The following is a 144179-nucleotide window of genomic DNA, read 5'->3' on the forward strand; positions in this document are numbered from 1 at the left end:
TTAAACTATGCTGATGACTTTCAACTTATATTCCCCATCAGCAACTCTCCCGACGTGGTTCGTGACTTTCAGTCTATGCTATTCATCAGCGGGTGGATGAATAACAACCAGCTAAAACTCAATCCAGATAAAAGCGAGCTAGTTCTAACAGGAGGCATCAAAAACCCCTGGGGCCCTCCCTTTTGGCCAAAGGAACTGGGCCAATCCCCCTCTCCGTCTGCCTCGGCCAAAAGCCACGGGGTAATAATAAACGATGATCTCACCATGAAGTCTCAAATTGGGTCAATGATATCTACATGCTTCTTCCAGTTGAGGAAAATAAGGAAGATTAGAAGATTTCTCACCAAGGGAGCCCTGACCCAAGGGGTCCTGGCCATGGTTATGTCTCATGTTGATTATGCCAACTCACTGTATTTTGGCATCCCTCTATACTTAACCAAACGTCTGCAACTGGTGCAGAACCAAGCAGCACGACTGATTTCTCAGCAACTCAGGCACCACCATGTCACCCCTCTCTTGAGGAAGCTGCACTGGCTTCCCATCACACTTCAAGGTCTGCTGCCTCATTTTTAAATCCCTGAATGGAAGGAGCCCTAAATTCTTGGACAGCCTTATCCTGAGGCATGTACCTTCCCGCAACTTGCGTTCAGCCCACAAGCATCTTCTGTCCACCCCTCCTTTAAACTGAAGTGCCTGGGTGGTGCCAGGTTTGCCATTCTAGCTCCAAGGCTCTGGAATTCTCTCCCCTTTGAAATTCGTTCCTGCCCCGACCTCCTAGGCTTTAGGATGCTCCTCAAAACGTGGCTGTTTCAACAAGCTTACGAGTAACCCCTAGGACTCAGGCACCTTTCAGAGTAGCACCATGAAACCAACCCAGTGTATGTGTGCCATATAAAATAATTTAACATAACGTCTAACATGTCCTGTGATTCCCCATATATTTGTATGCCAAGGTATCTAAATGTCGTGGGTGCCACCGGAATCGTCCATTGTCCAAAATTGACGGGTTCAGTGCGGGCCATGTCCTCGAAGTAATGAGCATATTATTTGGATTCATTAATCAACAGGCCAGAGAGTGTCTGGAACTTTCCAATCACCATAGGGAGAGGTTCGTTAGGACCCTGAAGGTTATTGAGGTAAAGTATAATGTTGTCCGCATATGCAGAAATAGTGTGTGTCGCGGTTGCTACCCATATACCTCTGTCTATGGCTATCGCACATATCTTAATAGCCAAGGGTTCAAGAGCCAGCACAAATAGTAGTGGCGAGAGAGGGCATCCTTGTCTCGTTCCCCTAGCTATGGAATAAGGCAGTGAAATATGAATTCCTGTTCTAGTCCGTGCCGCTGGGTCAGTATATAGCAACCTGACCCAGTTGAAATACTCCTTTGGTAGCCCAAATAGAGGTAGAGCTCTCAGCATATAATCCCAGTGTAAGGTATCAAATTCCTGTCTCATATCCAGCGAAATACAACCTGCACTGGTGTCTTCCGCTTGGGTTAAGGATAGTATCTGGTGCAGTCGCCGTATATTTAATGACGTGCTTCTGCCCTGCACAAAACCACACTGGTCCACATGTATCAGTTGTGTGAGATATGGTTGAAATCTTAGGGCCAGGATTTTGCTGAGGATTTTATAATCTGTATTCAGTAGAGAGAGGGGACGGTAGCTCGACATATCACTAGGGTCGGTGCCTGGTTTCAAGATGGATGCAACTAATGGCTGCCTCGAGGTAGGGGGTAAGGATCCCGATCTCAGAGCTGCATTATATAATTTCTCTAAATGAGGGACTAGTTGTGTCAAATATGTTTCCTAGCACTTCACCGGGATACCATCAAGCCCTAAGGTCTTGTTGCCTGGGAGATCTTTTATTGCCGAGTGGATTTCGGATCTAGTGAGGGGCTTGGATAGTTCTGTCTTTTGAGGATCCGAGAGCTGGGGAACGGTCAGACCGTCAAGGAAATCAATCAGTCCTTCCTCAGACATGTCTATGGGGACAGCATACAGCTCTTCGTAATACTGATGAAATGCCAGGTTAATTCCAAGCTGTGTGTTTACCACTCCACCTCCTTGTATTTTAACCTCTTGCTTTGGGGTGCTGCTAGGTTTGTCTGGTAGAATTCTAGCTAATAGGGGGCCAGCCCTGTCTGCTTCAGCCTGTTGTTTCTGTGTGTATGTTCTATAATCAATTGTGTGCAATTGTTCTAAGAGTTCTGCATATTTTATATTCACCTCTTGCAAGTCCGCTTTTTTGTGTCATCTTGCTGTGCTTTCCACTCCAGCCCACCTACTTTTTTCTCCACATCTTGCAGCTCTTTATGGACCATGGCCCAAGCTCCCACTTTAGTGCTTAGGCCTACTCCCCGGATAACCATTTTGAAAGTCTCCCATTCTGTAAGTGGAGATCCTGCTGTGTCAGTATTTTCTATGAAGTAATCGGTTATGGCTGTAGAGAGGGTGTCAAGGAAAACTGGATCTTCAAGGGCTAGTGTCTGCAGGCGCCAAGTCGGCACTGGTGAAGGTATTTTCCCCAACTCCATCTCCGCTTCCAAGGGGTTGTGATCTGATAGCATTTTCCCTAGGTATGTGCTGTGGGTGATTGTGGCAATTAATGGCATAGTGCAGAATATCCTATCAATGCGTGTGTGGAGCATATGCAGTGGAGAGTAAAATTAATACCCTCGGCTTGTCGGGTTGCATATGCGCCATGTGTCTCCCAGCGACCACCCAGAAGCCCAATTCACCAAGGCCTCAGCTTGTTTCCTACTGCTCATTCCCTGTAAAGGAGGATGGGAGCAGTCCAGCTCTATGCTCAAGACTGCGTTGTAATCTCTGCCAATCATCTAGGGATACCCCTCCCAATCAGCTAATACTGTATTCAGTGCCTCCCAAAATTTCTCCTGTTCCGTATTAGGGCATATATACTGCCAAGTACTAAATGTTCCCCATCTAGGGTGCCGCGGAGCAATACATATCTGCCATTAATATCAATACTCTGTTTCAGAACCACTAGCGGGGTACCGTTATGTACCCATATAGCTGCTCCCCTCGCAAATGCCGAATACGAGGTACAGTAGAGTTGCCCCCTCCATTTCCTCCTCAATTTATCAATTTCAGAGCAAGTTAGGTGCGTTTCCTGTAACATTACAATGTGAGCCTTCTGACTTGTTAATTGGGCATATATCCTATGCCTCTTGTGGATAGACCCCATCCCCCATACATTCCAGGTCAGCATCTTATATTTACTAGTATGTGCCGTGAGGAGTCGTGTGGTATTATACCTGTACGAAGCCTGTGTGCCCCAGTGTACCAGGAAGTGCGTTTGCATGAAGCGAGCCTATTCCCTTTAATTTCTAACCCCAATACAAGGTTCCTCCTAAGAACAGTAGAGGACCAAACAATAACATTGAGAACAATTAGATAATCCAACATTGGACGCATTCTAGCAGTTGCATTGGGGGGGTGGGTAACACCAGCAAAGATAAAGATTAGGATAAATAACACAGTTATCAACATAGCCAAGCAAGCTTGGGCCCGTTCTTATCATACTTGTTAGCATTTTTGGTTAAATGTATAAAGTATAGAATGTGGCACGGTCGTCCACAGGGCTACGTGCACCTTAAATTCTGATCCATACCAGTCTCTACAAGACATCATACAAACCCATTATGTCAGCCCAAATAGTCATTCACTGTCTGCAGGGTGATCGACGGAAAGAGGGTTACGCTGTTGTCAGAGTTTGAGTGTACCGTGGAGTCATCTGAAGAGGTAAGCGACTCTGCCAGTGTACATCTTTCCTGGTCGTCCAATGCTGCCACTGTCTTCACCGCCGATATCTTGACCTCCAGTATTTGCTCCGTAGAGGGGCTCAACGAGATTTCCTGTGGTCCTGCGTCTTGCGGTCTAGTTTGCTGAGCCCTGTCCTCAGCAAATTAGACAGCAAGACGCAGCGATTTGCGTGGTTTCAGTGGTGCCGTTTGTGACGCCTCCTGCGACGGGCCAGGCGACAATGTGACTTCCTTCCATTCTCCTCAAGGCTGTCAAAGAAAAGTGATTTTTGTCCATAGATTACTTTCAGTTTGGCTGGGAAGAGGAGAGCATATGTTAAGTTAGTGTCTCTGAGATATACACACAAAGTGGACAGTTGGGTATAGAACACTGACGCAGCACCAGTTTAGAGAAATGTACCAATGTGTTTACAACAATTATATGAATCTGTGTGCAGGTTCCGAAAGTACCCCCAGCCCAAGGGCACTACCTTAAAACAGGAAACAGTCAAAACCACAATAGATCAGAACCGCACCACTTTTCTTGAAAATTCGAGAATTTTGGAGAACTGGGTGATGTCGCGGTGCGCTACGGCTACAGGGTTGAGAATACCCACTAACACGTGTACCAAAAGATTGTTTTGGTACACGTTGCATACTTTGGCTGTCGCTGGCAACCATACCGGATCATCGTTTTGGGTCTGGAAAGAAGCCACCCTTGACATGTATTATGGATCAATCCAAATATGCTTGTACATGAAATAGCTGAGATACATCGGTCATGTATGAGATTATCGGTTACTTAACATCGGACGGTCACTTTCGTTTTGTATTCTCACTATAAGGAAAATATAATTGCCCTGTAGAAGTCCTAGTAGATTAGGACGAAATGCATTGGCTGAAGGCTTTTGTTTGAAAATAAAATAAATTATAAATTATCTGTTGGGACACTTGTCCTCTCTCACATTAATTGGTTCAACTGGACTAACATGGACATTTAAGATTTCTTGCATATATGTCAAGAAAGGTGGTGCGGTTCTGATCTATTGTGGTTTTTAGTGTCTCTGAGGCATCATTTAATAGCCTGAAAGAATGTTCTCATTTTTTGCACAGACAATGTGTAGTCCGGATATAAAGATATGCTTTTGTTTTCAAACTGGATCGATGCCTGCTCTCCAGCTGCACGGAGCAGAGTGTCCCGGTCTTTAAAGTTAAGAATTCGGGCTATTATTGTTCTTGGGGGAGCTCCAGGGGGCGGGGGTCTAGCTGGTATTCTATGCATTCTTTCAACGCTAAAGTAGTCGGTAAGACCTTCAGGCGCAATCATGTCCTTCAGCCATTGCTCCATGTACCAGGTAGGGTTGGGTCCCTCACTTTGTTCCTGCAGCCCAACTATCCATATGTTATTGCATCAGGCCCTCCCCTTTGCATCATCCACCCTATCCTGCAGACCTGTGAGCTGTCACAACAGTTGTTCAATTTGCTCTGAGTTCGTTTTGTGTTGTGGTAGGATCTCGGCTATGTGCATTTTATTAGTGCGGACTGTTTCTGCGAGCTTGGTGTGGTCAGCCTTTAAGAGGGTAAAACCAGTGGTAAGCGCACTCATTTGTTGATCGATGGACTTCCTAGATTCTCTCACTTTCTGTAGTATGAGGTCAAGCTTACCGATATAGCCTCCCTCCCCAGTCGGCGGAATGCAGCTCAGATCAGGGGCTCTGAGGGTATTCCCCTGTTCATGTTGGTCAGTTCCTTCCGTGGCTGGGGCTTCAGTTGTCTTCTCTCTAGGGCGTCCTATCGTGTCTCTACAAACTGTATATCGCCGCCGCCCAGAATTTCAGGTCACCGCCCGACTCACCTACACACAGTATAGGCAGCAATTCCAGTGAGGGACAAATACTTTAGGGTTGTTGCAGTCTCTGCCCCTATATAGACGCGGTTCCCAGGTCTGCCTGTATCATATACCAATCACTGCTCGCCTATCAAAGGTATTTCGTAACCAGGCCCATCAGCAACCCGCAGCGTCGTGAGCCAGACAAGGCGGTAATTAGTTAATTGGGCCCAGTCGGCCGGGTACTCACAGCGCGTAGTGGCAAGTTACAATGTGCCTCACGTAGACAGGAGGTGTGGGTATGCAGTGGGCCTGGGGGACCTGCTTTTGTAGTGTGAGGAGTTCCTATTCCTACTCTTCTGCTTCCGGTGCGTCGCTCTCAATGTTCTCTGATGACGGAGTGCGTATTCCCAATGCTGCTCAGTGTTCCCCAAGTGCGCAGAAATCACTCACCGATTCGCCATGGCGGCCACTGGTATCACAGTCCCCACCATTTCACAGTGAGCACTCTCGCACATCTGTAGACCCCACAGCTGGTGGAGCTCCTGCACTCTCGCCCCTGGTGCGTCACGCCCAATGTCCTTAGTCATTGGAGCGTGTATTCTCAACACAGCTCAGTATCTCCCAAATGCGCAGAAAGAATTAGCCGATCCTCTACAGCAGTCACTAACTTCAAGGCCCTCTCCGCTTCTCATTTAGTGCAGTTACAGTCCGTAGAGATTGTAGGCCCTGTAGCTCGATGGAATGGGCCTTACCGCGTGCAGTTCCCAGTGAGCACACCCCTGCTCGCCATTTAGGCCCGGTGTCAGTTGCAACTTCGAGCCAGCTCACTCACCGCTCTCAAGTCCTCAGTTCCAGGCTCGTGTTATAGCGCACTGTTATCCCGCCACTCTCAGCTGTGGGGCCAGTTTCTCCAATGACTGGGCCAGTGTGAAGTTTGGCCGCAAAGCCTTTCAGCTCTCACTATGGGATCGCCGCCCAATTGTACCTTGGCATGTTCTGCCCTCTGTAGTCACAGCGGTCACCAAGGTATTCCGCCCACCTTGCTCACAGTTCACCCTCCAGCGTTTACAAGCAAGCTAGCGGTGCAGGTTTCTCCTTCGTCCGTCGTTGTGATCTGGGCTCACTGCCTCCGATTAGCGGCCTCGCCACGAGGACGCATGCAGCAGCCCCGTCCTCCTCCCAATTGAGACCACCGCCCCAGTACAGGCCTCGTCGATCTCGGTTTTTGCGGGAGGATCAGGCAATATCCTGCCAGATAGCGACTCTCGGAGGCATCCGTTACTCTACCGAGCCACTTAGCCTATCATATGGCCATCAACGGCTCCGTAGATTTCAGGATTTCAGGCCCGGCCCGGAGCTCGGCTAACACACGTCCGCCATGCTTGGCAGTTAGCCACGCCCCTGGCATTCAAACAAGACTTTGAGGTGAAATTATTTATTTAATTAAACAAAAAGCTTGTATTCGAGGGGAAGTAGTGTATTTTCAGAAAACGCTAAGCTTTTGTTTTAGTAAAATATTTGTTTACCAATCAAGTAAAAGCTCCTATTTCAAAGGCAAAGGATATAAATTTATGAAAATGGTATGCTGTTGTTTAAGGAATAGTAGATTATTTACCAAATGTGTTTCTAAAATATGTTAGAAGCTAACTTTTGAGTGCTAAGTTTTGCTGAATTAAAAACACTTAATACTGATTTCATTTCCTTGGTGTCAGAGGGCAGTTTCTGCTGTGACTGTGGTTTCATAATTAGTGCTCAGGATTTGCATCAACTGTGTTGATAGTTTTTGTGCCATTATCATCATTACTGAGTTCTTAGACCTGAGGCCATAAGCTAGATGTAGGCTAAGCAATGTTTGTTGTCTGAGTCTAAGCACTGGTGTTGTGAGAGCTGCATAACATAATTTTCCATCTTTCCTCATTCCACATAGATTCTCCCTCATAGATTAGGACTAATAATTTATTTGGAGGAGACATGACAGGAAAAAATAAACAAACTGCAAAGAATTAAGTGAAGAGGAATTCTTTCTACGTTATAAAAGATAGAAGACCATTTCAAAATGCAAACTCATACGGATGGCTTTAATACCTATGGCTTATTAAGAAGTTCATTTGCGAAATTGTCTGTAAAATGTTCTGTTCAGTGAAAACCTGTTCAGTAAAGTGTTCATGTGAAAATAAATCTCTGTACACAGCTAAAAAAAGGCAAACGTTTTAAGTACTGAACTATTTGATAAGTGGGCAACATTCATTGGTCTATTAAAGTGTCATTCACAATTTGCTTCTGCTCACCACAGCAAACAAGGTAGGGAAGTGTGTTAGCCCTCATTATCCATTGGCTCCCTTAACTTTGAGCGACTGCATAAAGCCCGTGCACATTGCTCACATACACCTAAAAAACATTGCTTCTTTCTTTTTAATTGCAAATCTGGTTCGAAGAGTGCTTTTTTATATATTAACTTTTTATTTATTTTGCCTGCGCTCTTTTTTAAGGTTTATGTTATAAAGTGTTTATTACATTGTACCCGCATTTGATTTGAGCGCTTGATATATCTTGTTTCCTTCACAAATTATAATAATAAAATGAATTGCACAACTCAAAAACTTTTTGTTTATAAAACATTGCTAGGTAGACAGCTACATTGATCAATGTTTTTCATTTTTAGTTTTTTTACTAGGAGCCTAAGACAGCCAGTTTTAGTGACCGGCATATCTTTTTTTTCTCCATGAGGATGGAAAATTCATGCTTCCTTGGCGGTGATTAAGGTCAAATTTGCCTCTCTCTGCAAAATGCCTTCCATGTTTTGTTGGCTCATTTGTTTCAAAGTTCACTAACCGGCTCATGAGTTAAGTAATAACATGCTTACTTATTAGGAAGAGCCCCACCAGTGTTTATACTCGAGCATGGAATGCACGCGGCATTCATTGGATTGGGGGCGCCTCGCAACACTGGTAGAGCAGAGCAGCTGGGAGCCGTCTGGGCCTGACAGGAGTGCCTAAACAGGGCGGAACAAGTCACTTATGTAACCGGGCATTTCACAAGTGGGCTGGAATTATTTTGAGTCTCAGGGCAACTGCTGGTGCATCTGTCACTTTAGTGCAGCACGCCTAGAAAGGTCATAGGGAGGGAAGAGAAAGAGAGATGTAGGCTAAAGAAAGAGAGAGTATGGAGAGAGAGCTCAGAGGCTAGGGAGAAGAGAGAAGGAAAGAGAACATGTACTGCTTGGAAAGAGAGAGTGTGACGAAGAAGGGAGTGAGGCTGGGGTTAAGATTTTGCCGGGGCTTCTCTTGGTTCCCAGGTCGGCCCTGCTGCGAAATATAGGAATCTGTGAGGCTAAGGTTCTGGGGGGAGGTGGGAACTGAACAAAAGGGCGTTTCCCGTTCTCTCCCAGCTGCCTTGATGTGTTGACACGATACACAATAAAATGTATCCACAACAAGCGATATGTTTGGTTCTAATGACTCATAATCGCTTGGCTTGCCTAGAAGTAAATACATCGTACAACCGCAAACCAGGTCATTGTTGAAGCTCTGAGAGGGAAGCATGCGCGTAGAAGGGAGAGTTTGTGCTTCGATGGGTCATGTGTTAGGAGCGGCTTGTGTTTACAGATGCTATTTTCTCCCAGTTTAATAACAGTTCAGTGTTTTGTCTCTCTGGAAGGATTAAAGGTTGAGTTTCCCATACCTGCATTCAAAGTGGACCCAGTGTTTGCGAGGCTTGTGACGAGGAACTGTGTTTGGTGGCAGCTGGGTTTAAACAGGTCTATGTTTCGGAGGACCTGTGTTTGGGCAAGCGCATTTTGGGGATTGTGGGGTAATTTGTTTAGGAGCGCCTGTATTTTGAGAGGGCCAAGAATTTGGCAGTCATGTATTTTGAAGGCCTTTGTTTGCCACCAGGGCGGGACTGGCTGTAGCGAGCACCGGACATTTTCCCGGTGGGCTGGAAAGGTGGGGCTGGTATTGTTACTGGGGGCCGGTTTTGCAGCAGTGCAGCAGTATCGGCCCCCTGTAACAAAAGCGCAGCAGTGCAGCAGTGCTTGACACTAGCACCCCAACCAGTGCTTCTCAGTAGGCCACACACCCGCCAGTGCTTCTCAGTAGGCCACCCCCACCGCCAGTGCGTCTCAGTAGGCCACCCCCACCGCCAGTGCTTCTCAGTAGCACGCCCCCTCCACCTACCACCTGGGCCGGTCAAGCAGAATTGCCATGGCTGAATTTGGTTCCTAGTCCGGCCGTGTTTGCCACAGTCTGTAATGAACTGTGTGACAATCTTTTTGTGGAGTGTCAGAAAAGACATTATTAATTGGGACGGGTGACTACTCACCTCAAGGAGTCATCACATACCTTGTCACAGGGAACCTTAAAAGTCTCCAAATTAAGCTGAGCCTAACCCCTAGTAACTATGGCGTTCTTGGTGTTTGGGGGCTAAGGGGCTGTTTAAAGTCCCAGTGCCAGCCCAACCCAGTTTTAATTTTAAAAACAAAACTATGGCACAGAGCAGACAGGCTTAATTTAGGACACTATGCTAAATCTTTATGCAGTACCAAAACTGTAACAAAGTTGCAATGCAACACAATGAAAACTCCAGACTAAACTAGAAAAATAGAGTACAATTTATAGAACAAAATGACATAAAAATGACAACAATCCTATATGTATCACAGATATGAATTTAAATTAGGCCCAATTTGAGGCTGGCCCGATGGAGTTTGGGTCACATAGACCAACCAAGTTTGTCCTGGTTCAAGATTTGACCTTATGACTTTTGTCCTTTAAGTCCCTATCCACCGTAGGAGTACACTTCTAAAGCTCCCAGGATCTCAGGGGAGGACGTACAGACTCACAGGGTTGCAGGCAGAGTAAAAACAGCAGGGCCTAGTGCAGTCCAGGTCCCATAGCCACTGGTCAGCTGGCCTGTTGCAGGAAAAGGCCATTAGTAACTTGTTGTGTTCCTCTAGCCTTAACAGACAGTTAGCCATATGACCCATGGAGTCCACTTCTTTGTCCTGGATGCTAGAGAGCTGGTCTAGGCTCTTCTTAGGTCGCAGACAGGATGTTCAGTCCTCTTTTGATCTTTCAAAGGTTCAGGCGTGCTCTTAAGTAGGTATAAGACAGAACAAAGTTAGCGGTATCCCTCTAGGACAGCACCGGATTTAGAATTAACCCATCATATCTAGTGGTGATATTTTCATTCACCATGAGTGTGCAAACTTGATTAACACCCGCCAACACAGTGTTATTCCAAATTCTGGAATGAAAGTAAGAGAAAAACAGCACAAGTTGCACCACTCAAAATGTCCAATATAGTGTAAATCAATCCATATCCATGAGTTGTCTTTTCAGAGCAGTCTTCTTTATTTCAATTGTTATATACACATTAAAACATCCAAAAACAGCCAAAGCAGCCGACGCGTTTCGTCCACCTCGGGACTTCTTCAGGGCTTCAACAAATTTTATAAAAATACATAGAATAAATAACACACATAAGCAAAAGGCACAGACAATTATAACAGTACAATAAACTAACATCAGAAGGATCAGAAACGATAGGGCCCAAGTTATTTATCACAGTAAAATTGGACATCCTTTTGTAAGCAACGACCAACATCAACTTATTGGAGTCATTAATAATCCTTAATTTATCTCCACATAAATAACATGAAGTGAATATCACACATAATTAATTACAAAAAACTAACAGTTTCTTACATATATAATGATTTGATCAGGAGGCAATTTATAATCTACGGTGAGGGATATAATGTCCAATTTGCATAATTAAATTATCCTCACCCGGAAATATGGTTTCATTTAAAAAAGAAAAGATTCCCACTGTATTTCATATAGAATAGCATGTAATCCTTTCTTAGGGTTAAATCTAACCGTTAAATAACATTCATCATGTCCTCACTGAAAATATCTGTCTAAAAGTAAATGTAGGAAGCAGTAAAGCAACAAAAGGATGTATAAGGGTTAAAGGAATGTGGTATATACCCACCAAGAAAATTGCTGTATTAGTCAAAGAATTTTTTAATATGCCTTTTTCTGTATATCAATTGTCATGGTGCTGGAAACATCAATATGTGTCACTAGGAAAAAAGTCAAAGAATGAATAAATATACAAAATAAGCTGAATAGATCGATTAGGTGTATCAATAACATAACACCAAAACATTGAAGAATAGTAAGCGTACTCACTTCAAAGAGGTATGTACCTCAGTTTCAATTTCAAAGGGAAAGGTGTTTGGCTAAGTAGCAGAGACGAATCCTATCCTTCCATCATAGATCCTGTTTAAGTTCTATCCAAGAGTGCGATTGGTAATGTCACTCATTCAAATAATAGTGTCACTCTTTCAGATGCCTAAAAATGAGTGATAAATAATTTTTTGTTGTGAAAACATACAAGATATCTTATGTAAAGTAGTAAAACAGTGGGGGGCCCATGAAAGGCCTCAGACATCCATGTCAAGCGCGAAGGTGACAAAGAGAAAACATGAGCAGTGACCTAATTCCAGTAACATCCTCTAGAAAGCAAATTAGAAGGCAAAAGAGGATTCAGTATAAATGCATCTAGTAAAAATTAAAAAAGGCCCCAAACATGAAAATGAGCCAGAAAGGCTAGCGAAGGAAGCCCCTAAAGAAATGAGTGAAAAAGATCCAGTCCATCGACCTACCCGATTCCACATCTGTTTAAGGAAAAGTCATCACTCCCGTCAGGATACAGCAGGGCAAGTCGGAAACGCTTGCTGTTTATATAGAGCTATAGGTGAGTCTTAATTGGTAACACCTGAGTTTACCCTCCCAGGATTGAGAAATAGTCAAGCCGGGGTTTGGAAAAACCCGCCGCCATCTTGGAAGGGTGAGCGAGCCCCGCATCAAAGACGAAAAGAGGGGGGGGGGGGGGGGGTTGTCTTCGTGATTCTTTAATAATCACACGATCACCTAATGATTAGAAATATTGAAAAGACTAAATTAAAGCAAACAGATTTGTATTGTGGTTCGTAGCCTGATAACAAAAAAACGTGTAAAGCTAACCGTGAGTTTAGCACCGTAAGAGCTGTGCTCTTAAGTAGGTATCCGGAGGTGCCTCATTTATGCCTGACATGAGCTAATGGGTGGAAATGACTCCTGGACATGTCCTAACCAATGAAGTAAAAGTTTGCTGGATCAACCATACCCACTTTGCTCATTTTCAAGGTGGTTAAAGTCCTTAGCCACATAAAACATGGGTTCTCAGGGCTTGAGGGGGGAATGTGGGGAGTGTACTATGGTAATCCTAGTGTCCTCCTACATTTAACACTCTGGTAGAACAAAAGAGGAATCCAACCAGACAATGGATACACAAGACTCTGGCATCCTTAAAAACAATGCTATGTGGACAGTCTTTGTTTGTTGTTTGTAAGAAAGGGAGGTGTGTAGCATCCTGTGTGTTCCCATTCCCTGCATGCCTGAGCTAGCGACTGGAAAGCTAAAAGAGAATGATATAATAGAATGTCTGTATGTAATCTGGAGCGGTTGCTAAAAAAAACTTATAGTTGGATGGAGAATGAAGTCCTGACAGGCCTACCTGCTGTTGCTGTAGCTTAAGGGCCTAACATGAAATAAACCTACGGCTACTGACTCCGTTATGAAGACCCCTGTGCTCCAACTGCAACACTTATCTTTATTGTACAGACATGAGGTGGCTGGTGGAGGTACTTCAGAGAGTATTTAGTAGTACTTTTGATCGCGAGTGCCAGGGCCTCTCTGTGCTTGCATAAACTCTATACTGTCAGATTTCTGTTTGCATTTTAGCCAGCTGACTAACGCAACAAGAGTATAAAAAAAATCATACATTTACATAACAATTAATTTAAGTTTGTAGTGACCATGAAAAAAAAGAAAACAATGAAGATCGCAAAGTAAACAAGGTAAAAAGGAGAAGAAATGGGAAACAATATGGGAAGGTGAGAAGGGATCTCAGGCACTAAGAGGAAGACAGTATTCTACCACGTAAGCCATTTGGCAGTTGTCTGAGTCAGACTGTCACCTCTTTCTATTTGAGGGTGAATCTTCCCTTGTTTCTTGGAATGCTAGCAGATAGTTATTTCTTGATTTTTTTCAAAGGGCCAGTTGGTGACATATTTCTCATACAGTTTTCTAATTTCATTTGATGGTGATCTTGTCCTGTGTCATCACCTGTGCATCTTGAGATCTTTCCGTCATCACTTTCTTCTGGAATGATGACTACAATATGTGTGACATTTGTTAAGGGATTGCAAAGGCTGTAAATGACCTCTACACAATATGGTCTTATGTTTGTTTTTCTTCCAATTGAAATTTCTCCTTGTACTCTTAAGACTTAAGCAAAACAAAGTTTGTGGTGTATGGACCTGGCATGAGCTTCAGTTACACAGTGCAAAAAGAACATTTGAGGTACAGGATGCTGAACAATGTCAAACATGCACGCCAGTACAGAGATCTATCGTTTTTTTGTTCCCCATACCATTCCAATTTAAACCCAGGCATATGCAAATCAGTCTTGACCCTTCTTCCCATGGTCACAGTCCAGCCCGAACTGCCAGGTCAGATCCTCCCTGGATAGGAAACAAGCATCCTGAGACTGGTTTCGGGGTTTCACCCCTCATCAGCTTGGCTAGGTTGACTCCAGTGGCATGGAGAGCATTACGCGTCCCACTCGGGGTGACAAATGCAAAAAAGAACAATTGATGGACAGATTGCTGAACAATGTCAAACATTCACCCCAGTACAGAGATATGGGCCCAAATCCATGTTCTTCCTAAGTGGCCAAGGTTATACCCAGATGTTGGTCCTTTGCTTGCCTGGCTGATGATAGGTGATACTGGTCCTAGAATGCTTGTTCCCCCCCCTCTGTTCCTGGCAGCACACAGGCTCCCAGATTCCCCTGACCATTCACGACGCTGCTGTCACCAGCATGACAGCAGTGCCGTCATTGGTAGGAGCGGGCTGGTTTGGCACTCAGACAGGGAGTGGGAGCCTGTACATGTTCTCCCCCCAGGCTGTGCAATACAACCAGGTGGAGAACATGCTAAGTGCACCAAACCGTCTGTGCACTATGTGAACCAACCACTCCTCCCCCTGGTAGCTGTGATGACAGCCTAGCCCCGTAAATCCCCGTCCCATAAAACTTTATCAGTATGGAAAAATAAAATTATAATAACATTTTGTTATTATCATTTTCTTTTTTGCACTGCTCAAAGAGCATTGAGGTGGCGCTCCACCGCCTTCGCAGAGGAGCCGCCACAGTACCAGTGTCTAATTTGTAAAACAATAATGTTGGACTTGGCTAATTTTGCAGGGTCATCCAAGAACTTTTTGCCTTCCTCCTGTACTTTTTTCTGACCTGCTGTTGGTGGTTTTATGACTTTGGGCAGTTTATAACTGCTGATCAGTGCTAAAGTGTTTGTCCTCTCTCTTGTAACTATGATAAGATTGGTCTACACCTGTTTGGCATATTTAATTTACCTATAAGTCCCTTGTACAGTGGTATCCCATATACCCTGGGCCTGTAAATTAAATGGTAAAGGTGGGCTTGCAGCGCTGCTTGCACCACCCACTGAAGTAGCCTTTCAAACCTGTCTCAGGCCTCTGCCATTGCAGGGCCTACATGCGCAGTTTACGGCCACCATGATGGGGCATATAAAGTGGTCTGTCTATCAAGGTAATCACCGTGGTTGCACCGCTACCATGCCGCATTCTTTAATTTTAGAATGCCACACTCTTTAGCCCAGCGCCATATTGAGCGGTCCATATTCTTAATCTGGTTTTTACTTTAATTAATTTCAGCGCCAGCATTGATTGCCTTTCTGAATTAGAGCGAGTGCATTACCCTTCACTAACGGGTAAGTGTAGCATTTTTGGAGATCGCATGCGTTATTAGACTAAGTATCACGTTGGATACATACTGATAAGCCCCTCTGATTACAGATGAGGACGCAAATCGCCAAGACTAGATTGGAGGAATTATACCCGTGCTCCGCAATACCTTGCGGGTAAGCACCAAGTTCCAGGTTTAATTCATAACCTCTTTTTAAGTATTATTGTGCACAACCCTGATCCCCCATCCCCCTTTTTAACCCCGTAGGTGTGTAACACGGATACCACACCTACACCCAGGTTGCCCTACCCTGTCCTGAGGAAGACCCGCAGGCTGAGGCCGTTATTTACCCTCTGAGCCCCAAGATGGGTCGAAATGTCGACGCCCATATCTACTTAGCTTGGATCATACGCCCCCAACTCCAAAGTGCCACACGAGGATATATCTGTGTATTTCAAAAATAAATGTAAATGGATTCCTATTTGACTAAATGTGGCCAGGCTATATAAGACTGAGATCTGAATATCAGTTCAATCTATGAACAATTGTACATTTTCTTCTTACAACACCTTCTGGAATCTTTTTCAACCCCTTCACACTAGAGCACTCTCTCTTTCCGCACGTTCCCCTGGAGCAACCTTCTCCCTTTTTTCTGCTTCCTTTTGTCCTTTACAGTAAGAATTCTACTGTTGGTTTAAGTATGATGGAATAAAACCCTTGTTATTTTGGACACATTTTTGGTTGCTGCACTTCAGTATATTGATTGTATTGACTACTGTGAGCTAACAGTGTGCATGCTCAAGAAATCGTTTTAAAAAAAACTATTGTAGGTTTGATTCATATCGTTTAAAAGTGAGGTTTAGGACCATTGTCTTTTGTACCACATTGAACCCAGGTCCAAGACCATTATTGGGTCTCCCCATTTTTCATAATGGTACTGACACTAGCAGCGTTGACAGGGACAATGGGTAGTGCAAGCTGCAGTGGCCTCCTGATGAGTGCCCTGATACTTATTTGTTAGAAATGTGGTTTCTGGTTGGCTAGGGTATGCACCAAAGCCAGACAGAACCCACCACTCTAGTCAGGGCAAGGGAGTTACACACTGAAGATAACCCCTGCTCACCCCCTTTGCAGCTTGGCAGAGCAGTCAGGCTTATTCCCGAGGCAATGTGTAAAGCGTTTGCGCAACACATACAGACCAGTGACACACTAAGCCCACTGCAAAAGAAACTCCAAACAAGGTTATATAAAAACTTCCTTTATATTATCCATAAAAACACATTTGATCACAATCACATATATTACTGTGCCACTGGGCACTTTTCATGACCTCACATGGATTAAATAAAGCACTTTGTCAATTGGGCCACGGTCATAAACCTTACAGTTAGGCTGACCAATAGTTAATGGTAGGATCATGTTAAGCATAATACATTATGCATAAACATCATCAGCAGTGCACTATAGTAAATACCTGTAGAGTGCACTCATTAGGAACACATCACCACTGTGAATATACCTGCTGTAGGCCACATTACGTCAGGGCACAAAACATACGAATTACCAGTGTGCCCACTATCATATGTTAGAACAACAGTAAGAGTGGCACCCCCCCCCCCCCTTGTAGGCTTCTTGGGCTACAGGCCAGACTACGCAATGAAATGTGGTAACTCAGGATGGTTTCTTCCCACTCAGGGATCTCCCATACTACTCCTCTTTCCAAATGAGGAGCGGGGGCCTCTGTCGATGTTTTCCCGCTATGCCTCCCAGAAGTGAGGGGCAACTGCCCTTGACACCGGGGTGCAGCTACCCATAACACGGGAGAGGGGCCCGGCAACTACCACAGGCCAATGGGGCCAGCCGTGCCCCCTCTCCATGTAGGCCCGCAATCAGCAGGTTTCTCCCCGGCAGAAGGCAAAAGAATCGGCCAAAGCAGCTGTCCGCAACCATGCGGTGCCGCTGCCTATGAATGCAGTGAAGGGGGAATAGTGAATCCACACCAGCTTTCTCTTTCCCGGGACACCAATGGGGGTGGGGTCACCCACCCACCGAACTCTGGCGGCACCGGCTCCTTCTGCACGGCGACATGGAGCTAAGTCTCCGTTGGCTTCGCTCTCCTTCGCTGCAGGACCTCCCTCGCCAGGGAGGCAGGGCTGCCATCTCTTGCAGCTACCTAAGGACTCCCTCACGTCGCTCTGGGGCTGGGTTGCCTCTCCTATTCTGTGCAGCGGTTGTCCTTGCAATGTTGGGCACACCCACAGGAGTGGGGTAGGTTCAACGTGGAGACCAAACTTGCAGCATGCAATGGACAACGCAGGAAAAGACTGCTTGGAATTCTCCCAGCTTGGACGCCAGCAACAAAAACGCTCACCACATGCTTTTGAGCCTCAAGACAATGAAGAGATCCACACGCTTTTTACGGCAGAATGAGTCCTCGCCTCGGGCTCAGATAAGCAGAGCGAGGCACTCCAAAACGTGCAAGTTTTGATAATTCCACAAGCTGAGCAGCGCTTCATCACGCGCTGCCTAGCAGAGGCAAGAGCATCCCAATGCTCCCTGGAGAACACTTGGGGCACAATTATGGAGTAGGGTGCAGGAAGGCAGGCCAGCACATCAGAACTTTTTAACAAGGTTTCAGTCCTTCCAGTAGCCCAGCAGGCCCCAGACCAGCAAAATAAGTAAGTCCAAGTGGTGATTCCTTCTAGCAGCCCAACAACTCCTCGTCACCAGTCCCACACAGTGTTTCCTTCCCATTCATGGGGTCCCAGCCCCTAATGTCCCAGCTAATGTCTTTGTTCTGGGGGGCACTTCAAACACTATTGAAGTGCTCAACACACCCATTCACATTTTCAGCCCAGGCCCCAGACACAGCACAGGGGGGTGTAGCCAGCATTGTCGAAGGTAGGCGCAGCCCTATTCAGGTGCAGGTGCACCTCCTCCCACCACTTCAAAGGCAGACCAAGCCTATTTAGGTGCAAGAGAAAACTCCTCCCGCCACTCTAAATTCAGCCAAGGTCTATTCATCCTAGCGCTGAGTCACCCAGGAAAGGCAGGGCAGGCCTCAACCCCCCGAGAGACTGACTGGAGTGAATGCACATCCCCTCTCCCTGTCAGTCAGAACTAGATGGTCAATACACATTCAGGCAGAGCACAAAGACACATCAGCACACAGAAATGCCTACTTCTAAAAGTGGCATTTCTAGAACAGTAATAATAAATCTGCTTTCACCAATACGCCGGATTTATCACTACTATTCTAAACATACCAAACATGGTCCCGCTACCCCTCTCAGATCAGAAATTACCACTGAAGCACATATCAAGGAATCCCTAATGCAAACTTATGAGAGGGCAACCTCACAAGAGTGAGAAACCAAAAAGGCTGTTTGTCACTACCGGGAGATGCCACACAGTTAAGGCACATGTTCTGCCTTTTACCTACACAGCACCCTGCCCATAGGGCTAGCTAGGGCCTACCTTAAGGGGTGACTTATATGTATTAAAAGGGGAGTTTGGGCGTTATTTACCCTCTGAGCCCCAAGATGGGTCGAAATGTCGACGCCCATATCTACTTAGCTTGGATCATACGCCCCCAACTCCAAAGTGCCACACGAGGATATATCTGTGTATTTCAAAAATAAATGTAAATGGATTCCTATTTGACTAAATGTGGCCAGGCTATATAAGACTGAGATCTGATGGTAGGTTATACCTGAGGTTGCGGGGGTGGTGACTGGAATAGCGCAGAAGGGTGTTGCGTTCGCTGCTCTTTCTATAAAGACTGGTGTATAGTGTGTCTAACTCAGCGTTAATGGTAATGTCTAAGAAATGGATTGAAGACCTGTCGAGTTCCAATATAAATTGGATGTCGTTGGAGCATGTATTGAGCAAAGTGTGGAATGACTTAAGGTGTTCCTTGCTCCCTTTCCATATAATGAGCAGATCATCTATGTAGCGATGCCACAATTCTACACATTCAATATATGGATTGCAGTCATTCAAAACATATCTGTGTTCAAATTCGTCCAAATAGATGATTGCTAGATTGGGGGTGAAGCTAGCCCCCATCGCTACGCCCTTGGTTTGTAGGTAGTAGTGGTCCTGAAAAAAAAAGTAGTTTCTAGTCATAGCAATCTCCAGAAGTTCATAGCAGCCCGACATTTTTAACGGGTGGAAGGTGAAAGTCCTGACAACTTTCCCCAGTTCAGGGAATCTGCAGCAAGACTGGGATTTAACAATCAATTCTGTGCTCAGAGATCTTGAGGGCAAGAGGAGCCACTGCTCAATGAGTACTAAGGAATCCACCCTGCAGGTTCCCCTCTGGCTCACGACTGAGCTACGGTCAAGCAAAACATCTTCAACATCTTGTGGGAAATTGGCGTTATGTAGGTACTCTTAGGTTTATTTGGTACTGGTGTAGGATTCTCAACATCCTCGCCCCCTTTGATAATATTAGTGAAATAGTGCCTGAGTCTCAACACTCTCATGAATCTAAACAAGGATGCTTCCAATTCCAACACATTAGTGTGATTTGAGGGTACAAAAGACATACCTTTGTTAAGAACATTCAATTGTTGTTGGGTTAATACTGTTGAGGATATGTTGATCACTAAACCACGTTCCTCCCACTGTGGAGTGCTTTGCCGCTTCTTTCCTTGTCCTCGCTGGGTTTTCCTGAGAGGTCCATTACTTATTGGCTTAATGTATGGGGCGGTTGTCCCTGGTCTGGGACCTGTGACAAAAAAAGTACCGTAGTTGAAAATGATTCAGATGTGCCAGGCTCCGTGGAGGGTCCAATCATAGATGGTTGCATGGCATTAGGCTGAACCGGTACTCTATTAGATGATATATCCTTATCTGAAGCAACACTTTCTTCTGACGATGTTATGGTCTTTTTTTGGTCAAACCTTCTGTGGGCGTATATCTCTTCCCTCCTGAAGTTCTTTGCCATACTTGTCTAATTTTTGATTAAGATCTTCCCAAAAATGTTTCCACTGTTGATTTTCTAGTCTAGTTTCGATTTCACTTTTAAGGGTATTGATTTCTTCCTCAATGTCATATATGGTTTTGGATAACTCCTCTATGATCACTAATATGAGGTCCAGAGAACATTTGTTTAGAATGGAGTACCATTTATCCATAAATACTGGGTTGAGATGAAATCTAAACAACATAGGCTTGATGGATGAACGCAATCCCCTGGGTATACGTTTAGCCTTGTGATACTGCACTAATGTTGAAGCATGTGATTTCTGGTTAAGTTGTATTCTTGTTATGAATTCCAACTGTTTCAATTGTTGAGAAATTGAACTTCTGTGGGCATCCGCAGTTTTCACCTCCTGAATCAATGCACATATTTCCGTTGCTTGATCCGCTGTGTAACCCATGGTTACTGCTCTCTTGTCAGTGATGCTTGTAATAGATTCGAACAACATGTTGTCTGTGGGTGCTCCTCCGTTGTATGACAGAAGATTGGTAGTGAGTTATGAGTTTGGGAGTGCACTCCTGTTGAGACAATGTAATCCTACTTTTCAAATGACTTCTTATATACATACTGGTGCAGCAGCGAGACACACACTGTCAGCTCGTGTGTAAGAATTCAGTGAGTTAAGCCAAGTACTTGTACCCGGGTGCGCTGCGCACAATTCACTGAAGGACACCTTCCTTGTTTGAAACACTCTTTTATAAGAACATAAATTGTAGTTTTTAATGTACTTCACATACGAAAACACAAAAATATACATGATCTATACATAATAATGATTTGAAAATTATACAAAGACCAATTTCATTTTTACAATAATATAAAGCATTGCATCATACCACTGATTGTGTGAAGTTTACTAATATTCAAGATTTCAACGGCTTGTTTGTGATGGAGCCCAATGCATTTCGGGACTTGCAAGTCCCTTCGTCAGGGGTCAATCTGAAACATACAAAAATGTATTCCTTTCAGTGTGCGGATAATTCTCCGGAAGTCCAATGTCTGTCTGAAATAACAAAGTTCATATGGATATCCATACTCTCAAGTTACTAGACTGTGCTCTCTGTTTGATTGTTTCTAACGCAAATGCAAAAACCGCCACCTCACTCAAGTGTTGAAAAGATCACTTGAGCTAGTTATCTCAAGTTTAACTTGTGTTCCACACATGTCAATGTCAATACGTGGTCAACATAACAGTACCTTATATCAAGTCCTTAGAAGATGCACAGCTCTGGGAACCTAATGAAAAAAATACAAGAACCAAAATAATCCCACTGAAAGATGTGTGGCAAATTCAAGCCAATCCTTTCTATTATAGACAATGAGGAACATGCTCACCAGAAATGTGCCGAATGGCTTCACACCGCCGCTTTTCTCCGTAATCTAGTGTAACCCTGGGCGGAAAACTACGCTACGCTCGCAGAGTGTGTGTAACGAGCGCAACTACGCGCTACGCAAATTGCACATAGCACAGTGCAAAAACACGTAGCGGGCAATTTTTGCTCGCTCGCGGTCCTCAATGTCAAGTTGCCGCCCACAAGCGAGCAAAATCAACATCCCGGCGAGACTTTTTCCTTGTTCGCAATTGGCAACATCAAGTTGCCGATCGCAAGCGTGGAAAATAAACCCCCCGGCGAGATTCTCAACGCGAGGAGGTCAGGTATCTCATTGCGAGTGGTCCCGTATGCTCGCGACCGCTCGCGATGAGAAACTACCAGTCCACGTTGAGAAAGCTGCTGCTCGCAGAAAACGACCGCTTGCACTGTGCATGATGCCGTTCGCAATGATTGCACAGTGCGGACAAGCATCCGGCTCTGTGCAATCATTGCGAACAGCATTTCCCTACCGCACTACGCAGTTCTCGTAGCTACGCGTAGCGCGACGTAGAGTTAATCTAGTGATGCGATCTCTCACAAACATATATCCACCGTCCTGTAAAATAACCACGCAGGCTATAAAGAAGACTGTTCCTACCCACACGTTAACAACTCGCTCATAAAACCATGTCTCCTATTCTGCCTCTTACCAGGTAGCTTCACCGTAACCACACAACTGCTCTTTCCTGCTGAGATGCCACAATACTACTCCTCCTGCACGAGGATTCCAAATACCAGTCAGTTGTGAAAATAAAAGACGGACTGCTGCCAAAATAGTCGAAAGCCGGTGGAAACTTGATTGACATCTTGAAGGAGGCATGATACCCCCAACATGAGGGGTAATGTGATGAAGACCAGAAGCTACAAACCTACGGTGCCAAACTGGTAAAAACCCTAAAATGTTGTTCACAGCTCCTGTTCTGCCTCTTGTCAGAAAATGCACCGGAGCCTAACGGCTGCTCCTTCCTACTAAGACGAAGCACTGCTATCTCAGCCTACTCGAGTGTTCAAAGTTCCATGCGGACTTGGTGATAAAAGACGGACTAACTACATAAAGTGTCCAAAAATCGGTGAAAACTGGACCGCCATCTAAAAGGAAACTACCCCCACCGTGAAAGTTACTGCATTATAAACCGGGATCTTCAACCCTGCGGTGTCAACCTAATAAAATCACTAAATCGGTATTACAAATAACATACTGTGTCGAACATGAGCTGGGACCCGCAGTTCAAATAGAAAGCAACACAATACCGCATACTAACAACTCTTAAACAACCTACTAGTCATACATCACACTTCTCAAAGGATAAAACGTTCTGAGCTCAGGTGTATAAACCCTCAAATATGTATGAATAATGACCCTACCTGTCAAGGTGGGAAAATGATCACTCTGTAACCATCCACTAAAGATTGCCAGTGGAGTGCCTTGAATTCAATACAAAGCGCCTTAAAAACAATGTGATATTTTATAGGTAACCAATGTAAGCTCCTTATGGCTTGTGATGCAGAGTGGAGTATGGGATCATTCAAGAGCAGCAGTGCTGTGGAATTTTGTAGGACTTTTTGTAAAGATCATTGCAGTAATCTAATCTTGATAAGGCTAATATGATGACAACTGTCTTTAATAAGTCAAATGGAACAAATTGGGTATTTGTCTTTATGATTCTAATGGTGTAAATGAAGCAGAAATGATCTTGTTAACTTGCTCTGTAAAGGTTAGTTTCTCATCCACCAAAACACAGAGGTTGTTAACGTTCTTAACGGGCATTGAAAGCAAATCTAGGTCATCTAGCCACCATGAAGGGGGCCAGAAGGAGATAATATTGCCAAATAGGATGAATTCGGCCTTAGAGGAATTCAATGTAAAACAGTTATTATCCATCCATTTGCTAACTGCACTTATGCAGTTCCAAAATGTATCACCCATGTTAGAGCTGTTGTTAGACAACAAGACCACAATCTGGGTGTCATCGGCATAAGAAACCAATGAGAACTCAAAAGACTTGATCAGAATGGCGGAGTCCAGCAGCACCAGCAAAGTTGCAAGAATTCTTTTGTGACCCTGAGACTTCAGAGAACAGAATGCATGCCAACAAGCCTTTGGAGAAACTTGGGTTCAAGCATGTAGAGAGCAGGTCCAGTCCCTCTAACTCCTAGGCAATAAGCAGCAGGCAGCAGGTAAAAAGAGCAGAGCAGGTAGCAAAGTGCAAAGTGCCAGTCCCTCCTACAGCACAGTAATTAGCAGGCCAACACAGCAATGCGGTTAGCAGAGTGGCAGTCCCTCCTACTCCAGCTCTTCCAGGCAGAATGTCTTTGGTTCTTAGCAATGTTCTGATTTGGTGGTGCAGGGGTTCAGGACTTATACCCAAATGTGCCTTTGAAGTGGGGGAGTCTTCAAAGAGGCCTTTGAAGATCACAAGGTCCCAGCCCTGGCTCCAGACTCACAACAGGGCAGTATGCAGCTCCTTGTGTGGGGACAGGCACAGCCCTATTCAGGTGCAAGTGCCAGCTACTCCCTCCCAATCTACCTCAGGAAGGCCCATCATCCTGGTGATGGGCCATCAGGATACAGATGTCTCACCCCATCTCCCTTTGTGTGACTGTCTAGAGGGAATGCGCGAAGTGCAGCTGTCACTCAACCCAGATGTGCATTCAGAGACGCACAGGCACAGAATGGTTAAAGTAAGAAAATGCCAACTTGCTAAAAATGTCATTTTCAGAATTGCACTTTAAAATCTGACATCACCATAAGTTGTGAGTCTAGAGACACCAAACTCCAAATCTTTTACCAATTAGAAATCACACTTTAAAGATATTTCAAGGCAATCCCAATATTAACCTGTTCGATAGATAGGCCTTGCTGTAGTGAAAAACAACTTTTGCAGTTTTTCACTACCAGAGCATGTAAAACTCAAGAGTATGCCTGAGCAGAGTTTTCTTTTAGAAAATTCTGGGGCTTTTGAAGCTCTGGCATGTCTATGAGTTTTATTAATTTATTAATAATTAACAATTAATTATTTGTCTTGTGCAAGTGTGTTTTACTAATCAACCCGTTTGTCCTAACACAAGAGAAAGTTACATGAGGGTTAGCTTATTTGTGCTGTTCTTGTATTTACAATAACGTGCAAGTTTTCATGTTTAAACGTTGCTGTTTGCTATTTATTTTGAGCACAAAACGCTGTCTGAATTAATGCTTTTTATGTCGCAAAGCTAGATAAATGCATACACATAAGGGTATTAGTGGGGTTTACACTGTTTAATCATTATGCTGTAGTAACGTTGTTTTTATTTCTTTAAATTGAGATGGTCTATTGTGGCCTATGGAGGCCTAATCCATGATGGCTAATTTTGAGAGCCTGGCCTCGAGTGAATATTTCTGTGATGTGGCAAGAGAGACCCCTGCTGGAAAAAGGTCGAAGACAACTGACCATGGTCCTTCTATGAAATTTTCCATGAGGACGGCAGCAGCTTTGGGTGTTCTCCAAGAAAAGTGAAGGTGTCCTTGGCAATCTCGAAAGGACAAAGGAGCCTTAGAGGGAAACTCTGAACTGTGGCTCGATGGCCGAGGAGGAATCGGATTAAATGTGTTACATGTTTTATTTCCTTGGTTCCTGTTCCGTAGTTCACGTCTTGTGACTTTTCCTGAGCGGAGATTTCCAGATGTAGCAATGTTACATTTCTTCCTTCTCGTTCTGCTCAGTGATACAGTTTATTCAGCCAACTTTATGTGTGTTTCTATTGTATTTTTCACTATAAAAACTGTTAGTTTAGGGAGGGCTCTTCCCACTCTTTTGGCCACCTTCACGCGTTGCTGAGGATTGATGCTGAGGACTCTGTCTTGACAGACTTTACCGAGAGACTGGTCCTGACCCGTTCTGACACTTAGTTAGAATAGGTAACTATGAGAAATGATTTATTCTGATTTATTTGACTAATTTTTAGATAAAGCAATATAACTTTAAAACATGGTGTTGAATATTCTTTCTTGTCAATTATTGAGTATATTTTGATTATTGTTGTATAGATTGTATAGTGTATGATTAAGGATAACCATCATAATTAGGTCCTATCGTCCTAGATATAGATGCAGGGTTTTCTTCCCACAGGTCTTATGCTGGTAGAGTATTTGAGCGTATGTTAGTGAAATGGGCCCTAGCGTATGATGAATGTATGTGCGTGTAACTGTGAAATTACTCTATCCGTGGTAGTGGGTTTATTTTAGGTACCCTGATCTCTATCAATTTCTCTGGTAGCAGAGGATGGTTTTAGATGGTTGTCTTGATCTGATAAGATAAGATTGCTTGTAAATTAGCTTATTGATTATTGATTTATTTTGATGTTGTTGGTATATGTACTAATACTATATGTTGGAGTCGTAATGTTGAGTTATATGTAGTGCTTCTGGAACTTGGAAGCTGGAAGCAGTTCCGTAGTAGGGCAGAGGAAGGTGTATATGCTGCTCTCGGGAAAGACGGGATTGTAAGGAATTACGTGTGACAATTGAAGTTGCGCGTTCACATTGTCTGGGTTCGGAATTAGTGACATCGTCGTATGTTACTATTAGAGTATATTTCTGGTATATAAGGAGTGTGTATCGTAGTGAAGGTTATCTGTGAAACTCTGGTCTTAAGTCCCAGGGATCCGTAAGGATTGCCGTTAAAGCTTATTGCGGGAGGAGTAATAGGTATTCTCTGAGCTTGTTTGAGGAACTGGGCAGAGGTAAGCTGCTTAGTTGTTGAGTTATAATTCTGTACAGAGACAGATTGTGCTGTTCTCGGGAAGCAGGATTCTGTGTGCATGTACTATATTTTTCTCGTATGAATGTGCGTGAATGCATATACATTTATTGACTGTAAGACTCTTTGGATAAGTCCTAGAGGAAACAGTTATGCGATGTATGAAAGTTGTTGATTCTTGAGAAATAGACTCTCTTTTACTATTCTGAGGTTAGCGAAGCAGACAATGGAGATGTTTTTATGTTGTAACTAATAGATTTTGTAGAAGTTTTGACACACGAAGTCTACTGAGAGTTTTGTAAAGGAGGGGTAGACGAGTGACAGAGACAGGAGACAGAGACTGCAGCGACTGTTGACGTCAGAAGGTCCGCGCACTGATTGGATAGTGAATCAGATTAGGGTTCGCGCTGGGATTGGTGCGTTAGTGTGAGTCGCGCAGGGATTGGAAGAGCTGTTTAGTGACGTAGACGCTCCAGGATTGGTGCGTTAGTGTAAGTCGCGCTGCTATTGGTTGAGAACCTCGTATTGTATATTTATAATACGGAAAGAGTAAAGAGTCTTAGTAAGCGCTAAAATGTATTATCAAGAGGAGAAAAAGAAAAAGACGTTCTTTGGAAAAGTTAAAAAGTGGTTTACTAAAGATAAAGAGGTTAAAACGAGAGAGGGTGAGTTGCTACCTCCAGCGAAAACACCTGCATCCTTCATGGCTGCGAAATATGGATTACATACCTGTATATGGTTGCAGAATTGGGTTAGGTATACTAAAGAAGATGGTGTTCTAGCATTTCCAGAACATGGTTCATTTAATTTGGCCGTGTTGAGAAATTTACGGGAAAAGATGTTATGCTTAGACCCGAAGCCGAGACCTACACAGTTCGAGGCTTTAGTGGAATGGGAAGAGGAAGTTCATGACCGAGAAAAGCAAAGATCTGGAGGGTATTACAGGTACATGTTTGGGAGGAGACATGATCGTGAAACACATCATGATCGAATGAAAAGATGGCGAGATGCTAGTATGACAGAGGGATTATATCCAATGAGAACAGTTGAAGTTTCTGCTCCTTCGACAGAAAGGGTTCCTGAGTCAGATATGAGAAGATATGGAGAGTATGAGGATGAGGTCTTAAATGACATGATTTATAAGAGACCACCTCCATATAGACCAGAACCAGATGAGAGTACACCAGTTGTTTCTCCGATAAGAGATACAGTTGAGAAAGAAAAAATGACACCTGAATCAAGAGGTAGTAGTTCTTTCAGGGAGAAAGAGAATCGAGGTAGTGAGGAAAATGCTAGAAAATTAGCAAAAACAACAACAGAACTGACTGAGAAAATTAGGGAGTTAACGAAGAATCTGGAAGCTGTTACGGTGCCTGTAACTATAGGTCCGGTTATGCCTGTGTTTGACAAACAGAGAGCAGGTGAAAATGGACTGGTAATTCCATATATTGCAAATGAATCGACAAATTCAGTTGGTCCTTCAGGAGATGCAGATAAAAGAACAGGGAGAAGTGACCTGAGGCAAACCAGACATGATACATGTAGTGAACTATTGGATGTTAGTGAACCTAGTTGTTCAGGGATGCCGATTTTAGAACCGCAGAAATAAGTGGTTCCAGTGAGAAAAACTGCTGAAATAACAGTTGATGATTTGAATGATTGGATGAAGGTTCTTCAGAAAAAGGACAAGGATTCACAAGTTATTGATGTGGTTAAGTTACGTATAGAATTAGAAGAGCTTGTGACAGGAACAGTTCCAACAGAAATCCTGAAGAGTCATCATGATGGTGAGTTAATGTTCATGTGCAAGAGCATAACATGGAGAGCAAGAAATACGCATGATAGACTGAGAGCAATAGCAAATGAGCAAGGAGTTGACATTGATAGAGTAAAGGCTTTGCAGAAAACGTACAGGATGGATTTCACAGAAAAGGACATAGAAAATGTGAATACTTCTGGTAGAACAGGACAGATTAAAGAGATGGTGGCATTATTGCGAAGATGGGGTGATGTAGAAAAGTGGAAGGATAGGTGGTATAAGAAAAGAGAAGAATCTGAGGATAGAACAACTTATTCAGCATTTCCAGTGAGAGAAAAGGAGAAACCAGTGGAGAATTATCCCATGAGAGAAATACCTGGAGGAGGATATGTACATGTTCCATGGACCAGACAGGATATTTTATCATTTACGAATGATTTCCCTCGATTGAGAGAAAAGCCCGTCGAGTGGTATAGGCAGGTAGATAGGTTTGTGAAATTGTCAAAAGTGCTGTGGGTAGACCTGAATAGTCTGTTTGATATAATTGTTCCAGCAGACTTGTGGACTGAGTGTAAAATAGTTGTGAGTTGGCCTTCTGAGGAATATCCAAGAGATCCGAGAACAGGGGCACCAGATCCAGAAGTGATGAGGAAGTATGATCAGGTGATGGTATACCTGAAGAGTAAAGTTCCTCCAAAAGAGACAGACTGGGTTAAGATAGATCGAACACAACAGGAAGCAAAAGAATCAGTTCATGCTTTTTACGAGAGGCTGATACTGGCTTTTAAACAATTCAGTGGAGATGAACACCTGGGTGACAAAGATTTGAGTCACTTTGTATACAGATTTGTATATGGCCTGAGACCTGAAATTGGTGAGAGAATTCGTGAACACACAGTGGATTGGCAGAGTAAGAAAGTAGATGAGATTCTGAGACATGCAAAATACTTTAGTGATGAAATTGAAGCAAAACAAAGAAAACTGAAAGAGAAAGCAATGTGGGCACAAGTGAAAGTTGCAGAAAGACAGGAAGCACAGTTAGTGGAACAGGCAAATAATCCAGGAAATAATGGAGGAAATAGACCGAGATTTGCAGGAAAAGGAAGGGGAAGTCATGAGGAAGCCAAAAAGAAGTTCCCTTGTCACAACTGTGGCCAACTGGGACATTGGAGATCTGAATGTCCTAATCCACCATTAGTGAATAATGAGGGTAAATCCTTAAATCAACAGGTGCAGAATGATGGGAATAACCAGCAGCAACAACAGCAGAAAGTTGTGAGACAGCAGAGTCAAGAGCCAAAACCGCCCTTACCGCAGAATAGAGGGGTACAAAAGTACAATCAGGACTCAGGATTCTTCAATGATGAGCAGGTAAACAAACCGAGACGTACTAACAAAGTACAGCAGTATTTGTTAAAAAGTGAAGGGAGTGAGTCTGAGGGTGATTATTGACGGTGCCGAGGAGAGGAAGAAGAGTGCATACTTGGTGCAACTCTAGAAATAGACCAGGCAGGACCATTTGTGGATGGGAAAATAAATGAGGAGAGTGTTACTTTTTTGGTAGACACAGGTGCGACAAGATCAACTGTCAGGTCAACAGATGTTAGAAATCTTCCTCTCTCGGATGAAGCAATCCAAGTAGTTGGTGTAGCCAATACACAAATCAGAACACGTCTTACTGAACCAGTAAGAGTACAGATAGGGAAATTTTCAGACATGCATAGATTTATTGTCTGTGACACGAGTCCAGTGAACCTGTTAGGTAGGGACTTATTGTGTAAAATGAATTGCACAATCTTTTGTACACCAGATGGAATAGCTTTTGAGACACCAGATGATGATGTTTTCTACCGAATGACTCTAGAGAATAAAGAAAGTGAGTTAATTGGTGCATTTGCAGTGTTTAATCCGGAGGATTTGCCTCCAGTGCTGAGAGACACAGTGAAAAGAGCAGTTTGGGATTTTACAGGAGAGGATGTGGGATTGATGAATAATGTAGATCCAGTGAAAATTGCAGTGAAAGAGGGAATTACATATCCTAACATTCCTCAGTACAAAATGACACCAGAAATAATTGAAGGGATAACTCCTATAATTGAGAAAATGATTCAGCAAGGAGTCCTAAGAGAACTATTGAGTAGTCCGTGTAATTCACCGATAATGGGACTGAAAAAGCCCAATGGCAAGTTCAGGATTGTGCAAGACCTGAGAAAAGTTAATCAAATTGTGGTGGCATGTTGTCCCATTGTGCCAAATCCATCAGTGATTTTGTATCAAATTCCACATGATGCTGAGTGGTATACAGTGATTGATTTGTGTCATGCGTTCTTTTCAATTCCATTGCATCATGACAGCCAGCCGATTTTTGCATTTAGGTTTGGCCAGCGTATTTTAGCATGGTGTCGTATCCCACAGGGGTATACGGAGAGTCCTTCGATATTCAATCAGTTATTGAAGAAATCGTTGGAGAGTTTGATTATGCCCGAAAGTTCAGTGCTAGTGCAGTATATTGATGACCTACTTGTGGCATCAAAGACACGTGAAGCTTGTGAAGTGGATACCATAGCTTTACTGAATCATCTGGCAGATGGAGGGTTAAAGGTATCTCCAGCCAAATTTCAATTTTGCAAGAAAGAAGTGCATTATCTTGGACATAATATTGAAAAAGGTCTGAGAAAAGTGACTACTGACAGGATCAGAATAATCAGAGAAATGAAAGCTCCAAAGACCCAGAGAGAAGTAAGAATGTTCCTGGGTATGGTGGGATATTGTCGTCAGTGGATAATTAATTTTTCCCTGATAGCAAAGCCATTGATTAAATTGACAAAAAGTGAAATAACAGATCCGTTGGATCTGGATGCAGAACAATTGGCAGCATTTGAAGAGCTCAAAACTAAAATGTGTGAGGCTCCAGCTTTGGGTATGCCTGACTACGAAAAAGAATTTGAATTGTACTGCAGTGAGAGAAATGGATGTGCACTTTCAGTGTTAATCCAGAAACATGGGCAATTGAGAAGGCCTATTGCATACTTCTCATCGACACTTGACACTGTAGCCGTGGGGTTACCAGGTTGTCTGAAAGCTGTGGCTGCGACATGCAGAAGCCTGGAACAGAGTGAGGGGATCATAATGGGGTATCCTGTAAGGGTATTCGTACCTCACAATGTGGCAATTCTTTTGACAAGAAGCAGAACTCAGCATATGTCACATAGTCGGCTGACTAAGTACGAAAAAGTGATTCTGGGAGCATCAAATGTGACTCTTGAGAGATGTGTGAATGTGAATCCAGCGACACTCTTGCCGGATATTGAAAATGTGGGTATAAAGATGGAAGATGATCATGATTGTTTGGATGTGCTTGAGTACTGTACAAAACCGAGACCAGACATAAGGGATATTCCCTTACCTGAGAATGACCATGTGTTGTTTGTGGATGGATCATGCCTGAGAAATGATAATGGTGTGTTATGTGCAGCATATGCAGTATGCAAAGTTTCAGAGGTTATGGAAGCATCACCATTGAAAGGAGTGAAATCTGCGCAAGTTGCTGAACTAGTGGCATTGACAAAAGCTTGTGAGATTGGGAAAGACTTAAGAACAACCGTGTTGACAGATAGTCAGTATGGATTTGGAGTGGTGCATGACTTTGGCCAACTTTGGCTACAAAGAGGTTTCTTGACATCGGGTGGAACTCCGATAAAGAATGCTGAGTTGATTGGAAAATTGCTTGAGGCGATACAGCTGCCTAAGGAGTTAGCGGTTGTAAAATGTGCTGCACATGGTTCAGGGGATGATTTTATCACTGTTGGTAACAGATACGCAAACGATGTGGCGCAGTATTGCGCCAAAACAAACCAATCAATTAACAGGGGTAGGATGGAAGAAATGTCTGTTCTTTCTGTGATGTTTACTAATGTCCTAGAAACGTGGGATGAAGTAAAGCAGTTACAAGATGAGGCAGGAGAAGAAGAGAAACAAGATTGGGTTAAGGCAGGATGTGCTCCAAGAGAAACAGATCATGTTTGGGTCTACAGAGATGGCAGACCAGTAATGCCAAATTCAATTTTGTCGTCAATGGCAAGGATGTATCATGGCCAGGGACATCTGGGGAGGGACGCGATGGTAAGGTCCTTTAAACAAACCTGGTACAATGCAAAGTTTAGGACAATTGCGGAGAGCATCTGTCAAAGGTGTTTGATTTGTCAGCAATTTAACACAGGGAAAAAGACAGTGGTAAGTCTAGGGACAATTGGCAGAGAAGGAGGTCCTTTTACAAGAATGCAGATTGATTTCATTGAAATGCCCCAAGTGAACAGACTGAGGTATGTTTTAGTGGTAGTCTGTTTATTTTCAAGATGGGTGGAAGCTTACCCGACTAGAAGAAATGATGGATTAACAGTGGCAAAATTACTGTTGAGAGAGTTGATTCCTAGGTACGGGTTTCCAGTTACAGTTGAGTCTGATAGAGGTAGACACTTTCAAAATGAACTTATTGGTTTCATTTGTGAAGCATTGAAAATACAGCAGAAGCTACATTGTGCATACCGACCAGAGGCTTCTGGTGTGGTTGAGCAGATCAATGGCACAATCAAGAATAGAATTGGAAAGATGTGTTTAGCCACTGGCATGAAATGGCCAGATGTGTTACCTCTAGTCCTGATGACAATGAGATCTACTCCAGATAGAACTACTGGTTTGAGCCCGCATGAAATAATTATGGGACGTGCAATGCGCCATGCATTCGTGCCTGTAAATAAATTGGTGGCAATAACTGATGACATGATTTTGGATTACTGTAAAGGCCTGGCTGACGCAGTTCATTCTGTGTTTCACCAGATTGGAGAAGAAGCTACCACACTTGAGAAGAAGCAAGCCCATGATCTGAGTCCAGGTGACTGGGTGAGGATTAAGGTGCACAGAAGAAGAAATTGCTTGATTCCAAGGTGGGGAAGGCCGAGACAAGTCATTCTGACTACGACGACTGCAGTAAAGTGTGCTGGAGTGAAGCACTGGGTACATGCAAGTCATACTCTGTGAGTTCCAAGCCCGAGAGAGGGAACTGGTGAAGAGTATTATGAAGAGTCAGATTCCAGTGATGATGAAGATCCTGAAGATACGGAATCAGTGAGAAAAGAAGCAGAGAGAGCTTCAAGAGATTCACTGCGAGTATCAGAGGGAAAATCGAGTTCTGTTGCAGAGCCTGAAGTTTCAAGTAGCAGTGGAAGTAAAAGAAAAGAAAAGAGAAAACACACAGAACCCACTTCTGAATCAGAAGAGGAGGAGATTGAAGAACCACTTGAGATTATTCTTGAAGAAACAGGGTCAGAAGAAGATAGAGAGGGACAGATTGCGGAAGACCCCCGAGGGGGTGTAGGGAACATTGATGAGGAGCTAGGTGAAGGGACAAGTAGGCAGCAAGAAGATTGCGTGTCGGAGACCCGAGGAGGGACAGAAATAGGGAAGTCTCAAACAGTGGTAGAAAAATCTGTGGAGAAAAGAAAAGCTACTGGGAAACGGAAACAAGAGGCTCTTGAAACAGATGATGAAGATGAACAAACAGAAGGTCGAGTTCTGAGAAAGAGAACTTCGATTGGAGAGAAGAGTGTTAAAGAATTAAGGCCGAAAAAGGTTGTGAAAGGAGATCGTTGGCCTAACAACCGAGTGAAAAGGGTGAGATACAGAGTAGTAAGAGCAAATTCATCAAAAGCTGAACAAGTGAATGAAGTATCAAGCCAAACTTCGAGAGCTGAAGAAAAAGAATCAAAGAAATCAAAAGAACCAGTAGAAATAAGAAGAGTTAAAAGACCCAACCAAAAGTACAGATCACCGGAATGGTCTTATGTGACACTGTCTGAAGAAGGAAAAGAAGAAACAGTGACTCGAGATAATCCGGAAGTGGTCTTGAGAAAAGTGGTTGAGGAAGATACTGGTGAAATTCTGAAAGTACTCTTGACTGACATTGGAGAAGAGTCAAGTACTGAGGATTCCGATGTTGGAGATCTGATACAATTTGATGTTGAAGAAATTGAAGTGAAGAATGACAAGTATCCAAACTGAGTGAAAGAAGGATTCACTTGGATCAAGTGAACGAAAAGATCATTTGGATAAACTGGAAGCTGAAGAATTGCTGAAGAATTGAAAAAGTTCAAACAGTAGTGGAGTAATAGAGGCTAAACTAAAATGGCTAACATAGAGGATAATAGAAATAGATGTGCCTTTTTTAAGAGGTGGTGCAGAATGTGCTGCTGTTGTACTGGATTATTAATGCTTCTATGGGGTGTTTTAATTTTATTAGTAACTTTTAAGGTTGAATTTGGAATGGATACAGAAAACATGACTAATATTGAGAAGAATTCACAAAAAGTGGATCCAATTAGAAGTAGTAGTTTCATACACAAAGATAGGTCGATTAATAATTTTTCTAGTAATGTTTTTTCTAAACTGTTATATGAATATGTGAAGACGATGGAAGTGAGGGATTGCTATGTCTGCATGCAGTTACCTGCATCCGTTTCAGAGGGTGTTACTTATCACCATTTGCCAGCTACATATGGTATTTCTTGTAGTATTTTAAGTAGTGTTTTTTATTTGTTAGGGAAAATAGATTATAAGATGTCTAACAGAGATAGTATTTTTGGGCACTTGCCAATGAACAAAGAGCTGAATCCAGCTAAAGAAGCTAACACTTTTGGTGAGATTTTTATTGAAGAAAAAGGACTAACATTAGATTACATTTTTAAGAATAATTTAACTTGCAGTTTGAAAGGAGAGGAGAAAGCTTTCCTGGATATGGTTGAGGAAAGGAGAATGAACATGCATGAGAAAGGGGGAAAATATGAAGTGAGTGAGACAATTTGGGACATTGAGATGGGAAAGGAGTTGAGGAATGGGGCTAGTCCAACTTTGGCTCTAGATGCACCGCAGAAGGGTAAACTATGCATTACCAGAAGGGAATCCCAATATGATACATATTTTGTGGGAACTAGTGAGTGCCATGATACATACTTCATTGCGACAGGTTGGGGTTTCAGAGGTGGAGAAGATACGATTTTTACAGGAGTGTACTATGTTTGTGGGAACAAGGCTTATTACAAGTTGCCTGACCATTGGTATGGCACATGTTATGTGGGCCTGGTTTTTCCTAAGATTTTTCATACAGATAAAATAAAAGATGTAGAAAATATTAACTTATTAACACGTTTTAAGAGAGAAACTTGGTCTGAAATTGTGGGTGATATTTTTGGGGTTTTGATTCCAGCAGTGGGAATTTCTTTAAATGCTTATGGAATTCGGAAACTGTCCACAGTGGTTGATCGCTTATCGACAAATACCGCAGGAGGGTTTCTTTTGGTGAATACGGAATTAAGTGCCGTACGTGCCATGTCAATGCAAAATCGACTTGCCCTTGATATTCTATTGGCCAAGGAGGGTGGAGTTTGTGGAATTTTGAAAGTTCAACATTGTTGCACTTACATTCCTGACGAAAGTAAAGACTTGAAGGTCTATATCAAAAATATTACTGATTTGCATGAAGAATTAGTACCACTTGAAACTGGGAGTTTATGGACTAAAATAGCTAATAAGATGATAGCTGTTAAGGATTTTATTGCAAAAATAGGTAGTACTATTATAGGTAGAATATTGTTTCCTTTGTCTTGTATAATTGTTGCTTTACTGATACTAAGATTGGTGTGTGTGTGTTGTAAAAACAGGAGAGGGAAAGAGAAATTGAAAAATGAAAAGAAAAACAAGAATTCGAAAATTTCAAAAAGAGAACCAGAAGAGATTGAACTAGAAGAATTGAGGGAGAGTGTTTATTTAGAGACAAAGAGAGATGATGAAAGAGTGACTGGTGTTTAATGTTGTTTAAAGGGAAGAGACATTTCTGATTTCCTAAAATGGGACTAAAATTTCACTAATTTTTTTTTGGGTTTATTTGGTGATAAAATCACCAAAGGGGGGATTGCTGGAGCAGAGTTTTCTTTTAGAAAATTCTGGGGCTTTTGAAGCTCTGGCATGTCTATGCGTTTTATTAATTTATTAATAATTAACAATTAATTATTTGTCTTGTGCAAGTGTGTTTTACTAATCAACCCGTTTGTCCTAACACAAGAGAAAGTTACATGAGGGTTAGCTTATTTGTGCTGTTCTTGTATTTACAATAACGTGCAAGTTTTCATGTTTAAACGTTGCTGTGTGCTATTTATTTTGAGCACAAAACGCTGTCTGAATTAATGCTTTTTATGTCGCAAAGCTAGATAAATGCATACACATAAGGGTATTAGTGGGGTTTACACTGTTTAATCATTATGCTGTAGTAACGTTGTTTTTATTTCTTTAAATTGAGATGGTCTATTGTGGCCTATGGAGGCCTAATCCATGATGGCTAATTTTGAGAGCCTGGCCTCGAGTGAATATTTCTGTGATGTGGCAAGAGAGACCCCTGCTGGAAAAAGGTCGAAGACAACTGACCATGGTCCTTCTATGAAATTTTCCATGAGGACGGCAGCAGCTTTGGGTGTTCTCCAAGAAAAGTGAAGGTGTCCTTGGCAATCTCGAAAGGACAAAGGAGCCTTAGAGGGAAACTCTGAACTGTGGCTCGATGGCCGAGGAGGAATCGGATTAAATGTGTTACATGTTTTATTTCCTTGGTTCCTGTTCCGTAGTTCACGTCTTGTGACTTTTCCTGAGCGGAGATTTCCAGATGTAGCAATGTTACATTTCTTCCTTCTCGTTCTGCTCAGTGATACAGTTTATTCAGCCAACTTTATGTGTGTTTCTATTGTATTTTTCACTATAAAAACTGTTAGTTTAGGGAGGGCTCTTCCCACTCTTTTGGCCACCTTCACGCGTTGCTGAGGATTGATGCTGAGGACTCTGTCTTGACAGACTTTACCGAGAGACTGGTCCTGACCCGTTCTGACACTTAGTTAGAATAGGTAACTATGAGAAATGATTTATTCTGATTTATTTGACTAATTTTTAGATAAAGCAATATAACTTTAAAACATGGTGTTGAATATTCTTTCTTGTCAATTATTGAGTATATTTTGATTATTGTTGTATAGATTGTATAGTGTATGATTAAGGATAACCATCATAATTAGGTCCTATCGTCCTAGATATAGATGCAGGGTTTTCTTCCCACAGGTCTTATGCTGGTAGAGTATTTGAGCGTATGTTAGTGAAATGGGCCCTAGCGTATGATGAATGTATGTGCGTGTAACTGTGAAATTACTCTATCCGTGGTAGTGGGTTTATTTTAGGTACCCTGATCTCTATCAAGTACATATCATACCTTTTAAAAATAACCTGCACTCTGCCCATAGAGCTGCCTAGGGCCTACATAAGGGATGACCTATATGTCATAAAAGGGAATGTTTGGGCAACCTACTTGCCAGGTCTAAATTGCAGTTTAAAACTGCACACACTGGCTCTGCAGTGTCAGCCCTGAACCATGTCTAAGGGCTACTAAAGTGGGTGGCACAATCAGTGTTGCAGGCTAACTAGTATTTATTTATTTTATTTAGAAGTTTGTAGAGCGCACAGCTACCCCAATGGAGGTGTCCCGGCGCTGAGGCAGTCGACTGATTACATGCGCGGGGGGGTCTAGGTGCTGGTGAAGAACCAGGTTTTAAGGGCACGTCGACAGGTCAGTTGCAGATATGCAGATGGAGAGTGGCAGGGCATTCCAGAGTTTGGCGGTCCTAACTGCGAAGGCTCTGCCACCCGTCCACGCCTTTCGAAAGCGGGGGATGGCAAGGAGATGCAGTAGGCTGGATCTCAGGGCCCTGTCGTGATGGTAATGCTGGAGTCTGTCTCTCAGGTATGCAGGGTCCAGTCGACCGGGTTTCTCTGAACGCCAAGGTAAGTGCTTTGAATTATATGTGCCTCATCACAGGTAACCAATGAAGGTTTCTCAGGTGGGAAGTGATAGAGTGGTGGAAGGGTACCTTGCAAATCAATCTGGCTGCAGCGTTCTGGATTATTTGCAGTCTACGAGTCAGATAAGCGAGGAGTTCCAGATAGAGGCTGTTAGCGTAGTCCAAGAGTGTTGTAATTAGGGCATGGACTACTGTTCATCGACACTCCAAAGGAAGGAAGTGGAGGAATTTCCGCATAGTAAATAACTTCCCAAAACATGAGGAAGAGACTTGCCTAATTTGCGATTTACAGGAGAGTTCATTCTCGAGTCTAAACCCTAGGTTTCTCACCGAGTCAACAAGCTCAGGGGGAGGATTCAGCTCCTGTGGCCACCAGAGAGCAGAGGGGATGGGGACTTCTGGTTGAAGAAAAGTACCTCCGTTTTATCTGAGTTCAGCTTGAGTCGGTTTAGTGCCATCCAGGCTTAGATGTTACTCAGACACCTTCTGAAGTTAGCAAATGCAGCTTCCGACTGATCCTTAAAGGAGAACACCAGTTGGGTGTCATCCACGTAAGGGATCACCCTAACCCCACAGGAATCTACCAGAGCCGCCAGTGGTGAGATGTAGGTATTAAAGGAGAGGACTCAATGCGGATGCCTGGGGAACCCCACAATGGAGGGATTTCTGGGAAGAGATGAAAGGACAGAGAAAGACTTGTTGTGACCGGTTTTCCAGAAAGGACCAGATCCAGGTCAGGGCTGTGCCCTGCATACCCTTGCATCTTAATCTTTCCAGGAGAATGGAGTGGGCAACCGTGTCGAAGGCAGCGGACAGATCGAGTAGCACAAGCATAGCTGCTTTGCCCTGGTCGATAGTCTCGCGAACACTCTCGGATACTTCAAGAAGGGCGGTCTCCGTGCTGTAGCCAGCACTGAAGCCGGATTCGGAGTCATTGTGTTTATTTTCTTTTTGAGTTTTATAGAGCGAGGACTTGATCCGTTGGGGCATCATAGCGCTTTACAGTAAACAACAATATTATACAAAAGACTTGGAGGGGGGCTGGATACATAAGGGATAAAAGGAACAAATATGTACAATTTAAATTGACATTTTACGAGAAACGCAAGGTCCCAGGTTCCATGTTGGGATGCCCGGAGGTGCCAGATGGATAGTGACTGGGTACTCTATGGAGATGCACTAGTCGGAAGCAGCGCAAGGTCTCTTTGAAGATAGAAGGCAAGATTTAGACAAGGAATTTGCCCATTAGGAAGGTTTTAGCACCTTTTTTGAAGCGAGTCATAGAAGGGATTCTTCTAATGGCTGGCAGGAGTGAGTTCCATATTCTTGGTGCGGCCCCAGAGAAGGCCCGATTGTACATTTTCTTTTTCTGCAAACGTGCAGGTTGGAGTAAGAGGTCTCTGGTGGACCGGGAGTTTCTGGTTCCTCTGGATATCACGAGTTTCTGGGCAAGATATGCAGGGGAGTTTGAGTATAATGTCTGTTGCGTGATACATGCCAATTTGAGTTGGATTCTGGCCTCTAGAGGAAGCCAATTCAGAGCTTTCAGATGTGGTGAAAGGTGGTCAAATTCCTTTGAGCCTGTTAGTAGTCTGGCGGCTGCATTGAGGCAGGCTTTTAAAGGTGCTAGGGAGATCTTGGGTAAACCCAAAAGGGTAGAGCAGCCATATTGTAGTCTGGAGATGACTAAGACCTAGACTGCTATTTTTAGGTCGGGGTGTCAAGGAAGGGTTTCAGTTTCCTTAGGTAGCTAAGGTGGAATCTGGCTGATTTGGCCATCGAGTTGATGTGGTCCCGCATGTTCAAGTTGCAGTCAAAGGTTATTCCGAGGGATTTGGACGAGTCCACAATGGTCGGAGGGCAGTTTAAGGCTGTGATGGCCTTAATCCATATCTGAGTCTCAGGCTTGGTTTTGGGAGGTGAGATTAGTAGCAATTGTGTCTTCTTTGTGTTGAGTTCGAGTTGGTTGGCGGAGAGCCAGAAGACAGTCTTTTTCAATGCATCATTCAGGGAAAGAATCTCCTCAAGGGAGGAGATTTTGATGTAGATCTGGATGTCGCCAGCATACATGTGGTTGGAGATATTGGCGGTGTGTAATACTTCAGCAAACGGTTCGAGGTAAAGGTTGAAGAGGGTTGGGGACAGGGTTGATCCTTGGGGGACTCCAACCGTGACCGGAGAGGGAGCAGACAGGTTGCTGTTAACTAGGAATCTCTGTGATCGGTTATGGAGAAAGGACCTAAACCATTCAAGTACAGCGCCGTCCATTCCCATCCTGAGTTTGAGGCGTTAGAGTAGTTTTTCGTGGTTGATGTGTCGATGGCCGAGGAAACAACAAAGAGGATTAGGAGACAGGTTTTTCCTTGGTCAAGGGATTGGAGGGCATCATCAACAATGTGGAGAATTGTGGTTTCCGTGCTGTGCCCGGGCCTGAAGCCAGATTGGAAGTCATCTAGTAGGTGGAAGTTGGCGATGTGATGACTCAGCTGCTGTTGCACATACTTCTCTAGAACTTTGGCTAAGAGAGGGATGTTAGAAATAGGTCTAAAGTTGTCAGGGGAGGCAGGATCACGCAACAGTTTTTTTAAGATAGGGAGGACTTGGCCGGCTTTCAGAGAGTCGGGTATCACTCCCTGAAGAAGGGAGGCGTTAATTATTGCAGTCCAGCCAGGAATGATGGATTGGGTTGTGGCAGCTAGGTAGTTAGAGGGGAGTGGGTAATTAAAGTGGTTGTTTGGGTTTACGGTGGATAGGATTTTCGAGACGGAGTGTTCGTCATAAATTTTGAAATCAGTCCAGTGCGCTTGGTTTTTGGGTGAAGCCTGTGGAGGTGGTGTGGAAAGAAGAGGCAGATCTGTAAGGGGTTGAGAGATAGTGGCGGATCTGAGTTTGTTTCTTAAGGTTGTGATTTTGTTAGAGAAAAAGGAGGAGAATTCCTCAGATGATATTAGTGACTTAGGGATTTCTTTTGATGATTTGGCCAGTTTTTTGGATTGGTGTTTAACCAATTCGAAGAGCTTGTGGGGTCTGTTCTTGGCGTTCCCCAGTTCCGATCTGAAGAATTCTTTTTTTGACTTGCGGATGTTCCTGTTGTAGGCATTTCTGGCCTGGCGGAGAAGTTTTAGGTGTGCTGCTGAGGGGTGCTGTCTCCAGATTTTTTCTGAAGGCAGGAGGGATCGCCTCTTGTTGTTGAGGGACCCATTGAACCAGGGGTTTCTGTCTTTGATTTTGGTTCTTTTTAGTTTTAACAGGGCAAGGCCATCAAGAATGTTACTTATAGTCACAGAGTAATGGTCATTGAGGTCAGTGACCGATCTGATATAGAGGGGGGGGTCGGTCGGATTTGCAGTGAGCTGCCAGTTCACTGGGATCCAGGTTCTTGGTGTCTCTAACCCAGCGTTTAGGAATCACCTGTTGCAGTGCCCTTGTCTTGTGGGTGCCAGGTAAAAGGAAAGTGATGGCATGGTGGTCCAACCAGTGACAAGGGTCTATAGCAATAAGCTTGACTGTTGATTCCTTAGCGATGATCCAGTCTAGAGTGGCAGTAATGACAACAACTCCTAGGCAATATCAATAAAGTAAACAAATTACACAATATCTATGACAATAAGAAGACCAAGGAAGACGGAAAAAGTATGTTCAAAGTTGTTACTATTTTAATAATTTCTTTTCATATTATTTAAACAAATGATATTTATACAAAATATTTAGAAAATGAAACAGTATTTAACACATTACATTTAATCAATATGTATAAATAAAAGGTTAAACAGTGGCAATAGGTGATTCCTAAACGCTGGGTTAGAGACACCAAGAACCTGGATCCCAGTGAACTGGCAGCTCACTGCAAATCCGACCAACCTCCCCCCTCTATATCACATCGGTCAGTGACCTCAATTAACTCAAGTTAATAAAGATATTGCCACTGTTTAACCTTTTATTTATACATACTGATGAAATGTAATGTGTTAAATACTGTGTTTCATTTTTTAAATGTTTTGTATAAATATCATTTGTTTAAATAATATGAGAAGAAATTATTAAAATAGTAACAACTTTGAACATATTTTTTCTATCTTCCTTGGTCTTCTTATTGTCATAGATATTGTGTAATTTGTTTACTTTATTGATATTGCCTAGGAGTTTTTGTCATTATTATTCAAGTCCCTCTCCTAGGAATTGAACTATCCATTGTTCAGGGGGTCCTTGTCTTTTCTCATTTATTTCCAGTCTAGAGTGGCGCCTTTCGAGTGTGTGGGGAGTGATCAGGCTTGGGTTAGGGCTTGGTCGGCCAGGAAATCTCTGATGGCATTGACATGAGGATCCTTGGGGTCGTTCCAATGCAGGTTGAAGTCACCAAGGAAAATGTCTTTCGAGTTGGCGGAAACCTTGGCTGTGATGATTTCCATGAGGTGGTCAGTGAAGGCGTCATTCATGCCTGGGGGATGATAAAAGATGTGCAGACTGCACAGTTGGGTGGTGTTGCTACATATGGAAAGTACGAGGTATTCACAGGAGTCTGTGGAATCTGCTAGAAGTTCGTTGACCAGGAGGTTCGAGCGGTAAATGCAGGCAATGCCTCCACCTTTTTTTGCTAGATTGCCTATCCAGCCTTGCGATGTTGTAATTTGGAGGGACTAGGAGGTCCAGGCATGGAGAAGAGGATTCGTTGAGCCATGATTTGGTCAGGATTGCTAAGTCAAGGTTTTAGCTCAGTATGAGATCTGCGATGTCGGCGGCATGCTTAACTGCTGACCGGCAGTTAATTAGGGGGCCAGACAAAGGGAGGTCGGAGAGAGTGTTGTGCGAAGGGGCAGACAGGGGTACTGGCGCTAGATTACTATCAACCACAGTTATGTTGCGGAGGGTAGCTGATCCGTTGGGGTTGATTGCGACCGTGCGGATGGCATGTTTGACATTCCTGTCTAGTGGACTGGGGGTTCCTGGGTCAGAGTTGTAGTACCGGAGGATAGCTAGAATTTCCTCAACAGTGAGGTCTAGTGGACTAGGGGTGACAGGGGTAGAGTTGTAGGAGAGAAGGAGAGCTAGAATTTCCTCCTCCGAGAGGTGGCATGGTTGCTTGCGAGGGCGAAGGTGTCTCCAGGATAGCGACAGTGGATGTTTGGAGGGGTCTGTGATAGGGAGGGGGTGGGGGTCCCCGGAGGCTTGAGTTTAGAGAAGGAGACTTCGGTGATGTGAAGGAGGTTCTTTAGGCCCAGAATGGAGTTGTGGATGCTCTGAGTTAATTTGGCTGCTCTGTGGTGCAGCGTTTCGATATACATATAAGAGGGAGGCACTTGAAGGCAGGGGGACAATGGTTTGCTAACGGTTCTATTGGCATGCGTAGGTGGTAGGGTAGCGGGGCTGGGTCAATCTGGGGTATAGGCCAAAGGGAGAGTTTCAGTCTCAAAGCCAGGGAGAGGAGCTGGCGGGGAGGGGACCAAAGGTCTTGGAACGCTTCTGTTGGTAAGCCCAGGTGGCGTGATAGAGGGGTTAGGTTGATCTGATTTGCGAGCTCTTAGGGGGGTGGTTTGTGGGTGGCTGGGCACGCTAGTTGGGCGTTCATCGGGGCGGGTAGTAGTTCCCCTGCCAGTGCCGTGCACATGGTTTTTGAGGAGGGTATAAAGGTCTGCAAATTTATTGAGGTTTTTGGTTGCAGCTTAGATCAAGACGATGTGTTTTTGTAAAGGGTGATTGTGAGGTCAGCTCGCAAGGTTGCGGACTGCGCTATCGTGAGCTTGGTCCAATACGGTATGTTCCTGGTTCCGTGTACATTGAGGAGGTGCGCGATGGTTTTGCGCCAGGAGGATGTTCCTCTGGAGTAGAAAATGAGGTTGTTAATGACTGTGCCCTTGTCAGCACTGTAGCGTAGATCAGAGATCAAGGTCTCAGGGTAAGTTTTCAGGGTGGAGTGCTTCAGAGATTTCACAGCAGTTTTGGAGAGGTTGGGAGGATACACCAGAGTGTAGTAGTTTTCCCCAGTAGCGGTCAGGCCAGGTCCTGCCATGGTGGCTAGGATGGGCACTATAGGATCAGAAGTGGGTCACTAAACAGCAGGAGGATGGATTCCTGTATAGGCTGGGTGAAGGGTTGGATGGGGGGCGTCTCGGAGCAGAGGCAAGTGGTCGTCCATGGGGCGAGGCTTTAGCGGAGTCCGAGAGACCAGGCCATCCTCAGCGCTTTAGGCCCAGGGCAAAGCCAGGATAGGCCGGGTCCCAAAAAAGAGTCGGCACGCACCGTCCACAGTGGGAGTGCCGAGGCCAGGCTCAGGGCAGCGCCGCAAGGTACCAGGGGATCCCTCCGGAGTACGTCTTCTCAAACAGCCTCGTAGGTAGCGGCCATCTAGGGTCAGGCAAAGCGAGGTAGTATAGTGCAAGGACGGTCCTCAGGTTAGGTGGTAGCCCTGTGTGTGATAATAACCTGGCGTAGCTGTCGCAGTAGGATTTGTGTCCGGCAAAGTTGATCAAAGTCAGTTTAGGCTACTTATGCTGTGGAGTCAGGCCTCGTGGCTAGCGGCCGAGTGAGGTAGTATAGGACAAGGACGGTCCTCAGGCAAGTGGTGGCAGTCCTGAGTGTAACAACCTGGCGTATCTGATGCGGTAGGAAATGAAGCTAGACGAGCTGATCCAGACCTTTAAGGCATCGTGTTGGGTGGAATCAGGCCTCATAGGTAGCTGCCATTTTAGGGCCAGGCAGGGGAAGGTAGTGTGGAACCAGGATGGTTCTCAGCCTACGCTGAGAGAGACATGTTGAGTCGGCGAACGGGAGGTTATCTGCTGGTGGGTGAGGGACTGATGGTCAGTGGTCTTGCTTACCCTATTTGTGGGATGCGAAATTGCCTGAGTAGCGCTGTGTCATCCGTCATTTTGAAGGTCCAGGAAAAGTGATCTCCACTGGTCTGGGTGGCCGCTTGACGCTCGGGGCATAAACTGGCAGTGAGCTGTGAGACCGAGCCAGCACTCCGCTTCAGTAGTTGCTCTTGGCAGTCCACCACTCAGGCCTGGCATTCCGGTTCTCCAATAGGTCGCTGGCGGGTAGAGAGTTGCCGCTTGTCTGCAGTGATGGCGGGAGCAGCCCAGCATAGCACAGCAGTAGTTAGTTGATCTCTTGCAATTACGGCTGTAGGCAGGCTACACGGAGTAGCGGCAGCAGTACACATATATCACCAGCAACCCCCACCTGGCGGCTGGGTTCGGGCCGGTCAGAGGGCGGCAGTACAAAGGGCTACAAAATGGCATCGGAGATCCAATTGTGCCGGTAGCCACAGACCCCCTCCACAGACCAAAACGGGGGTCCTCCGGGGCAGAGGAGAAAGATCCACCTTCCAGGTGCTGGCCGCCGGGCTCCGGTCGGGTCCTCCAGGACGCGGGCCGACAGTAGCTCGCAGTCAAGTTCCTCTGGCAAAGGAAAAGATCCTTGGGGAAAGTGCCTGCACACGAGGACACCCCTCAGTGCCAGGAGATCACGATCCTCTGGAGCAGGCACGGGATCCGAGGAGCTGACAGCACTAGATCCACGGGCTCGCCGCAGTAGACAACAGCAGCAAATTGGCCCAGGACCCGGAGCTCAACCGATCTGTGACGAAGGTCGGACAGCGAAGGTGCAGCCCAGAGCAGCAGCAGTGGTCAATCCACGGGTGAGTTGGTTGCTGAATTCTGCTTCAGCGGTAAGCTATGAACAGGAATGCAATCTGGTCATGGGGAAGGCGGGTGGAGAGCCGGTGAGGTGGCCTTAACGGGGATAATAACCAAATTGGTAATCCTCAACCCTTGAGCTCCTCCGGAGGCTCCTACTCAGCGGCCATCTTCCAGCAAAGACATAGAATTGGTTCGTAGATTCCAGATGATCGGAAAGTTGCTCTTGGAGTATTTGTTCAAAACGTTTTGCCGGTGCTGGACGCAGGGAGATGGGTCTGAAGTTTTTGTATTCTGCGGGGTCGGCATCCTGTTTTTTGAGGATCGGCAGGAGGTAAGCCTTTTTCCACACTGCTGGGAAGATTCCTGAGCTCAAGGAGGTGTTCCAGATCTGATTTAGTGGGGCGTTTATGCAGGGCTCCAAGAGTTTAAAAAACTGGGACGGGCAGGGATTAACCAGCGACCTAGATTTGCAAGTTAATAGTTTTTGCAAGGAAGCATCAAGAGAGAGAGGGCGTAAATGTATTCGCACATCATTTTTGTCGAGAGAGACAGTGGGCTCTGAGGTAGTCTGGGTGGAATTGAAGGTAGCATAGCTAGCTTGGACTTTGTCCTGGAAAAAGTCAGACAGACCCGTACAAAGGGAGGGGTAGGGAGTACCGTACTGGCGATGGCTACAGGTTTGGTAAAATCTTGGACAATTTTCAAGAGCATTTAATTTACAGGCCCTGGACACATATAGTGCACTTTACTAGGGATTTAGAAAAAAATTAAATGTGCCAATTGTGGATAAGCTAATGTTACCATGTTTAGAGTACAGTATAGACTATTTTCTGCTGGACCTGAGAATGTGGCCTAGAATGGTCGATATGACTGTGGGTCACACCACAGACAATGACCACAACCCTCTGTAATTACACTTGGTATCCCTATGGAATATCCCTCAGAACTCTCCTAACATCACCCTTACGTCTAGGGAGGTTCACCCAACAAATTACAGTAGGCGGTTTACATGGTCTCAGGTAATTATGGATGTAGACAAACTTAAAACAATCAAGTCTAATCTTTTGGAAAGCACTGCATATTTACATGGACTGGCTCTCTACCAGACAGGGCTGGACGAGATCCCGTACTGCCATGACCACTTATTTAAACAACAGGCTGCTTTCTTTAGAGAACCAAGACGTCTCCAGCAAAAAAGAAAGAAGACTATGTCGCAGTTTGTCTGGTTAAAAAAAAAGAGTAGGAGCCTTCGAAAACAACTAGCTAATGCCATTAGCATTAACAATGTGATGAAAATACGGGAAGTGAGGAGATCTTACAAGCTAGCCCAGTCTAGAGTGAAATGGGAATGGGACAAGAGTAGATGGGAGCAAATTCGTGAGGTCTGTGCAAAAAAAGACTCAAAGCACTTCTGGCTCCTAGTAACTAGGGGGATGCCAGTAGACCCCTGACGCCGACCTACAATATCTCAACAACACTTTTTGTTACTCTTTTCTGGGCCCTGAGTCTCTCACAGGGAAGACTCCATCACTGGCAGAGTCCATCCTACTGCCATTGATTTCTCCTCGAGAGATGAAATCATGTCTAGGGTCAACTCCATTGTAAGGGCTAAAGCCCCTGGCCTGGATGGTATCCCGGGCGATGTCTTTGTAAATGACCCCGAGAATTGGGCATCTTACATGTTGGCCCTAGCTAATGGGATTGCAGCAGGGACCCAAATACCATCTTCATGGAAGGGAGCAGACGTAATTCCAGTATTCAAGAAGGGCGATAGATCTGTACCCTACAACTACAGGCCCATTAGCCTCATTGATTGTGTACAGAAGGTCTTCGCTCCCGCACTCCTTTTAAAAATACAGGCCTGGATTACTGACCATAATATCTCGTCTCCATACCAAGCTGGGTTCAGGCAAAAAATAACTACCATTGACCAGGCATTTTGATTTATTTTATTGACCTGGCAAACGGTGGTTATTGGACATGGAAGCCTCTATGTAGCTTTTATTGATTTAAGGTCTGCTTTTGACCTGGTTCAAAGAGATAAGCTTTGGACTGTTCTTAAAGAGATGGGCCTCCCTCCCATGGTTTTAGCACTTGTCATCTACCTCCATGAGACTAACTACGCAAGGGTTCACTGGGGCAATCAAGGATAGCTCACTGATTAAATTAAAGTCAACAAGGGGGTCCGGCAAGGCTGTGTACTGGCACCCACACTCTTTTCGTTATTCATAAATGGAGTAGTTCAGTACCTTTCTAAGGTCCCCGTAGATGCCCCCACCCTAGGAGGCGACAAAGTGGTAACACTGTTGTTCGCTGATGACACTTTGGTAGTCTCCAAAACCCGTAGAGGGTTACAACTGCTTTTAGACTGCTTTAAGGCCTTTTGTGACTCTCGGGGCCTAGAGGTTAACACCTCGAAGACAAAGCTTTTAATGTTGAACCCACATAAAACATATAAATTAAAGTTAACATTGGGTGGGGTCCTGCTGGAGAAAGTGAGTACCTTTGACTATCTGGGGATCACTCTCTCCGACAACATGTCTTGGAAGCCCCAGGTATTGAATCGCATTCTGCACCATAAACAGATAACCGGGGCCTTGATCAAAGAGCACAGGTCCTGCCATAGCAAACCAGTAGCAGCTCCTCTCCACATTTATGATTGCAAGACAATAAGTTCAGTATTGTATGGAACAGAACTGTGGGGATTTGAGAAGATGGAAGGTCTACTGACTACAGAGAACAAGTTTCTGTGGGCATTAGTTTCACTCCCGCAGAATACCCCTCTTCACCAACTAAGGCTGGATAGGGGACGAGCCACCATTATCGAGAAGGCTAAGTTATGCCCCCTGTTATTTTGGCTCTTTCTAAAATCGACCGTAGAGTTGTCTCCTTATGCTGCTGCCCTGTATAAAATACAGGCACTTCATTTCTTGGCTTTGGGAGGTAAAATCTCTGCTCACTGCAATCGGCTTAGAGGGACTGTGGGATTCTAGGGATCCAGAAGGGCTGCCTACTATGGAATTGCTAAAGAAACATTATTGGCACTGGGTGGCTCGGTCTTCTCTTTCATACTCTTCCTGGGGTTGTTCATCTATGGCGTTTAAACTGTCCGCCTCATACGAACAATATCTGGAGGCTATCACGATTCCCCAGGATAGGAAGCTGTAAATGCAATTTAGCTTTGGCTCACTTCCTGTGAATCTTCTTACAGCTTCCTGGCGTCTGCCATCCACGTTTCACAATTTTGCCCAGGCTGTCCTCGTGTTGTTGAGTCGATATGTCATATATTTTTTGCCGGCCCACTGTATCAGCGGGCGAGAGCCAAATGGCTAGCTCCCATTTGCAAATGTTTCCGTATTCGGTGTCACCTTAAGGCGCTGCACATCCTAAAATCTGATGCTAGTTTACTGGTAGTCTGCGCAGTAGCAAAGTTTCTTGGCATTATGTGGGCAATTCGAAGGTCTGTGCTGAAATTGCAACATCATTATATATGACAATGTAAAACATTTTAATGTATTTTTTATGGAGTTTTAAATCTCTATCTAACCTTTGCGCAAATGTGAAAGTCGTGATTCTAACTGGGTTAGCTTTTTAGCGCTAGTCCAATCACTAAGCCTTTATGGCGGGGCTTGTCGTTTATTATTCCTTTGTGATTGGCCCTCGTTGAATTTTGTGTTTTAGTGCTCTGTGTTATTTGTATCTTTTAAATCAATTTTAGGCAATGGAGTAATAATTTTAACTGATCATAGTTGTATTCTTTGTATGCATGAATTGTATGCATTTGCACTTTTATGGTCACATGACCGAAATAAAGTTTATGATGAGAGTACAGAGCATATGCACTTTAGCAATGGTTAGCAGTGGTAAAGTGCACAGAATCCTAAAGCCAGCAAAACTGTAGTCAGCTAAACAGGAGGTCAGATGGCAAAAAGTTAGGGAAACCACACCAAGGATGCCAGGTCTCACATGGGCAAACTTGAGGCATGGGTGGCTGAAACAAATATCATACCCTTCTATTAAACAGGATTCAGGAAGCATTCTTCCACCATTGGCAACATTGTGGCCCTGTCATAACAAGCACACTGTGCCTCAACTCCTTCAAGGCTGCAGCTGTTTGCATGCTTTGTGGACTATTCTGCTTCTGCCAACAGTGTTGATCCCAATGTCCGCTGGGCAAAGCGAACTGATTGGGGCATACCGGCCAGCTTCCTTACAGCCATCATCACACTCTACTCAGTGACTCATGGATCCATGTCAAGACTGGTACTGACAACATGAAGACCAACGTAATTTTTACCATACAGGGGTCTAAAGCAAGACTGCACCCTGGCTCCTACGTTGTTTAATCTTTTTACTGCAGATTTAGGTCATTCACTAGCCAGGGCAAACTCATTCTCACCAAAGATTTGGTTCCACCAGGCTGCCGATGATTTAGTACACAGACGATCTTCTTATATTAGTCATACAACAATTGGTTTGCAGCGCTCACATAATGAACGCCGCGCTTACAGCACAGCGTAAACATTGGTGGTCAACCCAGACAAATTAAAGGTGATGATCTTCGACATGTACGTAAACAAGCATTAAAAATGCAATAGGTCTAGCCTTTCATTCAGTTAAAGCCATTTGCTTTGCTATAAAATACCATTAGCAAAGCAAATGGCTTTAACTTATTCAAAGGCGAGACCTATTGCATTTTCTATACTTGTTTTTTATTACTGTCGGTGCGGATTACTGGTGGGACCCGGCACACACAAACCCCTTCTGGGCCCCACTCTTCACTGCTGTTTCCTGTCCAGTGCCCTCATTTTACCCGCTCCCTCTTGCCTCTTAATTTGTTTTTCACCCCACCCCCTTTCATCACTCTGTCCTCTCCGTCACCACTCGTGTCATCTCACTGTTAGCTCGCTCCTCTTCCTATCCACTCCACTCTTCCCCTATCTTCTGTGTCTATTCTCTTCCATCTCAGATCTCAGACTGTTTTGCAACCTGACCCATCTCTCCTTCACCCAACAAGTTCTCTCCTCCGGTTCCACCTCCTTCTGCTCACCCCTCTTCCCCTTCCCCCACCCTGGCTCGCGTGCCCAGCCCTCTTCACATCACGCTTACTCTTCTTCACACCCTGGCCCTTCTCTTACCCTCTTTTCCTGATGCCGTCGCTCCCACCCCAACCCGAATTCTCTCCACCCCGCTGCTCTCCGTGCAGCCCCTAGCCCCGCCCTGCTATTATCCCCTGTCTCCCTCAGTGTTCCGAGCCGTGTTGCACACTCCCCGTCACTGACGCTGTATAGACACCGCTCTTGAATGACTTGCTTCGTGTCATCCGCTTCTTTATGCTGTATGACAAGCACGCGCTGCTCCCGCCCCTCCCTTGCACGGATGCTCCCGCCCCTCCCGCGCAGGGATGCTGGCTGCACGAAACAGTAATTCCTCCCCAGCAGAGGTCCCTTCCACTTAGGGAGCACATCTCCCCCGCTGACAGCTCTCTGTAGGAAAAACTCTCAGGCGATGGGATCCCTTTTATTACCGACGGGCCTCATTTATAAAAGTAGGAACTTGTTTTATACCCACTAGCGTTTACCCGAATATCGATGCACTGTAAACTAATGTGCAATTGTACATATATAGTTCCCAGCACCATATTGTATCCTGCTTCTTGGCGCTACTGATGTTATTGAGATAGGAGGGAGTTGACAAACTGATTAGCCCAAGATTACACATTGTGTGGATGCGGATACATTGAAAATACAATTCAGCTCGTCACTTTCCACCGCCGTCTTCACACAAGTCACCACAAATTAATATCAGATGCTAATATCAACTGAGCAACAACCAAAGGAAATGATGGACGGAGTGTTGAACATTGCAAGCACTCACCCCCAGTCAACTGATCTGGGTTTAATCCATCACCATTCTTTAGCCCACTCTGCCACCCCAGTTCAGACATGGCCATATGCAAATCAGTCTGACCCTGTGCCTCATGGGAACAGTCCAGCCCGAACTGCCAAGCCATGTCTTCCCTGGACCGGAAACAAGCTTCCTAGGACCGGTTTCTGGCATTTCAGCCGTCTTCAGCCAGGCTTGCTTGAATCCAGTGGCAAAGTGAGCAAGGGACTCACGTATGAGCATACCCTGCCAACTTATGGCGAACAAAGCAACAACCAAAGGAAATGATGGACTGAGTGTTGAACATTGCAAGCACTCACCCCCAGTCAACTGATCTGGGTTTAATCCATCACCATTCTTTAGCCCACTCTGCCACCCCAGTTCAGACATGGCCATATGCAAATCAGTCTGACCCTGTGCCTCATGGGAACAGTCCAGCCCGAACTGCCAAGCCATGTCTTCCCTGGACCGGAAACAAGCTTCCTAGGACCGGTTTCTGGCATTTCAGCCGTCTTCAGCCAGGCTTGCTTGAATCCAGTGGCAAAGTGAGCAAGGGACTCACGTCTGAGCATACCCTGCCAACTTATGGCGAACAAAGCAACAACCAAAGGAAATGATGGACGGAGTGTTGAACATTGCAAGCACTCACCCCCAGTCAACTGATCTGGGTTTAATCCATCACCATTCTTTAGCCCACTCTGCCACCCCAGTTCAGACATGGCCATATGCAAATCAGTCTGACCCTGTGCCTCATGGGAACAGTCCAGCCCGAACTGCCAAGCCATGTCTTCCCTGGACCGGAAACAAGCTTCCTAGGACCGGTTTCTGGCATTTCAGCCGTCTTCAGCCAGGCTTGCTTGAATCCAGTGGCAAAGTGAGCAAGGGACTCACGTCTGAGCATACCCTGCCAACTTATGGTGAACAAAGCAACAACCAAAGGAAATGATGGACGGAGTGTTGAACATTGCAAGCACTCACCCCCAGTCAACTGATCTGGGTTTAATCCATCACCATTCTTTAGCCCACTCTGCCACCCCAGTTCAGACATGGCCATATGCAAATCAGTCTGACCCTGTGCCTCATGGGAACAGTCCAGCCCGAACTGCCAAGCCATGTCTTCCCTGGACCGGAAACAAGCTTCCTAGGACCGGTTTCTGGCATTTCAGCCGTCTTCAGCCAGGCTTGCTTGAATCCAGTGGCAAAGTGAGCAAGGGACTCACGTCTGAGCATACCCTGCCAACTTATGGCGAACAAAGCAACAACCAAAGGAAATGATGGACGGAGTGTTGAACATTGCAAGCACTCACCCCCAGTCAACTGATCTGGGTTTAATCCATCACCATTCTTTAGCCCACTCTGCCACCCCAGTTCAGACATGGCCATATGCAAATCAGTCTGACCCTGTGCCTCATGGGAACAGTCCAGCCCGAACTGCCAAGCCATGTCTTCCCTGGACCGGAAACAAGCTTCCTAGGACCGGTTTCTGGCATTTCAGCCGTCTTCAGCCAGGCTTGCTTGAATCCAGTGGCAAAGTGAGCAAGGGACTCACGTCTGAGCATACCCTGCCAACTTATGGCGAACAAAGCAACAACCAAAGGAAATGATGGACGGAGTGTTGAACATTGCAAGCACTCACCCCCAGTCAACTGATCTGGGTTTAATCCATCACCATTCTTTAGCCCACTCTGCCACCCCAGTTCAGACATGGCCATATGCAAATCAGTCTGACCCTGTGCCTCATGGGAACAGTCCAGCCCGAACTGCCAAGCCATGTCTTCCCTGGACCGGAAACAAGCTTCCTAGGACCGGTTTCTGGCATTTCAGCCGTCTTCAGCCAGGCTTGCTTGAATCCAGTGGCAAAGTGAGCAAGGGACTCACGTCTGAGCATACCCTGCCAACTTATGGCGAACAAAGCAACAACCAAAGGAAATGATGGACGGAGTGTTGAACATTGCAAGCACTCACCCCCAGTCAACTGATCTGGGTTTAATCCATCACCATTCTTTAGCCCACTCTGCCACCCCAGTTCAGACATGGCCATATGCAAATCAGTCTGACCCTGTGCCTCATGGGAACAGTCCAGCCCGAACTGCCAAGCCATGTCTTCCCTGGACCGGAAACAAGCTTCCTAGGACCGGTTTCTGGCATTTCAGCCGTCTTCAGCCAGGCTTGCTTGAATCCAGTGGCAAAGTGAGCAAGGGACTCACGTCTGAGCATACCCTGCCAACTTATGGCGAACAAAGCAACAACCAAAGGAAATACCGAGTGGTAAGGGTATGCCCAGACGTGGGTCCCTTGCTCTCCATGCCACCGGAATCAAGCTATCCTGGCTGAAGAGGGGTGAAACCCCGAAACCGGTCCTAGGATGCTTGTTTCCAGTCCAGGGAGGACCTGGCTTGGCAGTTCGGGCTGGACTGTTCCCATGAGGGACAGGGTCAAGACTGATTTGCATATGGCTGGGTTCAAACTGGAACGGCATGGTGAGCAAAAAAACGATGGATTTAGGCCCAGATCTCTGTACTGGGGTGAATGTATGACATTTTTCTGCATTCTGTCCATCAACTGTTGTTTTTGCATTTGTCACCCCGAGTGGTAAGGGTATGCCCAGACGTGGGTCCCTTGCTCTCCATGCCACCGGAATCAAGCTATCCTGGCTGAAGAGGGGTGAAACCCCGAAACCGGTCCTAGGATGCTTGTTTCCAGTCCAGGGAGGACCTGGCTTGGCAGTTCGGGCTGAACTGTTCCCATGAGGGACAGGGTCAAGACTGATTTGCATATGGCTGGGTTCAAACTGGAACGGCATGGTGAGCAAAAAAACGATGGATTTAGGCCCAGATCTCTGTACTGGGGTGAATGTATGACATTGTTCTGCATTCTGTCCATCAACTGTTGTTTTTGCATTTGTCACCCCGAGTGGTAAGGGTATGCCCAGACGTGGGTCCCTTGCTCTCCATGCCACCGGAATCAAGCTATCCTGGCTGAAGAGGGGTGAAACCCCAAACCGGTCTTAGGATGCTTGTTTCCAGTCCAGGGAGGACCTGGCTTGGCAGTTCGGGCTGGACTGTTCCCATGAGGGACAGGGTCAAGACTGATTTGCATATGGCTGGGTTCAAACTGGAACGGCATGGTGAGCAAAAAAACGATGGATTTAGGCCCAGATCTCTGTACTGGGGTGAATGTATGACATTGTTCTGCATTCTGTCCATCAACTGTTGTTTTTGCATTTGTCACCCCGAGTGGTAAGGGTATGCCCAGACGTGGGTCCCTTGCTCTCCATGCCACCGGAATCAAGCTATCCTGGCTGAAGAGGGGTGAAACCCCGAAACCGGTCCTAGGATGCTTGTTTCCAGTCCAGGGAGGACCTGGCTTGGCAGTTCGGGCTGGACTGTTCCCATGAGGGACAGGGTCAAGACTGATTTGCATATGGCTGGGTTCAAACTGGAACGGCATGGTGAGCAAAAAAACGATGGATTTAGGCCCAGATCTCTGTACTGGGGTGAATGTATGACATTGTTCTGCATTCTGTCCATCAACTGTTGTTTTTACATTTGTCACCCCGAGTGGTAAGGGTATGCCCAGACGTGGGTCCCTTGCTCTCCATGCCACCGGAATCAAGCTATCCTGGCTGAAGAGGGGTGAAACCCCGAAACCGGTCCTAGGATGCTTGTTTCCAGTCCAGGGAGGACCTGGCTTGGCAGTTCGGGCTGGACTGTTCCCATGAGGGACAGGGTCAAGACTGATTTGCATATGGCTGGGTTCAAACTGGAACGGCATGGTGAGCAAAAAAACGATGGATTTAGGCCCAGATCTCTGTACTGGGGTGAATGTATGACATTGTTCTGCATTCTGTCCATCAACTGTTGTTTTTGCATTTGTCACCCCGAGTGGTAAGGGTATGCCCAGACGTGGGTCCCTTGCTCTCCATGCCACCGGAATCAAGCTATCCTGGCTGAAGAGGGGTGAAACCCCGAAACCGGTCCTAGGATGCTTGTTTCCAGTCCAGGGAGGACCTGGCTTGGCAGTTCGGGCTGGACTGTTCCCATGAGGGACAGGGTCAAGACTGATTTGCATATGGCTGGGTTCAAACTGGAACGGCATGGTGAGCAAAAAAACGATGGATTTAGGCCCAGATCTCTGTACTGGGGTGAATGTATGACATTGTTCTGCATTCTGTCCATCAACTGTTGTTTTTGCATTTGTCACCCCGAGTGGTAAGGGTATGCCCAGACGTGGGTCCCTTGCTCTCCATGCCACCGGAATCAAGCTATCCTGGCTGAAGAGGGGTGAAACCCCGAAACCGGTCCTAGGATGCTTGTTTCCAGTCCAGGGAGGACCTGGCTTGGCAGTTCGGGCTGGACTGTTCCCATGAGGGACAGGGTCAAGACTGATTTGCATATGGCTGGGTTCAAACTGGAACGGCATGGTGAGCAAAAAAACGATGGATTTAGGCCCAGATCTCTGTACTGGGGTGAATGTATGACATTGTTCTGCATTCTGTCCATCAACTGTTGTTTTTGCATTTGTCACCCCGAGTGGTAAGGGTATGCCCAGACGTGGGTCCCTTGCTCTCCATGCCACCGGAATCAAGCTATCCTGGCTGAAGAGGGGTGAAACCCCGAAACCGGTCCTAGGATGCTTGTTTCCAGTCCAGGGAGGACCTGGCTTGGCAGTTCGGGCTGGACTGTTCCCATGAGGGACAGGGTCAAGACTGATTTGCATATGGCTGGGTTCAAACTGGAACGGCATGGTGAGCAAAAAAACGATGGATTTAGGCCCAGATCTCTGTACTGGGGTGAATGTATGACATTGTTCTGCATTCTGTCCATCAACTGTTGTTTTTGCATTTGTCACCCCGAGTGGTAAGGGTATGCCCAGACGTGGGTCCCTTGCTCTCCATGCCACCGGAATCAAGCTATCCTGGCTGAAGAGGGGTGAAACCCCGAAACCGGTCCTAGGATGCTTGTTTCCAGTCCAGGGAGGACCTGGCTTGGCAGTTCGGGCTGGACTGTTCCCATGAGGGACAGGGTCAAGACTGATTTGCATATGGCTGGGTTCAAACTGGAACGGCATGGTGAGCAAAAAAACGATGGATTTAGGCCCAGATCTCTGTACTGGGGTGAATGTATGACATTGTTCTGCATTCTGTCCATCAACTGTTGTTTTTGCATTTGTCACCCCGAGTGGTAAGGGTATGCCCAGACGTGGGTCCCTTGCTCTCCATGCCACCGGAATCAAGCTATCCTGGCTGAAGAGGGGTGAAACCCCGAAACCGGTCCTAGGATGCTTGTTTCCAGTCCAGGGAGGGCCTGGCTTGGCAGTTCGGGCTGGACTGTTCCCATGAGGGACAGGGTCAAGACTGATTTGCATATGGCTGGGTTCAAACTGGAACGGCATGGTGAGCAAAAAAACGATGGATTTAGGCCCAGATCTCTGTACTGGGGTGAATGTATGACATTGTTCTGCATTCTGTCCATCAACTGTTGTTTTTGCATTTGTCACCCCGAGTGGTAAGGGTATGCCCAGACGTGGGTCCCTTGCTCTCCATGCCACCGGAATCAAGATATCCTGGCTGAAGAGGGGTGAAACCCCGAAACCAGTCCTAGGATGCTTGTTTCCAGTCCAGGGAGGACCTGGCTTGGCAGTTCGGGCTGGACTGTTCCCATGAGGGACAGGGTCAAGACTGATTTGCATATGGCTGGGTTCAAACTGGAACGGCATGGTGAACAAAAAAACGATGGATTTAGGCCCAGATCTCTGTACTGGGGTGAATGTATGACATTGTTCTGCATTCTGTCCATCAACTGTTGTTTTTGCATTTGTCACCCCGAGTGGTAAGGGTATGCCCAGACGTGGGTCCCTTGCTCTCCATGCCACCGGAATCAAGCTATCCTGGCTGAAGAGGGGTGAAACCCCGAAACCGGTCCTAGGATGCTTGTTTCCAGTCCAGGGAGGACCTGGCTTGGCAGTTCGGGCTGGACTGTTCCCATGAGGGACAGGGTCAAGACTGATTTGCATATGGCTGGGTTCAAACTGGAACGGCATGGTGAGCAAAAAAACGATGGATTTAGGCCCAGATCTCTGTACTGGGGTGAATGTATGACATTGTTCTGCATTCTGTCCATCAACTGTTGTTTTTGCATTTGTCACCCCGAGTGGTAAGGGTATGCCCAGACGTGGGTCCCTTGCTCTCCATGCCACCGGAATCAAGCTATCCTGGCTGAAGAGGGGTGAAACCCCGAAACCGGTCCTAGGATGCTTGTTTCCAGTCCAGGGAGGACCTGGCTTGGCAGTTCGGGCTGGACTGTTCCCATGAGGGACAGGGTCAAGACTGATTTGCATATGGCTGGGTTCAAACTGGAACGGCATGGTGAGCAAAAAAACGATGGATTTAGGCCCAGATCTCTGTACTGGGGTGAATGTATGACATTGTTCTGCATTCTGTCCATCAACTGTTGTTTTTGCATTTGTCACCCCGAGTGGTAAGGGTATGCCCAGACGTGGGTCCCTTGCTCTCCATGCCACCGGAATCAAGCTATCCTGGCTGAAGAGGGGTGAAACCCCGAAACCGGTCCTAGGATGCTTGTTTCCAGTCCAGGGAGGACCTGGCTTGGCAGTTCGGGCTGGACTGTTCCCATGAGGGACAGGGTCAAGACTGATTTGCATATGGCTGGGTTCAAACTGGAACGGCATGGTGAGCAAAAAAACGATGGATTTAGGCCCAGATCTCTGTACTGGGGTGAATGTATGACATTGTTCTGCATTCGGTCCATCAACTGTTGTTTTTGCTAATATCAACTGGACAGCACTTTTGCTATCGATATTGTGAGGATGAAGGTGAAGGTGAAGTCACCGCAAGAATGAAGGTGGCGTACAGAGCAGTGTCAAGCTTTGAAGACCGGTCGCGGATTATCCCAACAAGCTTTTCGACTTTCTGCACTATCTGAACACCTCTCTTTTGCGAGCTGCGCCCCACAATTATAAAGTGTTTTAATGATTTACATTGTTCATTTTTAATGATTTACATTTCAAAAGAAACAGATTAGATGTAAGAATACTGATGCCACAGAGGGAGGAGATAGCGAACCGAATGCTGGGAAAATGGCATAATTTGGACAGAAGTGAGAGAGCCAGGTAGAGACGGCTTGAATAGACGTACACGAAATGCTGGTGGTGAAAAATATTTTAGATGCAGGCGACATGGGGTTGGAGAGCTTCCGAGCCTGTCAGCATTTCTTGTCGCAGATAGAGCAAGGGCCGCCGTGGGGGTCCCATCAGAATTCCGTCTGTCCGCATTGCCAATAGTTCTTCTTAAACGCTGCAGGGCAACCAGGAAGCATCGTGCGCTTTTTTTTTTACCCTTTTCACCTTTTTTGAAACACGGAATAAGAATAGTTGATGCTTCTGGCACTCGATACACTATAAGAAAATAAAAAGCAGCGGTGCTACATGTCTTTTGTCGTTTCGTAGCACTGTAAATACATGCTTCGTTTTACTGACCTTGATGTTACATGCAGCTCCCTACAGCGGAGTAGTGGACGCTGGTAAACAGATATACTCCCTGCTACACTCATCACACCGAGCTCTCAAGGTGTTGTTTAAGAAGTGAGTGGCTCTCCCAGTGCATGCTTGCTTTTGTAGTTATGCATTTGTGTTGGAAGCAGAACTGCAAGTCCCACAATGCACGAAGAAACACACAACTGAGTTAGCCCCCGCCTTGCCTTGCTGACATTTGCGGTAAGTATTAACGTTAACTGGTCAGGCTTTGCAGAGGGTTAATGCACCTGCTATAAAGAGGTGAAGGCAACAGGCTCAGATGCCACCTAACACTCATCGTTCTGAGACTCGTACATGAAGAGAACCATTAAGTATAACCTGGCAGCATACCTGCTTCCAGACTCTGCTGATACAACACTTAAATGTCTATCCCTGAGATTTAGACAGGTGTAATAGTGGCAGTGGTGCAGCTTCAACTGGTGCAACAGGTGTAGTGACACCACTACCCGAGGGGCCCGTGAATCCTAATTATTGCTGTTTTTTTAATAATGCCGTCAGCATCCAGATGGCCCGTTTCCTTCCTTTCACTAGCGCCCATGGCACACTGTCTACTCACATCGATTTATGAAAGGGACACAAATTATTCTTATTATGAAATATAGTAGCTCTGTATACATCTTAGGCATTAGTTGCTATATTTGTCCCCTCCCTCCCCCTCCTTCCTTTCTCCCTTTATGTATCTTTTGAATATGTATTCTTTCATTACCTATTTTAATTTTTTTTTTTAACGATTTTGGTTACGATATACATTGTTATCTAGGTATTCTTGCTAAATAATAATATTTTATGTATTGCCTTTATTCGTTGTATATGAACAAAAACAAATTCAATAAAATATTCTGAACACAAAAAGAAAGTGCTTCATGACAGCCGTGAAGATCCAAGCCAAAGGGAGGTAACCAAAACACCTCATTTCCAATGGCCGGCCACAGTTTAACATAAACAGTGACTCCGACCAATGGGAATGAGGGGCGGGGCTTAAATCCCTCTTCTGAAAATCCTCTCTTACAAAATCTCTCGCAGAGGCAGAGCAGGGCTCTGCCCTGCAACACACGCGAGACCTAACAAAAAGAATCTAAGATGGGGGCGTGGCAACCAATGGATTTGTCAAACATTAAAGCACAACTATCTTAACATCTGGTTCATGCACACAGGCAACCCGACTTTCCAGCTCAAACACATTAATGGGAAGGCTCAGGCACTAACATTTGCTTTATGCAGGCTTAATCAGCAGTTACACTCTCCAACAGCCGAGGCCATGCTCCGAGTTACTCAAAGTTACCCAGCCTCGCCTATGGTCAACATGCCAACCCAGCCTCGCCTATGGTCAACATGCCTAACTAGGGACTTTCACAACAACACTGGACAAGGCACAGTGTAGCACCTTCAGGCGGCTGTTCCAACCTCAAAAATACACCCCTCACTCGCTGTCTGGAATTCAGGCTGCACACCTGAGAGAGTGAAAGGAAAGCTGTATTCCTTAAGTTACTTCTATGCAACGCTACGAGCCAAAATCAGTCTTTAAGAAGGCGCACCAAGCGATCTACAGTGCCCCGGCTAACTCGTGGGCTACACATCTCCGACAGGCAGCCTGTGATCTAGATACCAATCTGGACATGCAGATGGCCCTGGATGACCGTATTCACCATAAAAGCGATCTTGAGGTCGCACTGAGCTTGAGGAAATCTGATCATCTATCTCTTCTCTCCGTTGTTTATGTCGCGCCTATTTTAAAATCATACGAGGATGCAAAGCACAATTATAGCTAAAGTCGCCTCTAACTACAGAATCTAGCCAGTGCATCCTGGGAGCTCGACTCATGGTCCTCACCGTCTAATAATTTCTCTCAGCCTGGACACCTGCATCAGGGGGCATGACCTTCCGATTCTGCGATTATAAAAAAGATCTATGCTACATTTATCACGTTGCTGCCTGGGGTTTTTATCCGCACTTTGCAATTTATTAAAGCCGATGTTTAGGGCAGTGTCTCCACCTGCAAGGACGCACTGGAATTTTGTTTCGCTGCCTCTCCTCCCACACACTGGGCTCGCTTTGGCAAACATGTGGATAAGATCAGGAAATTGCTTCGATGGTGAAACAAAACAATGTATGACAAAGAAGAATTCATTCGTTTCACCCTGTTCCAATTAACGCCAGGGTTTATTATTTTGTGTTGCCTACAAACTTATTTTCACCACCAGGTTATTAGTTGAGACCGCCTGGACAGAAATCACACTGTTCTAGTGACTGAATACAACATTTAACGGGTCAAAGGCCACAAGATAACTTTTGCAAATTTTTGAAATCTACACAGCACTCGTTGTCTAGAATTAGCTGTGTCTGGGGTCCAAATGAGGCTGAACATGTATTTTTATCTTTTTTTAAATCCGCACATTATGGATGGTGGATAATATGGCAAATGCAGTACATTCATAATTATGTGGCACACCCTAGGTTTTGCAATTATTATGTGGGATCCCCTATTTTGAGGGCAAAGGGGGCTCTTGCACCACAATAAAATAAAGTTACAAATCATATGGCCTGGTACTTGCCTAAAACCCCTTTTAACGAAGAAACCCCCAAATCCGCCCTTGTATGGATGGGTACCCCCTCCTCCGCAGCCAGGGCAAGCATTACAAACCACACTGTTCTTGGATTAGGGGGAGTGACCCTATGGACGTATTTATTACATATTAACCTCTTCCATGCTCATGACGGCTCCCGGCCGTCATGAGTCACGGTGGGCGTGTGCGCACGACGGCCGGGAGCCGTCATGACCATGCCCGCGATTGGAATGTTCAGCACGCTGCGGCGGAATTTGCGCCGCAGCGAAGAGGTTAAAAACATTGATTATTACTTTTTATTATGTACACTTTACGCAGAAAGTCCAGATACATGTCACTTGTCTAACCTTAACATGTTCTAATACAAATTCCACTCCTATCGTAATCTACAAATGTAGATACTTTACTTTCTGCATGTCCCCTCTAGAGCCTAAGGCAAGGTCAATGACTGTCAGCCCCAGATCCTGGTAAACTACAAATACTACTCCACCGGAGTAAGCTTGCGTAGGGGGTACAGCTTATCGGACGGATGCTTTCCCCCAGGCGCCCCCCTACGCCCTAAACCTTAAACTTCATAACAGGGGCACTGGCAGCCCCAGATCCCAGTAGAACTACAAATACTACTCCACCAGAGTAAGCTTGCGTAGGGGATACAGCTTATCGGACGGATACTTTCCCCCGGCCCCCCCTACGCCCTAAGCCTTAAACTCCATAACGGGGGCTGTAATTCTGCATACTTGTGCCCTGATGCGCATGTGCGTGCGAGGTTGGCCACTGGCCTACTGGAAAGAGTGGCTTCCCTGGCCTCCGCACCACGACAGCCTACTGACCAGCTGTCACTGCCCCTGGAGTTACATGGTGCTGGCCGCTAAGGACCGAAGACTATGTTTACCAATCATGACCTTCCTGCCACAGGCCAGCATAGTTGCCCGACTATCTGGCCTCCCCCTGCGCTCACTAGGAGGTCATGCCCTGTGTCTTGTGCCCTCCAACCATGCTAAGATGTCTTCCATAAATGCCTGATTCCCTTTGGATGATAAGTGAAACCCCGTTTTGCAAAAAAGAAAATGCTCCCCCCGAATGTACCCATGCCCTATTGACTTCAGTTTCTACATCAGTACCCTACGTCCCAGGCGAGATAAGTCATTCCCTCCTAGGTGCAGGATACAGATTGCTGGTGGTCCCTTACTAACGGGGGCTGTTTCTCATAAAGCGCAGTTCACCATCTCCCTGCATTGCCCCACGCACAGTCCACCCTATCCATGAAACACTATTTTTGTTCCTAACTTACGCGTTCCGACCTCGCCGGCTTCTCAAAAGACATTTTCTGTAAATGACGGACATATGAGTGACCAACTACTCAGATTTCCTGATGTTCCGGGGCCCAGGAATACACTTGGGCCATCACCTAAGTTGTTTGTTCTTGGACTGTTGATCGCCATCCATCTGTGTGACAAGGTGATTTCCTCCTGTCGTGACAATGGGCTGGTGCAGACTTCTCCCCTGAGTCACAGGGTGAAGAAACTGCATGCAAACGTGAAAAGAAAAATCGTCAGTGCACTGCCCCACTGGCGGGCTAAAACATACACATCAGCACATAGCACTAAGTAACCGTGTACCTGCGCAAGCTTCTCTCCAAGTTGCATAATGAAGAACTTGCAGTTAAATGTGCAACAGAACTGATGGGTTAAAGCATGTGCAGCCGCACGCAGCGCTTGTAGCAGTTAGAGGACCACTTGCCGATCTTCTTGACCTGCTCTTCCCTTAGACCCCTTGCCACTGCTTCGGTGGCCGCCCCAGTTCTAAAGGAGTGGGTCCCCAAGTTAGCTGAATCCAGACCGGCGTCCTGAGTGGCTAAACCCATGACTCTTTTGAACTGAAAGATAGTGAGGAGTGACCCATCGCCATGTAGAAGGAGTGGCCCCTTGACGACATCATGAGACTGTACCCCCCCTTTACCACCCACACCCTCAGCCCAGGGTGCATAGGTACGGTGTGACAACGCGGACCACCAAATGCGTAAGAAATCGATGCATAGGTACTGTGTGCCACTACATATGCATCTAGTGCAAAAGTGTACAAGCACAGGGTGCATAGGTACTGTATGATACGACCAAGGCATCTAATGCCGAAATGTGCCCAAGCACACAGGGAATAGGTACAGTGTGACACAACTCAGGAATATACTGCTTTATTTGAACAGGCCCAAGGGTGCATAGGTACCGCGACACAAACACGGACATCCAATGCCTAAGTGTTCAGGCACAAGGGTGCTGAGGTATTGTGTGTGGCACAATGCATTAATAGTATAAGTGTACGAGCCCAAGGGTGTGACGAACCACAGGCATATAACGCTTGATTGCACAAGCACAAGGGTGCATAGGTACCGTGTGACACACACAGACATCCAATGCATAAGAGTTCAGGCACAAGGGTGCCGAGGTACTGTGTGATACAATACATAACTTATTATAAGTGTACGAGCCCAAGGGTATGACGAACCACAGGCATATAACGCTTGATTGCACAAGCACAAGGGTGCATAGGTACCGTGTGACACAACACGGACATCCAATGCATAAGCATTCAGGCACAAGGGTGCTGAGGTACTGTGTGATACAATACATTACTTATTATAAGTGTACGTGCACAAGGGTGCATAGGTACTGTGTGATAAATCCACAGGCATATATTGCATACCTGTACAAGCACACAGGTGCAGAGATAGAGTGTGACATAACCAGCTTCCAATGCATATGTGTGCCTGCGATGGGTGCATAGATGCTATTTGACAACAGACTCCTAATTCATGTGATGTGTGTGACAGCACACGCGTGCATATGGCACTCTCAAACTTGTGACAACGAGGCCTGAGATGTATTGATGTGACATCACAAGTACTGATAATGTATGTAAGTGGCATCCCAGAGGCAGGCTCCTCACAGGACTGACATCAAAGACTTGGAATATATTGATGTGACCTCACCACGGCTTGGAATGTCTTGATATGACGCCAATAGTAAGCAGTCATGTTTCAACCTGAAAAACTTCAATGGTCTGACTATTCTGTGGGAAATAATGGTCACCCCATGGATGCGTAGCATTGCGTTCTTCGCGCTCAGATTGACCAGACACATTCTCCATGAGTAAGTTCTACGACAAAATGTGGCATGAAAGTAGAGCGAGCTAACCAGGCTTTCATCACTCTTTAGCAAGCAGGGATATGTACGCTTCCGCACGATTCGTTTGTGAAACTACAATGCGAATAACGGGTAATAGACCGTATATATACCCTGCTGGCTGACCCGAAGCAGGGCTTTTAAACTTTACATTGATCACAGACTTTCAATTCCGACCGCTTAGTCTAGCCTCGGTTGTATTACATCAGGAACATTGAAATCTGACTTTCAATGAGAGCGCCTAGCATAGCGCCAGTTGCATTACATAAGGAACATTGAAATCTGACTTTCAATGAGGGCGCCTAGCATAGCGCCAGTTGCATTAAATGAGGAACTTTGAAATCATACTTCCAATTAAGAGCGCTTAGCAGAGCGCCAGTTGCATTACAGAAGGAACATTGAAATCAGACTATCAATGAGAGCGCTTAGCATAGCACCAGTTCCATTAAGTGAGGAACAATGAACTCAAAAAATCCAATTTAAAAGCGCCCAGCAGAGCACCAGTTGTATTACATGAAGATCATTTGACATCAGATTTTCAGAGAGACTTTGAGAGCGCTAAGCATAGTACCAGTTTCATTACATGAGGAACATTGAAATGGTACTCTCAAATGAGAGCGCTTAGCGTAGCACCAGTTGCGTTAGCTGCTGAACATTGAAATCTGGGCCTGATAGGCTGAAGTCCATTCGTGCCCAATGCAATCTGTGGCCAGATCACAGGATCTGCGCCAAATCGCAGTGTGCATTCTGACTGCTATCTTGTACCTTATTGTTTTGACCAGCAAACATATCCTCCTTAAAATCACAATCAGACAAATTGGACAAGATATGGCATCCCATATATCGGAACCTAAGTTCGCTATGCATTAACACCAGTGATTTATAACAGCCATCTAGCCGGTTGAAATTCTAATTTCCATGTTTTTGTTATTAGTTACTCTTGGCATTACGATCAGTGTAAGAGTATGTCGGCTCATTGCAGGGCTCGCTGACCTGATGCTGAGGGACTCAACATTATGTTGAGAGCACTTAACATAGCCCAATTCCATTATATGAGGACATATTCATATTTGTTAGGCACGGGTAGATTAACTGGCACATGCATCAAGAAAAGCTTTTGTGAGTCCTTAATTGCGAATATTAAGGAATCGCAATTAAGGACTCGCAAAAGCCTATGCATGTAGGAATCCCTATTAAAATAGCGATTCCTTAACATTCATTAATTGCGACTCACAAATTGCGAGTCGCAATTAATGAATGGCTTCCCATTCATTCCTATGGGCCTCCAGGCCCATAGGAATGCTTTGGAGATTGCGGGAGCAATTTGCGAGCACCAGTAGGTACTCACAAATTGCTCCCGCAATTTCTAGGGTGCAAGGGTGTCAAAATGACACCCTATTGCACCCATGTATTTGAACTCTGCACACATGTTGCATACAATTTACCATGAAGTCCAGCTTCATGGTAATTTGCTCCCGCTAATAGCGAAATCGCTATTTTTTCAACTTTAATGCATTGCATTTAAGGAATCTCAATTAGGGATTCCTTAAATGCAATCGCTATTTAAGGAATCGCTATTTTGAGATTCCTTAAATTGCGATTTTTGCATTTGGGAGGATGCATCCCAAATGCAAAAATACCGGTCGCAAAGGGGCAGATTCTGAGAATCTGCCCGTTTGCGACCGGTTTTTGTGGTTGATGCATGTGCCTGTAAGTGAACTCCTGCCTTACTCCTGCGTATCATGCGATGCAGTCGTGATAAGATGGACATGATAAAACGTGGTAAGCACCCCCCGGTAACACACACGCTGTAACACGTGTTAACACCCATGCGGTAACACTTATGTGGTAATACCCAAAAACGACAATACTTTTAGGAGAGGCACACACTGAATTTAACTTAATCAATAATGTGTTTGTTCTGTCTTAAACTGTTTTAAATAAAAGCGTGCTGCAGAGGAGGCACGCAACAGTCATGAATGCCAACTTTGCACAACAATTTTAGGGTCGGTGAGACCCGACTTCTGCGCACTGTAACTGACAGGTTAAAATACCTGAATATTTAATACATTGTTATTATCACAATTTTAAACCCTGTGAATCTACTGTCACGTAGGAACTAGCGTACTATGACCCTCCAGTTCGCGTTAGTAGACATTCACTGAGTAGTTCGACCGAGAACTCTTTACACTTCATTACTTAAAACCGTTACTCTAGTTTTTTTCAGACCGCGTTTGTTTCAGACTTCAGATTCTGTTCACGTCGTGCCATATGTATTAGGATTAAGGTATTTATTCTTCAAAGTAACACGTTGGTGGTTAATGTCTAGTACACTAGTTCCTACGTGACAGTAGATTCACAGGGTTTAAGCAGATTAATCACCCAATTAGAATACCGTCACCCTTTGGTGGAGGGCTTTCTGTCTACTTTAATGTCGTTTCTAAAAAAGATCCATCTATAACTCTTATTGTTTGAGTTGAATGAAGTATAAGTTGCTTTGGATTTAATGACGCTAGTACTCCTACAATTGTATAGCATAATTTTCTTGTTTATGTTGTAGAATTTGAGCCCCTGAAGAAGAGCCAGTTCAGGCTCGAAATGCATTGGGCAGCAAGATAATTTTCTGAATATTCTATTCATTTAAGAACTTGGATTGAACAAGATGAATATATGGACATTCAATGAATAAAAATTGGAATGTATTCATAATAATGCTTTGGATTCGTTGAATTTGCAGTGTATTTTATGTTTATGAAAAGTATAAAATTCATTCAACCATAAAAATTGTGATAATAACAATGTATTAAATATTCAGGTATTTTAACCTGTCAGTTACAGTGCGCAGAGGTCGGGTCTCATCGACCCTAAAATTGTAATACCCAAAAACGCCCATGTGGTAACATCACTGCAGCCACCTCCATGCGGTAACAGCCACTTTGATAACACACGGTAACACTCACACAGTAACAACAACTTGTTAACACCTACGTGGCAACACACGGTCACAGTCACGTGGTAACACCCCCATGGTAACAGCACTGACTGTTTGTTTTCAGTGTTCCGCCTAATTGCATCACGCCTCATCTCAACTATTTCTATCCTGTGGCCATGTTGCACATAATAAACATTTATGTCTGAATTTGCGATGTGGTACTCAAATCAGATGCCTACCCTCTCATTCAAAGGGACAGGATGCACGTGCCCAACCCAGTCACAGAGGTGGTAACCCTATTTGTTGTGCAAGCATCCCCCGGAGACCCCCGTCATATGCCCAAAAATTACGAGCATAAAAACAGCATTCCACTTACCCTGCAAAGTACGCCCCCCTTTCTATGGGCACCTGAAATCAGGCACATGAAATCAGGTCACTGATCAGCAGTAGATTTGATACATCACCGGAAGGCTGGGCTTCCCAGATATCAAAGGAATTCAAACACAAAATTAATTTACCGGATTCCACAAGTGCCATAACACAGGGCAAGACGGGCGCCGTTCTCCTGAGATAATCAAACTCCCGGGGGCTCAAACGTGGAAACATTCGAGAAGTTGTGCGGCACTCACCTCGCCCTAATAGTTATGCATACAACCAAAAAGCCACCCCCTCGGGGAGGCATGAAATTAAATAGCTATCTGTGGCATTACCAAATCACACTTTATGCTACCACTACTGGGAGGTGAACCAAGTTTCTGACATAAACACACCAAGCTTCCCACAACAGATATGCGTGGCCAGCATACAATAACAGATAACTTATGTATGAGAAAAACAGAGTTTCATTATTTCAGGACCACAACTCTGCAAGAAAACCCTGGCCCGTAACCCCACTGTCTTCGGCACAAAGTGCAAGGCCTTGCATACCTCTTCACTATCAGTTTGGTCCAAAGAGTGCCTCAATGCTCTTGAGCTCGAAGTGGCACCCTCAAAGGTCATACATGACCCCACTGTTTAACCGCAAGAATTAAAGGATGAAACTTATCTGCAGAAGAAAGGACTTCTCATAGTGCAGTGTCTGCTGGCATCACCCACCCTGCTCTGTCAAGCACCAAGGAAAAATGCCGGAGCAAACATACCCCTGCGGTGGGCAAGAAATCATCACTAATCAGTGGCTGTGCGCAAATGGTCCACGGATTAAGGCATTGAGCGGTGTTACTATTGGTCGAGGTAATAGTTAAGAAAAGGGAGAAGTTGTGTGCTAAACACTTTTTTATACACCCTTGAAAACACCCAGCACACGGGATGCTGCGCACAAACAAGCACAAGCGCACTTTGACGCCACCTTAAGCCCCTTCCCAACCTTGTGATACTTCGCAACCAACATGCACGGGTACCTTGCTGCCACTGTACCTAGGATTAAATAATAGTACAGCTGGACAGTGATTGACCCTCCAAAAATCCTGCCTTTGGCGCTCACTCGTCTTGGGAACCATACAATCATGCGGCAAGAAAATCCAGCCAGCCAATCCGCTGCCGATTTCTGGTGTGCATACAACTGATTGCCCGCTCGACACGCTCACGTCTCCCGCTTGCTATGTTGAAATAACATGATCTCCAATATGTATATAACAATCTTGAAAATAAATTTGAAAGTTCAAATAACAGTGCCCCCTGCACCATGCACCTCTCGCTCACCACCTGAGCTAACTGCTCAATGCTCGTCCCAGCAAAATGCTCGGATCCATACAGTCATGCGGCCAGAAATACCACCACCGTTTGTGTACTTAACGTTTGTTTTAAACACCCCTCCTTGCGCACCGTCGATCGCACTCTGGCCCTACCGATTCAGCTGCCGCTTGTCCTCCAGACAATTCCCGCAAACGCCGCCACACCTTTCCCGCTGAGCAACGCTGATGAAGATTGTCTGCTCTTACACGAGCGCCGCCACACTTCCGCGATCTTGAGTGCCGCCAACCGACCTGCAGGGAAATAAAAGAAAACAAGTTACGGGCCGCCGATGGCCTGTGTGCATTCCTGGTGGGGGCACGAGGAACAAGAGACTGTTCCTGTGCCCACCGCCCCCTTTTAAGAGGGTGCAGTGGGACCACCAGGCAGGCTGGTCTAAACCAGTCTTCATCAAACGTCCAGCGTTCGTGTGAACCGAAGCACTTAAAGTGCTTCCGGTTCACTGCCGGGGTCTGGCGCGACCGCCATAATGGCAGCATACGCTAGATAGCGCGTTGCCTTGCCCATGGGTGCTCTGCATCTCGATAGTGGTATTTCTGATCGAAGCTTGGAAAGGTTATGATTTCTACACATACATTAAGCAGAATAATACACAAATTGTGGTATACGTCAAACAATGCAGCACCAGTGTGTGCCTTCACTAAGGGCCCACGGCACTATAGTAGATATAATCCTTGCATATTTAATTTCGATTTTCAGTCTTCGTTGAATAGTAAAATACTAACCAGTTTCCAATGAGGTAACCTCCTTCCATTTAAACACTTCCATTCTCACTAAGGTACTGTCCTGACATCCTGATGTTTCACTTCCTTTAACACAGTTCCAAGTAACTCAACTTGCTAGGTAGGGCTGCAGAACAATTAAAGTGGTAAAAAACTCTTCCAGAAAGCCTTCTTAGACTGCAAGTTTCAAAAACACACATCTTGTGGTAGCGCTCAAACAAAGGAGCACTGACCTCTTCACAGGTGTTTGTCCTCATAAGCGATACTTCCAGTGAGGCCCCATGGTGTTATGGTCATTGTAGTCCTTTCGTCTTTCATTTTTTTCCGTTTTAATTTAACAATATAATACTACACAATTTCGAATGAGGTAAACTACCTTATATAGAGAGTTTAATTTTCACTATGATACTTTCATGATATCACAACGTTTCTATGAGATTAAAGCTGTTCAGAGAAAACGTTTTGTGGTTGTTTCGAGTCCACAATCAGTGTTTGCATTTTTAAGCTCAAGGTTAGCTCCTATGTTCCTAAGGGTTCCTCATCTGACAACCACAGTTAGGAGGACCAAATTATGCAGCAGGGTTGACTAAAATATGCGGCAAGAAAAGTCAAATTATGTAGTGTAATCTGGCACATTTAGTGATAGTATTAATGAATACATTTGTCAATATTACTCATGGTAACAGTGTCTACGCAAATATTTCACTTCATTAGGTACCAGCTTATCAACCAAATGCAGCAATAAGCAACTGAAGGATGACTAGGCAACTTTTGCTTAGGACTTTCCACTGCGTGGAAACAGATGACACCAAGGGGCATATCTACAAGGCGGCGATAAAAAATTATCTCCAGTTTTGCGGCCGTTTTCGGCCAAAAAGCGGCAATCATTTTATCGCTATATCAGCAAGGTCACGCTTTCGCGTGAATCCTTTCCTTATCGCCTGTTTACTGAACGCCCAGCTTTGCATCTCTAATGAGATGCAAAGCGAGCGTTCCTTCCCGAAATAACTGGAGAAATGTCGCTAACCGACATTTCTCCAATTATCAAGGGATAAGAAAAGTAGCGGTAACCATGGTTTTCGCTACTTTCCTTACGCCTGCTTTAGTTCTGACTTGAGGGGTGGATTACATAGCTAAAACCACCCTGCCCTATCAGCAAGGCATCGCCGGTCACAGTGCGATTATCGCTGGATTTCCAGCGATAATCACACTGTTTTCCAGCTAACGCTTGCATTACTATCGCTTTGGAGATAAGCGTTGCTGATAGCACGCTATCTCCGCGATAGAAAGCAGCAATAGCCGGCGATAATTATCCTAGCGCTAAGTGCGCTTAGCGATATTTGTCGCCGGCCCTTGCTGATATGCCCCTAAGGTTTTAGTAACTTTTGTTCCGTTTGAGTTTGAAACATTTTTGCTAAAATCTGCAGATTAGGCGGCAGACAATATATAAGTGCTCAATGTGGCAAGTCCATGATTATGCAAAAAACTGTATGGCCTCAGAATCACATAATTCCATTCGCCGTGGCTACAGATAAGATAAGACATTGTGTGTGTGTTTATGGATAACTAAGCCATTTCCCTATGGAGACCATAGATTCAAAGAAGGCTCTCTCAATGCCAATCTTGCAGACAATACCTTCTACCAAGAAACATGGAAATAGCCAGCAGGGCTGTCCCTGTGCTTATAGTGAAATATTATTTCGTGTGTTGAAGACAAAAGGCCTCAAAACAAAGCGCCTGTTATTTTGATGGATGCCCTGTTTGTCCAATCCACTGGTCCCTCATCCCCTCCAAAGGCATTCGAAGAGGTGTTTCTGATTGGGAAGCCACCACCTGCTCTGCCATTAGAAATACCTTCTTATAAGGATATCATACAGCAAGTATGGAGTGGGAAGGCCTGCCCCATTTAGCGTGGGCTCTCTGGGTTTACTGTATTTCAGCAAGCAATTACGGCGGACTAATGGTTCTGCATCTCACACCAGTTCCCTAAATTCAAAGGTCCTGCACCAGTGCTTAATTTGTAAAATAATAAGTGCCGGGGCTAAAAAAAAAAAAAACTTGTTACCAGCGCTGCTGAACGTGGGGTTGACATTTATGTCAGCTACCAGCAAAAGCTCCCTGTCCCTTAATTTTACGTTTGCAGGTTCTGTTTCATCCCTGCTTTCTCCCCTTGTCTCTGTTTTCCAGTCTTTATCTTACTCCTTCTTTACACCTTTTCTTTCTTTCTCTCTCATTCTGTCCCAGTCCCCAAAAATGAGTGCTGGTGGCCACCACCTGCAACCACCGGCCCAAATTAAGCACTGGAATCGGGAGTCCTGGGGACAGTGTGGGCCTTTACTTTGGCTCTTCCTGTCTTTCTGCTTTTTCAAAAGCAAACAGCCCTTGGTATAGCTACAAGCAGCAATTATGCACTGAAAGAACTCACATATTGTTAATTTGGTGCTAGAGGAAAACTGGGGATTACTTACTGAAAGACAGTGCTGTCTAAATCACGACTAAGTGTTGTTTTTGGTTAGGGCTATTAGTGCCACTATTATGGAAGCAGTGCATTTTTTTCCATATTGACCACATCACTTAAAGAATGTCCGTGGCAAAACTAAGCCACCGCTTCTGGCAGCAAAGAACTGTCTTTAACTTTATTGTGGTACCTCCAGGTGAAAAGAGCATAAAATCAGGCAATATGTTGATAGGGCAGATAGTGTGTCGCATTCTTGTATTCTGTCATGCTCAGGTGCCTCAGTGAAGCAGAACTTTATCAATTTGTTCCACTTTGTTAACAGAAGTCCCCCGAAGTTACACGTGTAGACCACCTCAGACTCTGTTATGGATGCTGTTGCAGTCCAGACGGTTACTTAGCTGTAGTCTGCCATGTCCTGTCATGAGGAGGTGCAGATCTCCAGTAACTGGTAAGGAGAAAGAATGGAGGACAGGACACAAGGAAATCTATGTACTATCTGTATACTGTTAGGGTAACTAAGCGTGTCTCGTTTTATCCGACAGGACAAAGCATTATGGGGATTGTAGTTTCACTTTTGCCATTTTACTTATGGGTCTACAAGACACAGTATAATTAGAGATCAGTGATAAACTGTTACTGGCTGAAATCCACCTTCATAATATCATGCTAGTAATGCGACTCTTACTTTGAACTGAGGAATGGAGTGCATCAAAAGTCAGAAGGAAGTGCATTTTCCAGGAACGTGCATGGCACAACAGCATCATAGATGGCGTGGAGAACTGTAAAAGCCTGTAAGAAGGGGGAGCCACAGGATTCTAAGGAAATGGGCAAAGCATTTCAAGGATCTAAAACAAGGGAGAAAGTGTTACAAGAGACTGAAATGGTGGAGAGATTACAGGAGGAGCATGGTAGAAGTGAATGCTGATGCATGTGCCCAGACAGAGGGATCACACAGGAATCTGAAAGGAGAGAGTGCTGCAAGTGTGCAAAAGATTGGTGCAGGAATTCGAAGAGAGAGACATTTCTGAAGATCCCTTTATTTAAGTAAATAACAATGAGAGGTGTGAATGTGCTTCCATCAGGAGAGTTGAAAGAGTGAGCGGTCTATTTCTAAGGAGGGATGGAAGTGATGTTACTAAATAAAAAACATAGTGCTTTAGGTGCCTGTAGACAAGGATAATAACAGAATTAGAGTCACCTGATGGCTTGCTGTCACAGTGATGTTACTTTTCCATTCTTGGGTTTTGCTTTGACATATCAGTGCATTCTGAGAGTTGTAGTCTTTGTTAAGTTTAACTGAGCCAATTGGACAAACACACAAAAAAAGCAAAGAGTACGAATGGAAAAGTGCTGTCCTGGTAGCATGGAACCTGGTCATCTTACACAGGATCTTAAAGATAGGGGGGGCTCAACTGGTATGTTTTAGAAGTTTGTATAGCTGCATAAGCCTTTAGGAGCTTTAAGTCCTGTTGCTGAGCTTGGAAAGAGGAAGCCTGCAGGTAAAAAACAGAGTAAGAGCAGCAAGAATTTGGAGACAGTGAATTAGGGTACAGAACTTGTACAACAAAGCTGCATTTTAGTGTTTTTACATGATGCTGAGCTAATGTGTAGGCCTTACCCTTGCAGAGGCCAGATTAACAACCCCAATGCATACACTTCTGATTGAGCATCTCTAATCCATGGACGTCAATCCCCCAAAATGTTAGGGGTTGCGGAAGTGATGTCACATGGCCTATGACCCACCCACAATGATATCACGAGAAATTACATTACAGAACATCAGGCCTGGTGCACTATAGTAATTGATGTCATATATCCTTTTACTCTGATGACATCCAGAAAATAACACCACTGAAGGAAATAAAAAGCTACAAAAAGTGCAAACTTAAATGTGATTAGCATAATAAAAAGTTGCTAAACTAAACATGCCTATTTCAATCACCAAACATATACTAATTAGGTTGCTGCCATTGTATGTCAGAGATGCATTAGTCACAGATCCAAGGGGGAAATCAACCATGTGGCAGTCATGCTAAGCCCAATAACAGCTTCAAATGCCAGCCACATGCCCACGCCCAAATATAATTGGAAGAGTCCTCAGGCACACGTTAGTAACAATATAGGAGGCATCATTGTGCACCTTTCAGAGACCCAAGTAAAGCATAGTAATAGCAGCAGCAATGAAAGCTTCCCTATCAGACAAAACACCTAGGCCTTTGAAAAGGACTTGCTGTACACCTGCAGTATAAAATACTTCATCCCGCAAGTTCCTGCCGTTTACCCATAGGTCTAGAAATAATAGCAGTAACGTGCTTCAAACGTATACTTTCAGTAATTCTCGGATTACAAAAAGTGTGTACGTTTTTTGACCATGTTGCCGTTGTGAATCCGAGTAGTTGGAAGATGAAAGCTCACATAGTTGCATAATAAGCAAATATAAGTGATTAGTCTGCCTGCAGGGTCTTTTGAAATGTGCTTAGGTAAGACTGAAAATCAAACATATCAGTCCACCAGCATAAGCAATGTTGTTCCACAGACACTGTGAAGACAGGCGCTCTGCCTTTGGAAAATTCACTTGTGGTGCACGTGCAATAAAGAAAACCCCATCAGGATGCCCTTTCCGTGCAGAGAAAAGAGCACCCATGTGTTTTATCTGCCTACACATATGACCCATGGTTTGCCATTCAGACTATCTTGTGGTGTGCTTTTCCTCAGCAAAATATCCAGCTCTTGCATCCTTTGGTGTGCAGAAAATCTGAAGAATGCTGAGAAAATTCTTCCTGCCCTCCCTTATACAGGTCCCAGCAAACTCTTCTGCAAAAGTCTTATTATTTCGAGCCCGCAGAAGGCTCCCTTTTTAGGTCTCGGCTGCGAAGGCTGTGCTTGCGCAGTCTCGCTCCGAGATTTAATGACTTGGAGAAGAGGGGCTTGAACCCGCCCCTCTTCTCCCCTGTTCTCCATTGGCTGGCCTCTTGAATGCTGGCCAGCCATTGGAGAAGAGGTCAGTCATTCCAAACAGGCCCCGTCCTTTTCGGATCGGGGGGCGTGTTTTTTGCAAGACGTCTCAAGGAGGAGACAACAGCAAAACACGCCCCCGAATCCGAAAACGACGCTGCCTTTCTCCGAGGCATTTCTGCTCTGCCTCGGAGAAAGGCGGTGGTGTGTTTGTTAGCAAGATGTCTCCTACCGCTACACCTCTCGCACTGCCCCCTCACTGCCCCCTCGTATGTAGATTCCCCCTTGTTTCTATTTTCAGCACTGAACTAAAACATGTTTTCATGACATTTGTGAAATCTTCATAATCAAACGCTCCCGTAAGAGCGACATGAGCCATGGTGAAGTGCTTATCACTTTTTTGTCTGACTGGCACCACAGCTGTCTGCAAAATGTATTGTCAGCAATTCATTAAAATATACATTAAAAAGTATACCTCGTCTCGGGCTTGAGCTAGTCTGGGTTCCGAGGCAAGATGGCGGCTGCGTGACCACTGCGAGAGTCACTCCCTGACCGCTATGCTCTGATTGTTTGGTGAACCCTTAGCGAAATTCATCTCTGTGTGAAACGTGGCGGTGAAAAAGCCTAACCGGTGCCTGGATGAGCGCTCAGCAATATTTTCAAGCGCTACTGCGACGAGCAGCGGAGGTCTTTGCTATCGGCGTGTAGCGACTCAGAAACCGGACATACATGCCGCCATTGAAGGCACTGCTTGCCGGGAACTTGCAGCTGAGACCTAGACCGAGCGGGATGGCTCCACGAAATCCCGTTGTGAAGGAGGGAGCGACCGGCACTAAGGTTCTTCTTGCTCTCAAGAAGCCGGCTGCACCAAAAGGATCAGACGCTAGGAGAGGGCGGAAAACATTGTCAGAACTACCAGTGGCGAGCAGCATCTCGCCGATGTTGCAGTAAGACCGAAGATGCAGACGGTGCCCGGGATGTTCTCCGGAAAGGGGGTAAGCGGTAGACAGGTTAAACCCTCGCTTAAGGACAAGATGGCAAATAAATCTCCAGTGTGAGAAGGAGATGTAGACAATATGAGAAAGGATATACCTAAAACTTCAGTGGAGATTGCAATACTTGAAACCCCCAATGCTCTCAATGCTCCCAATGTTCAACCGGGTGATGCTCATAATACCGGGTTAAACGAAAGGGGGCAGGAAGGAAGGACGCTCAGAGACAAAACACAGAGTGATAACAAGAAAATGGCAATATCTGCAGAGTTTAAAGATTACAGCATTGATTTACCCGAGGCAGGAGACAAAATCTTAGGTACACCGGATGGGAAAAACTTCTTTGCTTTAACTGATTAATCGGATCATACTAATGTCAGTGATCCTGATAATACAGAGCTTGATGCTTCTGGGGATGATTGCGACAGTCCCCCCACAACAACAGACACCCTGAAGAGGGCAGCTGATCGTACAAAGAGAAAGAGCGCTAAAGGTCTAGAGAATGGACTTTTTCACTCTGATACTAGCGAACACCTTCAATGGGATTATTCCGCCACCTGAATTGTATTTAACAAGCATTTACAATGCAACGGTCTCGGCATTGTTAAAGTTAGAGCTATTGGCATTGCTCATGACAATGCCGTTTCTTTAAATGTTTTAAAAACATAAACAAAAATAATGTCATGAGCAATGCCAATAGCTCTAACTTTACCAATGCCGAGACCATTGCATTGTAAATGCTTGTTTTTTTATAATGAAGTGTTTTTAATTTTAATCATGCACTTTGTCTACAGCATGGCACAGGACATTTAACTCCAGCTGCCCAGCCTTACTGATGACTCTTGAGTAATATAGGTACATCTCCTAAAGTAGCCCTAAAAGTACTTACAGATAGGTGCAGGGTTTCAATGCTGACTCAATGCAAATCTGGTTTCCACTTAAAATCGACATGCTCTGGGCTTTAGATGTGAAGCACTTTCATTTGTATAATTTGCCTCCGTCTGCATCCGATGACATACAAAAAGAGCAAATACAAACATTCTCCCCGTCAGTCCCCTAGGCCTCTAGTAACCAATAGGGTGCTTCTGAAAGGCCTACGCGATACGTAACGGACATGAGGTTTGCCAGCCTTGTTTCTATTTCTTATACCCTTAACAGCCTGATGGAGGTGGTAGGTGCATTAACTGTAGAAATTAAGGTAGTTCTTGACGAGCTTGTTTGCATTTTTATTTTTGTGAAAGTTCGAAATCCAGTCACTGGTGAGCCATCTAGGAACGCATGCATTGATGAATGGGTAAGCGTGAGAGCAGCACAGATGACGTGGGGAAAGTAAAGCTGAGCTGCCTAGTCTTGTGCATGCATTTTTCAAAAATGTAGTTCACTGCTGTGTGAAACAAAATGTATTGCACCGGCCTTTCAAAAAAGTGCCGGTGCTGAGAACCAGAAAGCACCGGCACAAATTAAGCACTGTCCTGTGCACTGAAACCTTGGCACTAGCCGTTACGTGATGACACTGTGTCACAGATCCTGAAAATGCAGCTACAAGTGGGTGTGCCCCAGGCAAAGAAATCCAAGATATTCTTGTAGTTTGTAAAGTCTTTATTTTCAATTAATATTTTCCAAAAGTTAATGTGTGTCCTTCTCTCACCGAGAACTTCATCAGGGCTTAAGTCAAGCGAAGCAAAAGTACAACATCAAGCCGATGTGGTCCAGTGTGAGTGCTTCAGTGTAATACGCTGGATACACAGGGGAATTCCCAGGGCTAGGTAATGCCCGATAGTGAATTTGGCCCAAGCGAGACAGTCCGGGCACACACCCAGTAGAAGTACGTACTACCAGGGTCGGATGGTTTCAAATACAGCCACACATTTATTATCCCATTGTCTTGGACTAAAGATGTGAGGGCTAGGTAAACCTTCCTCTTCCGTCCTGTATATTTGCCACCTTGTTTCCCCGAGAGCCCACCCCAGCCATTGCTATTAAGGTCCCCGCACAGTATAACAGGAAATGGCCACATACTAGCTCAGTACTAAGAAAGTCCAAGACTTCAGGATCTTCCCCAGTGGACCCATATACTGAGCATATAGTAAAGGTAAAGTTATGATAAAAGCATTCTACTAATGCCCAGCACCCCACCTTGCCTGACTGACATCTCTTATAAGTTATATCTCTCCTCCGGGACAAGATGGCAACCCTTCTTGTTCTAGCTCCTTGTGTAGTGTTGGTGATGAGTTTACCCCAAGCTGTTCCATTACTTTCCCTCTTGTGCCCTCTATGTGAGTCTCCTGCAAACATAGGATATCAGCCTGTCATGTTTTCAATCTATTGCTGCTTTCTGTCTCTTAACCTGATCATTCAAGCCGCACATATTTGCTGATACAATTTGAATGCTCATCAACTATAGTTATACAGGTATTTTAATATTGAATTAACTATATATATTTGCTTCTTAGCCCGATTACGCCTTGCATCAGCCATGGCTCCTCTCCCATTTCTCGTGGTGTATCGCATGTACTGTGTTTTGTTTCCCCCACCCCTTCCTGCACTCAGAGCCCCCACAGCCCAACCCCTTAGAGCCCCCCATCTCCCCTCTCCACCCCATCCCCCCTGCCCTCCCCACTCACAAGCAACTAGGTCAGCAATAACCTATGTGAGGCAGCCTACTCCACCCATCTCGAAGTGCCCCAGTGTTCCAACCCCAGATCCCGTGAACAAACCAAAAAGAAAGAACCCAGTGTCACCAGCAACACCTAAATCAAAGAATCATTCTATTTAGCAAGAAACTCATCAAAACAGCCCTATAGAGTAAAGAAAGAAAAAAGAAGGAAGGCATTCCCCCTGAAAGTGAGGCCAGTCCCATCATTCGACACCGCCGCATCTCCCTTATAGGGTTAACCTACTACAGGCCCATACTCCAGTCATGTTATTCGGTGCTTCCTTTGGTTTCCTTAACCTTCTTTAGATGGTCCTGGGCCTTGATTTCCGATGTAAACATCTGCACGCTTCCATTCAGAATAACCTTAAGTCGGACTGGGTTCAGAAGGTATGCTTCACAGCCTTTTGCCTGGAAGGACGGTATCATTTGGCGTAGCCTCCATCTCCTTTCTACAGTGATGTGGCAGAAGTCTGGTCGAACAAAAAAAGTGTGGGCCTCGAAAGTGCGTTTAGCTTCTGGCCTTGCTCTGTCTGATATAGCCTGCCGGAGAAGGAAGTTGCCAAAAAAGACTAAGACTGCCCTAGGCCATTCTGTCTGTCATACTGGGTTGCTTTTCCTCCGCATTAGAGGGAAGCGATGTGCTCGTTGAACCTCAGCATCCCAGTTAAAGTGTGACAGATCAGGAAAAGCGTTCTTTAGGAGGCCCACAATGAATGCTCTCATGTCGTCGCCCTTGATATTCTGGTCCAGCCCCAAAACTCTAAAATTATTCCTGCGTTGCGGATTCTCGAAGTCTTCGAGTTTCTACATTACATCTGCCACCTACTTGTTCTGTGACTCTGTGCGTCTGCAGCTTCTTGACTTCCCCCTCTAGAGCTGCTGTTCTTCAACATGAGTAATCCTTTCTTTCAATTTGATACAGATTTTCTTCGCCTTCCGGATCGTTTTTTGGTGGCTTGGTGCAGCCTGCGGTTCTCCTGTCGGGCTTCCCCCTGCATCTGTTTCAGGGTGGCATAAACAAGGTCTATTGAGGGGGAAGCTTTCAGGTCAGCAGAGCCCTCATGTAGTACAGATTGGCTCCACACCTCCTTGTTGTAGACTTGGATGGTAGCAGAATAATCCTATCTGAGTCTGCGGGCCATGTTGGTATCTGTATCTTGCCCTTGAGGACTTGTTTTAGGCTTGGACCTGCACCTTTGGGTGGAAATCCTATTATGTCGCCTCCTTTGGCTGGTAGATGAGTCCTCTAACCCTGAGTCTTCTTCTGTGAGTCCCCCACGTGAAACCGAGATGTCAGAATCATCAGTGAGAGAAAAAAACTTCTCTTCTATTTCTGGGGATCCCAATGGATTTCTAAGCCAGGTTGCTAACGAAATTTCCTGTATTTTAGACCCACCCAGCAAAACATTTGAAGAAATATGTACAGGAGGGCTATTTTTGCCTCTCATCACTGCCTCCACAGGAGGCTCTACTTCTGGGAGGTGTCCTGAGGATCCAGAAGCATCCCCCTTCTCATCTGCAGCGTCACCAGCAGAGATCGCTGCTCCAGCTGGGAGGAATCCCTTCCATGCAGCCCTGCTCCAGGTTGCTGCTGTAACAATGTATCTGCAGGCGGGGCGGTCGGCTGAGCCCCGACCATCATTGCCACCACTTCGGAAGCAGTTTCAGCCACAGCCTCAGTCACGCTTGTGGATCCGAAGAAAGCAGCCAGGGGAAAAACTTTGGCTACCGACGGTTGTCTTGAGCTGCCTTCAGCAGTCATCCTGCGTTGCTTTGTACAAGCCTCTGTTTCCCCCTTAACGGCTCGTCCGTCAGCTTCCTCCGTTTTCCTGGCCAGGGTGTTGCGCCGGGAGTTGGCCGCGCTTCGCCCTGTAGTCACTCCGGGTGCGGCAGCATCTTTCAGAGCCTCCTTCTTTCCCTTGATGGCTTTGGGAGCCATTGTTGCAAGCCGTGGCAATCTCCTCCCCAGAGAGCTGATCATGGCTCCAGTCTCCCGCTGAGCAGCAACAGCCACTGTGAAGCAGCACAGTCCACGCCAGCACAGACCTTCCTGCCACCGAAAGCTCAGCAATCCTAAAAGGTGTGCTTCACCATAGCAACATCTTCATTATCTCGGGGCCGAACACATTGGCACCTCTCGCTGTGGTCAGTCAGCCCCCATCTTGTCAACCTGCCCCTGTTTAGAAACTTTGAAGAAGGAAATATAAACGTTTTTGACCAATCCCTGAACATAGAGGTAATGTTAACACCAGAATTAATGCTTCTAGGGGTTAGCAATGATGAAATACAGGAGGCATTTCAATATTTTTTATTTCTGGAAATTGCTGTTGTAAGAATCTGCATATCCTCGGCGTGGCTGTACCTGCTGGCTCCCACATTCCAACAATGGCTTGGTAGGCTGCTAGCCATTTTCAATCTAGAAAAGGGTGTGTATGAAAGAAAGGGGGGAGAGCGAGAGACTCGGCAAGTCTGTCTGGACACCAATTTACAGCTGGAAGGAAGAAAGATTTGACAATAGATTCTAGTCAATCATTTGTGAAACGCTGCTTTTCTGGGTTTTATCTTTTAATATTATAAAAAACTGCTGTTTTTTTAAAATGTGGTTTATTAACTTTTTATGGATATATTATTAAGTAATATTCTATCTTATGTATTTAATGCCTCTCTTTGTGGAAATTATCTAATTGCTATTATGGATTTAATATTTAATATTACAACAAGCTGCTGCTGTCCACTTTTAGGATCTCCTATTATGTAATACTGCATGGTATCAATCGCTTCTCTTTTTATGTGGAAACCTCCTCATGAACTATTTGTATATTTAATGATGGTGTTGAAATAAGAAAATGATTTTTTTTTAAAGAGGGAGAAAAATCCATGTGAGCCATGGACATTGTTTTTTTTCAGAAACAAACCCAAATATTGGGGGGTTGTCTTTGAAAAAAACCAAAACAATGTTCTGTCCAGTCCACCATGACGCTTAGCTGACAAATTGACTGTGTTAATCGTTTACAAAATTGATCCTTCCATGTTGGCAGGAACTCATTTAGTGAAAAAAAGACTGGCGACCAACCCACCTACACTAGATTTGTAGGGCGGGCTGCGGCTGCTTGGTGGCCCATCTGAAAAATGCTGATGTTCAGTATCACTTTTCAGTTCAACATAAGTTATCGGCAGTGTAATTGTGCTTAACATCTCAAGTATGATCGAAAGTGGAGAGGGGTGTCTTTATTTTTTTTTTATGTCCTTATTCTGCCAATTTACTTGTTGGCAATACTCCCTTTCCCTTGCCGGGAACCGGCCAGGAATGGAGTCGTTCCACTCAAGAAGTCTAGCTGCTTCCACTCCCACCCTTCTCCAGTACGCCATACTAAAGAAGAGGAACAGGACCGACAGCTATTAATTGGCTTAATCATTGGACCCCAGCTTTTTGACTCCAATCGACCAACATAGCCCACGTCTTTTCCCGACTACTGGGGTCACTTGCCATCTCCTGTTGACTTGTAAATATAATGTTCTTTTTACAATCCGAAAAAGGGGGTGGAATACCTGATTTCCAAGCTCTACAAATCTCCCGTCTTCCCAGTAAGATCACATAAGAAATAAGTCTTGCAGCCTTTTTGTTTATGGTGGGGATATTATATTGGCATCTTCCGAAAAAAATGAGTAGAGGGCTTACCTCCACCTGTACTCTTGTAACCGCGGACAAAAGGGTGTCTTGATATAAAATGTGTTTTACCAGCAGGTTCCCAGCCTGCATTTGCCCTGCAGTGAACATTTCCGGTGATGCTGGGGTGGGACTACGTCTCCCCACCCATCTTTGATGTATGGCGGGGCCCCAGACAGTGATGCGCTCAAAAGAGTTCTGTGAATCCCACAGCATAGGGGCGTTTTACCAGCGGTTTCCCGGCCCGCATTTGTCCTGCAGCGAACTTTCCCGGTGAGGCTGGAGTGGGACTACATCCCCCAGCCATCCTTGAAGTAAGGCTGGGGCCCCGTACAGCGACGCGCTCATAAGCCATTCAGACCGGAGAAAATTAGGAAAGCTCTCTCAGTTCCCCTATCGTCATCCCATTTAATTGGTCACGAGGAATTGCGTCTGTCTTACATAGAAATTCGTATTATGGCATGGCCGCATTATTGTGGTTGGCGATCCGAAGAAACGACGAGGCCTGCTTGACTAGAGACATGTTAAAGATTGTCTTGAGTGTCAGAGGGGACTTATAATTCCCTGGTTAGCATTTGTGAAACAAAAGATTTATCTGCAACATGCTTTTATGGAACCTGAGTCTAACAGTAATCTAAGTAGGAAATGTGAGCCGCAAGCTGTATACAACCTTGATTGTTCCTTGAAACTCAACATGGAGAGGGGGAAACATACTGTTGCAGCCCACAGTAGTGTGCCCATAGAAAGCCGACCCATTAAATATTAAGGGGCAGATTTATGAGGGACTTGAGCCCCGTTTACGCCGCCGTTGCGTCACTTTTGTGACGCAGCGGCGGCGTAAACCCAGCGCCACGTTGCGCCCCATTTACATGGTGACGCATCTATGCAGATGCGTCACAGTGTAAAGCCCTGCGCCACGTGAAACCTGCGTCAGGTTTCACGTGGGCGTTTCGACACAGGGGGGGGGGGCGTTCCGTCGCAGGAACGCCCCTGAAAAGTGACTCAGTGAAATCTATAAGATTTCACTGAGTCACTTTCCCAACGCTGATGCGTCAAAACCCTGCGCCTGCTTGAAGCAGGCGTAAGGCTTGACGCACCATGTTAGGGATAGGGTAGGTTGGAACAGTGCTGGAGTTGCGTCGCGCTTGCGACGCAACTGACGCACTGCGCCAACCTTACGCCGGCAGATGCGTCACGTATCTGCTTGTCCTTGCGCCACGTTGCACCGCATTGTAAATTCGGCGCATCTGCGGTGCGCAAGGGCAAACTTGCGTGACGCATCTTCCCTGGCGCATCCATGCTGATTTGCAGGGATGCGCTAGGGAACATAAATCTGCCCCTATATTCTTTGCTTGCGGGGGCGTTGGGAACGTACTTTTTTGTCCTGCCTCAGAGTGGACACATTACAATACTTGCTGTGCTTCCCATTGGGCTTTCAGAAAATTCTTGATACAAGCCCCTGCGAGATATATTAATCACTTTTCAAATACCGCTTATCAAACGGAACAATATTGATCAATTCTGGCTAGCTTTTAACTTTTTGTTGCAACTATCAGATGAGGAGGTTAGTTTGAACGTTGGCTCATTTTCGAGATTTGCTGTACGGACCAGAGACACAATGCACTTTCAATCAAGCTGGCATTACGGTTTTTGCTGTTTGTATACAGCTTTTATCATTATGACTGAATAATCAATTTATTAACTGTATTAATATCCTGTATGCTCTGTTTTCTAATGTGTATGAATTTTTCTTAGTTTTATGGAGGCTTTTCTGCACCCGAATCAAGCTGTTCTGATATAAAATGACTATAAACTCGGTATTTATCAAAATTAATTCACCATATGAAATAAAACATATTTTTACTGAGAGAGCCAAAACATCTGTGGGACGTTAGGAAGTGGATGGTGCAAATCTTGAAAATGCATGTTCATTTTTACCTTTTATTTTCACACATTAACCCATTTAACTATTCAAATATTTTAATGATGTACTGTTTTTCAAGTTAAAAGCACATCTTGCAATAAACTGCACAAACTACACTTGTGAGGTTTCAGTTTGTCTCCTTACCACAGTCATGTGTTCCTCATCTCCTAAGTATTGAGTGTACTACGCAGGATGCCCCCTCACTCCCCTGAGCTGTTGGGGAAGTCTGAGCCATTCTTTTTTTATTTCCCCTGCTCCTCTATTGATCTCTGTGGATGGTAGTATGAATCAGTACAGTAAGACAAGGGGTCAATAAAGGTCTTCTCTAGTTCGCGCTGTCCATGAGAATTGCTGGGATGATGGTGCAGACTCATCTAGAATTCATTGCCACCTGACCAAGGCACGGGCTTCAGCAGTCACTCGCAAGGGATCCCAAACAGTGTCTGTCTGGTACCCACAGTTAGTCAGGCGGCAGTGATTGTGTAGTGACCTTTTTCACCGGGAGACGAATTGATGATTGGGCACTGACTGCCATGTCTCACACAACGAGAAGACAGAGAGTGGAGTCCCTTTTTCTAAGGGTGTTGGGTTAATATGGGAAGGTGACTCTTTTAAGAAATCAGGATAGAGTAAGATGCCCCTGGGTAGGGTCAGGCCAGTTTTAGATATTTGAGAATAAAAGATGGGGCGACCAGGAAGCAGTGGGCCTTGTGCTGCCCTACTGAAGGCTGACGTTTCTGAGCCAAGTTGGAGAGGAGCAGGAGTCCTATGCAAATCCTTTTGACTGGACCTCTTTCTTTCACAAGCTCTCGAAACAAAAAAGATGAAGAATGACAAATCCTAAGGAAACTATGATCTTTGATGAGGGCTATGGGCCTTATTTAGAATTTGGTGGACTGGTACTCCGTCAAAAACGTGACAGATATCCCATACGCAGTATTACAAGTTTCATTGGATATAATGCACTTGTAATATGGCGAATAGGATATCCGTAAGGTTTGTGATGGAGTAACCCGTCTACTTAACGCTAAATCAGGTCTTATTTCATTTAAGGGATGGGTCTGGGCATTAAGCAACCTTGGGATACTTGAGTCTGTGCACCACAAACAATATATCTTCTAAGGGAACAGGAAGATCGAGAAAATCCTGCAAAGTGATAGATGAGACTGACAATATTATGTGAAGGTATAACTAGGAGTAAGAGTCTCTTTGTGAGAAAAACAAAAGGAAAGAACTCGGTTATTTATTTGGTTTTTTTGGAAATGGAAAGGGAAAATTGGTCCAATCCCTACCTAGACGTCAGAAGCTCAAGGTAAAAAGCAGCAATGAATCTTCTTTTTCTCTAACAAATGGCTTATTTTCCAGCTAAAGAAGCATTACAACATCACTCTGGTTTCTTAGGGTCATCCTTGCATCATTTTGAAGACCACTGGGTTAACAAATAAGAAGGCAATCCGCAATCGGCTCTTTCTTTGTCTCTTACTACTAGACCTCAGTCACTTGATGCCACTAAACCACTCTCTCAAATTCTATATCAATAACTAAGGCAAGAACATGAGTATCACCAAACAGTGGCTTAAAATGCAAAAGTAAGATATCCAGGGTAAGCCATCATGATAGGATCCACTTGGTAAGGCAAAACATAAAAATCTGTGCATTTTTGGTTCAAGACGACTCTCGGTGGGATGTGTGTGTCCAAGACTTTTTAACTGTCAACAGTGGCTACCATGGGATTTAATATTCTTTAGTAGATGGGGTTTCAGTGACTGTAGGAAGGACATAAGCACTGTCTTTCTTTTATACCTATGCCCTTTGCAATGCCCCCTCCCCAGCATAATGTATGAAGGCGCCCTGATTCTCCGGTATCTCACAATTGTTAATTGAACTTGGGCTGAAATGGGGGCCTCTGAAGATTGTGGGACCTGTGAAGGGATGGGGCCACCCTCCGCCACAGGGGATGCAGGGGCATGCATTACGCCACTGCTCCTTTGCAACAATTCAGCGTACTGGGTGGCACTTTCCATCGTTTTGGATGCTCTTGGTAAGCTATTATTTAATGCAGCCAGGCAAATTGATTAGTTTTGCAGGTATTCTACACCACCCTGGTGGCCCCTGTGTAAAGGGAGACAGAATTCTTCTTTGCTTGTTCTATAATGCCCTCCCTGTCTATGCCAGGGCCCTCTTAAGCGAAGCAGCAGAGAAATGTCTGTTCCCTCTGTGGATGGGTTGGCTTGCAATGTCTGGAGAGTGTTCTGACTACTGACAATAGAGAATTGCATTGGTCTTCATGGATAGAGTAAAAGGACACAGTTAAAAAAAAATAAAAAGAACATCTCTATCTCAACAGATGGTTATATTTTCATTTCTGTATGGCCCAATCCCAACGTGTGGCACAGACCTACGTTTTACGTATGTATCTAGGTATGTTTATGGAATTTCTATAGTGTAAACCTAGCCTAAAAGCAGTTGAGCGTTGCATATGGTAAAAGATAAGCATAAAGGGAAGGAGCAATGAGAGAGAAAGCTGTGTTGAGGATGGTTAATGCATTTTTTAAATTGGAGAAGTGTTGGCATGATCCTGATGGGTATGGGAAGGTTCTATATCCTGGTGGCTTAGATGGAAAAGACCTGCTGTCTTTTTACACTTCTTAGTCTGTAGCCTGGTGGGGTCCTGGCTGCGGGTGTGTTGAGAATCATTAGAGATGCTGAAGGTGTCTGTAAAATAAGTAGGGGTGCTGCTTGTGATGCTTTATAAAGATGCATTTGGCTTTGGAGATGGTGCAGGCTGGCAAGGGGAGCCAATGGCGTTTCATCAGGATGTGGTTGATGGGATCACACTTCTTCTGGCCCTGGATGAGATGTGCTGTGGCATGTAGGGTGGCCCGAAGGGGTGCAAGTGTAGCATCTGGGAGGTCATGGAGAAGGGCATTACCAATATCCAGATACATGAGTATGAGGGCTTGAACAGCAGTTCTAAAGTTGCTAAGTTTGACTTTCTTTAGACGAGAGAGCTGGTACCAAGCATCTTTGTTTTTTTGCAATGTATTTCTTAGCCAACAAACAATTTAATAAAACCATGGATGTCAATTCACCAAAATTTCAGGGATAGTGGAAGTGACATCAATCGCACTTTGACTCCTTTATGACATCACAGAAATTAACTTTGACCACAGTTACATCACAGGAAGAATGTCCATAGTACATAAAGCATACAGTGCGTGGCACATGAAATGATGGTCGCCAGAAAGAAGCTCTCCTGCAGCTATAAAATCTTTCATTACCAATGTGAGGGCCCTAATATCTTGCTGCTCAGGCATCCGTCACCCTGCCTTGCAAACGGCAACTTGGAATGTGGCTACTGGGCGTTGGGCTGAGCTGTTTGCTGTTCGGAGTTTTCAGATCTACCACTGACTTGACATTGTCATAGATCATAGATCCTGGCACTCTCTTGCCCTGGTGCAGCCCAGCCTTGGCCGTGTCATCAGTTTGGTTTATCGCCAGCTGTTCTCTCTTTTGCAGCTGTCTCCCCTATCTCATTCACTTTTACGGGAGTGGGGTTTTCAGTCGGAGGAGGATCTCCTGATTTTACCACCGATGCTAACCATGCTATATGTGGTCTAGGACCAACTTTGAGATTACTATTTTTTCGGCTCCTCTAATTACCTTTGCTCTCAATAAAGCTTGTGCCAAAGTTGTTGTTTCGAAATCATGAAGAATTCTGACAAATATGCATATTAATACAGAGGCACCTAGCACTTGCTCTGTGCATGTTGGGAATTGTACAACGAGTACTTAAGGACCAAGAGCCATAAAGTCCCTGGTAGCATGTGGAGTTGGGAGCTATCCCTTGAAAAAAGTTAGACCAAAGGGAGGAGTTCCAGAGGCCACAAGCTGAGATCCAGAACCAGATCTCCATTTTGTGAGGGTTCAGTTTCAGGTGACTGACTAGACTTCCGTCATAATGACTGATAGGAAGATGATAATCAGAGCTGCTGCACAAGTCAGATTGCCCCCAATTTGAGGGTCATCTGGTTGTCATCCTCGTAAATGTAACAGTGAAATTAGGAAGAGTGAATGATGGCACAAGGGACCTCAATCTCACAGCAATGGAGGCCTCTGAATGGCTAATTTACATTTTGAGATTAACACCATGATGTTTACAAACACCACTTTGAAAAACACTCTCTCACCACTGAGCAAGCCCAGCTTTTAATTTATTAACAAAACACATGAACCGGAACTAAAGATTTTTCTTAGGGGTATGTTGATGGCGCGGCTCAAGGCGGGCTGCAGAATACCAAGGCTCCAGGTCTTGATTCCACCTCAAGTGTCTTTCATCAACCATCTTACACTTAGTGTATCTTTATATCAATCTTGCAGGTCCTTTTTCATTCCTGCGTTTTACTGTTGTTACTGTGTTCTTATCTTACTCTTCTTCCTTCTTTATTCCATTTTTGTTTTTCTCTCTGTCTCTGGTTCATTGTCTGAAGATAAAAAATGTTTGCTAGTCCTCAAAAATTATTTCCAGGTTCCCATAGAGCCATACTCAGGAGCCAATGGCATCCCTGGCACAAATTTTTAAACTAGCCCACACCCTTCATCTCCTCCCACCACGTCCATCTTTCCATATATCCTCCCTCGTCTCCCTCTCTTTCTCTCTACCTTCCCCTCCCTTTCTCTCTCTCACAGGAAGCCTCCTTCTACCTGCAACAATTAACCTCGGAGAGCTGCAGAAAGTGACAGAGGCACCAGGAGCGGCCATGGGCTCTCAAAAACATCCTCCAAAGGCACCAGCCCACTGGGGAAGTGCTCGGTGGAATAAATGGCCTTTTTGGCCCTGGTGGCCCACCACCTGCAACCATTGGCACAAATTAAACACTGATTCAATCCAGTCATTAAAGGGTCCCATAGACTTATCTTCGTTCAAATCTTCAGTTATTATTTTCGTTAACAAAAGGCCTTCTCGGGTATATCTGAAAATACAGTGTACCTCACACTCTGCCAGCTCTGAGAAAATGTCTCTGGGACGAGAGATTGTGCCTTGCAACCTTTTCGCTGGGATGCAGGCAGTGCTGTAGGGTACCATGGGCCCAACACTACAGGCTCGATGGTAAAAAACAGCAACAATCAGGGTACAGACCATTGGACTTAAATGCCTTAAATTCCACTGCACCTGCTGCACCATTGACAGATGCGCCCCTGGGGCAGTGCTTTAAATGGAAATATATAAGTGCAAGTGCTCGCTCTGTAGAGTACCTGCTTGCTGCTGAGAAGTGCTGATACTCTCCCAGTAAATGTATTGCAGCAGTGCTGAGATGTGCATGTACTCTCCCTTTCAAATTAAAGCAGTGCAGGTACCCAGTACCTGCCCTTTTAAAGCACTACCCCTGCGTGTAGCCTGCAAAAAGGGAAGTCCCTTGGCTCTGAACGTCTATTTAGGGACATGTTGGCAGAGCATCCCTTTTCTTCGATCCTTTCCAATCCTTTAACCGCTGCGAATGCTTCCACTGAGCTAAGTCCCATGGCCGGGTCCTTGAAGCGGACAGCATGGAACCCAGCTGTTGTGGCTCACTTCTGAAGCATCATTAATCATGGCGCGCGAATGATGACTAAGGTCTTTCATCCCCCGGCAGGAGCGCAGCCTTGCGTCATCGCTGCGCCGAGATGCCCTCGCGCGGCTCTTCCTTGCCAGCGGTCGCCGCTGGTGAGCAGCGTAAGCAGGGGGCTGGTTGGCACTCTCTATGAAAACCCCCGCGTCTGATTAAACGCATCCACTGCCATCCCAACTGGGCACTTACATCAGTGAGCTTCGAATACTACTGCAACGGGGATCTAGTTACTGACAGCTCCCTCTGTCCCCTCTCCGGTCAATTTACACAGATGGTGGCCGTACTTGATTCTGTCCTTGACTCTCCGAGTACATGTGGCGGGATTTAGTAAAGTGTCAAGATGTTCACCAGCGACCTCAGAGCGCTTGAGGAAATATTCAGGCTAACCAGCTATTTGACCTTTGAGTGGAGTGTATTTCAGTGAGATCGAAGCAGGTCTGTGGCATCTAGTAGTGCTTAATGCCGGTGTCTGTGCGCTTCTTGCAGAGGTCAGTCATTTCTTGAAGGATCATGACCCCAACAATGGTTATATGGGTGTTGAAACGCTCTCTAAATGTATATACAGGTTCACAGCTCCTCTGCAGGATAGAAGTAGTAGTTTTCTCAGGGGTGGGCGAAGGGTTTCCACAGATTTATCTCCACTTGGGCCAGTTTATGAGTTGCTCAGAATAGGGATGGCGCTTACTGCACCCCGTATTGTCGATCCCTAGGGCCTGATTATGATGGCGGTAGGACTGCCACCGACAGGCCATCGGTGGTGGTCCGACAGCCGACAGCCCTTCGGTCCAACCGCAGGATTACAATTCCGGCAGTTGGACCCACAGCGGTCGGAGGAAAGACCACCGCCTACACCAGGATAAGAAATCCCGATAGGGCAGCGGTCGGGGTCGTATCCCTGAATGGTAGAGCTGCTGAGCCAGGCACCCCCATCGGGATTACATTATCCCTTTCTGACACCCTTTACATGGTGGGAAGGCTGCCTTGAAAATGCCTTCAGAAAAGTATATGGGGCCCCCAAATAGGGCCCCCGTCCATCAAGGGCCACTCTAAAGTGGCTCTGGGGGCGCATGTAGTGAGTGTCTCCATTCACCTCTATGCACCGTATGCCATGAGCGATATGATGCATGGCACACGGGCCATAGACGTGCTGGAAGTACTCTGAACCATGGCGGCTTGTGCTGTGGCCCTTTCTTTGGCCACAGCACAAGCCACCAAGATACAGAGCACTTTCTGACTGCCAGCAAGGCGATCAAAACTGGCCCTTTAGTTTTGAAGTTGGACCCTCCTTTCACATTGCATTCATGCAGCTCACCCGACACTCACATCGGCACATTTTTCACCCTACACTAGCACCACTCACTCACACTATTCACCATCACCCAGCACTTACATGAGCACACCTCTTACTCTGCACATATACGAATTGCAAAACTCTCATGAATATGCACATATTTCTACAAAGGCACCCACAGAATACCTGCTCTTTCCGTAGTTCTACATACCTCCTTAATTCCACCTGCAACAACAGGGCAGGTGAAAGAGGGGAGAGTGGACTGAGAATGTGGGATGGCGTGAGGAGGGAGACTATGGATGAAGCTTTGGGTTATGGTGATGGATTGAGGATCGTGTAAAACCTTCAGCCATTCCTTGCTTTCCATTCACCACAAAGCTTCCTTCTGAGGCTTGTAGTTGTTTTTGCATTGTAAGTTGGGTCTCAAAAACCCAAAATGGCAAAGTGTTCCTGGATAAAATCCATTGTTTCTGAAGAAGTCAAGCATTTCATAAAATCAGGTGGATGCTGTGATATTACAGGTTAGAACATGAATTAGTTCATTTCCAATACTGTAACTGCTCGATCCACATGTGAAACCAAATAAAAACCTCATACCGATATTTTAAGAGTGCACTTTTCATTCACATCATACTTGTAACAAACATTTACAAGGTCATTTATTATTATATTTGAATAGCGTATAGAGAATATGTTTTTATTATGCTTTTCTAAAAGACAAGGCAGGTATAGCAGAAGCTGCAGGGGAAGCTTTTCTAACAATAAAAAGAGATTGACTACTGGAAGTGTGAGTGGCAGTATGTCTGTGTGTGAGTGGGGCAATACAAACGTACGAGAGTGCAGGAGATATATGGTGAGAATGTGTGAGAGAGAAAGTGTGTGTGTCAGTGTAGAAGTGCTATGTGTGCAAATGTGCTGCTGGCCTGGAACACTGGAGGTTCTTGCCCTATGGACAAGGGCACTAACATAATATGGATGTGAGGTGTTACCTATTGCAAACTGACATGCTTCTATTAAGACACCATCATTGAATGTGGGGACTGGAACTGTCTAACTGAGAAAGCCGCTAGCCCAGTAATACCCAGCAGCAGGACACGCGCCACCACAACTGGTGGAAAGCCCTTACACGGTGCACGTAATTCTTAGCATATGGGGTGGATCCATATCAAAATGTTGGAAGTGATATTTGAGGTAACTCTTTTCATAAGATTTCCTGTACTCATTTTATAGGGGGCGTCATTGTCAAAATACTTACCCTTGTATACCGGAGAGAATTTTTAGAGGTACCTACGGCTGTGACTGAAGTATCCATGGTAAATGTCTGGCACTGTCATCTTGAATGTACTCTTTGACATAAGGGGCTCACCCATGTGGACATGATGACCTTGGTATAGTTGAAGTAATTTCCGACTTACGACATTTAAAAAAAAACAAAATTTGTTTATTCAGGTCAGCAAATCCATAACATTACAGTTAAAGATATACAGAGCCATGGCAAAAGCAGGCAATTTCTGATCTAATCTACCACTGTAACGTAACGTGTATATAACAATCAGTTTTCATTTACACCCAAATTCACCGTTACATAAACCATAACCACAACAAACAATGGTACAGATGGAAAGCATTAGTAGCCACACAGTTCGCACTATCGATTGAGGAGCGACTCTTGCAAAGGGAGCAGCACATATGGAGAAGCACACAGCAGTAGGAATCAAGTTTGGACACTCAACCCCAGCTCAACGGGACCTATGCGGGCTTCCGCTCTGCCTCCTACAGACCCAGGGACTCACCCATCCTGGCGCGCCGTCCCACAGACGGCGAGGCTCAGCCTCACCCCCCCCACCCGGACAGCCGCCACCACTTGCAATGTCGTCTAGAACCCAGCAGCGCAGGTGAACTCCTCCACACCCCCGATCAGCCTTAACCCATATCATCAGATATCTCACCAGACAGTGAACCTGTAGATCGTGGGGAGCCAGCCCTCTCTCGGGCCCACTGCAAAAAGGGCTCCCAGATGTCCCTGGGGCGGGAAGTGACCGGCATTGTTTCCCAATAGCATGCAAGTTGTGTGTTACCATATGTCACGTCTTTCACCCAGCCCACAAATTTAGGCAAGGATCTGCGTCCCCAGCGCACCGCCACCTGCCGCTTAGCATAAAGGAGCAATAGCGCATGTAATTTCCTAGACTTTGGTGGGGTGTTTTTGACATAACCTAGTAGCCCCAGGTGTGGAGTCGGCGTTTCGGTTCTACGGAGGATTTGATTAATAGCAACAAAAATGCTCGACCAGTATTCTTCCAGGTGCGGACAGCTCCACGCCACATGCAGAAAAGTAGCATTTTCGGCCCCACACTTCCAGCAAGTATCATCCTCCCTGAGGCCCATACGTTGCAGCAACCGAGGCGTACGATAATATCTGTGTAGGAACTTAAAATGCACGAGGCGCAACCTTTAGTTAGGCGATAGCTCCTTCAGTTGCCCACAACAAAAGAGCCACTGTTCTTCCGACAGAGGGGTCTCCAATTCCGCATTCCACGCCTGCATCGAGGGTGGCACCACAATGGGAGCTTGCTCCTGCATACAGTTGTATAACCGGGACACAAGTTTTTTGGGGGAAGCCCTCGACAGTAAGTTTTGTAACACCTGGAACTGCGGAGGTTCATCCGGGAATAAAGGCCATAACGCCTTACAGGATTCTTTAAGCTTATGGAGCGCGAACGTGTCAGCAAATGTCTCCGGTGTGTCAGTGTCCCCCTCTACAGGAACCCCGAAGGTGCCATTAGGGTAAATGTCTGCGAAAGTGCGCAGAACTTTCCCTCTAATCACAACGTCTCCCCCCCTGTCCTGCAGGCAGGGAATCAGTGGATTGGCCCTCAGGGGCACAGCCGGCGCATACAGGAGAGGGAGACGTGCCCTCCTCTGCAGCTCTCGCCACGACCAGCGGAGCAAGGCCACCGTGTCAACATCTCCAGACGGGCGGGGAGCCCTCTCGTATAATGCCACACTGAGGGGCAAGGGAGCCGCCACTGCCCTCTCCACCGCCACATGCGGCTGGTAGGGAGTGGGGAAAACCCAGAAGTGCAGAAATTGTGCTTGCGCACATAGCGCGTACAGCGCCATGTCTGGGGCCCCCAGTCCACCCTGTCTCAACGGGAGGGTGAGCAGCGCCCAGGATGATCTCGCCTGGCCTCCAGCCCAGACCAGCGTCACCAGCAGTGACCGCACCCGAGCGTGGAACTGTGCAGTCAAGGGCAACGGTAGATTTACAAAGAGGTATAGGAACTTCGGGAGGACTACCATCTTCGCTAGGGCAATCCTCGCAACTAAAGACAGGGGGAGCTTGTTCCAGATCTCGATTTTCCCCTCTAGCCAGTCCACCGCCCTCCCATAGTTCAGCGTCCACAGATCGCTCAGGTTGCGACTAATCCAGACCCCCAGGTATTTGACCGAGTCCGTTTCCCAGCGCAAGGGATAATCCGACGACACCTCCGGGGTGGCATCCGTCAAAGGGAACGCAACGGACTTGGACCAATTTATAGCTATGCCTGCCAGTCCCTCGAACCTGACGAACTCCCTCAGCAGTGGGTCCAGGTTTTCGGCGGGGTTAGCAACATATAGCGTTACATCATCCGCGTACAAGGATATCAGCAGGCTGCGAGAGCTGAAGCCAATACCCCGGGCAGTGTGGTGCTGGCGGACCCGAGCCGCTAGGGGCTCCATGGCAATGGCAAACAGCAGCGGGGACAGGGGGCACCCCTGCCTGGTCCCGCGATAAATGCCAAATGGCTTGGAGATCAGCCCGTTCACCCGCACCCTAGCCCTGGGAGCGGCGTATAGGGGCCGTATTAAGTTTATAAAGAGGGGGCTAAATCCCATTCTGCCTAGAATCCGAAACAGGTAGGGCCATTCCAGCGAATCAAACGCTTTCGTGGCGTCCAGGAAGATGACCGCCGCCCGGATGGAGGGATGCAGGTAGTGCAGTACTGAGAATATCGTTCTTAGATTGTGCGACGTTGCGCGTCCGGGGATAAATCCCGATTGATCGGGCAGTGCCACCATCGGCAATAGGGGCTGAAGCCTGTCTGCGATTAGTTTAGCGTAGATTTTGACGTCCACGTTGATAAGAGATAGTGGACGATACGAGTCCAGCAGCTGGCAATCTTTGTCCGGCTTTAGCAATGTGATTATCAGTGCCTCCCGCATCGAGTCCGGCAGGGAGCCCGTCTCCTGGGCCTCAGCGAAGACCGAGAGAAGCCTAGGGGCCAGTTCGTCAACATAAGTCTTATAAAAGGCAGTGGTCAGCCCATCGGGGCCGGGAGCTTTGTGAGCCGGCATGCTCTTTATCACCTGCGCGACGTCCCGAACAGTGAACGGGACATCCATATATCGACGGTGGTGGTCATTAAACCAAACAATGGCAATTGAGTCTAGGAAGGCGTCCAGGGATTCCGGGGCTGTAGTCTGCCTGGACGTATAGAGGGCCGAGTAAAACTGAGCGAAGGCAGTCAGGACTGCATCATGCCCTAACCGGAGTACACCCGACCCGTCCTTTATGGACGTTATGAAATCGGATCGCGCACGCGGGGAGATTAGCCTCGCCAGGGTTCTGCTAGGCCTATCCCCTTCGCCATATCGACGGGCCTCCGCCTGTCTTCCCAGGAACTTCACCTCGCGCTGCGCCTCCTCACCAAACTCCAGCAGCTTGGCTTTCATCTGAACCGCCAGTGCGGGTGACGGGTCGTTACAGAAGCTTACATCCAAGTTTCGCAACTCTCCCTCCAGCCTGCCCAGAGTGCCGCGTATTGCCCCGAGGACCCCCGCCCTCCTAGAGATGCACTGGCCCCGGATTACAGCCTTGAATGCGTCCCATAGGGCCGCCTCAGTATCCACTGTACCCGCGTTGGTATCGAAATAGCGCACAATATCCTCTCTAATTTCCTCCGTAAAGACAGAGTCTGTAAACACGTACGGGGGCAGCCTCCAGGAGAACGCGCGAGCAGGGGCATCAGGCACCCTCGCCACCAACAGGCAAGGAGCATGATCAGAGAGTGACCGGGCCTGAATATCCACCTCTAACACCCAGGATGCCACATCCGGCGAGACCAGCCAGTAGTCCAGCCGGGACCAGGCTGCGTGTTGGCTCGTAATACATGTCCCCACAGTATCAGCCGGATGCCTGACTCTCCATATATCTGAAAGCAACCCTTCCTCCATGATGTCAAAGACTGCCTGCCTCGCTCTGGTGTGCGTGGGTCCTCCCGCACCCCTACGGTCCAACGCATCCACCAGTGTTACATTAAAATCCCCGCCCAGGATAATCGTGGAGCAGTCCATTAGCAGAATCCGTGCCCATAGCTCCCTGAAGAAGTCAGGGTCATCCACATTGGGTCCGTACACCGCCGCCAACACTATCTCCCTCCCCTGCAATACGCCATGGGTAATAACGTAGCGCCCCTCTGTGTCTGAGTGCGGTGTTCCTTCCAGTCCAGCCCAGCTCTTATGAGTATCGCCACCCCTCTAGCATAATTAGAATAAGCGGTGGAATGTACCCATGCCCAACGTGAGTGCTTCAGTCTAGGTGAGGGGGTGGACTTCACATGCGTCTCCTGTAGGAAGCAGATGTCTATCTTGTGTCGGGTGAGGTACCCCTGCATGAGCCGAGCCTTTTTATAGTCCCCGAGTCCTCTAATGTTCCACGTTAATATCCTAACGCCTGCTATCTCTCTAGCCATTTTGCGTTACCTCTCCTCCGCCCCCAACCACATACTGCATCTCTCTCCCAGTGCACAGCCAGTGCCATGTATATGGTAGCATCATGGTGATCTGCGAACATACATATCCATCGTACCGGAACCAACATAACTTAAACCAACCCACCGTCCCCCACCTCCCCCCACCCTCACCAACCCCCCAATCAGGTTGTGACAAATCCCCCCCTAGATCACGCGAAGCGTGATTGCAACTCAAACTCACCAACATTGGGATGCACCCCATGGGGCGTGGTGCACCAAGCGTACTCCCCCGTTTGCACAGGGTGGCTGCACTATAGCGGTCACCGCTTCACACCAGCGTAGCCCGCATCGCACAGATCTTAGCTTATACCTGATTGTGAGACCTTGTCTTGAAGGATCAATTCGGCAATTGCAGCACACATGCCATGCACAGGCCCCACACATCCCCTTAGCAACTAAAAACTGTAAACCATGAGCAATCGTGGGCGGGAAGGGGCTGGCGCCCCACCCGCCGAGTAGAACACCCTACACGGCTCGTGCATGACACCCTCTCCCTGCAGGGTCAATCATTGTCACTTAAGCGCCCTTCTTCCCCCTCCGCACGTGGCGGCCTGCGTCTCGCCACAGCTCCCCCAAGCTGCTTGGCGAACTTCAGCGCTGTCTTCGCCTCAGTGAAGTAGTGTGTGGTACCCTCGTGTGTCACCCTCAGTTTCGCTGGGTATAACAGTGCATACGGGACGGTAGCCTGGAGTAGCAGCTTCTTAGCAGGTAAAAATTCCTTCCGGGCCGCCTGTACCAAGGGAGTGAAGTCCGGATAAAAGGAGATGTTGTTCCCCTTGTGTACAATTTTCCCCTTTTCGCGAGCAAGGCGTAAGATGAGGTCCCTGTCTTGGAAATTCAGGATCTTAGCCAGGATAGGGCGCGGCGCCGCCCCCACCGTCGGCTTCTTTCCGAGCGATCTGTGCGCCCTTTCCACCGTGAACACCGGGGAGAGCTCCGGATCAAAGAGCTCATGGAGGAGTTCAGACACATACACTTCCATTTTGCCAATGTTCGTCGTCTCCGGTATGCCCGTGATACGGATGTTGGATCTGCGGGACCTCGCCTCTAAATCATCTGTCTTGGCCCGGAGGAATTCCAGTTCTTTTTCCACGGCCGTGAGCTGTTTCTTGGTGTCGTGTCTGAACTCGCAGCATTCAGTGTGCCCGCTCTCCAGGCTATCCAACCTGGTTTCGTGCGAGTCCACCCGTTGTTTGACTGATTCCAGCTGGGTGGCCATGGCGTCTAGCTTGGTATCAATGCTTTTGAGACTTGATCGCACCTCCAGCATCAGCGCTCGGTAGTCCTCCTCCGGCCCCGTCCCGTGCAAGGAGGACTCCGCCGCCTCCTGGTCCGCCGCTTGCTGCTTGGCCTGACGCTTATGCTCAAAAGTGAGCCTGGACTGCTTCAACTCGTTTTTCCCCCCCATGGCTATGGGGCAGACCCGGACACCGAAGAGGAGAACCACACGGGAACAGCCAGTTGGTTCCGAGTTCAGCCGGCGGTGCCAAAGGCTCTAGCCTCCTCCGCTCAAGGATTTCACTCCACTGATCTCGGGCCAGCAGGGGCACGGGCAACGCCGCAGGCACTATCGGAGCGGGACAGGAGGGCAGGCCCCCAGGGCCGCGCCGCAGCTCACCGGTTACGATCGCCAGTTGGGACACCCTAGGGCGCCGCGGGCTCAGTTCTCCACGCAGTCGTCAGCCAGCAGATTTCATCCACGAGTCCGTTAGTGGAGCCTCTCCGTTATAGACAGGCTGGGCACGCACCCCAGGTATACCTCCTCAACTCCACTCCAGGATACCGGCCACCCACTCTCTTAGAGTTCCGCTCGCAGGGTTGGGCTAGGTTCGCCGCCACATCGCCTTCACAGCCAGGTCAGGTTACCGCACAGGGCAGGCTCCGACCACTCCGCAGCGCAGGGACAATCCACGGCACCAGGAGGCAGGCCAGCCCCGCACAGTTCCTCCTACACCCTCGGGCTGCAGTGCACTTCACGTCTTCACGGCACCAGCCGCCCCCTCAGGCACACCTCCAGCGGTCACTGTGTTCCACAGCGGCGTGTGTTCGGCAGCTCGGGGTCTACAATGGTCAGGTCCAGCAGCCCACAGCCATAGACAGCCTTGCGTCCTCGCCCTGCAGCACACACAAAATGGCGTCCTCGCCACTCGCGTCGGCGCTCTCACCGCCAGCAGCAGCCGGGACCAGCAGCGGCGCACCGAGACCGGCAGTCTGAGACCAGCGGCCGGGTCCCCGGGCGGATCCGTGCCACCCGACACGCCGTCCCTTCCGTCCGCGACCTGCAGTGTGGAGTCCGCAGCTACCTCCTCCGCCACAGGCCCCAGCAGCCTCGGCCTCCAGTCGCCGCTCACAACTGTCTCCGGCAGCCGCAGCAGCGGGCGCGCTCACCAGGATCTTCACGCGCGGGACGCCCAGGGGCCCAGCTCAGCTCCCCAGCTCCGGACAGACATCAAACCTCGGTCGATGCTACACTGAGCATCGCGGCGTCTCCCGGTGTGTAAATCGGGACTCTCGGTGTGAGCAGTGCAGGGTTTCTTAGAGGATTAATTAGTGCAGCCGGCGGAGCTCGCTCACAGAGCGGCCATTTCGCTGCCCGGTTGGCCATGCCCCGACTTACGACATTTAAATAAAAAACGAGATCTACTCCTAGGAAAGGCCAGGTTCCCTGGTGCACTATGAACGTACTGTATTATTTGATGAATGCCCATAAGGGTCTGCAGCATTTAGCAAATGTGATCCCAAATGTTTAAAACAATTCTCAGGGGAGAAATCTACCTTTCCTTAAATCTTCTACAATAAATCTGTTAACTTGTTGTGCTGGCTGGAATTTGGTGGGAAGTATCACACCCCACCACTTACATAGTTTTTTCCCTCATATAATAGGTATGAGGTTAGCTCTCACCCCATTTCTGGAAAAGCTTGTCCTGCCCCATTGCTGGGAGCAGGGCTGGCTTTAGGGCGGTGCGGCTGGTGCAGCCACACCTGGTGATGACTTTGGAGGAGGGCGCTGTTTTAAAAAATAATTTTTGTTTTAAAAGCACATGAACTTTCTTGTGCATCAGGTCATTTCAGGCATCAATGAAAATATCAAGGTAACTCTGGTGAATAGTGTTCCTACTGGTGAGAGTTCAGAATTTTGTCTAGCTGCAGTTTTGGCTCATCGTAAAGTATCATGGAGGGTTAATGTGCCTGATAGGTTAAGTCTTCCACATCTGTATTGATCATACTTTGGGAGATTTTCACTGCCAGAGCATGTAATACAAAATATAAATAGGTCCTATGTATTGATCATAAACCAGTCCATTAGATGTTCATGCTGAAACATATCAATCCATGGCTATTAGCAATGAACATCTAAAATACATGCTAGCAGATACTTTTGACAAAATACGATTATTTTTAGTGTAGCTGCTAGATATGTACAGTTAGAGGCAGAGATCAACAAGCCACAAAAACAGTTGGCACCAGAAATCTGTGCGCACACAGCAGCCACAGGTTCAAATTAAAGCAGGGCTGACTCTAAGTTTCATCCTTCCTATAACATGAGAAGAGAGGCAGCATGTGCTAGGAGAGAGCGCTTGTTTATATGGTGTGTGTAGAGAGCAGCCCCTGTTTTAATGCATTATACAAAAATTCATGCGAGCAGATACTTTTAACAAAGTAAGATTTTTTTAAGTACAGCTGCTAGATATGTAGCACAGTAATTGGCAGAGATCAAAAAGCCACAACGTTGTTTAAAAGGAAGCTGTTGACAAGGGAGGGCGAGGGTGAGGCAGGCAGTGGAAGGGAAAGTAAAGAAATATAAACAAGCGTGCGCGGCCACGATAATTACAAACAGATGGCCGCTGCTCGCTCCCGCAAGGTGGATGCCACCACAAGCACGAGTGATTGAAAAGTGCAGGCCGATTTCTAAAGATCATCTCCTAGAGCAGCGCATGCGCGCTGCACTAGACTCGACCTAAAAAACGTACCTGCAGTGTTTATCCAGTGAAATTGTGGTGTATTGATCCTCTTTAGGCAAATGTCCTGTTCACCTTCTCAGAATGGAAGGTCAAAAGTTAATCATCCCAGAGTCTGAGAAACCAGCTAAATGCAGAATTATGGATTCAGTTGGGCAGGATGTGCTTGATTCTGGTTCCCATGTTCCCATTTACCACTTGGCTTATGAAAGTGGTAAATCACAGCGGGCGATGGGTTTTTGCGAGTCAGCACTGCAGGTGGTGGGTGCAGAGTGAGGAAGCTGTCATTGGCCATGCTAAGCCGTGGCCCTGGCAAGGGGGAGCATCCGTCGTCTGCTCCTCCAATGGTGTTGGAGAGGGCTGGCAGAGGCCAGGCTGTGCTTCCACTCACAGCTCCTGCTACTCAACAGCCAATGTTTTACTTAGTGCAGATCTGCTCTAGGTAAACCGGGCATGGTATTTCTAGTACTTCAGCTCTGGAAACCCTAACCCACTGGTAGTTGTCTGGAACGTTATGCCTCCTAGGGAAAACCGCTCCCAGAAACTTACAAATGGGACCACTGTGGCGGGTGCAGCCAGAGGAAATACTGCAAGCACCACATTTAGAAATGTGATTAATTGTAAAAGAGGGTTAGATTCCTATCTAGGAGCAGGATTTGTAGAACTGCATGTTTGTTTTATGTGTTTTGCATTGGAGGATAGCACAAAGGGTAACAGGTTCTTAGTCATCTATGTCCAATTTTCAGGCTTACTAGGGCTCCCTTCCTACAACTCTGGGCCAGGTCTTCTACATTCATTAGAGGTGCCTAGTCCAGAACACGGTTTCATTACCTCCCCACATGCCATGCACCACTGTCTCTTTCCGAGCCCAAAATTTCACCTACAGCTCCTTGGCACAGGTTAGTCACAACCATATTTGTTCTTTTACCCAGTGGCAGCTGCCACTGAGTAGCACGGGTGGCGTGGGGGAATAGAAAAATAAATAAAAACAATTGCTTACCTTGCTGATAGACCGCCCCCTCTCGCCATCCTTTTCTGTGACTACTTGAAGCAGGAAGCACGAACAGGCTTCCCCACCCAATCACAACACTGCAATGCAGCATTGTTATTGGATTGAGCGCCAAGGTTCGGCGCTCAGACAGGCAGTGGGAGCCTGTGCCAGTTCCCCACTAAGCTGTGTATTAAAGGCTGTTGCGGAACATGCAAAGTGCGCATGACTGGCTGGCCCAAGACGGCTGGCCAAACAGTCATGCGCACTTAAGTGCCCACCACTCCTTCCCTTGCTGGCTGCGACACAGCCAAGCCCTGCCCACCCCGTAAACCGGAAAAAGAAAATTATAACAACAGAGTGTTATTATCATATTAGTTTTCCTTTATCCACTGCTCAAAATGCAGTGGGGCGACGCTCCTCTCCCGAGCGGAGGAGCGTCGCTGCTTTTACCCACCTCCTTATTTTTTTCTGGTTTTGTGTGATATTGCCCCAGTTTTGCAGGCAATATGACTCTGCACACTTTACTGCTAACCAGTGGTAAAGTGCTTGTGTTCCCCTCTCTAACAATGTTAGAACTGATATATCCCTAATTGGCACATTTCATTTACTTGTAAGTTACTGGTATATGGTACCACATGTAACCAGGGCCTGTAAATTAAATGCAACCAGTGGGCTGCAAAGCTCATTGTGCCACCCACTTAAGTAGCACTGTAAAATATGTCTCCAGGCCTGCCAATGCATCCTGAATGTACATTTCAGAAGTGCAATATCAACCTGGCAAAGCAAACCTTTTGCCGGGCCTAAACCTCCCTTTTTAATTCTTACAAGTTATTCCTATGGTAGGCCCTACATATTCATAAGGCAGGGGGCATTGTATTTAAAAAGTAGGACATATGGTGTCCAAAATGGACACAAGGATGCATTTTATGCTAACAAACAGTGATAAATGCAGTAGAACACAGATAGCCAGTGTGACGTCCCACTTGCGCTCGTTAAATGTGCTCTTAGGGTAAGAATTTTCTCCAATTTACCACCAGCATTTAATGCTATTTTCTTAGCGCAAAATGCACCCTTGCGCCCAAAATGGATGTGAGGATGTATTTTGCACTAAGAAACAGAACTAAATGCAGCAGAACAGAAATAGTGAGCATGAACGGACACTCGCACTAGCTAAAAGTGACCTTGAGTTAGGATTTTGCCCCCCCAATGACTCTACGGTGGGGCATAAAATACAGTTGTGCAGAGTAGACTGGCGCAGAGTGCAGTGTTGCAGAGTTGAGTGTCATAGAGTGATGGTGTAGAGTGGCATAGAGTGCATTGGTGTAGAGTACAGTGGTGGAGAGTGCAGTGGCTCTGAGTAGAATACAGTGGCATTGAGTACAGTGGCACAGAGTAGAGTGCAGTGGCATAGAGTGCAGTGGAGTAGAGTGCAGTGGCGTAGAGTGGTGTGGAGTAAAGAGTGGGCTGCTGTAGAGTGCATTGGTCTAGAGTGTTGCAGAGTATAATGGCATAGAGTGCAGCAGCATATAATTCAGCTGCATCCAATGCAGCATCATTGAATGTAGTGGCACAGATTAGAGTGGTGCATAGTAGAGTGCAGTGGTGTAGAGTGAAATGGTGCAGAATGAAGTAGTGCAGAGTAGAGTTGTAGTGCAGTGGTGTAGATTACAGTGACGGAGAGTGCAGTGGTGTAGAGTAGAGTGACACAGAATAGAGTGGCAGAGAGTGCAGTGGTGCAGAGTGGTGCAGAGTGAAGTGGCGTACAGTGCAGTGGCAAAGAGTGGAGGGAAGGAGAGTGCAGTGGCATAGAGAGCAGTGATGCAGAGTAGAGTAGCGTAGAGTGCATTGGAATAGAATGCACTAGTGCAGAGTAGAGTGGCATAGAGTTCAGTTGTGGAGAGTACAGTGTTGCAGAGTAGAGTTGTCATGCCCTTTAGGCTAGTCCTGTCATACATATCCCTTTTTACATCCATTGTCCCATCCACATGACAATAACGGTTCTGAACAGGTGACCATTTACCAAGTAGCTTGATCCTGTCTCTTTGACACCAGGCTCTTAGTGTTCTATCATAATCCCTGTAATTGACATACATAAACATGTCCTCAAGCACTGCATAATTACTCTATATAAAGGTCATCACTTTTTTTTATCCTTGGACTACAAGTCCGCTGTGCATGATAGCATTGTTTTAGAAAATATATATGATTGTTTTTAAAACATTTATGATTGTTTTCAAAACATATTGATTCTAGAAAAAACTCTGGAGTGACCACTCTAGTATAGAAGACCCTTAATCCCCCCTGCAAATTAGAGGAGAATTCCTTCCACACTGACATGGGGTCCTGCACGCTGAATCTTTGACACGCAGCGGTCTGACTTCCCTTGCAGGATGTCATCCTCGGAGCAGAGACGGGGTCCTTCATTCTCTACTATCAGGTGAGGGGGTTGGTTCTTCCCTAACGGAATCTTGGCTATATACACACATATATACACATATATATCTATACACCTATATATCCAGAATAGGTACATTTAGGCAAATTAATTAGGGCACGCATTACAGGAGTATGCAAATGCTACTGTTTCATCTGAACTGTATATGTTCATCTTCTTAGCACAATGGTAGAAATGTATCTACTGTTTACTATATTAGTACTTGCGATTTCTTTTGTATGTTTCTGTCTCCTTATTGTCGCAGCAAATATAGTTTACACAAGACTGACGTTGGACCAATAAGTACTTATTGAAACGTCCTAACCATCGTCCTGTGTATTTTCTGAGAATAAGCAAGCACGAGTGACTGAGCAAAAAGTATTGTACTGTTTTCCATGATCCCTGAGGGATCAGAGTTGTCATGTTCAGTGGTTGCAGAAACTACCCACACCACTGTAAGATACAGGGGGGTGGTAGTGGCACTGTAGAGCTAGCTGATCTAACAGCTGACATATCCTGTGGTGGTGTCCGGAAGCGGTTTGGACACAGCCCTCAGTTTAGGTCATCCAAAACGCACACGTCCTGGGGATTCCTAGGAACTACATGACAGAGTGTTGTAGAGTGCAGTGGTGTAGAGTGGTGTAGAGTGCATTGGCGTAAAGTGAAGTGGCGTAGAGTAGAGTGGTGTAGAGCAGTGGTGTAGAGCAGTGGTGTAGAGTGCAGTGGTGCAGAGTAGAGGGCAGTGTTATAGAGTGCAGTTGCGTAGAGTGCAGTGGTGGAGAGTAGAATGGTATAGAGTTAAGTGGTCCAGAGTGGAGTAGAGTGCCGTAGAGTGCAGTGGCATAGAGTAGATTGTTTCAGAGTTGAGTGAAGTGGCATAAAGTGGAGTGGTGCAGGGTAGAGTGCAGTGGCACAGAGTGCAGTAGTGCAGAGTAGATTAGTGTGACATACAGTGGATTGGAGTAGAGTGCAGGGGTGTAGAGTTGAGTGGTCTGAGGAGATTGCAATGGCATGGAGTGCATAGGCATAGAGTGCAATGGCAAAGAATGCAAGTGTTGCAGCTTGGCATAAAGTGGAGTGGTGCAGAGTAAAGTAGAAAGGCATAGAGTGCAGTGGAGTAGAGTGGAGTGGTGCAGAGGAAAGTAGAGTGCAGTGACATGGAGTGGTGTAAAGTGGAGTGGAGCAGAGTAGAGTGCAGTGGCGTAGAGTGGTACAGAGTACAGTTGAGTGGCATAGAGTGGAGTATGTATGGTGTGGTAGCATAAGGCCATTACAGACAACACATTTTCAATTGAAATGACCATTACATTTGCACAGACATACAGTTTTACTAATAAAACTATACAGCGCTCAAATGATAATGTGTGGAAAAGGCATCACCCCCTGGACCATACCACAACTTCTGCTATGCAATTCCCTACTTCATCGCTCCACTCGCCATCGACTCCAAGCACTATGTCTTCCTCTGTGACCTCAACTTCTGCCTCGATGACCCCAAAGACACACACAGCCTCCTTCTGGAAAGCATTAAGCAACATCATCCTCACCCTACTGGTCACTTACCCCACACAGAGCGCAGGGCACACACTCAGCCACATAATCAAGTACAGTCATGTCACCAAACTCACCTGGACCAACCACTTCACCATTGCGGGATCCTCATGCACAACCTCCAAGCTTCCCAGCTCCTTCTACCGTAGCTGGAACAAAGTGACAGAGACACAATGGATATACGCCCTCAACACCACCCATCCGGACTCCGCAAACAACCTTCTTCAGGCCATCAAGAATCTTTCTGCCTGGATCACCTACTGTGCCGACAGAGTCACCCCAATCAGGCCTGCCAAGACCAGCAGATCCACCATACAAGTCAGCTGGTACACACCAGAACTCAGGATGATGAAGCTCAGCTGCAAACGGCTGGAAAGAAGATGGAGCATCAGCAAAAATCCCACAGATCAAGCCACCTTCAAGTCAACCCTCAACAAATACCACCAACACCATAGAGACCACATCAAAGCTGGCTCCAACCACAGCAGGGAACTCTTCAGCATTGTCAGAGAGTTCTCTGACCCACCAGCCACCGAGAACACAGTCTCCCCGTCCCAGAAACTCTGGAATACACTGGTGGACTACTTCCACAACAAGATATCCACCATCTACAGAAAATTCGAACCACAACCAGCTGACCTCTACAACTACCTCACACCACCCACTCACCACATGGGGACAGCTCACCACAGCCATCATGAACTCCATTGATTCTGGAGCACCCCCGGCCCCTACCACTTCTTCAACCGCAGGAGCAAGGAAATCAGCTGCAAACCCACCTCCATTCTCAACACATTCATCCCCACAGCCATCTTCTCTGATGGATTGAAACATACGGAGGTCAGACACCTACTCATGAAACCCTCCGACGACCCCAGAGAACTCATGAACTACAGCCCCATCTCTCTGCTCCAATTTCCCACCAAAGTTTTTGAGAAGGCCATCAACCACCAACTTACCGAACACTTGGACAAGAATAACCTGCTGGAAACTGTCCAATCTAGCTTCCACACCAGTCACAGCACCAAGACCTCCCTGATCACTGCCAGCAACAACATCAGAACCCTCCTCAACCATGGAGAAACAGCAGCCCTGATACTCCTTGACCTCTCAGCAGCGTTCGATACCGGATACCACCAGACCCTCGTCAAGCGACTCCACCACATTGGGATCCAGGGAGATGTCCTTAAATGGATAGCCTCCTTCCTCACAGGACGAACCCAGGGAATCCACCTACCACCCTTCATTTCAGGACCTAAGAGCATCATCTGCAGCATCCCTCAAGGTTCATCCCTCAGTCCCACCATGTTCAACGCCTACATGGCTCCTCCGGTCAACACTGACAGAGCCCACGGCCTCAACATCATATCCTACGCAGACAACACCCAACTCATCCTCTCGCTCTCTGAAGATCCCACTACTTCCAGGAGAAATCTTCCACAACTGCAGTATATTAGAATGGATGAAGAACAACTGCCTGAAACTAAACAAGGACAAGAACGGAAAACCTGCTTCTGATAAATGTGACGTTCAGGAGGTCATGAGTTCATAACCCCACAATTTTGCCTACCATCCTTCTGAGAACCGTACATGGGTTACTTATAACATCTGTTATTCTGAGAGCTTTGAAACAGCGGAAGTGAGGCAATGGCACTGCACAGAACAAGTTACTATTATTATCATAGTCATAGACTAGACGGTGGCTCCGCCCATACTCAAACCTCCTTGCACAAGTATAGAAAAAAATGGCAAGAAACTTACATATATATATATATGTCACAAAAAAACACCCAGGTTTGAGGCCGCACTCCGCATTCAGGTGGGTTACAAACCATTTTTATTGAAGCATGCAGCTTCCCATCTCGTTAGGAAAATCCCTCGGCCTTACGCGTTTAGAGTCCTTCGTGACTCTCATCAGAGGCCAACGTCTGAAAACAATTCATTTGCTGCCACACCCCCTTTATGCACTCTTGATTACTTTGAATAGCCTCTGGTGTGCCCTCGCAGTCGAGTTGATATTTTAGGTGCATTATGGGGCATGTGGTTTGTTATTTGCACTTTATACGCTCCATTGCGTTTGTTTCCTTTAGTTCAATCACGGGATAAAAGTTTAACAGCCCTCCAGTGGGCCCCAGATAGGACTCTGCATGCTTTAAATTAGGTCACCATCAGCGCCCAGGCAGAGAGGTATTGTGTTCCCCAGGCGGACCCTTACTTCGCTGTCACAGATATATATATCTGTGACAGAAAAGAGATGGAGACAATAAGAGTATCCGGAAGGAATTACCCCGAGAACCAAAATAAACAAACAGGGCGAATTGAACATCATAGACACACTATACATATCTACATACATATTTTGTCATGAGTGAAACCCACTTAACTTACGGATGTGATGTCATAGACCAAAGAAAGAAAGAAATTGATTAACAAAAGGTCAGAACAAACTGCGATTTATAAAACGATGATACATGACAGAAAGATGATTCGTGCCTCAATACAAGCAGTCCTGTATTAACAAAAACTGGTAGAGACTGGAGGAAGGAGACAGAACAACTGCCACTGAGAGAATTTTCATTTCCCAGGTGTACCTTTGCAGATGACGTGCTCGGCACGGCATTCTATTATATAGAAAAACATTACCGAGGTACATGATTTCAGATATGACAATACACATGAAAGAGGGAGTCAAAGGTAACCTCCTGCGCATCTCGCCTTACAACAAAGATATTTAAGAGGACAACGACAGTGACTCCTAAATATGACGGTGGATAGTTTGCTTCACCAGTACGTGCAAAATCAGCGTAGATGCGTCTTCTTTATAAGTGCAGCTGCATCATTCTGTGCAGCGGAAAAAAGTGTGCCTGCAATCTTTGAACACATATGATTTGCATTGCACAGTACAGTGTTTGCAAAATATCACAAGTTATCCCACGTTCCATAGTAATCTTGACATCCCTCAACCACCACAACTCTGCCAATGTGCCTTATTGTAGACATCTAACACCCAGGGCCCTCTGTCAGGCTAGCAATCACCATTCACTCTGCTAGGAGTACGCCCGGACCATCTCAGTTGCGCGCACACACACACACACACACACACACCATCAACATATTTTGACACACCATCTACATGTGTAGCATGGCTGTGACTCAAAGATGGCTCCACCCGCGTTTCTGCTACACAATGTCTGTGCTACTGAATCTTAGAATGAAGAGGAGGTTTCATTGATTTTATAATGCAACTTTACAAAATGGCTGACATTTACACATTTACATAACGTGATATGTATGCTGTTAATTTACTGTTTTTACATGTCTGCGGCATTGAGGACCAACAATATGTACACATGCAAATAGAGATCAATGCGCTTGATATCGTCATCAAAGTGATGACATCCTCACAACATGTTTAACTAAGTCACTTCTAAATTATGTACATATAGTCACCCCCAAGCAGCGTACTCTTAGGTTGTTGCTAGACATAGGTCAGGTTTGGCCGCTCTTAGGAGGGGTCAGCTTCTTCTTTAGTTGTTGTGTGATCGGTCCTAGCAGGCCAGTTTCTCTACCAGTGTTTAGTGGTGGAAGTCCTCTCAGAGTTTAGGGAAGCGCTTACTGTGGTGATTGCACCCACCCTTTCCGTTGCATTCCTTTGTGGTGGCGCTTGATAGTCTGTGTGTACATGACAACCCACCTAAATGCCTGCTCACCACAGAGCGGAGTTTAATCATTCAGGTCTTGTTGATCGATTTCATTAACTTGCTCTTGGGAGAAGCGCGGTGCATAGTAATTGATAATCTCAACTAATTTTCAAAGGCTGTCACATACACCATCACTTAATGTTGCAACTAATATCTATTGAGACCTATTTGAGGCATACGTTTGCCAGTCACAGTGCAAGAATGATTTATTTAGTGTTAATATATTGAAATGTCAATCCAATCTATGACCTACCTTGGGTTTCTATTCCTGTGAAATACTTGCCTTCCTCACTCTAACCCAACAAACACATTGATACTGTATAATTAAATCGTAAAGACTTGGCTATAATAACGCGTCGGTCACCTTTTTCTGATACCACGGTGTCGATCTTTGACATGAAACAAGGTATACCTTGGCACCTAAAGCATGAAGTGTGCAAATCTAGCTTGCACAGACTAAACTCTATACATTGTTATTACTTATTAAGGCCATTTACACATTCTATGATGAGCTCTTCTATGTACCTGCTTGTATTCTTGGACATAATTTAGTCATGTGATCAATACAAACAACTTCTGTGGAAGGGGGCTGTGAGATAATGGGGTTCTGTTGCAGTACTCCCCCCCCACACATGTTTTGCCTGGCTTTTGATGCAACTTTGTAGAGCACTGGGTCCCTGCTGTCCAGGTTCCCTATGCTAGTGTTCTTTCCCTAATACAAACCCCAATTGGTACTTCTGCCCACTGTAAGTCCCTAGTACATGGAACCCTGGGTACCTAGGGCCTGAGGGCTGAAGACGGTCTCTTGGGGCCCCCCTCACTGAGAGAATGCTGCTGCCCTGGCAGCCTGCATGCACCTGTGAAGGAGAAAACGGCAGTCAACATGGCACCCTGCCTGTTTGGCATGCCAGCTAGCACTGCCTGACAGCATAGGTAAGTCACCCCTCTAGCAGGCCTCACAGCCCTAAGGCAGGGTGCACTATTCTACATGTGAGGGCATATCAGTATGAGCAGATAGGTCCCTACAATATTGGGCACCATTTCATAATATTGTAAGTGCCAGTGCAGCCATAGAGAGTTCATGGGCTAGGAACTCGACAGCTCGAGTTCTACAGCACCACAATGGCTTCACTGAACACAGGAGAGTTTGGTGCCAAACTACTCCTTTCAATAAATCCACACTGATGTCAGTGTGGGATTCATGGTACCATGTACCCCAAGGGCACCTCAGAGGTGTCCCCTGAATCCCTACCAATCCTGGTGTGGGTCTCTGGCCGGCTGTAGGCAGACAGCCACCACCAGACATGTTTCTGGACCCCTAGGTAGAGAGCCCCTTCTCTCTGGGACCAGAAACAGTGCACATCCTTGGTAGAGGTGTCATACCTCCTCCCCCAGGGTGGGCCAGTGCTCGAAGGGGGAAGATTCAAATGCTTACTGCCTCTGTAATACGACCACCAGCCTCTGCTGCTAGCAGCAGATTGAGGCCCCTGGTTTACACCCCTGCATTGGGTGGGAAAACTGGCAGGAAAATTTAAAAAAGATAGGAAGTGTGCCCACCTCTGCCAACCCCACCCCTAAAGGTGAAGCACAACTTTCAGTCCCTGCCATCTTAAAGATAGGAGACCCCTTCAATCAGGGCTGGAGCTATGCACCCTCCCACATGAGGGTGACATAATAGAGGGTGTAGTCACCCCAGGTGAGGTGCTTATTGGCTCTACCTCCTACTGCCCTAAAATACCTCCCAAATTTAGTATTTAGGTAGCTCTCCAGACTTGGCCCTCAGTTTCAATGGACCAAAGTAGAAGATGGAAGACGACGATGCCGGTCCAGGAACTGAAATGAACAGGAACTGAACTGCTGCAGACAAACCCATCACGAACCCCGCCCACTAGAACTACCTTCTGTTCTTCCAGAAACTCTGCAGGGCCTCCAAGAAACCCTGGAGACCTTTCAACCTTCACCAAAGTGCCTAGAACCTCCCTTGGGACTAGAGGCTTTAGTCCACGGCACGTGCTGGTACCAAATCCACAGTGGTGAGGACTGGCCGTAGGGTCGACGCGACTCAATGCTACAAAAGAACTCCACAACCGCAGTGATAGAGGACTGGCACGTGTGCCGACACTACTCTACCCGGTCAGAAGAACACCTCACAGCAGGACAGCTTCCACGACCTCGAGGAATTCTCTCGTCCCCACCACCTGAGCTGTGCCCATCCCTTGGCCCAAGACCCCATAACCTACTGCAAATTGCCCTGTCAGCCTCCTGCTGTCCCAATTGTCCCTGCCTGGCCGACTGCGTTCTCTTCGTGAGGGCCCAACGATGGCAGAACTTCTCCATCTGATTGACAGCAGCCGCCCGCTGGCGACTGCGACCTTAACCGTATTGGCAGTCTGTTGAAAATCGACGGCTTCATTGCTCTCCGCGGACCGCAAGGTTAAATCTCATTGTCGGTTTCGACCGCCTCTGGGCAGATACTGAATCCCTCACCTCTTGAGTGCCTCGAGTCCCCCGCGACCGACATTGCCCACAGTGTTGGCCTGCAACCCCCGAAGACTGGACTGAAATTGTAAGTGGTATACATACCTGTTACACCGCACAATTGTTTTCCTCCACAGGATAATATTGAACTGCTCTGAAATTTGTCAAACGTCTGAAACCTGACAAGTATTTTTAATTAAAAACAAACTTACCTTATTGCGAAGACCTGGGTCATAAAATAAAGTACAAACAAAGTATAATTTTATAAAAGTGGTCGGAATCTCCTTCTTGAGTCATGTGTCCATTATTTATTGTGTGTGCAATAAATGTCTTACACTCCTCTGTGTTAGACCTAAGACTGCTCACCTACACTACTACTAATAGAGCACTTTGGGTTTTACATTGAGCCCTGTGCACTTTTGGGGAACCCCTGGACTCTGTGCATGATATTACCACATAGTGATAATATCACATACAGAGCCAGCTTCCTACAGGAGCATATTTGTATTTTGCCTTCTCTCTGGAGCTTGTATCTCTTACAAGTGTAGGGGGGTCTGCTTGTTTGCTCTGTAAATCACCGCTCGTGTTTAAAATGAATACTTTAGAGGCTTAACCTAAACAACACTTGTCAATTTATATCTATTTCTAGATATCAAAACTAATCAGTTTTTGAGCCTAATTATATATTATATATTAATAATACATAATTATATCTTATATATAAAATATAATCCATTTAAAAATAAGATTACCATTCATCATCCATTTCAAAATTCCGAAAATCAGAAACTATTAGATTTGTTTGTATCTTATGTCGTGTTCAATGTTTGATTCCGAGCTTTATTTATTTCCATAGCTAAACTAACTGTGACAGTGTATATTTTGTATGTCTTTATGCATTTGTTGTACTTTCCTGTATCTGGGTGAGTCGCTCTTCGCCAGGGTGGCTGTCTAATCGTAGATGTTAAATTTAATTCTTTATGTTGTAGATCTCATTTGATTTGAATTGTTTGCCTGCTCCTGTGTGAATCACTTTTCTGTTCTGGTCAGTCTGGTATGCACTAAATAAAACTACAAATAGATAAGCAAGTCCATTAAATTACATAAATACATGTATGGGCATATTTACAAGGGCATTGTGCAACAGGAACATAACTTTTAATGATATTCCTGTGGTGCAGTGCCCTGCTCCATATTTACAAAGTGGAGTTAAGCCAATTTTTGTGGCTTTAAGCTGCTTTGTAAGTATGGTAACCTTCCACTTAGGTTTCTGCATGAAAAGGGCATGCAATGGGTGTTGCTGTTGGCATTCCACCCCAACACCCATTGACGCGGCCCCAGATTTACAAGGAGGTATATATCTGTGGCGGCGCCAAAAACTAAAACCTTGCAAGAGCAAGCGTTAGAATGACGCACAAGGAGAAATGCTTTTATTTCTCCGCGTTTTTGCTTTTTCTATGTGTGCTTCATTCTGCAGCACACATCGAAAAAGCAAAAAGCCATTAATGATTGTTTATGTGCAGGGCGGTTTCCCTTCCTGCACACAAACAATCATTAAATAATGACAATTTGCTACTTCTATGTGTGCTGCATACTGCCACACACACAGAAATAACAAATAGCCATTATGGATTGTTTATGTGCAGGAAGTGACACCTTCCTGCACATAAAATCATTCCCTGCAATAAAGGCACCCTTGTACTATATCAGGCAAGGGTACCTGCGTTGGTGCTAGGCAACTAAATTTAGCACCAGCGCTAGGGAAAACACAGGGGTGCATCGTATTGTAGTAAATACGGCACATCCCTGCGTTTTGAAAATGTCCGAAATTTAGCTCCGCTCCACGCTCCAATATTTTCTAGTAAATATGCCCGTCAAAGTGTATATTTCATGTACAATTGTTTTCCAAATCAACTCTCCGGGCCCTATTCACAAAGGTAAACTGAGACAAAAGTCCAACTTTATGACTTTTGGGATTGACAAAGGGCATTTACGAGTAGTGAAGTTAGACTTTTGTCTCAGCTTAACTTAAGTTTTGGTCTCAGTTAGACTTAAGACCAACATTTAGCTAAACTGAGACAAAAGTCTAACTTTACCACTCATGAATGTCCTTTGTGAATACCGAAAGTTGTAATTTTAGACTTTCGCCTCAGTTTACCTTTGAGAATCGGGCCTTCCGTATTTTCGCATTTTTGAACCCCAAGTCAACACCCTTGTGATGGATGGACACGATTTTTCGTGGATGTGAGACACACAAACCTTTGGTGACACAAGTGTTGTTTCTGTGATATCCAGATTGACTGTAAATGTATGGTCAGACAATTAGATTGCAATCAATGTCACGTGTTTGTATGTGTCGGTAAACAGAATTGTGTCATTTATTCTGCTCACAGATTGAATTTGATACGCAGCTTCCATTTTCTGTACCTAATATTTAGCTAATGGTTCGTAGCATTAGGTTATGTAACACTGAGTGCACATAACTGGGCGAGGACTTTGCTCAAAAAGTGGTGCGGGCTATTCATTTTCACCATGAAACCACAAATGTTTTACATATAGAAAAACACGGGGCTCCGCCCTGGAAAGACTGCCAGCTCCATTTGTCAGCAAAATATGTATTTGTAATCTGCTCGACCCATCTATGAGATTTGTCCTGTAATCACCACAGCCCTCTCCCGCCTTTCATCAGCTGAATTATACTAATTTAAAAAGTGCGGTTTTGTTGAGGCACACGAGGTTCCAGGCGACGGAATGCGCCGCAGAATTGAAAACACACAGCGCTGTATCAACAGCCCTAATGAAAAGAGAAGGTCCCTTTCAGAGCACGCGCCCTGTGACCACGAATCACACTGATAAACAGGTTACATAAGAGCCCAGAAAGGACTTTCATTCAACCAGTAATACCGTCCACTCAGTGTCACGTGACGGTAGATACACACACTTTCGGCCTCACCTCGTGACAGGCGCGCAACACCCATTGGACTCAAAGGGCTTCAGCCCCCCCCCCCCCACACCCCCCCCCCCCCGGCGTGTGTGGCAGCCCGGGGTGAGACACCTTCCCGGGCAAAAAAGCAGCCGCACCCGAGCACTTCACAGGTCTTTAAAAGACCATTTGCATGTTAATGACGCCTCGATGTTGTTTCACCCCTTCTAAGAGCCCCTGCAGCTCCACTCTGCCTATTGCTTAAAGTTCAGCCCCCCCCGAAATTTTTCCTCAGCCCCCCCCCCCCCCAAATGTGGCTCTAGTTGCGCCTCTGCCTCGTGATCACGCTAGTCAGCACATTGCCTGCAAACAACCTCCCTGACCCCTGACCCGTCCACCAAGAACCGGTCAGAGGTGTGGCTAAGAGCAGCATTGGGCCGCAGAATACGTAAACTGTGCGATGCGGTGCACACGTGTGTCCTAAGGATCTCAAAAGGCATAGTAAAATGCACGTGCCGCAACATAAACAGCATCCTATAAGCATCGGAGAAAGACTTTCACCCAGACCCACGAAGTTGCTGTGGCCGCTCAGCAGTTTCCGAAGTGGATGTTCTAAGTTGTATCTCCAAAGCCCCCTAAGGTCTTCAGGGGAATTCGATTGAGTTGTCCAGACTTAGCTTCCGGAGGTTATGTGAAGGGTGAGACCTGATACAGCCAGGTAACACGGTCATTACCTTCACAATAAAGATGCAGTGTCAGCCAGGGTTATCTCTTTAAATGTGAATGAATGAGAAATCCTTCCATAGGGCTTGAACTTATGAGTTATACAAGTGCTTACCTTCTCGCAAACCACGGACCTGTTTTAGTTTTCTTTCTAAATTAGTTTCCAATCAAAAGTTGATTAAAAAATTTGCGCCAACCGCTGACAAGAATTTACTACACCCTGTAGTCTTTTTAGGTCTCGCCTGAGACAGCGCTTTAGCGCTGCTCTGGCGAGACTTATAGTAAGCGAGTTTTAGAAGTGCAAACAGTGGCTTTTCAGGCCTCCAAATACAGTGCATGTGCCCCGGGCGCGCGCACCATTTGGCAGCCTGAAAAGCACTGCCTGATCACTTGCTTTGATGTCCTCAGTGAGCCGCGCGGCCACTGAGGACATCAAAGTGCACACCATTTGCCACCCCCTTTTTTTTTCCTTTGATCCCTATCTTTCCCTTCCTCAATCTCACCCTCTCCCTGCCTTTTACAACTGCGGCCCGCACCACTGCGCCCGCCCCCACTCCCCCCTCCCACTCCCTCCTCGTCAGCTTCAGTGCGCTCTTGTTCTCTGTCTCCCAAACATCATCCAGCAACGATGCCATGGCTGGTTTCACTTTCTTTCTTGGACCCTTCCCTGGTTCCCTCTTAAATCCTACCCCAGCATCCTCCCTTTCAAGCCAGTTGTCACATAACATTTCTTTTTCCAGTAATTTTCACTATATTGAGAAATGCGGTGGGTGGAGTTCACAGTGTGGGGGAAGGGCTTTAACCTCGTGCTGGATTCCGCACTGGAGTGCTCCGGCGCACGTCACATACACAACACCGAATCAGTGGAGGCGCTGAGAGATCTTATGGAGTCTTATGGGTGACAGGGCGTGTGGCAACACAAGACTCTCAGAGATTGGCATAACGGATGAGTAAGGTTGTGCGCCATCCCTGGACTCATGGAGTTGTGCTGAGTGTCGTCGGGTCGGGTCCGCGCAGCTGGCGTCCCTCTCAGTCTGATAGTGAGAGTACGCTGCTGCCTGCACAGGATGGGGCAATTTAATAATATTAACCCGGCCGCGGCGCATGGTTGGACCGGTGGGAGTCTGGCACAGCATCGACCTCACCTCCCGGACAGTGACTCTCTCAGGGTCAGTCAGTAGGTCCGAAAGCATAATGGCCGCACGGCATCATGAGAGGCTCCGCATCGGGCGCTGCGGGGAGACTGCACGACGCAGTGCTGCACAGCTGTGCGCCCGCGACCACCTACTCCGTGCAGCTCAGTCACGGTGCGCCGCGGACGCTGGACCGCCCGGTGCTCAGAGAGACAGTGCCTCCTGCCTGACTGGAGTAAAGTTCACAATAACAATCAGCAAGTAAGTACTTTCTGGTCAGTCTGCCACAGTACTGACTTTACAGTACTGTTACCTTAATGTCACACAGCACCACACGCACTGCTGATTTGATCATGCCGCTGCCCTGCGACCGGACCTGGTCACAGATGAGAGGTTGCACTGACTGTCATCATGGAGAGGCTACTGCGTGGCTCACTGATGTATTGATAGTTTTTATACTTTACAGCCTGTCGCTCTGCTCACTGTATTGCCGCGGCGGGCTAGGCTCCATTCAGCGGACTGTTGATTTAAAGCACTGACTAAACTTTAAATATAATTTCGGGCCCTGACAGAGGGGCCTCCAGTCCATGCGCGACTTGTCAGTGCTACTCTGCTGTGCAGGAAACCACACTCACACTGGCACCAGGCAGGGGTATTTTTAAGTCCTGCTGTGCCCCCCTGCTGCCTGAGCCTCACCAGCCCTGGCCCCAGGTAGAGATTTCCATCGTCTGGGCGGGCCTGTGATGTAACGCATTCTTCACCTGCCCTGGCTCCATGTGTGACCTATAGGTGGGCCGGCGGTGGTACTGGAGCGAAGCACTACCATGCACAGTTTCAAACCGCATAATGGAGGCTGCCTCAGTTGATAGCCTGCACTGGAGTCGGCGCCTGTATTTGTAAGAGTGATCACTATCTATAGTGAGCTGTGCGTAGTCATCAACCACGGGTGGCAGCATGAGCACTTTAATAACATTTATACATTTTATTTCAAGGTGGTATGTCGTGATTATATTACAAGTGGTGGCGTAGGTGGCTGAATCAACTTACAAGCGTTCATGCTGTGGTGCCTCCCTGATGGTATATGCTGGCGGGGATTGAGCCACAGGCCAGCAGTGTTGCACGTGCGCTAAAGAGAAGGGAGCCGGATAACATATACCTACTCTGCTCCCTGGTTCGCAGCTCTCTGCAGGCCTCGCTATTTGCTAACACCTGCCTGCAGTGCTTCACTGACTATGTAAGTTAGTTGCTAAGTGCGGTATAAGTGGTAGGAGGATTACCCTAACCAGCCCTCTCAACAACTCTAGAAAAGGCTTCTGCTAGACCCCATCCTCCCAGACAGAAGAAAGTTGGCTGCACTGTAGAGCCTGGGAGACCGCGCAGCCCAGGCCAGTGTGAGGATGCGACCAGCTAGTTTCAGTTGCATCTGTTAACAAACATAACTCAATTATCCTGCACTGCACGTCAAGTCGGCGGATGTAAAAAGTGCATTACCATGAAGCCAGAAGATCAAATGGACAGTTATATCTGAATGTGCAAGTAAACAATACAGCACAATCAGAAAAATGAAAAAATGAAATTTCAAATTATAAAATAACAATACAACTGTAGAAACGTGGAGTTAAAAGTTTAATCTTCTCGCCACGTAAAAAAGTTAATTAGATTTCACATCGGGTAAGACAGATCTACAAAGGCAAGCTAATAGTGCTGTAAACCTACTGTATTTTCTTTCACGCTGTGCGGATTGTCAACATACGCGGTCATAATAGGCACTTTAAAGATGGTGGACGAAGAGCCATACCCTTGTAGTACTGAATCAACAAAAGGGATCTCATTTTGAATAAATCGCACTAAACACTGTGAAGGCTTACGTCAAGTTTTTCAAAGATTTGTAAACAGGGCAGAGGAGAATCTGTACAGGGAACACTTTGGGCATGCACTCTCTGCCTCCTAGGCAACAACTCATCTCAGACGTCATCCGGTGGGATATATAGTTTTCCTGTATACAAGTGCTTTAACACGTCATCGTGCTTTCAGAGGCGTGATATACTGAGGGCACTCATGGTCACAAAAACACTGACTGATAAGACCTTACAAAAGTGCATATTGTGAAAGCTGCCCTATAACTTGTTACCTCATCTCGTCAACCAAGATTATCCCAGTTTCTCGTATAGTCCATGGGCCTAATTCGCCCTCCCTGTCAAATCATTATTTTTTGTATGCAATTTTATATAACGCAAACACGACCCAAAGGGGTTCTAGGGCTTTACATGAGCACCGGCTACATTACACAAGGTCATATTAGTCTCTTTTATACACTGAATTGTGCAGGATGACAGAATGTTAAGCCAATGCTGCTGAGACTCAAACATGGTTCACCAGTTTCAAAGTTGGTAACTCTGGCCCTAGCGCATTCCAAGTCAACAGCAATTTAAAGCCTGAAAAGATCACTGGATGCAGACTGCGCCTCGCTCTTCGCTGGCTTATGAAGACAGCAAACATTCAACCCCACATAAATCAACACAGCGCTACACAATTAAGTGGCACGCAATGTCACAACACACAAATGCACACCACAAAATTCAACTTTTGACCTTCGCATAATTGCACACAATACAAATCAACACAATTCAACTCCACATCATTCGACATGCCACATAAATACCATCCATCAAATTCAACTCCACACATTTCCACTCTGCTCCATGCCACATAATTCCACTTCACATAACACCACTCCATGCAAAATAATTCCATTACACTCCACGCAACACAATTCAACTCCAGATAATTCCCCTCCACATAATTACACTTCAGCCTACATACTTACACTTACACTCCACATATATCCACTCAGCTCCAAAACACATAATTACACTCAACAAAATTCAACTCCAGCATGCCCTGTATTTACACTCCACATAATTCCACACCATACCACATAATTCCACACAATGCCACGCCACACAATTCAATGCAGCACAATTCCATACCACATAGAATAATAACACTCTACTCCATACCACACAATTACACTCCACATAAATCTACTCCATGCCACATAGCAACACTCCACATAAATACACTCCACACCATGCCACATGATTTCGCTCAACATAATTTCACTCAATGCCACACAATTCCACACAACACAATTCAACTCCACACAATTCCATTCCACAACACTAAATTCTACTCCACAACACATAATTTAACTAGATACTACATACATCCAATCCACACCACAGAATCCACATCATGCCACATAATTCTACATCATACTACATAATTCCACTCAATACATGCCACTTTACGACACACAATACCACTAGATATAAGCCCACTAAACTTAATACTGCATAATTAATATCCACATAATTCTATAGCACACCATACCACATAAATCCACCTCACATAACTCCACTCAATGCCACACAATTCCAAAACAAACAATGCCACTCCAACCCACATCATTTCACACCACATAATTGCAATCCACACAATATAACTCAACATCATGCCACATAATTCAACTTCACTACATACCACTCCACGCCAAACAATGCCACTCCACGTAAATCCACATCATGCTAAATATTTACGCTCCATATAATTCCACTCCACACCTTGCCACATATTTACACTGCACATATTTCATCACCACCCCACATACATCCACTCTACTTAATAAAACATGGCTAAAGACATTGACAATGCCAATTGCTCTCAGAGGGCTGTCTACATTATTTAATGTATGCAATAAAAGTCTAGCAAATAAAAAATTATCACTCTATAATAAACACATACGGTATGGTGCTGTGTTCTTTTGTTCACTGTTTAGCAAAAGTTGATTATTCGGAGGCAGTGAGTTGCAGTTATCAAAAAGTGGTCTCAAACACTGCCAAACTGCTGTTCTTTGGGGGAGTATTTCACGTACTGGTATCAGCAAAGCATCCTACAATGTCATAGTTTACTATTTAAGTGTGGTAGCAGATAACGTTGATTATTATTTCAATTGGAAAATTTAAAACAAATGTACTGTTATCAAAGATGAATCATTAACATACTTTTAACTCCCAGAACATAAACGTCCATGCCTTTCTCCCAGTAAAACTCTGTTTTATTACTTTGGTGATTTGAGGATCACTTATGGCATACTGCAATGCAATTTGGTCCCACACACCGCAAATTAACTCCAGAAACTAATCCACATATTTAAATACATAACACACTATCTCATTCTATATAATTCCACTACAGTTCATACCATTTAATTTCTATCCACATAATGCCACAGCACACCAGGCAACATGTTTTCACTACACAACTCCACAACAAACAATTTAAATACAACCCATCTCTACATTACACTTCAAAAAACCTTATCTTTCCCACACAAGCACACTGCCCCTCTCATTCCCTCCCACTACCACTAACACCTCTCATCTCACAATTCCACTGCCCTTTCACATCCCTCCCTCAAACTACCTATGTCCTATCTAAACTGCCTGCTCACACATGCTCCCTTCATATACATCATCATACTGAGTACAGGTCCACTTCTCACCCGCCCTTAGTGCCCCTCCCCATACTATCTCTATCTCTATCTCTATCTCTCACTCTCTCACTCCTCTCTCGCACGCACGAATCCAGCAATTCTCATATTCGTTCACTTCAAGTCTTTCAGCACAGTTTCTTTACCATAACTTTTTTTTAAATCCAAACCACAAACACACACTCTCCTCCTCTTCTTTGTGCATCTATAACCTTCTCTCTCCTTCATTCTTGCTTTCTCACACACTCTTTCTACTACTCTATCTAGTTTATTACGCTGTGTGCTTTTATCATTGGCTGCTCACGGGGAAGGGTGGGGGCACTGGGTCACGTGGGTGGTGGAAAAATAACAGTAAAAAAACAAGCATTTGCAATACAATAGGTCTCGCATTACTGAATGTTTGAGCTATTGGTGTTGCATTATTATTAGCAATGCCAATAGCTCAAACTTTAGTAATGCGAGACCTATTGCATTGCAAATGCTTGTTATATCTAGGAAGTACAAACAGGCTGTTATCAGAACCCAATACTCCTGGAAGGCATACAAGGCAAAGAATTGCTTCGATTAGCAGGCAGGATCTGGCCATGGGTATATGGACCACGCCAGACTCTAGGAGACTCTCTACTAATCCTCTCACCAAACCTTCGAAATAAACCAAAGTCTAAATGGTTGATTGAAGGTCTGATCAAAATTGACAACAGGCCCGTGTAGGAAAGCATGTTTGTCATGCAGAGTCATTACTCCCATGGCTTCTCATTTGCATTGGATTCAATCTTTTCTAATAACTTTCCTTTGTCTCTGGTGAAGAGCCAGTCTGGGTCCGGTCCCATGGATTGCTACAGCTGATAAGGGGCTTCAATACTGTACGGTCACAGCCGAGAAGACAAGCGAGGCTTATCAAGTCGCAGTGCTTGGTTCTGGCCTAGATGTGATATGGAGCAAACAGTGTTGGCGCTCTTTCCTCTGGGAGAAAGGACGCCCGATAAAAAGGGGCAACTACACATTTATAAGGGAAAGTAGGGAACTATCCATCGAGAAGGCTGTGGTGCATGGTCGGGTCACATTGAAGGTATTCACCTTGATGGAGGGAAACAGCAGCTATTATATACAGTCAGAGGTTGGGAAAGTGGGTGCAGATCATAAATATCAACTCCAGAATATCCAAGGTGATAAATATGGAGGTCAAAACAGACTGACTTCGAAAAAATCGGAATAGGGAATATTGGGGATAAGTATATTTTTTCTACAATAATATTCACATTTAAATATATTTATTACTAAAATATTGTGCTATTTAATATTGTTTTGTACAGTATTTGGTTCAGTTTTTGTTAAAGTTATATTGTTAATATTAATATAAAATATATTATAAAAATGGTAACTTTTTAATTTTTCGGATTGCTGGGTTCTATTGGGGGATTGGGTGGTTAGTGTTTCATGGACCAAGTCTTATTTTGTAAGTTGTTTGATGTTTTTGTTAAACATGTATGCTAATTATCAAATGTTCATACATATAGTTCATTATTCTGCAAATGTTTATTTATTTATTTTATTTGTGGAGTTGCGGGTTTCATTGGGAAATAGAGTGGGTAGTGTTTTTTAATAAGTAATAATGAATCATTAGATTTTTATAATAAAAATATTAAAAATATATTTGATAATCTTGAATAGAAATAAATAAATCCTTTCAATTTTGCATTTATATTGGGAAAAATATGAAATTAATAATGAATAAATAATTACTTAAAACATGAAAAATCTCTGTTTTCTAATATTATAAACAATTTTATTTTGGTTTTTAATTTTTGAAAAAATGTATCTTAATTTTCTAACAACACATTTTACAATGTAGTACGGTTATTTGAAATACATTTTATTAATATTTAATATATTTCTAAATGAATGGGCTATAAATACCTTGAGAGTAACAATATATGTAAGATTTAATTTAGAATTTTTCAAATAAAACTTAAAAAAATGTGTAAGTAAGTAGCGTTTTGGGAAATGTCAATTTATTATTCATTGTGATTTTCTCACATATATGCACATTCCGCAGTGCTTGTTGGACTGACATTAAAATAACAAATATGCCCCATCTCCAAATATATCCATTTACACCAATGCTTCTAGGACAGGGATTAATTAGAATAGCAAATATAGCCCGGCCCCGGTTATATGCGCCTACTCAGTGTTAGTTAGTAAGATTGCAGTTAGAATAGTGCATTTGCTGCCCTAATTATATGAACTATCCTTAATGTTTGTAGGACTGGATGCGGAGCTGTAAATATGCCCCCAAATTATATGCAATTGCCTCATTATTTGTGGGACTGGAGTTATAATGTTTAATATGAAACTCCCAATTATATACACTTACCAATGTTTGTAAGATTGGGGTTGGAACAGTAAATATAATCTACACACCAAAATGTATATGTCTCCATACGTGGCTTCATTTACCTCCAACATCTAAGTTCCTTCTGCAGGTGCAGTTCCTACAGTAGTATGCGGCAAAAGATCGCTTGAAAGATGAATTCCTGCCACCTCAGAATAGCATATATATATATATATATTACCTACTGGCGGTTGCCAGTAGGTAGTTATAGTTAGGACCTATTATCCATAGGAAATCCGCAACATTCTATTTGGAATAACTTTGGCGCCGGTTTAAAACTCGTGGCCCGCTCCGGTCTGTTCCTATCCTTAAAGTCTCGGGGCAATTCGTCAAGCGGGGGCCGAGAAAAAAGGGTGGTCCCAAAACATGTTTCCCCATGCAATTTTCCATAGGGACCGTTAGTCGCAGCTACAGCCCGAACTGCTGAACGGAATTACTCCAAATTTGGCAGAAAGGTAGAGCTTGGTTCACACTCATGCCTTTTGCTTAAATGGTGTAAATCCGTTCAGTAGTTCCTGAGAAAAGCAAAAGTAAAATAATAGATATATCTATGGGCGCGGTGGATCCGCGCACCCTGCCGAGCATGAGCTGTATGCTAATTGGCTGTCAACACTACAAACCAGGAAGTGTTGGCAGCCATCTTGTGCCTCGGTAGAACCGAGGCACAATGAAAGAGAAGAAAAAACACGCAGAACGCAAAAAGGTGGCAGGGTAAGAAGCACCCTTACCCCCTAGGCCTGCTCAGGGGGTCCCAAACATTTTTTTGATTTTTTTTAAAATCGGCAAAATCCACGCTGGGTGCGTATACCCTGCCGATAAAAAAAAAAACGAAGCACGGACTCCCGCGCTTCGTTGGTAATTTGCCCCCAGGGGGGCCAAATCCCGGGGGCTATTCAAAGATTGGGTTGGGGGGCCCAGCCCCGGGGATCGCCACCCCCCGGTGCTACCAAAAATAATGGCTGGGGGGCTCAAAGGCCCCCCCACAAAGCCACCCCCTGGGGATTTGTGGAAATATTTGCGGGGGCTCACGGCCCTCCCCAGCCCCGGGAACCGCCACCCCCCAGGGCTTGTTTATTTAAAATAAAATAAAAAAAAGAAATACCCTGTGTGGGGGGGCTCAAGCCCCCTCACACGCCCCAGGGACTGCCACCTCCCCGGGGCTGTAAATATGTAAATTGGGGGGTCCGTGAGGGACCCCTCAGCCCCCGGTGGGAGGGGGGGCCACGCGCCCCCCCCCGGAGCCAATGATGGCCCTGGGGACCGCCACCCCTCAGGGCTGGCTCCTGCAGTGTCCCGGGGTGCCCACCCCTGGGACACTGCTGTTTGCTATGGCAGGGCAGGAGCCTCGCGGCTCCCGCCCTGCCATAGCAAACTTGGTTTGAATTTTGAAAGAGAGAGCAGGGAAACCTGCTCTCTCTTTCAAAATTCAAACCAAATTGCTTTTCCACATGGGGAGCTGCATGTTGGCAGCTCTCCATGTGGAAAAGCAATGCTGGCTCCCGCAGGAGGCGGGGAGCTGGCGGGACCGTGGGGGGATTGGTGTCCCCCCACGGCCCCAAACGGAGAGGGCCAGCCTCGGGGGATGGGGTCCCCGGGGCTATTAGTGGCCCGGGACGGGGGCCACGCAGCCCCCCTCCCCTAAAAAAATAAATTAAAAAAAATAGAAACGCAGGCCCCGGGGGATGGGGTCTCCGGGGCCTTTAGTGGCCAGAGGAGGGGGCAACGCAGACCCCTCCAAACAAAAAACTTTTAAAAAAAGGCCATGCCCCGGGGGATGGGGTTCCCTGAGCTGATGAAGGCCTTAGGAGGGGGGCCACGTGGCCCCATTCCCAAAATTTAATAAAAAAAAAAAATTAGGGGGCAGGTCCTGGGGGATGGGGTACCCAGGGCCAAAAAATAAGAAAAAGAAGGGGGCTACGCTGCCCCCCTTTAAAAAAAAAAAAAAGGAAATACCGGCATCAAGCCAGATGCCACGCCCCCTCGTTTTAGCACTCTGCAAACGCGCCCCCTCAGGATTGAGGAGGAATTAATTCCCCAACTTAAACCGCGCCACAGGGTGTGTTTGCAGACATGTCACTTTAATCCACGCCTCCTTCCTTCACCACTGTGCAAACGCACCCCGTGGCGCGTTTTAAGTTGGGGGATGAACTCTCTTTTAATACTGAGGGTCCCTGAGGGCCAACTAGCCCAACAGGTATCTCCAATATGTGCCAGGGAGCTGCGTTTCAGACAGGTGTTCAGAGGCTACGCCCCTTTTTACACCTCTCTGGAACGCAGCTCTGTGGCGCTTACTCGAGGTACCTAGTGGGGTAGTTTGACCCTAGGGACCCTTAGCATTCAAGGGGACTTAATCTCTCAACTTAGAATGGCCACAGGGCGGGTTTACACAGTGGTGAAGGGAGGGGACGGGGCCTGAGGTGACGTGTGCAGACACGCCCTGTGGCGCGTTTTAAGTTGTGGAAATAATTCCCCTTCAATCCTAAGCGACCCTGGGGGCCAACTAGCCCACCAGGCGCTTCCAGTAAGTGCCACTGCGCTGCGTTGCAGAGAGGTGGTGCAGGCTGTGCCCCTTTTTACACCTCTCTGCAATAGTGCTTACTGGAGGTACCTAGTGGGCTAATTTGCCTCTAGGGAGCCTCAGAATTCAAGGGGAGTTAATCTCCCAACTTAAAACGGCCACAGGGCGCGTTTACACAGTGGTGAAGGGAGGGGACGGGGCCTGAGGTGAAGTGTGAAAACATGCCCTATGGCGCGTTTTAAGTTGGGGAAATAATTCCCCTTCAATCCTGAGGGCCCATGGGGGCCAACTTGTCCACCAGGTGCTTCCAGTAGGCACCACTGTGCTGAGTTGCAGTGAGGTGGTCCAGGCCATGCCCATTTTCTTTGCAAGGCAGCTCTGTGGCGCTAACTGGAGATACCTGGTGGGCTAGTTGGACCCAAGGGACACTCAGGATTCAAGGGGACTTTATCCCCCAAATTAAAACGGCCATAGGGCATGTTTGCACACGTCAGCTCAGCCCCCCCTCCCTTCACCAGTGTGCAAACGTGCACTGTGGCACGTTTTAAGAGGTAGTTTTAATACCCCTGCCCTATTATATACTAGGGGCTCACAGAGGAGGTCATGCTAATAACAGGGGTACCCCGACGCATAGTGTTCCCTAGTGTATGTAGGTGTTTAAACTGTATTCTGAGTGACTTTTAGCATAGCACTGGTTCTAGGACTGGTTAGTCAGAGTCAGTTACCACCAGTACCCATCTTAAAAAGTTGAGGGTACAGGATGATTTTGCAACAAAGACTCTTTCTCCTCCTCTGTTTGCTCTTTCTGCACATCTTCCTTCTTCCGGCACTTTTCTTTCTCTTTGAGGACTTCTGTAGCTTCTTTCTGCATTTCTTTTTCTTCTTTCTGTGTGTTTTTCTTCTTTTGTCACATGTCCTATCTCTGTAGGCATAGTTAGAAATTAGCATTTAAAAAACCTTTGAAATTCACTTAAAAAAACATAGGTTTCAGGCACGTTATAGTTAGGAATTAGTATTTAAAAAACCTTAGAAATTCACAGAAAAAACCATAGGTTTCAGGGATGTTATAGTTAGCTGGACATTTCACTCGTACAAAACCAGAGCAATTCCCCCGTTATAGTTAGTTCAGCTTACTATAACTCGCGCCCCTGCAATGCACTGCTAATGACGTCACATATTAGATCACTCATGACATGGTCAGTGACATCACTGATGACATCACTGATGTAAATGTGTTCAGTATTTGCTGAGAAAATAGCATTTAAATCAATATATATATCTATAGGCGCGCTCCGAGCGCTTACGGTAAGCTTACCGTACGCGCACGCTGCCATGCGCGAGCTCAATTCTGATTGGTGGTTACATGACTGTAAACATTCGAATCGGTCGAAATCAGGAAGTGTCGGCCTCCATTTTGTGTGTCTCACACTGATAAGAAAAAGGAGGAGAATGTGGAAAGGGGGCAACGAAGAGAGTTGCAGACCCCCTAGCGTTTGTCAGGGGGTCCAAGAAGGCCATAAAAGTATGAAAAATACATTAAAAATTTTTTTTTTTTAAACGCGGGGTGTGCGTACGGTAAGCTTACCGTACGCGTACGGTAGAAAAATAAAATAAAAGAAGAAAAAAACAATTTTAGGTGTTTAGATATTAGGGGGCTCTAAAAAGAGCCGTTGTGTTCATTGAGTGGTTTTTGGTACCTACAAGTAAGTACAGATGCAGAGTCTAAAGTTCAAGAGGAAGACTCTGTTCCCTTCATCATTGAAATGTACACCGTCTCCTCTATAAATGTCTTGCATGTTGTAACGCAAGTTGTTGTGGTATATAGAACCCATACCATAGTCTCTGAGGAAAGCAGAAACAGATTTTGTGACGTGCTTTCTTGCTTTGTCAATCTGCGGACAAAATTGGTTGGACCAGTTCCATTTTTGCCTTTGGCATATGTTAGAATATAGGCAGAATGAGGAAAAAGCGACATCAATTGAACAAAGGTGTCCTTAATAAGCATTTCCAGACCTACACCAGTTAAAGTGCCGAGGTCATTTCCACCACAGTGCACAATAATAAGGTTAGGCTGTGGGAGATGTAGAAAGGTTTTCAGCAAAGGCAATAATTGAAAATATGTTTGGTCTCTCTTATAAATGGGAACATAGTTGTGAAAACTGTTTCTACACATGCATCTCTAATGTTGATTCAGAAAGGTTTATCTATTTAACATTGCCAGAGACTAAATCAGTGACTTTTAGTAAATTAGTTAAAGATGCCAATCACAACATGGAATGTTCGAAATGTAAATCAGACATGTTTTCAACGTTATTTTTAAAGAAATATGGACAGTATGTAATTTTAATGATGCAACGTTGTAGAGCTGATGGAACAAAATTGGACACTTTAATAAAGAAATTTACAGGACAGCAATTATCAATTTCTGGCAAAACTTTTGTAACAGTTGCAATAATTTTCTATGATGGGCCTTATGTAACTTCTGGTCATTACACAGTTTTTCTTAAATGTGAAAAAGGTTGGACACTGTGTAATGATTCTGAATTGGTTTTCAAGCAACGTTTGCCTTTTGATTTAGCAAATTCCTATTTAATTTTTCTGAAACCAAAATTTTTGAAAGAAATTGCAACATCTGTATAAAACATTATTACAATTTAATTGGATTACCATCGGAAATGTCATCAAAAAATATTTTAAAAATTACCATTTGGCCTTATGGAAAGGTAATAATTTGCATTGTGGACTTGTATGACACAAATTATTTTGGTGATTATGCTTATGCAACAGAATTTTCAGACGATATTTACTGAAATTAGTTATTGTTCTTACGTGAGATTTATATTGCAAATGTTTCATTTCTATTACGGTATGTTTTAGTGAGAAGAGATTCTGGGCTTTTTTTAAACAATCTTTCTGATTGTTTTTTTTTTTGCCCGCTGTTAAGTGATGAATGCAATTGCTTTTACGATTTACAGCGAAATGCAATATATTCTGAAAACAGCAAAAAAAGGGCAAAAATATGTTTGTTGAAATATGAAAATATGTGCACTGTATTCTAAAATGTATTGTTAAATATTAATACCTTTTTTTTTTACAGATTGAGAAAGGAAAAATATAAAAATAAACTTCTTTATAGAAAGTTAAATAAATCACTTATTTTTCTTTAAGTTATTTTCATTGTCAGGTAAGTGAGAAATTTCTGGAATTATCACACATTTACTTTAATGCTCACTTTTTTCACTACTCTTCTCTATGCTTTTCTCATTTGTGTACTAGTCCATCATGGACCTTGTAGGTTGATTAAATTTTTTTGGGGTTTTTAAAAAAAAAAAAATGCGCGCACCGTACGCGTACGGTAAAAAAAAAAATTAAAAAAAAAGTCATTTAAAAAATTTAAAAAACAGTTAAGAGGGAAGGTTGGCTCTTAAAAGAACCGTTGTGTTCATAAAGAGAAAGAGGAAAGAAAGAATGGGAATACTAACAAGGACCACAGATGTGCTGGTCTATCCTATTGTTTATGAGGGAAACACTGGTCTCCGCATGAACAATAAGGCCATGACATCTTGTGCACCTCATTGTAACCCTCCCAAAACGAGGATTTATATCCAGAGGACCAGAAAAGGGTGATGCTCCCACCGCAGAGGAAGGGCTCAGCTGAGCTGCCGAAGACGTACTCGGCTGAGCTTCTGCAGGTGTGCTTGGGTGACTTACTGGAGATGTTTCTCCAGTATGTCTAGCATAAGTCCTGGGATGTTTATCCTTAATGTGTCTAACCATAGAGTGATTTCCAAAGGAATACTTCTTCCTTGGATTCCCTCTAGATAAGACACGCTCACAAAGTGAGCAGGTGACTAAAGGAGCATTTACCTTTTTCTGCCCCTCTGGATAGGTGAAATATTCCCATACAAAAGAAGTCTTTTGTTTCCTCCTTCTCTCTCTGATGATGCTGCTACCAGGCTCACTCTCAGAAGAGGACTGCTGTTCTGCCATCGTATCACAAAGACAACTCAGCTCCTTCTCCTAAGAGATCACAAGCAGAAATGAGGGGAATGGGTGTGGTGTAGGAGAGTTCTAGAACTGAAAGTAGTTTAAACCAATCAAAAGTGTTGTTTCTTGATCACATGACCAACCGTGCGCGTACGTTACGCTTACGGAGCGCTTACGGTAAAAGTACGCATGCGCGTATAAAAGACACGCGCACGCGCGCATGCGCATAACAGGCACGCTCCAACACTTCCGCGTAACGTGCGCTCGCGCGTACGCGTGTAACGTATGCGCTTACGCGTCGCGTGCGCAGTACGGACGTCTACGCAAATTGCGTAACCATACGCAAACATAGTAGAAATATTACATACATAAAGCAAAACGTGCGCTTACGGTAAGCTTACCGTACGCGCACGAAAAAAAAAAAAATGTAAAAAAGAATCACTATGTTATACTACTATATCTAACCTGTTTGGTTAAAAAAAGGTGAAAAAATATATATCGCTGAATTTTTTTTTTAATCAAAATGTTTAAAGGGAATATAAAGTAAAAAAAAAAAGATGTAAAAAACCTTGCAAAGATAAAAAAAAAAAAATGTTTCACACACGTTACATATAAGAATTAGCATTTAAAAAACCATACAAATTCACAGAAAAAACCATGGGTTTCACACACGTTACAGTTAGGAATTAGCATTTAAAAAACCTTGCAAATTCAGTGAAAAAACCATAGGTTTCACAGACGTTATAGTTAGCTGGACATTTCACTCGTAAAAAACCAATGAAATTCCCCGTTATAGTTAGTTAAGCTAACTATAACTCGCGCACCCGCAATCCACTGCTGATGACGTCACATATAACATCACTCATGACATGGTCACTGACATCACTCATGATATTACTGATGACATCTCAAATGACATCACTGATGACATCACTGATGACATCATCCTTGTGAGAGAGTGGCAGACCTCCTCTCACCCTAATATAACCTTTGATACACACATTCAAAAATAGAGACTAAAAAATAAAAAAATATTGGAAATTCCAATACCAGTTTCAACAATCTCTTCTGTAATTCTAAGATCCACATACACATCTACTCATGCACCAACAGTCCTATACAGTCACTCATACATGTACTCACTCACATGTACTTATACACCTATACATCCTGTTACACAGCACCACTCATCCATAGAGTTACTCACACACATAGTCACTCATGCTAATAATGAATCAAACATCCATTTACCTGCATATACAGGTACACACACACCACCACACTTACTTCTACAGAAACTTACACATACTTAGTCTTTTAAACAATCACTTATAGAAACACATACTTATTCATACAGGAACTCTTCCAATCTCTCACTCTCACATATACTCACTTATATACAACAATAGTCACATATACTAGTTTAAAACATAAGTAGTTACTCATGGAGACACTATTGAGACAGTCATTCACTCACTAACACACCCCTACACACACTCATCCACCCATACAGTCCTGCACACATGCTGTCTTCAACACATACAGTGAGTCAATCATTCATGCACCTATGCACTACGTAATACCCCCCACCAAACCATGCAGACACTCAGACTGATACTCAAAAAACCAACTAATAACCTATATAGACACCCATGTAGCTACTCACCAACCCATGCAGCCACTTATACACAAAGTAAGAGACTGATACAGATATTTACATTTTAAAACATTACTCACTAAGCCATGTATTCACTTTGATACACTTTATCAATCAGTTACACAATACATTTAAAAAAAAAAATCATCCATTTAGACACTTATATACCCATTTATTCTTCCATCGACCTTGAGATATACATATATAAAACCTATTTAATTTTCAGAAAAACACACATTCACTGGATGATGTCATCAGTGATGTCATCAGTGATGTCATTTGAGATGTCATCAGTGATGTCATGAGTGATGTCAGTGACCATGTCATGAGTGATGTTATATGTGACGTCATCAGCAGTGGATTGCGGGTGCGCGAGTTATAGTTAGCTTAACTAACTATAACGGGGGAATTTCATTGGTTTTTTACGAGTGAAATGTCCAGCTAACTATAACGTCTGTGAAACCTATGGTTTTTTCACTGAATTTGCAAGGTTTTTTAAATGCTAATTCCTAACTATAACGTGTGTGAAACCCATGGTATTTTCTGTGAATATATATATATATATATATATATATATATATATATATATATATATATATATATATATTACCTACTGGCGGTCGCCAGTAGGTAGTTATAGTTAGGACCCTCTTACCATAGGAAATCCGCAACATTCTATTTTGAATAACTTTGGCGCCGGTCGACGAATCCTCGCCAAATTTTCAAAATAGGTGGGGCGCTGCGCTCCGCTCCTACCCTGAAAGTCTCGGGGGGATTCGTCAAGCGGGGGCTGAGATAAAAGGGGGGTCCCAAAACGCGTTTTTCCCATGCATTTTTCCATAGGACCTTTAGACAAAGCTACAGCCCGAACGGCTGAACAGAGTTCCTTGAAATTTGGCAGAGAGGTAGTCCTCAGGTCAAGGAAGTGCCTTTTGTAGGTTTGGTGTAAATCTGTTCAGTAGATTCTGAGAAAATAGCCTTTAAATCAATATATATATCTGAGCCAGCTTACGGTGCGCTTACCGTACGCGCGAGCGCGATTCTGATTGGCTGATAGATCTTAGTAAACATTCGAATCGGTCGAAACCAGGAAGCGGCGGCCGCCATTTCGTGTGTTTCAGTAAGAAAAAAAAAGGGAGATAACTTGAAAAGGGGGCAAGGAAGAGAGTTACAGACCCCCTAACATTTGAAAGGGGGTCAAAGAAGGACAGAAAAGTACAAAAAAAACATTTATTAATTTTAAAAAAAATCGCGGGGTACGCGTACGGTAAGCTCAACGTACGCATACGGTAGAAAAAATAAATAAAAAATGAAATGAAATGCAGATTTAAGTGTTTAGATATTAGGGGGCTCTAAAAAGAGCCGTTGTGTTTATGAAGTGATTTTTTAGTGGTACCTACAAGTAAGTACCGATGCAGAGTCTAAGGTTCAAGAGGAAGACTCTGTTCCCTTCATCATTGAAGTGCACACCATCTCCTCTATAAATGTCTTGCATGTCGTAACGCAAGTTGTTGTGGTAAATGGAACCCATACCATAGTCTCGGAGGAAAGCAGAAACAGATTTGTTGACGTGCTTTCTTGCTTTGTCAATCTGTGGACAGAAATGATTGGACCAGTTCCATTTTTGCCTTTGGCATATGTTAGAAAACACAAAAGCAGTTTTAGGGAAAAGTGAAAACAGTTGTGCAAAGGTCTCCTTCATAAGCATTTCCAGACCTACCCCAGTCAAAGTGCCTAGGTCATTGCCACCACAGTGCACTATTATGAGGTCAGGGTGTTGGATTTGCATGAAGGATTTCACCAATGGCATCAATTGGTGCCACTTTAACCCTCTCTGACCAATCCATTTAATGTCTACATTTGGCAAAGCAAGGTCTCTCACCATACCTGTTTTCTCTGCATACTTTTCACTCCAGAAGACATAGCTGTGCCCTACAATCCACACTGTGAACATCTTCAAAGGAGAACTGGATGCACTCAGGAGGTGTAATTGAGTAGAATGGTAAAAAGAAATGAAAGACAGTTTGGAAATGGAGGCATACATATATATATTTTTTTTAAACTGATTGGCTGTTTCATACCATTCTACAATAAAAACTAGGCCGTATGTGTAAATTTATAGAAGCATGTTTTGTATTGGTACAGAAAAATGTGTTACCAAAGAACAGTACTATGGATTTGCTGTTAGGTTTGAAAAGTCAAGCACTCCTGCTCTTTGGAAATGAAACATTGTTTGGTGAACTTCTGACCTAACTCTGCACAGCAGTGTTTCAAGAGCTGTTGCTATGGTAGCAGGCAGAAGTCAAGTTGGGGGAAGGGTACTAGGCAGAAGTCAAGTTGGGGGAAGGGTACTTTTGGAAAAGGGTTGGTTTTCAACCAATAGAAATGTGTGATTACATTTGAAAAAAAGGGGGAAGCACTGAGATTTGAAACTTACATGTATATGTGTGGAAAAAGAGAGGGAAACTTTGCCATTATCTGGTTCTGCTGAGAGGAGAGAGGTGTACAGAACAGAGATCCTGGCTCTGATAATCTGCTGTTTGAGTGCCACATTTCTTTCACAACTAACTAATTTTAAAGGTGAGTTTAGAGTTTGAGAGGGGATGTATATGGTAAATTAAGAAATGAATAATAGAATTGGAATTCCTTTTGTTGAAGTTGTGTTTATCATTTTCTGTTTTGGGAGAAATTTAAATGTGAGGAACATGTAAAATAATATGGACTATGTTTTCACGATAAATTAAGGTGTACTGGTACAAATAAGGAATACTTTAAGGGTTTGAGGTTGCAAATACATTCAGCATCAGCAAGGCTGGTTGCCCTTGCTGGAGTGAAGTCAGTCACCCAGGCTACACATGTTGTTGGTCTCAGAAAGCTGTTTGGTATTGCTCTGGTGATTTTACATTTGCATTAGATGGAAAGGGGGAGGTATTTTTTTCTGCAGAAGCAGACTCTTAGCACACAGCCAGCTGCATATCCTGTGGAATCATGCATAGTATTCACAACCGAGTGGGGTTTGAGGTTTCAGTCAGTAATGCAAATACATTCAGCATCAGTAAGGCTGGTTGCCCTTGCTGGAGTGTAGTCAGTCACCCAGGTTACACATGTTGATGGTCTCAGAAAGCTGTTTGGTATTGCTCTGGTGATTTTACATTTGCATTAGATGTAAAGGGGGAGCTATTTTTTTGTGCAGAAGCAGACTCTTAGCACACAGCCAGCTGCTTATCCTGTGGAATCATGCACAGTATTCACGACTGAGTGGGGTTTGAGGTTGCAGTCAGTAATGGAAATACATTCAGCATCACTAAGGCTGGTTGCCCTTGCTGGAGTGTACTCAGTCACCCAGGTTACACATGTTGCTGGTCTGAAAATGTTGTATGGACATGTGCTTTTTTAAGAATCTGAAAAGTGGATTTAAAATGTGTCAGACTGTAAAAGTATTTATCACTTGCCAAAAAAAAGAGTAGTAAGTGTGGTTTCAAATTGGCAAAGAAATTACGTTTTCAGACTAATATGAAAACATGACTCTGTGTGCAAATAGGAATTACAGGCAGAGATTTATTGCGTATTGCTCTGGTGATTTTACATTTGCATTAGATGTAAAGGGGGAGCATTTTTTTTATGCAGAAGCAGACTCTTAGCACACACCCAGCTGCTTATCCTGTGGAATCATGCACAGTAGTCACAACCGAGTGGGGTTTGAGGTTGCACTTAGTAATGCAAATACATTCAGCATCACTAAGGCTGGTTGCCCTTGCTGGAGTGTAGTCAGTCACCCAGGTTACACATGTTGCTGGTCTGAAAAAGCAGTTTGGACATGTGCTTTTTTAAGAATCTGAAAAGTGGATTTAAAATGTGTCAGACTGTAAAAGTATTTATCACTTGCCAAAAAAAAGAGTAGTAAGTGTGGTTTCAAATTGGCAAAGAAATTACGTTTTCAGACTAATATGAAAACATGACTCTGTGTGCAAAGAGGAATTACAGGCAGAGATTTATTGCGTTATGCTCTGGTGATTTAACATTTGCATTAGATGTTAAGGGGGAGCTATTTTTTTATGCAGAAGCAGACTTTTAGCACACACCCAGCTGCTTATCCTGTGGAATCATGCACAGTATTCACAACCGAGTGGAGTTTGAGGTTGCACTTAGTAATGCAAATACATTCAGCATCACTAATGCTGGTTGCCCTTGCTGGACTGTAGTCAGTCACCCAGGTTACACATGTTGCTGGTCTCAGAAAGCTGTTTGGTATTGCTCTGGTGATTTTACATTTGCATTAGATGGAAAGGGGGTGTTATTTTTTTATGCAGAAGCAGACTCTTAGCACACAACCAGCTGCTTATCCTATGGAATCATGCACAATATTCACAACCGAGTGGGGTTTGAGGTTGCAGTCAGTAATGCAAATACATTCAGCTTCACTAAGGCTGGTTGCCCTTGCTGGAGTGTAGTCATTCACCCAGGTTACACATGGTGCTGGTCTCAAAAAGCAGTTTGGACATGTGCTTTTTTAAGAATCTGAAAAGTGGATTCATAATGTGTCAGACTGTAAAAGTACTTATCATTTGCCCAAAAAAAGAGTAGTAAGTGTGCTTTCCAATTGGCAAAGAAATTTTGTTTTTTGACTAATATGAAAACATGACTCTGTGTGCAAAGAGGAATTACAGGCAGAGATTTATTGCGTATTGCTCTGGTGATTTTACATTTGCATTAGATGTAAAGGGGGAGCTATATTTTTGTGCAGAAGCAGACTCTTAGCACACAGCCAGCTGCTTATCCTGTGGAATCATGCACAGTATTCACAACCGAGTGGGGTTTGAGATTGCAGTCAGTAATGCAAATACATTCAGCATCACTAAGGCTGGTTGCCCTTGCTGGAGTGTAGTCAGTCACCCAGGTTACACATGTTGCTGGTCTGAAAAAGCAGTTTGGACATGTGCTTTTTTAAGAATCTGAAAAGTGGATTTAAAATGTGTCAGACTGTAAAAGTATTTATCACTTGCCAAAAAAAAGAGTAGTAAGTGTGGTTTCAAATTGGCAAAGAAATTACGTTTTCAGACTAATATGAAAACATGACTCTGTGTGCAAAGAGGAATTACAGGCAGAGATTTCTTGCGTATTGCTCTGGTGATTTTACATTTGCATTAGTAGGAAAGGGGGAGCTATTTTTTTATGCAGAAGCAGACTTTTAGCACACACCCAGTTGCTTATCCTGTGGAATTATGCACAGTATTCACAACTGAGTGGGGTTTGAGGTTGCACTTAATAATGCAAATAAAAACATGTAAAATAATATGGACTATGTTTTCACCATAAATTAAGGTGTAGTGGTATAAATGAGGAATACTTTTAGGGTTTGAGGTTGCAGTCAGTAATGCAAATACATTGAGCATCAGTAAGGCTGGTTGCCCTTGCTGGAGTGTAGTCAGTCACCCAGGTTACACATGTTGCTGGTCTCAGAAATCTGTTTGGTATTGCTCTGGTGATTTTACATTTGCATTAGATGGAAAGGGGGAGCTATTTTTTTATGCAGAAGCAGACTCTTAGCACACACCCAGCTGCTTATCCTGTGGAATCATGCACAGTATTCACAACCGAGTTGGGTTTGAGGTTGCAGTCAGTAATGCAAATACATTCAGCATCACTAAGGCTGGTTGCCCTTGCTGGAGTGTAGTCAGTCACCCAGGTTACACATGGTGCTGGTCTCAAAAAGCAGTTTGGACATGTGCTTTTATCAGAATCTGAAAAGTGAATTCAAAATGTGTCAGACTGTAAAAGTACTTATTACTTGCTAAAAAAGTAGTAGAATGTGTGCTTTCCAATTGGCAAAGAAATTTCGTTTTCTGCCTAATTTCAAAGCATGACTCTGTGTGCACACAGGAATTGTTTTTAGATATTTAATTTGTGAATGTGTTATTGTGATTTTCACTTCTAGGAAAGGAGTACTTAGTATTTTAAGATTTGAAAAGATCATAAAAAATGTAGTAATATATTTAAATTTAAAAAAGGAATTTTTTTTTAGTTTTTTTCAGGTATTGCTGAAGAGCAGTGAACAAAATTTAAGATGCCTACAAAATCCAGAGTAACGAAAAACCACAAAAAAAAAACTATATTTGAAGACAAAAGGAGGACCTAAGTTAGTTGGAGATGCTCATGTTGGGAAAAAGAGAAAGTCTTCTGGTAAGCAGACAAAAGATTTTTTAAAGAACATCTTCAAAAAAAGGAAAAATGTACAAAATGTCTGTACTGGAAAGAATGTTTTCAATAGAAAAGAACAAGAAAAAATTGAGAATTTAGTTAATGCAAATATACCTTCTGCAATAACAAAGATTAACTTAAACAGAAAAACAGCGTTTAAAGAGATACGTAGAAAAATGTTTCAGAGAAGAGTTATGTCCAATTTGATAAAGGATGTGAAGAAATATAAGAAAAAGGCAAAATATTACAAGAGAAAAAAAGAAATTGAAACCATTGCAGCAAAGGCATTAGAATTAAAAAGGAAACTATTCATTTTAATTTTGAATAGGATGCGTACATTAGATAAAATGGTTAATGTACTGAAATCACAAAGCAAAAGGAAAAGAGTAGTGAAAAGAACAAACTTTTGTAAAGTGTTTTTAGGAGAATGGATGCATAGTTCAAGTAGTGAACCTTTTTTTAATGAAGAGAGTTATTTTCAAAGTAATAGTTTGCTGCATGCAGTTGACACCAGAGGTCGTGCTTATGAAGTGAAAAATGGTTGCATAATGGAGAAGGAGATAATGGTTCCAAGAGATGAGGTACAAGTGATGGCGGATGAGGCTATGGGGAGACGTCCTAAAGCCCCAGTGTACACTTGGAATTGTAGTAGTATTTGCACTGTGCGTCAGGAATCTATTGACAAATTTCGTGAGTTTCTAAGAGAATATAGTAAAAAAAGTGTAAAACAGAAGATTAAGGTGCTTCAAAGTCTAGATCCATGCAGAGTGAGAGAGAATACTGGTTTGCAGGGTCATTCTCTGGCTTGTCTATCTAGAAAAGTGTGTAATAGTGTTTTCCATCATTTTAGGATGCTGGCTGTTCATCATACTGAAATGAGAAAGTTTGTGAGACGGTTGTATTTTGCTAAAAGTCCAGCAATAAAGTTAGATGAATTGAATAGGGCTCTGTTCCGTGGATCGGTATCAGATGTAGAGAAGGTTGTTGATGAAATTCAGTTTTGTTACTTTGGTCCTGAACAAGACAGTGCAGAAAAGGACACAGTAAATGAGGAAGAAGTGGAAGAGAATGTAGAACCCTCTGTAAGTAAAACATTTAATGATCACATAACAAAATTTGCAATAATCTCTAATGAAAGACCAAATATAACTTGTATTTGTTGCCGCAGAACTCATTATAGAAAACAAACTAGGAATGTTGATCTCTACAGAAAGAGTGAAAATGAAGATAATTATAAGTGGAAGGATTTTGCCACATATATATTTCTTGAAAATTGTTTTGAATTGGGTGAAGATCAGCGTATTTGTAAATACTGTTACAACAAGTTAGAGGAAAATAGAATGCCAACCAGAGCTGTACATAATAATTTAGAATTGGATGTTATTCCTGCCGAACTTTCTGAATTAAATACATATGAGTCTATACTTATTCAATGTGTTCATCCGTTCCAGACCATAGTACGTATGGAGCCCAAAACTGGTAAATTACCTCCTTCAGATTTACTGAGAGGTTTAAAAGGTAGAGTGGTGTATTTGCCCTTGGATTTGAAAAAAAATATGGAAACTATTGATGCAGATACTTTGGAAACTGAACCATTAGTTATTCTGGTTAATGGTGTACCTACAAAGAATAAGAAGATTTGGCAGGAGCTGGTAGATGTACGGAAAGTACAAAGAGCAAATTTGTATTTGAAAAGGAATAACAAATGGTATGAATCAATTTATATAGAAGAAGAAGAAGAAGATTTACAAGAAGACACAGAAACACCAACTGGACAAATTGAAAAAGTGGACAATTCAAAGGAAGAAGAAATTTATGAACATTTTAGCATACATCCTCTACATTCAAAAGAAGTTATGGGAGACAATATTGATCTGTTTCAGACGAAGAAAGCAAAAGGAACTCCCATGAGTGTATGGGAGGAGAGCTTGGAAGCTCGATGTTTTCCCCAGCTGTTTCCTAAAGGAAAAGGAGGACGATACGATGAACGTCCAGAACAGATTCCAGCTTCTGAGTATCGGACTACAAGACTATATGCAGAAGATCCCAGATTTCAACAAAGTATTCCTTATTTGTTCCATCTTTTATTTGAAAGCGACTTGTCTGCACTATCTTATGCAGTAAATCACATTTTAAAAAGTGGAGTACATTTACAAAATGTGTCTGCTAAGGATTTTATGGAGAAAGTGCAGCACCGAGATGATCATTTGGAAACACAACGGATCAATCTGATGGCTTGTCAGCGTGGGACAAATGAATATTGGTACCGACGCCATGGTGAATTAAAATGCATGTTACGGAATTTAGGAACACCAACATGGTTCCTTACCCTAAGCTGTGCTGAGTACGCTTGGGATGATTTACTGGATTTTCTACGAGAGGCAAATTCAAACATTAAAAACATTGAATACAAGACAGCAGCAGAACTGTGCTCATTGGATCCGGTTAATGTTTGCAGATATTTCAATCATAGATTTGAGGCTATGATGTCCTTCATCTGCAATAAAAAAAATCCACCCCTTGGAGAAGTAGTGGATTTCTTTTGGAGAAAAGAGTAGCAGGCAAGAGGTGCTCCTCATATTCATATGCTGTTGTGGATCAAGGATGCCCCAAAGTTTGGAACAGATACTGATGAAGCAGTGTTATCTTACATTGAAGAATATGCAACATGTGCTATACCAAAAAGCACAGAAGAGAAAAAGTTAAAGGAGCAAGTTTTACGTTTCCAAAGTCATCGGTGTGGAAAATACTGTCGACGGAAATACAAGAGCAAAGATAAATACTACACTAAATGTCGATTTGGATTTCCTAGACCTGTTCTTTCAAATGGAAGAGTAAATAGTTTTATGTCATCTGTGAGACATACTATCACAAGAAAATCACCTAAGAATACCTACAACCTAAAAAGAAAAGAAGAATCAAAAAATATAAATGACTACAACCCAGTCATTTTATCCATGTGGAATGCTAACATGGATATACAGTATGTAGCTGACAATTCCATTGCTGTTGCTCGATATGTAACGTCTTACATTACTAAATCTGAAAAAACTGAATTGAAAGAAATGTGGGAAGAGATTTCTCACGAGAAGACTGTCAGTAAGAAGCTGTACAGTTTCAGTTTAAAGATGTTATCGCATCGAGAAATTGGATCCTACCAATGTTCAGATAGGTTATCTTCTGCAAGTCTCTACTCGAAATCAAGAAGAATAATTTGGGCAAGTTTAGGCCTTGCAGCAATGAGAAATCGGGTACTGAAATCTGTTGGAGAAATTGAATATTTGGCCGAGAATGACCCAGAAAGTACAGATATTTTGAAATCAAACATGTTGGACACATATTATCCAAAAAGAAGTCATCATCTGGAGAACATGTGTCTCTATGAAGTGCTGCAGAACTACATTTATTCACGGAAAGCCGCAGAAGACATCAACAATGGAAAATATAAAGTCATTGGTGAGGAAGGATGTTTGGTGAAGCAAACAAAAGGAAGTTTGATAAATCACAGGAAGCTGAGTTGCGACACTACTGACAAAAAGGAATTTTACTACTTGGCTCTTTTACAGCTGTTTAAACCATGGCGTACAGAGGATGAACTACTGGGAGAATTTCAAAGCTATGAAGATTCTTTTAATGCTTGCAAAGACAGCATACAATGCAGTACATTCACAAATTATCTGCAAATGTTAAATGAAGAAATTGAACAGGAAACTACAATTGCAGCTGAAGTAGCTAGAGACAGTTCTCAAGACAGCCAAAGTTCAGGAACACTCAGTCAAGATCCCCTAGGACAACCAATCGTTGAAAATGAAGCATCAATAGCCATGAATGAAGTGGAAACGGCTATGAATCAAGCTCAAGAAGAATTTATAGACTTACAAAATTTGGAAAGACAACTGAATGAAGAGCAGCAACAAATTTATGAAGAGATCAGAAGCAAAATTGATCACGGATTTCTACATGAAAAAAAAGAGTGCTCATGCACATCATTTCATCCAATCAGGATGTATGTAAGCGGACAAGCTGGAACTGGAAAAAGTTTCTTAATAAAAGTCATCAGAAGCTACCTACAGCAAAAAACGGATTCTACTTTGTCTTGTGTGGTTACTGCTCCAACTGGGTTAGCAGCATATAACATAAAAGGAATCACCTTACATCGTTTGCTAATGTTACCAGTGGAGCATGAGAACAAAATACAATACAACAAGCTAACTGGTGAAGCATGCTTGGAAGTTTCAAGAGTATTGAAGAAGATGCAAGTTCTCATTATTGATGAGGTGAGCATGGTATCAAACTTAATGCTTGCCTTTGTGCATTTAAGAATGCAGCAAATTCTAAGGACAGACTATGACGTGTTATTTGGTGGAAAACATGTCATAGTTTTTGGGGATCTTCTACAACTTACTCCAGTTAAAGGACAACCAGTGTTTACTACTGTGACACATGAAGACACAAAGAAGTCATTGGGAAGCATCGGTAATGCAAATATTTGGTCCTTCTTTGAGTACAAGGAACTTACTACTAATATGAGGCAAGCAAACGATGAAGAATATGGAAGTATTCTGAAAGATATCAGAATTGGACTACTCACAGAAGTTGGCAAAAAAGCATTACAGAGTCGGCTGCTACATAATTTATTTCCAAAGGAAGAAATAGTTGCAGAGAAGATATACAAGAACATTGCAGAAAAGAAAAGTGTCATCTGCTTAATGCCAACTCTACGTGAATGCTCAATATTCAATGAGGAGCTTTTAAAATTGGAAAAGTAAGATATCAGGAAATTGGAAGCAGTGGACAAAATTGAGGATGGAAGAATTACGATCACATTAACAGGCACACTGAAAAATAAATTGGATTCACTAGAGAAGAACATTTCCAAAACAGCTGGATTAGAAAAAAATCTATATGTTTGCATGAACTGTAGAGTATTTTTAAGGAGAAATTTGGATGTTGAAAAAGGTTTAGTTAATGGAGCTATGGGAAGAGTTGTGGGTTTTATTAATTATCAGAAAAAAGATGGAATTGAATGTTTAAAAATAAAATTTGATCAGATAGAAGAAGTTAAAGACATTTGTCGTTGTTCAGTTCGTTTCATGCTTGTGAAAGACTTATATGTACGTAGGAAGCAGTTTCCATTTTCTCTAGCATATGCTGTAACTATTCACAAGTCTCAAGGATTGACTGTAGATTGTGCTTTTGTGAACATTGGTTCAACTGTGTTCAAAGAAGGTATGGCTTATGT

General features: G+C 44.9%; 1 long non-coding RNA gene across 1 annotated transcript; it reads right to left on the bottom strand.

Moving 5' to 3' along the window:
- Positions 1–10183: 10183 nt before the first annotated feature.
- LOC146810007 (uncharacterized) lies at positions 10184–70059 on the bottom strand. Its single transcript, XR_014965617.1, has 4 exons — positions 69767–70059; positions 11792–11954; positions 11592–11682; positions 10184–11034 (listed from the first exon to the last, which is right to left on the bottom strand). It is a non-coding gene; the product is annotated as an uncharacterized LOC146810007 (long non-coding RNA).
- Between the last annotated feature and the right edge of the window lie 74120 nt (positions 70060–144179).

Source organism: Triturus cristatus, chromosome 7, assembly GCF_964204655.1.
Source record: "Triturus cristatus chromosome 7, aTriCri1.1, whole genome shotgun sequence".
In the NCBI taxonomy this organism is placed as follows: domain Eukaryota; kingdom Metazoa; phylum Chordata; class Amphibia; order Caudata; family Salamandridae; genus Triturus; species Triturus cristatus.